This window comes from Magnolia sinica, chromosome 2 (genome assembly GCF_029962835.1).
Source record: "Magnolia sinica isolate HGM2019 chromosome 2, MsV1, whole genome shotgun sequence".
Classification (NCBI taxonomy): domain Eukaryota; kingdom Viridiplantae; phylum Streptophyta; class Magnoliopsida; order Magnoliales; family Magnoliaceae; genus Magnolia; species Magnolia sinica.
Genome location: NC_080574.1, coordinates 103,531,615 through 103,675,793, shown reverse-complemented (window position 1 = coordinate 103,675,793; position 144,179 = coordinate 103,531,615). Strand labels below are relative to the sequence as shown.

Here is a 144,179-nt window from a genome sequence, read left to right as displayed (position 1 = left end):
TTCTCCAACCTAACTAACCCGTGTACTCGTTTAGGCGACCGACGAGCCTTCCTTGGAAACATAGTCCTAGGGCCGAGTCCAAGTCGGACGTGTTTTCAAAAGGTGCGGACTATAAATGCTTAAGTTGTGATTTATCAATGCTTTCATTATAGTTAATGATTTATGCTTGCTATGATTGCTGATGTAGGATTCCTTATCATCATATGCCTACGTATTTCTCTATGTAATAAATTGATAAATGCAAGTTGTAGTTAACGTAGTCTATGTGTTTGGTGAAATGCCTAAATGAGAAATTCATCAGGATTGCTTATCGAATGTTAAATTATATATTATGAATGTTTATTATCATGATTAGGATAAGAACCGGGCTATGATCGTAGTCCATGCAACCAGTAAACTTCCATATTTAGGTGGCCAAATTGGGTTGGTTGTCATGCCCCAAATCTGGAGACGGACAGCTTCCCTGAGGCCCCGAATTCAACACTCGACTTCCATATACCAAGTCCCGAGTTTGGCGCACCACAAGGAAGATTTTTGATTAAATTTTTTTTGTTGTATATACATATAATAATACCTGAGCATGAAGATCCATGATCAGGATACCAAGCAACTCTCCATTATAAATTCTAATGGTTACAACTACAATGCATCGAGAAAGCTAAGTCTTCTAAGCTACTCCTGCCCTGAAAAAAATGAGAAATAGGAAGCTTAAGCAAAAAGCCTAGTGAGAACACATATGTGTGCAGTGTGTCCTATATGCAAGCAAGACAAATATGCCGCAAGGAAATCATGTATGGTGAAAGGCTTGTAGCATGTAAGGTATGATGTCAATGCCAATGCAATGCATATGCATTATAGTAATACTCCGAGTCAATGCTACCAGCATCACCAAGTCATATTTTCATTTCTCATATACCACAGCCATAACCGTATTACACACATCCATAATCACATCATCATCATCAAATTGCAATGCCATATCATAACTGTATATCTCGGGAAGCACCATGGTCGATACCCATGCACTAAACACTAGTAATCAACCTCGCATACCTACCTTGTGGTGGACTTCCACTAACTGTATATCATGGGAAATACCATGGTTGATACCTATGCACTAGACACCAGTAATCGACCTCACATACCCGCCCTGTGGTGGACTTCCACCTGGCATGCCAGTAGCGGACTTCATTCGCGCTTCTCCTCACTGGTGAGTCAGACCGATCCCTGTTTGTAGCTCAGCCCTTAAGAAGGTTGGACCCACCTCTTCTCAACCCGATCTCGTCAATAAGAGTCAAATTCATGACCCATGAATCCAATCGGCCTGAGGTGAGGCAACCCTAATTAGCATAGGGGTTTAGGGACTTTCAACCCAAGGGGCACATCATCCCCTACTATTTCCACACTTCCGGTGACTCGTTCATTTTCAAGGATAACCTAAGTCATCATCATAAATTTACATTTCTTCGTCAAGATCCAACTCATGTTATGCGGCACGACTGTGGGATTTTGATCATCATGTATGTCATGATTATACATGAATTCAAGCAATCATGATAAGGCATATACGTTGAAGTGCATGTGATATGCATATAATGTTATGAGTTTAGGGCTGCTTAACCTTTTAGGCAAAAATGACATATAATCATCATATGCCACTATTAACTATATCAATCCATAGTTATGTGACTAAACTAAAGAGGACATATCTTACACATGAGCAAATGTATTAAAGTACACTTTCACGTACCATCATTCCATGGTACATGAGTATGATCAATATCAACATGGTTAAATAGATGAATTTAGTATGCTAGGGAGTGGAACAACATTAATCAAGTATTAAATCACATGCTTCTATTAACCATAATTACTAACATCACTAATATCATCCATAACTATCATAATCACGTGCATTAATTGTAATAAGAGTTACACCATATCCTTCGCAAGATAGATATTCCATTAGCGGCTTTGGCCCGACATGAATTTTTTCTATTGGGACTACATAGTAATACTCTAACTGGGCTTTATGGTTAATGAGTGGTGGTGACGCAAAGTACATATACCAAGTGGTTATGAGATGAAAGGCATAAATATAACATATAGTAAATGAGCCATAGGATGAATGGTGCTGGTGAAACTCATATAATGTAGAGGGTTTCACCTTCATGTGGGTTGTTAGTAGATTGGATTTACAAATAATTATTGTAGTAGTTCTACAGTGGTTTGGAAGGCACAGGTAAACTTCATAACATATAGTGAGCCCTAAGTTGAATGACTTGGTATATAATATGTACATAAGAGTTAGTCATGGTTGGATAATGCGGGTTTGCCTTATATAACGTAGTGGATCCTACTTCCAAGTGGTACTGCAAGCAGATGGGTCAACACATAAAGTGGGTCCCAACAACTAGATAGTATAGGTACGTCACATAAATTAAGGTAGTACAAGGAAGAATAGTTCAGATGCACAAGGCACACGTCAATGGGCTCCATCATCAAACTGTTTGGTTGGCAAAACAATTGAACAATATGGATAAAATATGTACATTGAGTGGGTTCACAAGTGTTTGAAAGTTATACGTTCAATTAACACTATTTCATGTCATTTAACTTATTTAGGAATTGGATCTAGATCATTTTGGGATCATATTCTAGGATTAGCTACCCTAATAGATGAATGGTGAAATATGCAATGCTCATATCAAGGTAGGGTCCATAATCAATCTAACACATGCCCTACATTCACATACAGAAGAGGTTACACCAACGACATAGTCCATGAGTCTGAGCAATCACACAATTCTCATATGCCCATATGGTCTTATGGCCACTCCATTATCAGAAGTCCATATGGTTGAGTGGCCACAAAAATGTCACTCTAATAGTCATAATAAGGGACTTAACGTCACATGGTTACTTATTTTTTTACTACACCATAACTCATACATCTATGTGCAACTACTTTATTAAGCTTCCACATGGTTAGGTTGTTGATGCCATAATTTCACATGGTTGAGTGGACATACAATTCGTATCATAGTCTAGTGATCGCATCTCAAAGCATCCAAGGCACAATCACAAGCATACCCACCATACCTGGTTACACTATGTTGCACTAACTCTTAAACTATGATCGCCCTATGCTTCATATGGAGAATGACTCAAATTTGGTGTTACACGATCAAGAGGCCAGGAACTAGCTTCCATCACATCAGATATAGTTTAGTGATCCCCGCATCTGACTCACTTATGAGCATAATGTAAGGATTGTATTTATGTCGCATGATACCAAATTGAGGGGCACTCCATTATCAAGTTGTATAATCCAACCCATATCATAATTTTCATGACTAAGAAAATATGCACATACAACACTATTTTCAAGGTTTAGGTGACTATGGCCATGCCCATAAGCATGTGGTCATGTCATTGAGTGGTCACCAATGCCACCTGGTTTCATGTAGTTGGTTGGCCTTGTGTGGATTTCACAATTATAAGGTTAGATGACTACATATACTCTACAATTACATATGATTAGGTGGCCATACATACGTCACATGCCCACATGATTAATGGGCCAAACACGTACATCACATCCTCACACCACTAAAGTCTATATATTTGTTATAATTGAACACGTTTATGGGTTTAAACACATATCATATGATCCTACTACTTGGGGCCGCACTCTAACCAAAGTGCCAAATGGTGAAAGGCTGTGCACTCGTTATATAATTAGGTAATCTAAGGCAGCAACATAATACAACGCATATCACATACCAAGTGGTGAAGGACTATATACACAACACAATTTCACATGATTCAATATAGCATACATTTAATACATGTAGATCACAAACTCTTGCCAAAGAGGGCCAATGGTTGGCTTAAACAAGGCTACTACTGATGGGCCCACATGACATTCACTCAAAATGGGCCTTAACATTCTTGGGCCCACACATCAATGGAATTCACATGGGTTCTATGTGGTGGAGCTCATGGGGTTATGCATTTATCATACTTACATTAATTGTAAGTTGTCCATGCACTACATGGTCACATGATTGTACACCATCAATATATAGAAATTTTAACAAAGATCCGGACCATTCACATATCAATCCAATTTGCATAATTAATGGGCCACCAATCCATGGTGGGCCTGGGGCTAAAAATCAAGTCAATCTGTGGCACATGTGGGCCACACCACACACAAAAATTGAGAGGATTACCCTCCATTAAAACATTATGATTATTTATTGGGCTCACAGAGATGTGGTTCATAAATCTAGCCCATCCATTATGTGTGTGCCACTTGATTAAGGGGGTTAGTCCAAGTTCAAATGAACCTCACAAGTGCTTTTATATTGAGCTCCGAGTTGTATGAACGATTCAAGGAGATCAAAGTTACATGGGTCCCAAAGTGATATATTTATTATATATACACAGTTCATTTATTTTTTGAGATCATTTTATTGCATTATCCAAATAAAATGAATCATATCCAAAGATTATTTGGACCTCACCATAAATAACAGTGACGATAATGATTTAACAGTTAAACAATTCATAAGGCCTACCATAACATTTATTTTTAATTCAATCTGTTCATAAGGTCACAGTGACTTGAATTAAGAGGAAAAACAAATTTCATATTGGTCCAAAACTTTTGTGACCCAAAAAGGGTCTCAATGGTAGACGGTCATTCCCTTGTTGCTTTCTGTAGTGTGGACCACCTAATAGTTAGATCTGTTTTTTTTTTGTTATTTTTATTTATTTATTTATTTTTATTTTTTATTTTTTAGCCTCGAGACAAGCTAGCCAAATTGATGGACGGTTCGGATATAACACATACCTCATGATCATATCCACAGAACTTACTAATATCAATATAAACTTCTCATTTTATTTTTTTTAGATAGTGTGGGCCAACTGAGTTCTGTGTACGGCTGATTTTTGGAACGACCCATTCTTTAAAGGGGGCCCATCAAATGCATGATGTAGATGTTCAAAATACATCACGGTGGGACCTATGGTGGGGCCCACCGTCCCAGCCTGTTGAGGGCGCTGGGACGCTACTTACTGCAGTGTCCATTGAACGCTGGCAGCAACACCGTCACCTCCCTTGCTTATATGGTTTTTAAGTTTTTTTATTGATGGTTTTTCATAGGTGGGGCCCACATCCTGACAATCCACTCCATTTGTTGGATTTTATGGCCCGAGACAGATCTAACAAGCTCAATATTCAGTATTTTTTGACATACAAAAACATCATAGCGGGTCCTAATAGATTATTACTATAAAAAAATATATTTTTGATGGTGTGGCCTACTAGAGATTTGGATTGGCTTCATTTTTCGGCTCAAGGCCTAAAATGAACTAGGGAATCGGATGGATGGCGTGGATTAAATGTATACATCACGTGTGGGGCCCGTTGTGGACCCACAGCCCCCTTCCTTTTTTTTCTTTCAAGCTGCGGTAGGGACACTGCTTGTTGCAGTGTCCTCTGGACACTGGCAGCAACAACGTCTACTCCTTTTTTTCTTAATTTAAATTTTATTTATTTATTTATTAATTTTCATGGTGTGGTGTGCATGGGTGTGAGTGTGTGTTTAGCCGGCCTAATGGGCCACACTTTGGATGATTTGAATGGCATACAAAATTCTAGTGGGGCCCACAATTAATGGGTCTCACATAAAGTCTATAAAAAAAAATACTTTTATTATTATTCTTTTTATATGTATTCTCCCATGAATCCACATCATTAAACACATCATATCATCACCATTAAACACATCATGCTCTCCTATGTATCCACACCATTGATCACATTATTATCATTAAATTGTCACCACTAATAATCATACAAATAATCAAAAAGAAAACAACCAAGAGTGGAGTGGGTGTACTCACCTTGATGAATTAGATGGATGAAAGGGATGGAATTGAGGGTTGAGGTGGATGGAAGGATGGGATTGATGGAGTTGATGGCCCACCAAGATCACTCCTCTCTCTCTCTCTCTCTCTCTCTCTCTCTCTTTGTGTAGAAAAATGGTGAAATGTTAAGGAATGAAGGGATATATGTAGAGAAATTGTTAAAATGTGGTTAGATTCAATTAATGTGATATTGGTTAGCTTAGATTAGGATTATGACAATTAATTCATGATTTGTAGTTAATGGTGGGTTAAAGGAGCAAGGGATGACATGGTGTGATGATGTCTTACTTAAGGTGTGGCATGAAAAAGAGTTGACTTAAGGTATACATGAGAGAGGGAGAGGTATGGGTGTGTGACATCACACACAAGGGTAGAGATTCTCTCACCCATGTGTGGCATATACATGTGTGCATGACATGTGTTGTGCATATGTGTGGAATGGAGTACATGGCACCTTGCGCACATAATACACTAATTATTCTTCATGGCGTATCTCACTAACGGAGTATCATATAGATGCACGGGTGGTACCTAGGAGATCGTAACGATAGGGCGATCGATATGATATAGGTTTCAAGGTCTTGATGTTCCAGTCAGTTTCAGTGTGTGCTATGAATGACTAATCCAGGTCTAGTTAAGGGCGTCGATCATCATGTACATAAGCATATAAAGTCGTACAGAATAGACGGGGTCTTACATTGGCCACCTTGGGTAAATTTAAAAGATACGGGTCGGATGTTGACTATCGACAGTGGCTAGGCCATGAGGGGCACTTATGCGCTCCATGTTGGTTACGTTAGTGTGCGCCCATACCAATCGAGGTTGCCTAAAGAACCGGTTGACTTATTATGTGTTTACCTTGTATGAACATGAATGTTTGAATCTAAGCTACCCCTCACAATTGTAAAGATCCCCTTTAACCATGGTACCATATTTCTCAAGACTCGTGAGTCAGGCATGGTGGTATGGGATACCGTGTTCGTGTTGTCAGCCTACGCTGGGGTGACAAGCCTCCCCGTAGTGACCGCAAGTACTACTTCTTACAACTTGTCTATCGTATGTGTTTATCGATGAGTGACGAACCTAGATAGATTAAGAACACAAGAGTAGGACCGTTGCAGTTGTCCGATGCCTAGTGATTCGATTTGGATCAATATTAAAAAGGGAGGTATCCTAGCTTCCCCAAGTTATTGGATGAATGAGCATACTTAATCACTTGGCTGACATGATCATTCACCACATTGCATTAGTTAGAATGTGTTGAAAAGGCATTGGAGTCGCATGTTTTAGGAAGTGTTGTCATGTGCGAAACAAGTGCTCGGAGTCGCGTGTTGAGGGAGTGTTGATGAGTGAGGGCATACATTATTACATAAACTCCATTCTCACATTAAAAAAGAGTAGTTGGGAAGTGATTGCTTATTATTACCTTATCATTACTGCATTGATTGGCTTGATAACATGTGTAATGTTTACTTTATAGAACCACTGAATTGATCACTCACTCCCACTCTGGGACAGTGTTTTAAAACACTAACTAGGTGCTAGTGTAGATGCAAGTAGGGTTGACATCGATGCATTAGAGCAGGACTTCTTGGACGAGGAGGAATTCTCCTATTTCCAGCTCTCGGGTAGGCTGATGTAGGCCACGTGCCGATGGATAAGGTGCACGGGGCATCTGGGCTTAGTTAGATGTTACATTTACAGTACCACATTTTGTTTACTTTTTAAAATTTCACATGTGTATATTAAACCTAGCCGCGGACCCATACTCTAGAAGAAACTTCATGATACATGTGTGTGTGTGTGTATGTTTTGAATTTATGCATTGGTTTAATTACATTAAATCTGGAATATGATACGCTGTTTAGTATAATTCTATGCATGCTCAATTACTCAACATGAAAGGAATCAAAATATTATCTTCCACAGGACATAAGTAATGTTTGGAATCTCAGGAGTCGAGCTTTGCTCGACCCTCAAAATTCAAGGCGTGACGGTATTCTCAGTAAATTTCCAAAATTTACATTCCTACCCATCTAGCATATGACATGGAATTGTACTGGTATTTTCATCTACTTGCATCTGTCAAGTGGTCTGTTTGTGCAAAATAAGATTCATATATATCCTGTTTTTCACATTCAGATTGGATATGGAATCAGGATCTTGGTTCATATACATGAAGAATTGTTTACTTAAATGTCAACATATATGAAAAGTTTTGTCTTCTATTGTTTTAATTGTATTCTTTGGATTCAATCCAAATATATGTAGTTGGATTCCTTCTTTTAGCATGAAATGTATTTTTTCTGTTTAAGCTAAAGTCAGGTTATTTTCTGGATATCTGTTGGCTACTCGTAGCATGGTTTCATTGACTTAAAGTACTTGAGTCTCATCTCTAGGATCTGTTATACATCTCTGGTATGGTTATTCTCTTCTATTGGGCGTTACTGTTATACATCTCTGGTATGGTTATACATCTCTTCACATTGAGTTTACTATGGAAGAGGATTGCTCTTTGGTTTATATACATATAGGAAGTATTGTTTTATTTATTTGTTCAATATATATGAAAAGTGTTGAGTTTTTAGTTTGAAGATTATCCATTCGATTCAATCCAGATATGTGTAGTTGGTTTCCTACTAAATACATCATTATGACCTATTTGTTACAAACATGATTCCTTGGTTGGGAACCATTGTTCCTTTCTTTAAAAAAAGGTTCTAGGTTGGATATTCTATGATTAAATTGATATATGCTGTTGCAGATTTTATCTCCAACACCCAAATTTTTGTCCCAAAAACTGTAAATATGGTTGTTGTAAATTGATATATACTAAATGGATCTTCCAACATCCTGATTCCAAGACCTTGCAATTTCCAGAGATAATTTGTAGAGAATTGGCAAAGAAAATAGAAATAGTCGAAAAAGTTACCTGAATTTGCCAATATAGGGGCTTACTACTTTCTGCTCACCAAGCAGTTTCTACCTAATGTATCTCTGTTTTCTCTTATTTCAATCAGTTATCTTTCTAAAAAAAAAAAACAAGTAATTCAATCAGTAAGTTTCATCTATACTTCTGCTTATTTTCATCTACTTGTATAACGATGGATAGCTTGGAAATTATTATATGGTCATGATTCTACTAATTTATATGAAACTGTTGTTCATTGTTCTTCATGATTTTCTGTGGGCTGATGATCCTGTAAGGAATGGTTTTTAGCCTTGTTATCCTGGATATGTATTTGCTCTTTTCTCAGTACTCAACTATTAGGACCATTCTCTTCTACACATGTATTTGCTCTTTTCTCAGTACTCAACTGTATTTGCTCTTTATGCCATCTTTCGTAAAAGTAGATCTTTTTAATACATGTGATCATGACTGTCCAGTTGGCTATGATTCGATAAAGATCTCTTTGGTTTTAATTGGTTCGATTGGAAATTTAATACAGCCAAATCAGTAAGTTACCAAATTTGCCAATCGAGGGCCCTATCTCGTGTCTGCTCCCTTAGGCAGATTCTAGATCTCTGTTTACTTTTAATTTAATCAATTATTTTCATCTACTTGTATAACTAATAAAAACAGTTATTTTCTAGCCTTGTTATCCTGCACATGTCAATGCTTATTCTCATCTTCTTGTTCATTGCCTGAATCTACTGCTCTTTGTCTTTCATGATTTTCTGTTGGCTGAGGATTGATAATGCTTATTCTCATCTTCTTGTTCAATGTTTGAATCTGTTGTTCTTTGTCCTTCATGATTTTCTGTTGGCTGAGGATTGATAATGCTTATTCTCATCTTCTTGTTCAATGTTTGAATCTGTTGTTCTTTGTCTTTCATGATTTTCTGTTGGTTGAGGATTGATAATGCTTATTCTAATCTTCTTGTTCAATGTCTGAATCTACTGTTCTCTGTCTTTCATGATTTTCTGTTGGCTGAGGATTTCTAATTTCTAATGCCCTGCTACTTGTTATCTCCACATGTCTTTGCTTATTTTCTACTTGTTCATTTTCTGAATCTACTGTTCTTTGTCTTTCATGATTTTTTGTTGGGTGAGGATTTCTAAGTTCCAATGCCCTGTTACTTGTTATCCTGCACATGGCTTTGCTTGTTTTCATCTACTTGTTCATTTTTTGAATTTGTTGTTCTTTGTCTTTCATGATTTTTTGTTGGCTAAGGATTTCTAAGTTTCAATGCCCTGTTACTTGTTATCCTGCACATGGCTTTGCTTATTTTCATCTACTTGTTCATTTTCTGAATCTACTATTCTCTGTCTTTTATGATTTTCTGTTAACTGAGGATTTCTAAGTTCCAATGCCTTGTTAGTTGTTATCCTGCACATGTCATTGTTTATTTTCATCTACTTGTTCATTTTCTAAATCTGTTGTTCTTTGTCTTTCATGATTTTCTGTTGGCTGAGGATTTCTAAGTTCCAATTTCTAGCCTTGTTATCATGCACATGTCTTTGCTTATTTTCATCTACTTGTTCATTGTCTGAAATTGTTGATCTTTGTCTTTCATGATTTTCTGTGGGCTGAGTATTTCTAAGTTCAATGTTATCCTGCACACGTCTTTGCTTATTTCTCAGGACCCTACTGTTAGGACCATTCTAGCTAATGTATCTCTGTTTACTTTTATTTCAATCAGTTATCTATATGGAAATAGCTAAAAATAGTTATTTTCTAGCCTAGTTATCCTGCACATGATTTTGCACATTTTTAGATAACTTGTATCCCTATTCAAAACAATTATTTTCTAGCCTTGTTACCCTGCAAATGTCAATGCTTATTTTCATCTTCTTGTTCATTGTCTGAAACTGTTGTTCTTTGTCTTTCATTTTTTTTGTGGGCTGAGTATTTCTAAGTTCCAATTTCTGGCCTTGTAATCCTACACATCTTTGCTTATTTCTCAGTACTCAACTATTAGGACCATTCTAGCTAATGTATCTCTGTTTTCTTTTAATTCATTCAATTATCGTTCAAAAAAAATTTTCAAATTCAAAATAAAAACAAGTAAGTTTCATATGTACTTCTGATTGTTTTCATCAACCACTTCATTGTTTGAATTGTTGTTCTATGTCTTTCATGATTTTCTTAGGGCTGAGGATTTCTAATATACAATTTCCTACACTAGATATGGGACGATGGTATCATCCTTCACTGTCTTTCAATTTTGTGTGCTACATCTGGTGTTTTCACATGGGATATATGTTTGGTGGGAATATATGAAAGGCAGATAAGCTTCTACAGTTTGGTGTATCATGTTGGATTAAAGTTAGATATGTTGGAGTCCAGATAAAATATCACTGCACATGGCTCTGGAATCGTAGGGCTGATAAGTGCTTGCCATGCTACTTATTCTTATAAATTTATTATGAACCCGTATGGATTTCATATTTTGACAATTCTCAGTTGTCTTTGTATAGAAACTCTATTTTATAAATTGTCACTCTTTCCATTATTAATGTGCCAGGTTTGTTGTCACTTCGTCTGTTAGTTACTCTTTGGATATTACCGTGATTACAAAAGGAGATATCACCCCTGGTACATCACTTATCTTATCTTTGTCCTTGGCCGAACTAGCCTTGTATAATTTTGCTTTATACAACTTAGTGCACTATTTTTATACAGAGCATATTTAACCATCGGAAGTATTGTTTTTTGTTGTAAGGAATCTTTGCTTGAAATTAATTTAAGTCATAAGGGTGTGAATCATGTAGCATTGAGGAGACTGTTACACGACTATATATGTTAGCATTCACTTTTCAAGGTTGACGGTGTGTTGTTATATATGTATATATATATATATATGTATGTATGTATATATATATATGGGAAAAGGTACTATGCGCTCGACCTCACGATAAGCTCCCGTGAGGTTGAGCTGTGTGGGCCCCACCATGATGCGTGTCAACCATCAACACCGTGCATTTGATGGGTCCCCTCTAAATTATGGGATATCCCAAAAATCAGCCGTATACGGAACTCAGGTGGGCCATACCATCTAAAATCATGTGAAGACACCGTTAAAACATATAAAAGCACTTGGTGGGGCCCACCTGAGTTTTTAATGCTGCTAAAACTTGGTTTGAACCCTCAGCCAAGTGGGACACACATAATGGATGGGTTGGATTTGCAAACCACATCTCGGTGGCCCAAAAAATGATTATGAATGTTTTAATGGTGCACAGCCCCTCCCCACTTCTGTATGTGGTGTGGTCCACACAAGTCACGGATTGACTTGATTTTTGAGACCTAGGCCCACGATGGAATGGTGCATCTGATTGATGGGGTAGATGTTCGAAAGGTGGGGCCCACACAACTCGACCTCATGGGACGGACTCATGAGGTCGAGCGCATAGTACCTTTTCCCCACATATATATATATATATATATATATTATTTAGTCTTTATATAGAATTAGATTTACATGCTGCTATCACATTCGGGAAATATCACATGGATTAATAATGTAGTATAAACCAACACATTTACACTTTAGATTTTTTAAAAGACATCCGAACCTGATAGTGTTGGTTATCAGTTGGTGATGGGGAATGAAGAAGAAGAAGAAGAGATGGAGAGGGTTGTTGTTGTTCGGGTGGTGATGGCTTGTGTAGCGGCTATTGGGGAATACTGTAATGAATACATGTTCAAACAGCCTGCTCGTCATGGAGATGATGAACAAGCCAGGTGCATCAACTCCAGCATTAGGGCCAGTGACCGGGATTGTGTCACGCAACTTAGGATGAATCGAGAGACATTCTTCAAACTATGTACCTAGCTACGCGAGAAGGCAATGATGCGTGATACTCGTCTTGTGAGTTTTAAAGAACAATTAGTTATTTTCCTAGACACATTGGGACACAATGTTCGGAATCGTGTCATTGGTCATAGATTCATTCGATAGAGTGAAACAGTGAGTCACCACTTTCACCATGTACTAAATGTGATTATATTAATGTACCCCAATTTTGTTAAACAAGCTGAACCAGCGACTCCCTCTGAGATTCAGACAAATACAAATTGGGCAACCTACTTTCAAGTATTAATTATGGTGGGTCGAATTTCTATATATGTATTTTTCACTTCCCTGCATTCACACCCTTATCCGAAAAGATATATGATCCAATGCATTTAGGATTACATCAGTGCAATTGATGGTACACACATTCTATCTCATGTGCCCGTAGTTGACCATGCGAGCTTCTGCAATTGGAAAGGGGTCCTCTCCCAAAATGTATTAGCGGCATGTTAATTTGATATGAATTTTATATACATATTGGCCGGTTGGGAGGGTTCTGCTTCGGTTGCGAGGGTGTTACACAACACATTGAGTCGATGATCCGTTGCTTATCCCACGTGGTACTGGTTATCTGTTAAAAGATTGTCAATCTATTTCATCTACTTGAATTCTTTGATTGTTCACTTAATGGGACATTGATTCAAATGTGTAGAAAAATATTATATTGTCGACGCTAGATATGCACATTCACCTGATTTTTTGGCTTTATACCATGGCATTCGATACTACTTATAGGAATATCGAATCGGGAGAGCACCAGCCAACATGAAGGAGCTGTTTAATTACTGACATGCACAATTACGTAATGCAATCGAGCGCTGTTTTGGTGTTATAAAAGGCAGATTCCCTATCTTAAAGAGCGTCATGCAGTATAAATTCCACACACAAGTTAAAATTGTGATAGCCTGCTGCGTCTTACACAATTTCATACATACTAATCACAAGTCTCAAGAAAACTGAGAATACACTGGTATATCTATTACCGTTGGAGAGAGTAACCCAAGGCCTCATGAGGTATCAACGAACGATGAGCGACAATAGTTACTGCGAGCAACTCAGCGTGAGAAGGATGCTTGGATTTGCATGAGTGATGATAGTGCAACCAGAATGTGGGGAGATGCATAGCAGACTAGTAGGAGTAGATAGTGGATCTTTATATTTTAATTTCCATTACTTACTGATATTTACTTTCACAAAACATTACGTACCTAACAATGGAATTATGATCTTCCAAAATTTGACCAGATGGATTCATCATATGGATTAACTAAATGATGATTTTGTTAATCCTTATTTTAAAATAATTGTCATTCTCACGATTATGGTTGACATTTCCAAACCATCATATGTACTTGATATTCAGGTGATATGGCATACAGGATGTCTAATGATCCATCGACACCAACACAGTCACCCGTCAAAACACCAGTGGTAGCGACTCGATGTTCTTCACGAGTGAAGATGGTGAAATCCCTAGCTGAGCCTCCGTCCCAAGTCCCAAAAATAAAATGGAATACTGCTATAGATTGGGTTATGTTTGACATATTTCTTGAACAAGTTGCATTGGGACGTAAAGCCGATAATGGTTTCGAACGTGAGGCGTACCAAATTGTTGCCGAAGCCGTGACGAGGCATACTAATATAGTCCTCAAGTGGCAGAATGTGTTGAATCGACTGAGGTATTATAAGAGAGAGTATAATGCAGTGAAGGATATGCTGACAGCTAGCAGGTTTGGATGGGACAATGAGCGGATGGTGGTCACTGCTCCTGATGAAGTCTGAGAGGAATATCTTAAGGTATAAAGATCAAAAGTTGGAATTTTGTTCTTAACATCAGTATCTACTACTTACTGACTTTACAAATGCTATTTGTACGGCTCCAGTCTCACCTGCGTGCTGAAAGACTCCATGGGAAACGCATTAAGAGAATGGATGACCTTACAATTATCATTAGTTTAGACCAGTCAGGGGACGTTATGTGCAGGGCAATAGGAGTATGGCCACATCAGCATCATCATCTTGTCTTCAACGAGATCTCAATGATGCATGGAGAGAGCTCGATGATGATATCGACGATACGATTGACCTCTTAGATGATTTTGTAATAGACTCCACAGGGACCATCCCATTTTTGCCAGACAGTCCTTCGACGGGACAACACGCTCACATAGCACTCCCACTTGACATGCTGATTTCGATGGTAGTCGAGGTGAGAGCACAACATGGAAATGATCACGCCCTCCTCGTCCCTGTGATGTACTCGGGACCTCTCTCTAGACCGTTGCAGATGCTATGCTCAATTTTGGCCTTGGAAAAGAGGTGAATCACACTACAAAAGTACTTAATGTACTAGAAGAGGTCTAAGGCCTGACCAACTCAGAGTATATTGAGGTTGGTCAACTCTTAAGTAGGGACAAGAAGCTAGCATTGTTCTTTGTCAGTCTTCGACCTGAGCGCCGCTTTGAGTGGTTGAAGAGAACACTTCATGAACACTTTAGTGATGGAGGTGTCAGATCCATCTGAGGAAGTGTTGTCAACAATTATGTTTTCTTATTACTAAATTGGGCATGTAATAACTTTGATAGACATGTTTTCCGAAAACAGTTTTTTTTTTGGATTGATATTATGATGGTATATGCGTAGTGTATACCAATATGACTGATGTGATGGTGACATCTTTTTGTTAATTAATATCTTTCGCATATGGTTTCACCTTCTTGCATTGTGCACATTAAGACAGATAAGACTACACACTCTGCTTGTTTGGAAGGGTATGTACTTACAACCTATTATCTTTTCATTTAGTAAGTTTATTTGTACTTCTTGGTTATTTTTGGTAGGACAATAATGCATGTTATCTTCGTTCGCGATTCTATTCTAGAACACGAATCTCATGCCAATTACCTCCATGTCATTGCAGATAGGAAAGGAGAAGTACCATGTCATCTTGGTGGGACGTTGGCTAGGTATATATTTGACTTGGGACGATGCTAGGTTGGAGGTGGAGGGATTTAGCGAAGGGAGACACCAAGCCTTCAAGAATTGGAAGGAAACTGTTGCGTGCTGTGACGCTCACTTCAGTAAGGCCTGTGCATCGTCGAAACCTCACACAGAATCTCTTGCAGTTCAGGTTGCCCCATTTTTTGATGTGCTGGACATCCGCCATTCTTCGACTTCGTCTATCCGAGAGACGACATAAATGACCCAGGCCATGGTATCTAGGGCCACGTCGACTGATGATCTTGCCTCATCAGATGGAGAGAGATTCGTTGTGATTCTGGTTGCCGTCGTTGTTCTTTTTCTTGCATGGATTGTTATTTTTAAATTCTAGCCCTATCACTGGTACTGTATAACTTTCTTGTTGTCACTTGTTCCTTTTCCTCTCTTTTTCGTGTATAACTTATCTTTAACTTATGCTGACGTCGGCCATATGTGCCATGGAGATGGGTTACATTATCAACTGCCATGCTTATTATATGGCTATGTTTGTATCACACCATTGTCATATGATGTGGTCCACTGGATACGTGGACATGTCTCATGTGATAGTGACATTGATTGAATAAACCAGATCATTAAATGGTGTGATTCCAAAAATTAGGTATATCCAAAACTCATGTTGACCACATTATAGGAAACAATGTTGAATGAGGGTCGACCATTAAAACTAATTTTGGGGACCATTATCAAAAGTTGGATCAAGCTGATCTCACTATTTTCTCTTCATCTGGGCCTGTATGACCTAATCAACTGATTGGATGTCAAATAAATTGTAAATATTGGGCCCTTTGTGGATTATAATGGCGGATATCCAATCACTATTGTTATCATGTGGTGTGGTCCCCCTGAGATTTATATCCCTCTAATTTTTAGGATCACATCGTAAAATGATATGTAAAAATGGATGAATGGAACCTGATGAAACACATACATCATGGTGGGGCCCACAGAGCATTGACCACCAGCCACAGAGCTAGTGGCAGGGGGAGCAGCCAATCCGTTTCCTGCATGTAGACGATTATAACCAAATATTCCCAACACTTGGCAGCCTTGGATTCAATCCCATGGGATTACAACAATCCCATGCTCGGCCAAATAGTCCCTGTGTTGCAATCCCAACTTCAGTCTGGCCAAACATGCCACATATTGACCCATGGGATATACAAATCCCATTGGATTGCCATCAATCCACTGACGCAGCCATCATTACCTTGAAAATACTGCTATCCACCTTAATATCCCATGGAATCCGCCTGTCCAAACATGCCCTAAATGCATGGACGGTGTGGATACAACACATGTCTCATGGTGGGCCCCACAGAAATTGGTGACGTCACTTCACTAGCTAAGTCACGCTACTCAACCTATCAGTAGCTAATCTGCGTCCAGTCATTTTCGTGGAAGTGGATTGGCTGGTGTACCACACACCAATATATAGCTGACGCTCCTCGAGCTATGAGTTGTACGAACGGTTCAAAGGAGATCAAAGTTACATGGCCCCACAATGATCTATTTATTCTATCTACACCATTCATCTATTTTTAGAGATCATTTTAGAGCATTATCCAAAAAATAATCATATCCAAAGATCATCTGGACCACACCACAAATAGCAGTGAAGATAATGATTTTCACCATTAATAAATTCGCAGGGCCACCGTAACATTTATTTTCCATCCAATTTGTTAATAAGGTCATAAAGACCTGAATGAAGTGGAAAAACAAATTTCATATTGATCTAAAACTTCTGTGACCCTAAAAAGGGTTTTAATGTAGACGTTCAATCCCCCACTGCTTTTTTCAGTGTGGTCTACATGATAGTTATATCTATCATATTTTTTTTTGTATAAAGCCATAAGACGAGCTCGCCAAAATGGATGAACGCTTGATATAACACATATCTCAAAATTAGACCCACAGAACTTGCTGACGTTAATACAGCAGCTAGCTGGTGTGATGTACACCATCCAATCCACTTCCTTTTCGTGGAAACGTAGTGGGTCCTACCTGCAACTAGACGGACGTGGATTAGATACTGACAGGTTGAGTAGCGAGTCGGCTATTGAAGTGACGTCACCAAGTTATGTGGGCCCTATTATATGCATTGTATCCACACCATCCATCCATTTTGACATATCATTTTAAGGCATGAGCAAAAGAATGAGGCATATAAAGATCTATAGAAGACCCCACCACAAAAAACAGTGGGGAGAGTGATTCCCACCGTTGAAACTATCCTAAGGCCCACCATAATATTTATTTGAAATCCAACCTGTTCAAAAGTTTAAAAAGACATGAAATAAGAGAAAGCACAAATATTAGCTTCATCTAAAACTTTTGTGGCCCTTAGAAGTTTTTAATGGTGGGTGTCACTATCCCCACTGTTTTTTGTGCTGGGTCCATTGGAGCTTTGGATTTAACTCATTCTTTGGATATTGCCCTAAAATGATCTCTCCAAATGGATGGAAGGTGTAGATGCAAAACATACATTATGGTGGGGCCCATGGAACTTGGTGACGTTAGTTCAGTAGCGAGTCTCGCTACTTAACCTGTCAATAGCTAATCCGCGCCCCATCTAGATGGGATATTCCGTACAGCTAGATTTATTTGTGCCACAATTATATATGGGTTTTATCCATGCCATCCATTTATATTTTTTCAGACATTTTAGGAAATGAACCTGAAAATAGGCTGATCCAAGGCTCAAATGGACCATATAGTGGGAATTAATCTGCCAACCATTAAAAACTTTCCTTAAGTCGTAAAAGTTTTTCATCAAGCTGGTATATGTGTTTTTTCTTTATATATGTCTATACCACTTTATAAAGAGGTTGAATGGTAACTAAACATCATGGTGGGCCCTATAAATGTTTCAAAGGTAGGTGTCATTATCCCTATTATTAGAGCTAAGCAGAATCTGACCCGATCCGACGGATTCAACCCGATCTGATCCAAACTGAAGGCCAAGATCAGGTCGGATCGAGTAGGCTCATTTAGATTCGACCGTACATCGAGTCAAGTTCAGATCAATGGCCAATCTAGACCAATTTGATTAGATCTGCACAATTCAACACTGTTTCTGTAATATTGTCCACTTAAGATTGGGATATACCTCATTTTTGGCTTAATACCATAAAATAATCTAGAAAAATAGATGGACGGAATGGATTAAATAAATACATCATGGTGGGGTCCATAGAGCACCGACCACCAGCCATTGGCTAGTGGCAGGGGGAGTAGCCAATCCTCCTCTCAACTCGCCTCGAGCACCGAGTTCTGACATCTGAGTAAGTAAAAAGTATTTTGATAATCATTACTTTTCACCTGGAGTTCCGACACCAAAAAGAAACTCGTGAGTGATGGTTGACGTTGGTGAAGCAGATTGGTAGGTGAGGCTGGTGAAGTAAATTGACAGGTGTACCACATATTCAGCAAGTTCTGTGGGTCCCATTACGTGGTATGTGTTATATCCAAATTATACATCCATTTGGAAGGCTCGTCTTAAGGCTTGAGCCAAAAAATAAGATAGATCTAAAGATCAAGTGGACCACACTGCAAAAAGTAGTGGGGGGTTGAACGTCTACCATTGAAACTCTTTTAGGGGTCACGGAAGTTTCGAATCGATATGAAAATTTTTTCCTCTTCATCCATGTAGTTGTGACCATATTAATAGATTGGATGGAAAATAAATGTTATGGTGGGCCATACAAATTTTTTAACGATGAAAATCATATTTTTTTTAATTAAAACAATATTCAAACAGAACCATACCCAACCCGATCTGACTTACCTTCCCTAACCGAGTCGGACTCCGTTCAAGTCAGGCCAGCAGTGCAAATGGATCGGATCAAGTCAGAGGACTCGAACTTGGTCCCGGATCAGATCGAGTTTGGGTTAATGTATTGAAAATTTCGGACCGAGTCGAGTTGGACCCAATCCGGTCTGACTTGACTTGATGCCCACCTTTACCTACTATGTACTATGGTACGGTCCACTTGAGCCTTGGATTTGGCTCAACTTTTAATTCATATTTAAAAGGTGAACGATGTGGATAAAACCTATAAATCATTGTGCCATAAGCCCTCCCTGCTTGGACGAATTATTGTGCAAGCCAGGGGTAGGACACAGTCCTCGTGTTTTTGTGGGAATATGAATTCTCTGTTTACCACAAATATGTTTTTCTTGTTTTTCTGCATTTAGAGTTATTGTATACGACCCATCTAGCTCATTTAACTCACCCGACTCTACTAAACTTAGCTTGAAACTGGGTTGGAGTGAAGTCGAGCTATTTTTTTAGCTCAAAAGTCCGAGCTAGTCCGAACTCTACTCGATTCAACTCGGAACTTAACTCGGTCTGAATCGATTTGACTTAAATAGGGTTCACTTCGTATAAATATTATATATGTGTGTGTGTGTGTGTGTGTGTTAAAATTATAAAACCTAAACTTGAACTCAGCTCATCTAGCTCAAGATCATCTTAGAATTGGCTATTGACTATGCCGAGCCAAGCCGAGTTCAACCTGGGGTAGGCTAAACTCGACTCGATTGGACTGACTCATGGTTTGACTCATGTATAGCTCTACCTGCATTGTCAATAACATCATTGACATTGGTAACACTGTTGCATTAATTACAGTGACACATAATTTTGGAAACATATTAGCTGGTGTACTACACACTACTGACCTGACTACCCCATTGACGTCACCAAGTTCCATGGGTCATTCCATGTGATGAGCTGAGCTTGTCGTAAGTTTTGAGCTAAAATATGTTGTATTTTGTTTTAAAATAATATTAAATTTTAATTTTTTAAATTTTCGATAGTTTCCCTCTACATTTAAATTTTGGTGTTTTTGAGGTGTGGGTTTTATCCCACATCGGATTTGATAAAGAAAATTCACTTATTTATAAGATAGGCTTTTTGCCTTGGGCTTGAGCCCCATTCAGGGGGCATGTGAATTTGGTCCTGTGAGGGGGCTATGCCAATGCTCTAATCTATGCCATTCACCACACACGTGCACGCACGCTGAGCCGATCCGTGCGGTGTCGAGCCGAGCTGAGTCCGAGTCGATGTTCGTGTACGTGTGTGTGTGTGTGTGTGTGTGCGTGACGCGATGGGACGGGATGGGCTAGGCTGTGCTTGGGCATGGGTGCAGGCGCGGGTGCGGGTGTGGTGTGAGTGTACTCGCATGGGTGTGTTTGTATGGATACTCGCGGGACTTTATTTGCAAGAGTGTACTCGCACTTGCACCTTTTCATTATAAATCAGGGAGATGCATCCGTTCCAGTTGGTCGCACCTATTGGGTTTAAACCCAATGGACCTAACCCTTTGTAAAGGGTGCTTGTGCACCTCTTTGGAGTCTATATAAAGAATTCTGATTTATGTTTGAATATACAAAAATTCTTCTCTTATAAAACACTCTCTGATATTTGGTTTTAAGCATTTTTTATTGCTGAGTTCATCATTGAGTCAACTCAGTACTTTCGAGTTAAACTGTAAGTGGTTCAAGCCCGTGTACAGTGAGTGCACCACTGGGACCGAGTCATAGTCGTTGTATGAGGTCGATTGCTCTGGAAACCTGTTGCACTTGGGACGCTGTCCAAGGGGAGCAAATTCGATTTCAAGCTGAGTGACTCAATCACGCTTCGACTCAATTCATTAAGTCATCTTTCTCAAAAATTTTATTTTCTAATTTGGTTCTCGATTTTTATAGTTTATTTAATTCAACTAAATATTCCAATAATCTTGAAATCGAATTTTTGAATTACATAGACTATGGCTACAGTAACAGTAAATGCTTCTGCTGAGTTAGCCAAAATCGAACCATTCGCTGAACAATGCTTTAAACGGTGGAAATAAAAACTAATGTTCGCATTTACCACCCTGAAAGTTTCATACATTTTATCTGAATCATTTACTATAGATTCAGTAAATCAAACTGAAGTAACAGATGAAAATAATTGTAAAAACTATATTCTAAATTCTTTATCCAATGAACTATACGATGTATATGCTTCTTACACGTCTGCTAAAAATATATGGACTACTTTGAAAAACAAGTATATATTGGAAGATGAAGGTGCTAAGAAACATGCTATTGCTGTAACGCCCTGAAATTCGGGGGTCGAGCATTACTCAGCTCCCGAGTTCCAAAACATCACTTATGCAACATATTTAATGATGGATGTATGTCATCTGTATTTGTGCATAAAACATGGAATAGATTAAGCCAGATAGCAAATATAATTCAGGGATAAGTGAAGAAAGCAAGCAGAAGACTTATAGAAATATATGTGTACAAGTGCAAATCCCTGAAGTACATGCACAACCAGGTCGTAATGTAAGTGTTACTATCAAAATTACAAGTATCAAGTTACATCATTTAACTCCCAAAAATAATCCTAAAATCCCGTGCATCGGAACAAGCTCGTTAGAACCCGTCTGAAAACTGCATATAAGAGAAAGCAGCCTCATCATCATCCATCTCCTGCTCTGCCTCAGAAGTCGCATCCACATCTACAACATCAGAACCTAAGACAGAGTCTGGTGGGTGTTTAACACCGCCCCAAAACGTGGGAGTGAGTGATCAACTCAGTGGAACAATAAGGCACTGGTTAACATATTATCAGTTCAATCAAGCAGTAATGATAAAGTAGAACAATTAAACAAATCCTAAGTACTCTTGTTAATGCAAGAATGTATGCAAAATGATGCGTGCCCTCACGCGTACACCCTCAGCGTCTTCATCTTACGTTACACATGACACCACCTCAAAGTGCGCCACATCTACAAAGCACATGCAAATGCGGTGCATGGATATGATTACCAAGTTGTTATTAGTCCTTTTCATACAGCAGGATTGGGAAGCTAAAGTACCTTCCTCATATCACCATCCAAACAGTGATCCATTCTAGGGTCGTCAATCCTAGGCATCTCATACGATCATATGGTTTGAGGTCGTAGCAAAGGGCTCGTCACCAATCAGTGCACGCCTATCATACCTTCGTTACTACACCAAGGCTCGTCACCTCAATGCAGTATCCATGCATGCTCGAGGTCACTACAAAGGGCTCGTCACCAATCAATGTAGGCCGACAGCACGAATATAGTGTCCTATACCACCATAATTGGCTCACGAGTACAGTTGCTCACTGGTCACTATGGGGAGGCTCGTCACCCCAGCGTAGGCCGACAGCTCGACCACGGTGTCCCATACCACCATGTCCGGCTCATGAGTCTTTGCGGATCAAGGTACCAAGGTTAATAGGATTTCATTGGTAAGTTCGGTACCCTAGATTCAAGCAGTAGCGTCCATACATGGTGAACATACATCGGACAATCGGGTTACTTGACGAACTCGACTAGCACGAGCGCACATTGAGTTGAACGACATAGAGTGTGCAAACACTCCGCATGGCCAAACCACTGCCGACAACTCTAATACGACTCGGGTTCATCTAATACGTCCTACGTGGCGAAAGTAATCTCAGCCACAATCCTTAAGGCAGATTACTAATTTCCTAGACTATTCATAGTCCCAAACACATTACACTACGACAGATATTCGCATTAAATGTAGAACAGTAATGGAACAACAACTTTAATCATGTGGTACTCAAGCATTTGAAGAATATCAACTTAACATAAATGAAAGCCTAAGCAATGCTTGAAATTAAATAACAAGGAATGTAACTAACATGGAGGAAATCATACACATCAATAGGAGTGTTGAGAATCACTTCTCAATGCCCACAAATAGTGTAATAAGTTACACTTTAGATCATTCAGGCATTTCTACAAACACTTAGAATACATAGTTCAACATACATGACGTATGTTTAAATACATGCATTTGGACAATTCCTTTTACCAAGGAGTTGTCATACACACATCTAGCATACATACATGACAAATAATCATGGCAAACACAAGTGCATATTTTATACGTATACGGTACTTTATACATACACGTAGAATACACAAATCTCAATATAACACATGCATATTAGGAACGCAACATAAACACAACATTTGGCATGTGAAATCTCATCCATAACAAGAATAAATCATTAACTGGGATTGAAAGCCTTGAAAACCATAACTTATACACTTAAAGTCCGCACCTTAAGCCAGAAAAGAATACCGAACTGATTTCAGACGAGATGTCTTCGTCAATGGCGACAGATTACCCTAAAACAAGGATAGAAATGAGATACAACAACACCAAGACTAATCTAAGCTCTAACACAGATTAAGGTTAGGTTAACTTACCCAAAGATGAACTCAGAATCGTCAGAATAACGATTCAAAGTGAAGGTTCAAGGATGTAGAAGAACAGGAAAGAATCCAAGATGATTCACCAACTTCTCTCTCACTATCTTTCTCTTTTCCACTCTCTCTCCAAGCTAGGGTTAGAGAAATTCGTATGGAAAAGAGAGCTAGGGTTTAAGGACTATAAATAGGCCTCAAATTGATGAGAATAACCCTAGGGACAAGGTATACTTAGGTTATAACCAAAGCAAGCCTCTCTCGATCCAACGAAGCACTTCTGGTGGGCCAAATACCACGAAAGGTCGGACTTAAGCTCACTGACCATAGATCTTGGTCAGGCTGAGTTTTCGTACCGACCGGCTCTTCAGATCAGCCGTGGCGGACCACACTCAATTCAACAGTCACAGAATCTCGATCAGGTCCACAAGCACAAGGACATGCCTGGGCCACCTTCCCTGATCAGAGGGTGAAATTGGGTCAGAATCCAACGGTCAGATTGCTTAAAAACGTCGCGCAAGCGACACGACTCAGATTTCATAAAAGCTTAATAAATTTCCAACCGTTCTCACACTCTTCACTCCGAACTCAATCAAATCAACCCAGAACATCTTCTGGACTTCATTTTTGAGGTGATGGTCAAGCCCAACATAGTGACCGCAACAGCCTAAGATCATCGCAATCGGACTTTCGACGCGCGGTCCAGGTCTAATCCAGAACTTTCAAAAATTTTTCAGAACAACTGGATTTAGCGATGGATCCCAGATTTCAGTGTAACATAGCGCTAACTAATCTACACGTTTAGAGTCATGCAGATCGAATTTAAAGTGATTGATGCGAATTTCACAAGCAATCGAGTATAGCGCTAATTACTCCAAAAACAACTACTTAGGGAAAGATAAGCACAAAAATTTCCCGGGTCATTACAATCTACCCCCCTTAAAGAAAATTTCGTCCTCGAAATTCATACCTTCTCATAATCTTCAAGGATCTGAGGGTAGCTCTTCCTGACCTCAGCTTCAGATTCCCAAGTAGTCTCTTCCACACCATGATGCGTCCATAGCACCTTCACAAGAGGGATAACCTTGTTACGCAATACCTGCTCCTTCCTGTCAAGAATACGTGTCGGTCGCAGTACATAAGTGGCATCCTCACTCAACTGCACTTGCTCCCAACTGATAATATGCGAAGGATCAGGAATGTACTTCTTCAGCATAGAAACATGAAATACGTTATGCACGCCCGCAAGAGGTATAGGCAAAGCAAGGCGGTATGCTACCGCTCCCACTCGATCCGAACTTGAAATGGACCAATAAATCTCGGCGTCAGCTTCCCCTTCTTACCGAACCGCAAAACTCCCTTCATAGGAGAGACCTTCAGAAACACATGGTCCCCAACCTCAAACTCAAGCGGTCGACGCCTCGTATCGACATAACTCTTCTGCCTGCTCTGCGCTGTCAGAAGTCGACGTCGAATGATATCAACCTTCTTTAAAGTCACCTGCACCAACTCTAGGCCAAGCAAACTACGCTCACCAATTTCTGCCCAACAATGTGGTGCTCTGCATGGGCGACCATACAGCGCCTCATAGGGAGCCATGCCGATACTTGCCTGGAAACTATTATTATACGCGAACTCTGCATACTGAAGACAATCATCCCAACTGTCCTTGAAATCCGAAACACAAGCTCGCAACATATCTTTCAGGACCTGATTCACGCGCTCCGTCTGCCCATCTGTTTGCGGATGAAACGCGATGCTGAACTTCAGTTTCACACCCATCGCTTCCTGAATACGAGTCCAGAAGATAGATGTAAAACGAGTGTCTCTATCAGACACAATCTCCAGGGGAACTCCATGCAGACGTACTATCTCCTTGATATACAACCTAGCCAACTCGTCTGCAGAGTTAGTGACTCTGATCGGTAAGAAATGCGCCGACTTCGTTAATCGATCGACGATCACCCAAATAGAATCATATCCCTTTCATGTCCTCGACAACCCAGAAATAAAATCCATAGAGATGAAGTCCCACTTCCATTTAGCTATGGGCATGAGCTGCAACAATCCAGGAGGTCGGCGATGCTCTGCCTTGACGTGCTGGCACGTGAGACAACGAGAAACAAATTCAGCAATCTGGACTTTCATATTGTCCCACCAATAAGACATCTTCATATCCTGATACATCTTCGTGCTATTTGGATGCATCGCAAGTTTAGAACTATGGGCTAACTCGAGAACCTCCTGTCTCAAGTCAGGGATAACAGGAACACATAACCGGCCACGAAATTGTAGGCCCCCATTAGAACCAACACTCCAGTCGGAGTTCTCATCTGTACCAACCCGCTTCCTCATCTTCACCAAAAGCTCATCATCTGCCTGAGCTGCAACGATCCTCTCGTCGATAAGGGGCTGTACACGAATGTGTGCGATAACCTCATATGGCTCAACCACCGTAATCTTCTGCTCAAAATCGCGCACGAACTCCAACATATCCCACTCTGCTATCATCAGCGGAGCTGCAAACTCAATAGCCTTCTTGCAACTCAACGCATCTGCCACAAGGTTCGCCTTGCCCGGATGGTAAGAAACATCGAACTTAAAGTCCTTCAACGTTTCTATCCATCGGCGCTGCCTCATATTCAAATCACGCTGTGTGAAAATATACTTAAGGCTCTTGTGGTTGCAAAAGAGTTCAAACTCCTCACCATAGAGGTAATGTCTCCAAAGCTTTAATGCGAAAATGACAGCTGCTAACTTCAGTTCGTACGTAGGGTAATTCTCTTCGTGTTTCCTCAACTGACGCGAAGCATAAGCAATCACCCTGTCCTTCTGCATAAGGACACAACCCAGGCCAACGCGAGAGGCGTCCGTATATATAATATACTTAACCCCTTGCTCTGGCAATACTAGCACAGGGGCGGACGTCAACTTGTCCTTCAGCTCTTGAAAAGCTAACTCCGCCTGCTCATTCCAAGCAAACTTCAAATCCTTCCGTGTCAACTGCGACAACGGTCTGGTAATCTTCGAGAAGTCTTGAATGAAGCGTCGATAATAGCCTGCAAGACCCAGAAAACTCCTTACCTCAGTAATTGAACCAGGCTGCTTCCAGTCCTGTACTACAGCTACTTTGGAAAGATCGACAGCTATCCCTTCCTTGGACACCACATGTCCCAGGAACTTGACTTCCTCTTTTCAGAAATCACATTTCTTGAACTGCGCAAAAAGCTGATTCTTCCTTAGAGTATCCAAAATCGCTCTTAAGTGCTCCTCATGTTCTTCCTGGCTCGCCGAATATATCAAGATGTCATTGATAAAGACAATGACGAATCGGAATAGGAATGGCCAAAACACCTTGTTCATCAGATCCATGAACACGGCCGGTGCGTTCGTAAGACCGAACAACATCACAAGGAATTCATAATGAACGAAGCTAGTCCTGAAAGCGGTCTTCTGCACGTCCCCATCCTTGACGCGCAACTGATGTTACCCTGACTGCAGATCAACCTTCGAAAAGTACAGTGCCCCCTTCAATTGATCAAACAGATTATCAATCCTGGGCAAAGGGTACTTATTCTTCACAGTTACCAAATTCATCCTGCGATAATCAATACATAATCGTAAGGAACCATCCTTCTTCTTCACAAACAAAACAGGTGCTCCCCAAGGAGAGACACACTAAGCCGAATAAAATCCAAATCCAGCAAACCATCTATCTGCTTCCTCAACTCCTTCATTTCACTCGGAGGCATACGATAGGTGGGTAAAGAAATGGGCGCTGCACCAGGCATGAGGTCGATAGCAAAATCAATCTCACGCTGAGGAGGTAATCTAGGAATCGACTCAAACACAACTTCAAACTCCCAAACTACCGGCGTACTAACCAACACCGATTCAGCCATACTCTCCAACAGAGAAGAATAATAATTAATACGAAGAGGGTAACTGACCTGAACTGGAAAAGTAACAGTCTCACCCTCAGGTCCATGGATCGTCACTGATCTAGCTTCACAATCAATCTCAGCTCGCATCCTCGTGAGCCAATCCATACCCATAATAACATCGTAATGATAAAGCGGTGCGACTAAGAAATCAACACGGATCGATCCACTTCCAAGATTGACCAAATAATCCATACAACGCTTGTCCAAAGCAGAGGAAATCCCCGTAGCGGTAGTAAGTGTCACTCCTTGCATAGGAATAGATCTCAAACCCAAATGCCTAACTGCCGCATAAGATATAAGAGAAGTAGTGGACCCTATATCCACTAACATAGAAATGGGAATACCTTCAATGTGCGCTGTCACCTCGAAGGACCTCGGCACCAAGTTAGACATAGGCGCTTCAGCTGAAAGCGCATGAACTCAAGCCTGCTGCTGACGATTCAGCGGAGGAACCATGGGCCGCTGAGGTGGCCTGAAGCTAGGAACTGCAGGTCTGAAGGATGGATGAGCTGGCGCTGATCGAAGAGGTGGAGGAGAGATAACCTGAGGCATCGGACGGCTAATCCTCTGCGGTGGAGTAAAACCACTGGCTCGCATACGGGAGAAGCAAAAATGGTCCAAATGCCCTGTCTTCCCACAATAAGAACATCGAAGATCAGCTCTCATTTGCTGAGCGGGCGGCGTTGAATGCCTCGGAGGAGAATCTGCTTGCGGCCTCTTGCCGAGGAAAGGTGTACCCTGGAAATCCGGTCGCGGCTTAGGAACCATTGGTGCTCGCATGCTGGACGACCTATCCCCATCCTGCTCTGGTCGCAAGGACATGCTCACCAGCTCCGCGTAAGAAGAAATGCTAGCACAGCAAATCTTTGATCGGATCTCAGGTCTCAATCCCTCAGAGAAAAGCAGCATCCTCATCGGCTGATCGCCCAGGATCAAAGGAACATACTGCCCCAACTGAGTAAACCGGTTCTCATACTCCGTCACCGACAACCCTCCCTAGTGGAGGTGAAGGAACTCACTCTCCTTCTCATGTCGGTACGTAACCGAAAAATACTTCTCGTGGAAGCGTACCTCAAACGCCTGCCACGACCACTCAAAACCTTCCTCGACAGTGCGAAGAACACTGTCCCACCACAGACTGGCCTCCTTCTTAAACATGAAGGAGGCAAGCTCAACCTGCTCGACCTCTGAACAGTGCAGCGGTCTCAGCATCTTAGAGATGCAGTCGATCCAATACTCGGCCTCCTCGGGTCTATGAGAACCCACAAAAGTAGGAGGTCACAAGCGCTGGAATCGCTCAAAAGTGCTGCTGGCACTGGCGCTCCCAGATGGAGGCATAGGTGAAACAGGTGGAGTCACCCCCACTGACTGAGCAAAGATGCCAGCCATGGAAGAGAGGAACTCCTCCTGCTGCTGTTGCTGCTACTGATGAATCTGCTGCTGCTGCATCAACAGCATCATCTGCTCAAACCTATCAGACGGTGAAGCAAACGAAGGCGCATGGCTCGGCTCAGGAACCGAGGGTGTGACTAGAGGAGCCATAGGTGTCGGCCCAACACCGGCATGAGACGGACCCGCCTGTGGATCTGACTGGCTATTGCTCAAGGGAGAAACCCCAGCAAGCGACTCAATCAAGGAGAGACGGGTCGAAGACTTCGAACCCTTAGGAGGCATCCCTATATTCAACAGAGGATGCAACTTGTCAGATTCTACATCACATAATCTATCCACACAGCAACACAGCACAACTCCAAAGACAAACAACATGCATTCCATTAATCAAAATCGTTGTAATACAAGTAGTGCAGCAATACATGAATCACGACTAGGAAAGCATGAGAACAACAACATCTAACACTTCAAACAACCACAGCAACTACAACCAACACCAATAACTACAACAACTCCAACTACAAGCCAACAACGGCTACACACAGAAAGAAAAACAACAAACAAAGCAAAGGACGGCCATGACGATAGCTACTCATCGGAATCAGGAGATGGAGGCGGGGCACCCTTATCCTGCAAGCAACACAGGATAGACTTCAGAGTTTAAGTCACTTTCTTAAACTTATGTTTAACAAGGCCTCGAAGATCAATAATATCCTGGCGTAAAACATCCTGCCCTTCTTCAAGCCGTGCGAGATGGGCATCTCTGGTAGTCTGCTCTACTCTCTGCTCTAGCGCCACAGGAGGAGAGCTATCACTCGTATCCTGTGCCTCATCCTCTTCCTCGTCCTGCTCTGTTTCTTCATCAATCTCAGCACCACCTTCAGCATAACTCTCTTCATCATCACTCTTTGAGGCATGCCGACCAGAACCGATCTCTATCTGCTTAAGAGTCCTCAGATTAATATGACGAACAGGAACCGGCTTCTCTGCCCCAAGCCTATAGCCAAACTCATGTGCAAGCTTGCAAATGAGGTGGCTAAATGGAAGCAACTCGGTCCTCCTACTCGAACGAGCGATGAGAATAATCTGGCGCAGGACGTACGTCGACACACACAACTTCGCTTTTTGCCCCACCTGATACAGAAAATCTACCATCAGGCGCGTACACTCACTGCAGTTGCTCCACCTTGGGTATACATTGAACGTACACATGTGATGAAGTAAACGGAAGTCGTCCGTCATGTAGGTAGCCAGAAGACTCCTATTAGGCTGCCATTCGACCAGATGACCACACAAGGATCGGGTGCGATGATCCTTCTTGCGCACACTGTTCACATTCTTCTCGCTGGCATACACTTCACCAAGTGGCACATTCAGGAGTCGGGATATCAAAGCAACATTGACAATACCCACTCGACCGCTACCACAAGGAATCTTGAACTGCAGAGGCTCCAGCGAAGGATCAAGAATATTGGCATAAAAGGCTCGAACAGTGCTAGCATTCGCGCGTACTCACCTTCAAACAAGAGACACCAACCAGCCCCTTCCAGGTGCTCCAATAATAAAAACTCTCCATACAGCCGCGGATCAACATGAGCCTCAAAAAGGACTCTACGGCCTTCATAGACTCCATGCGATAGCTCCGCCAACAAAGTTCTACCAATGGGAGCTCGAGGATCGAGGTCCCGCTTGGTCTGAAATTCACGAGTGGCGGACGTGCTAGCGGCGGCACCTCTCGGCCTCCGTGCATGGGTTGGACGGCTAGGCCCGACTTCATCCACGGGCGCTCTCTTCTTCCCCATCAAAGAAAGAAGAGTAGAAACGGAAAAGATGGCCGTGAGGAACTCAAAGAGGGCCATGAGAAATGAGAGAAAGAGAGAAATAGGAAGATGGTGAAACTTCCACACTCTAGAGATCTCAAAAGAGAATGCAAGAGCTCAAATGAGAAGGAAAAGGAGGGAAATCAGCAATGGGAGTGAGGGTTTTGAGATAGGGTGATGGGGTTTGCACGAAAATGGAAGAAGAAGAAGATTTGGAAGGGATTTGGAGAAGATTGGAGAGGGTTTTCAAGAGAAAAGAGAGCTTGGGAGGGATATTTGTGAAGAAAATAGGTTATAGGAAAGGTTTAAATCGACGAACCTTGGAGGGGTGGGCCACACAAGGCCAAGAAAGCATCGGCCCGCACCAGCCCGGCCCGCCTGGCCTGCTGATCGGCGAGCCCTCGCCGAACCGGCGATGCCTCACCATTTGGGCGAGGTCCTCCTGGTCCCCCATGGTCAGAAAAGTGTGGTTCCCCGCTAGGCCCCACAGGAAATGCCCCGATCGTCCCCTTGCATGATTTAACGTCTATCGGCCATTCGGGCAGAAATCTGATTCAAATAAAGATTTCTTGAAAATTGAATACTTGGCAGGTGCATTATACAATCCGAATGGCATCCTTCGATAAGAAAAAGTGCCAATGGGACATGTGAATGTGGTCTTCTCTTGATCTTCAACAGCTATTGTCTCTGATTGTAGCCTGAATACCCGTCTAGTAAGAAGTAATAAAAATGGCCATTATCATTTCTAAAATTCGAACAATGAAAGGTAAAGGAAGGTGATCTTTTCTTGTGTAACGCCCTGAAATTCGGGGGTCGAGCATAACTCAGCTCCCGAGTTCCAAAACATCACTTATGCAACATATTTAATGATGGATGTATGTCGTCTGTATTTGTGCATAAAATATGGAATAGATTAAGCCAGATAGCAAATATAATTTAGGGATAAGTGAAGAAAGCAAGCGGAAGACTTATAGAAATATATATGTACAAGTGCAAATCCCTGAAGTACATGCACAACCAGGTCATAATGTAAGTGTTATTATCAAAATTACAAGTATCAAGTTACATCATTTAACTCCCAAAATAATTCCAAAATTTTGCGCATCAGAACAAGCTCGCTAGAACCCGTCTGAAAACTGCATATAAGAGAAAGCATCCTCATCATCATCCATCTCCCGCTTTGCCTCAGAAGTCGCATCCACATCTGCAACATCAGAACCTAAGATAGTCTGGTGGGTGTTTAATACCGCCCCAAAACGTGGGAGTGAGTGATCAACTCAGTGGAACAATAAGGCACTGGTTAACATATTATCAGTTCAATTAAGCAGTAATGATAAAGCAGAACAATTAAACAAATCCTAAGTACTCTTGTTAATGCAAGAATGTATGCAAAATGATGCGTGCCCTCACGCGTACACCGTCAGCGTCTTCATCTTATGTTACGCATGACACCACCTCAAAGTGCGCCACATCTACAAAGCACATGCAAATGCGGTGCATGGATATGATTACCAAGTTGTTATTGGTCCTTTTCATATAGCAGGATTGGGAAGCTAAAGTACCTTCCTTATATCACCATCCAATCGACTGTGTATTTATAAGGTATGCACAAAATAGTATGGCCTACAGGTTTCTAGTTTTAAAAACTAAGGATAATATTCTAGATCCTAATACAATTATAGAAGCTAGGAATGCAGAGTTCTTTGAAAACATATTCCCTGTGAAATCTAAATCTATAGGAATAGAAGAAGTCAATGAATCAGATATTGCGTTTACTAGTAAAAATGCTTACGATAAAGTAGTAGAAGAGATACAACCAAGAAAAAGTATTAGGGTTAGAAGAGAAACTAACCTAAGAGATGGTTTTTTCACCTTCTTAGTAGAAGATGATCCTACAATTTATATAGAAGCAATTAACTCTCCCGATGCAACCTTTTGGAAGGAAGTAATAAATGATGAGTTAAAATCTACTATATCTAATAACACATGGGAACTTGTAGATCTACTACCTGGAAACAAACTAATAGGCTGTAAATGGGTGTTTAGAAAGAAACTAAAACCAGATGAGACTATTGATAAGTTTAAGGCTAGGTTGGTAGAGAAAAGCTTTAAATAAAAGGAATGAATAAATTACTTTGATACATATTCTCCTGTAACTAGGATTACAACAATTAGGGTCTTAATAGCGATAGCCTCCATATATAAATTAGTGGTACACCAAATGGATGTTAAGACGACTTTCTTAAATGGAGACTTAGAAAAAGAAATATATATGAAGCAACCTAAGGGTTATAAGATATCAGGTAAAGAAAATAAAGTATGTAGACTAATTAAATTACTATATGGTTTAAAACAGGCTCCTAAACAATGGCGTGAAATTTTTTATGGTGTTTTAAAATTAAATGGTTATCATATAAATGATGTAGATAGATGTGTATATAGTAAAATTTCTGAAAATGATTATGTTATTATATGCCTTTATGTTGATAACATGCTTATTTTTGGAACTAATATTAAATTAGTTAAAACAACTAAGAAATTCTTATCATTTAAGTTTGACATGAAAGACTTAGGAGAGGCTAATATAATCTTGGGTATTGAAGTAAATAGGAAAGATGATGTTATTATATTATAACAATCTCATTATATTGAGAAAATATTGAGAAAGTTTAACCATTTTTAATGTTTACCTATCAGTACTCCTTATAATTATAGTGTGACTCTTATGAAGAACACAGAAAATAGTGTCTCAATTGGAGTATTCCAGAATAATTAGTAGCCTCATGTATCTAACAAACTGTACTAGACCAAATATAGCTTTTGTAGTAGGAAGGCTAAATAAATATACACATAACCCTGGAAAAGAGCATTGAAATACTTTGTCTAGGATTTTGAGAAACTTAAACGGCAGTATGACCTATGGCTTACATTATAATGGTTATCCTGTTGTATTAGAAGGATATAGTGATGCTAACTGGATCAATGATTCAATTGAGACAAAATCCACTAGTGGATATGTCTTCACTTTGGGTGGAAGAACAGTCTCTTGGAAGTCTACTAAACAGACCTGTATCGCTCGGTCGACTATGGAATCCGAGTTTATTGCCTTAGAAAAGGCTGGATCAGAAGCTGAGTGGCTTAGAAATTTCTTAGCTGATAAACCATTGTAGTCAAAGCCTGTACCGGCCGTGTCTATTCATTGTGACTGTCAAGCAGCTATAACGAAAGTAAAGAGTAAAATATATAATGGAAAGAGCAGGCATATTAGACTCAGACACAACATAGTGAAACACATGTTACGTGATAGAGTCATATCTATTGACTTTGTGATGTCAGAAAAGAATCAGCAGATCCTTTGACCAAAGGACTATCTAAAAGGTTAGTCAATGTTACATTGAAGGGAATGGGGCTGAGCCTAATATATGAGCTGCTAGTGTCAGCAACCCAACCTATACAAGTGGAGATCCCATGAGATAGGTTTAATGGGTAAACAACAAAACATGAGGTAGACGATTGCACTGAGTTTTATGAGCCCCTTTTATGGTGTACAGTGAGAGCAACAATGCAGAAGGATGAGTTTTTAGAATTCTTAATGGATCCATAACCATATATTTGGTGGTGTATACAGTTACTGCATACACTTGATGGAATTCACCTATATGGGTGTGGAGGTGGAGGCCGCTTCTTTTGAGAATCTAGGTGAATTCTCTAGAGCACTCATGAAATCTAGGTAATGGTGTATGACCAAAACGCACTGAACTGCAGAATCACTTGCAGAGGAAAAGTTGTGTGAGTGACATGTACTTGCGATCTACATTAAAAGGATTCAGGTTCAAGACTATGGTGTCAACTGATTCGTGTAGACCTATCTTACTTACTCTAATGTCGGTTCAAGTCTATGGTGACACCGACACCATTGTACAACTATTACGCATTAATCCGAAAGAGTTTTATTTTAAAACATGTGGGGGATTGTTGTATTTTATTTTAAAATAATATTAAAATTTAATTTTTCAAATTTTCGGTGGTTTCCCTCCACATTTAAATTTTGGTATTTTTGATGTGTGAGTTTTGTCCCACATCGAATTTGATAAAGAAAATTCTCTTGTTTATAAGATAGGCTTTTTGCCTTGGGCTTGAGCCCCATTCAGGGGGCATGTGAATTTGGTCCTGTGGGGGGACTATGTCAATAGCTCTAATCTATGTCATTGAGCACACATGCGCGCGCGCCGAGTCGAGTCTGAGTTCGTGTCCATATCCGTGTGCGCGACATGACGGGACGGGATGGGCTAGGCATGGGCGTAGGCGCGGGTGCAGGTGCGGTGTGAGTGTACTCGTGTGGGTGTGTGTGTATGGATACTCGTAGGACTTTATTTGCGAGAGTGTACTCGCACTTGCGCCTTTTCGTTATAAATCAGAGAGGTGTATCTGTTCCAGTTGGTCGCACCTGTTGGGTTTAAACCCAATGGACCTAACCCTTTGTAAAGGGTGTTTGTGCACCTCTTCGAAGTCTATATAAAAATTTTCAATTTATGTTTGAATATAAGAAAATTCTTCTCTTATAAAACGCTCTCTGATATTTGGTTTTAAGCATTTTTTATTGTTGAGTTCATCGCTGAGTCAACTCAACACTTTCGAGTTAGACTGTAAGTGGTTCGAGCCCGTGTATAGTGAGTGCATTGCTGGGACCGGGTCATAGTCATTGTATCCTGGAGGTCGATTGCTCTAGAAACCTATTGCACTTGGGACGCTGTCGAAGGGGAGTAAATTTGATTTCAAGCCGAGTGACTCAGTCACGCTTCGACTCAATTCAATAAGTCATCTTTCTCAAAAAAATTATTTTCTAATTTGGTTCTCAATTTTTATAATCTATTTAATTCAACCAAATATTCTAACAAAATATAAGACAGATCCAAGATCAGGCAGATCGTACACTGCAAAAAGTAGTGGGGGATTGAATGTCTATCATTGGAACCCTTTTCGAGTCACAGAAGTTTTAGATCAATATGATATTTATTTTTCTTCTTCGATCATGTTTGTATGACCTCATGAACATATTGAATGGAAATAAATGTTATGGTGGCTGTGTGTGGTGTGGTCCATTTAAGCTTTGGACATGAATCATTTTTGGTATTATACTCTAAAATATTCTCACAAAATTAATGAGCTGTGTGGATATAATAAATACATTATTTTGGAGGCCATGTAATTTTGATCTCTTTTGAACTAATAAATACATCATTTTGGAGTCAGGTAACTTTGATCTCCTTTGAACCGTTTCTACAATAACTCTTGAGCTCGAGGAGCAGTTGTCTTGGCAGATCAGTGGTGTGTGGTACACCATCCAATCCACTTCCTAGGTTTTACTATTTGCGGCAGGCAGAGATCCTGATTCTTTCCGTGGATGCTAACATATGGGCGCAGATTTCATATGAAAGCCTTTCACATGGAGTTCCTGCGCTGGAAAGTTGGCGGGCACTGTGATATTTGTGAAAAATCTACCTCATCCATCCGTTTTTTGAGATGTACTTGAGACAAAATATGAGCCGGATCCAATATCTGAATTGGGCCAAAAACGTGAGGATTGAACGTCCACGGTTGAAATATTTGTGAGGCCACAGAAATTTTGAATCAGTCTAATATTTGTTTTTGCAGTTCATCTCCATAGTAATGATGTTAGGAACGGTATGGATGGCATGTAAACATCACTGTCCACCCAAGAAGGTTTCAACCGTAGGAATTTCCCTAACTACCTTTTCATCTAGTGCGGCCCATTTCAGTCTTGGATCCGGCTTATTTTTTTAGCCACGTCCTGAAATGATCTAAAAAAACGGATGGACGGGGTTAATTTCTAACAAACATCAGAGTGGCGCACCCACGTTTCCAGTACAGGAACTTCCTGCGAAAGGCTCTCGGGAAATCCGCGTCCCGAAAGTACGGGGTCAAACCACATGCGAGACTAAAGGTGCAGAAGGCAGGTGTCTCAAAGAAATTTTTTTGAAAGAAGGTTGTTTTCAGTCCATAGGCTGCTGACACAACTTCTCCTACGACTCTCTTTCTTATTTCCAACTCTCTTATATTTCATCCCTCTCCTTCTTTTCTCTAACGATGGCTGAGTCGCAACACCACCGCCACCACCTATTTCATCACCAAAAGGAAGAAGTAAAGCCCTGTGAAGCGGTTTATTCCGAGACCAACACCTACTACACTGATGGCTACGGCGGACTCGTTGAAACAACGGAAGTTGTCGCTGCCACCGGAGACACCGTTGATTATGAGAAACAAGAGAAGCACTACAAGCACATGGAGCACCTCGGGGAGCTCGGCACAGCTGCTGCCGGCACTTATGCTCTGGTAAATCTCTACCTATCTTACGCAGTGTGTGTTGGTGGTGCTGTTGTGTTGCAACCTTTCAACTGTTTGGCTGTTGTGCTTTTGCTTTGTTTGTTTGGCTGATCTTTTGATTGACCGACTTTAACCATCATTTGGACTTTTCTTAACAGTCAGTTTATGTTCTTTATAATAGTCCACCATCCAGTGGCAAGGATCATTCCAAGTTAATAATTCGGATCTTGCAAATATGGACTACTTGCCATCATAGACATAAATGATGGGACGAGGTCCTTTCTACGTATTTATGTTTAAGTGGGGCGGGGCGCGGATTCGCTGCTGACAGTAGCCAGACTCGTTACTGAAGTGACGTCACCAAGTTCTGTGGGTCCCACCATGATGTATGTTTTGTATCCACACCATCCATCCATTTTGAGAGACCATTTTAGGGCATGATCCAAAGAATGATTCAGATCCAAAGCTAGAGTGGACCCCACCATAGAAAAAACAGAGAGAGTGACGTCCACCATTAAAAAATTCTACAGGTCACAAAAGTTTTCGATGAAGCTAATATTTGTGTTTTACCTTCTTTAATGTCTGTGTTAACTTATGAAAAGATTGGATCTCAAATAAAAATCACGGTGGACCTTAGGAAGGTTTCAACGGCGGGTGTCACCGTCTCCACTGTTTTCTGTGGTCACTACAACAAAAATGGGTAAAATCGGCACTTTGGGTGCACCATGCAGCGGCGCTATTTAAAAACGGGCCACGGATATTTCTATATAAAAATGCAAACAACAAGCGATTTCCATTTCACTCCCGACTCTCTCTCTCTCTCTCTCTCTCTCTCCCGACGACTCTCTCTCTCCCTCTCCCTCTCCCGACTCTCTCTCTCTCTCTACCTCTCCCGACGACTCTCTCTCTCTCTCTCTCTCTCTCTCTCTCTCTCTCTCTCCCGACTCTCAGCTTCTTCCTACCCCCGACTCTCTCTCTCTCTCGCGCGACTCTCAGCTTCTGCCTACCCCCGACTCTCTCTCTCTCTCTCTCTCTCTCTCTCTCTCTCTCTCGCGCGCGCGCGAGCTGCCATTAATTTCAGGGCTTAGATGAAGATCTGAAACAGGTAAGAGTCTAGATTTCATCAATTTCAACCTTAGTGATTTCCTAATTAGGGATTTACAATGTTGAAACCCTAATTAGGGATTTACTATGTTGAAATCCTAATTAGGGATTTTCTATGTGGAAACCCTAATTCAATGTTGAAACCCTAAGTAGGGATTTTTCTATGTTGTTTGATGCGAATACATAGAAACGATTTGTTGTGTGATACAGTTCTGATTTGTTCAATACTTCAATTTGCAGTTTGTCGATCTGAATTCTATTGGATTTCGTGACGGGTGGAGTGTTTTCTGCACTCGATTATGTAGTCAGAATTTTTAGGTGTTTATTTATTTATTTTATTTTGATAAATACTCGGTTTAGATTTCCGTTATTTCTGCTGTGTTTGATTCCGATCCGATTAGGTTCTTATCTGATGCTTCGTGGATTTCAAGGAAGAGTTATCGTTTGAATTCTACTAGTTTTTTCATTTGGGACTTTATGCTTTGGATTTTGCCATGGAAGGTGGCAGTGATCCGGAAGGGAGTCAGTTTCTGAGGTTTCTCTTTTCTCCATTTTCATTTTTTTTTTCATTTGAGAATGTTGAATTGTGTCAATCTCTATGGAAAGAACCGCAGTTTTAGATTTTGAAGTTGTCAGTTATTGGAAATATCCTTAACCACTTAACAGGGCTGTGTCTGTGAAGAATTATGTATATATCGGTCTGGTGTTTCAGCTGAACATCTATTGTCCCATTGATGTGAGTGGCTCTAGTCTGCCATTTGTTTCTTGGGTCGATTGACATATTGGTTGAAAAGAGGTTCCTTTCATCTTTGGTGGTTAGAGCTGATTGGCTTGTGTTAAACAGGATACTCACTGTATTTTTGGATTCCTGTTTTTTGTTTACTATTTTGAGTTTCTGTTATATTCTCTTAGCTTTCGGGCATAATATTCTCCTGTTTCGATTTCTTTCTCATGAAATCTAGGCGAATTCTTCCTTCAAATTATCTCTGCAGATGACTTCTTGCTTCATTGCATCTCTGCATAAAATTCATTATATGTAAAAACAAAAAGTAAAGAAGAAGAAGATATTTTGTTGTTCTAACATGTATTACATCCTGATTCATCCAATCTGTCTATGGGACCCATGGTTCAGTGATCCAGACCGTTGATCTAATGTGCCCCACCCTTCAAGAGTATTCCTGATCGGGGCAAACCCCTACCCTTCAATCATTGGCCTTTTTTCTAGACTATTGCTGCATTTTTTCCTAAATCATCTATTTGTGGGCTGCTGATTGGAAGAGTATAGTCTTCCAGTTGGATACTTTTGGAGCATCCCCTTCATTGGTGGACCCATCAGATGGATGCTCCAAATCAGTGAAGCAGGGCCTGCTTGCATATATTGGGTTATATATTGCATAGTAGGTGCCTTGGATTATATGAATTGTTCGCCTCATTTTATGCCCTTATGGTTAACATTCGTTATTATTAGTCGTAACAACTGTCTCTGCAAGCCCAAAAGATCCTATTACTTATGATTGCTAAATGAGCAACAATTGCTGTCTCTGCAAACCCAAAAGATCCTATTCTTTGTGTTTGATCTGATTAAAATATTCAACAGCTTTGAATTTGACTTTTACCAGTTTAAAATTTTAGGAATGGTTTAAACTGTTGAATATTTTAATCAGATTCTGTTAAATTTGCATCTACTTTGAGTTTTTATTTTTATTTTTTTGATATGCAGAATGGGCTTCTTGTTTTGGTTTTTCTCTTTTCTTATCAAAGGGAAGGTTTAGCTGTAGAAGAGGACAGTGGAAATTGTTGATTTTTTTTTATTTTTTTATTTTTTTAAATCTGATTTTGTTATGCGTTAGGCTTGTGACTGTTCCTGAGAAATGGGGTTCTTTGTTTGTTTAGATCTTTTTGTCGATTAGGTTTATGAGTACAGCAGAGTTTCTATATATATGAGTTCGAAAAGCCTCTAATCAGTTGAATTTCAGTGAGTTATTCCTAATGTAAGTGTGAAATTTGAATAATTTCCTTTAATTCATGAATCGGGATTGGATTGGAATTGTATGGCAGTGATGTATGTCTCTGGTTTCTTTTTATTTAAGTTTAGGTCGTGGTGATTATTAATTTCCATTTTGGCATGAGAAGGGTGACTGAGCTAAATTTATACAAGTTTATGTGAGAGAACAGTGATATCAAAAGCTGAGTATTCTTATATGGATGTGATTTGCTAAAGACTATCTATCAACAAATAAATATCAATTTTCTGTATTATGAACGGTTTTGTACAAATAATGTTATGGTTTCAGTTCAATAGGCTTGCTATTGTTTTTACTGCAACTACATCATTTGGTTGGTAAGAAAATTATAGTCCAGTAATTGTGATTAGTGCATCATAGAGGACTCAAATCTGCTTTTTTATTTTATTTTTCCTTAGGTGCTTGACAAACAGGATTGTGAAACTATGCATATCCTAGCCAAGTGGCACAAGGCTTAGCAACTGCAACAGTTCTTGCCACTGCAGCAGTGAATGGATTGGCATTAATCATGTATTTTATTTTATGTGAGAGCAAAGATTTTCTTAGGTTCTTGCACCGGATAGGTGCAGCTGCAGGAAGGAGTTGGAATGTTATAACATGGCATTGGCCATTGTTTGTCTGGGTTGTGTGAAACTGAGATTGTGAATTAGTCAGCATGGCTGCTGGGACTGGGAGTAGCATTTGCAAGGAAGTCCTTGAATCTCAAGCTGCAGATCATGAGTTATCCATTGCAAGTGATGAATTGGAAAAATTCCAGCTAACTAAGCCTACTATTGCTCCTAGCATTAAAGGAGGTGTATCTTCCACTAATGGTGTGAATGAGCTTCTTAAGTGCTTCACTCGTATAATCGCCTTTTAGAACATTACTGTTAATACATTTGTGAGTATTTTCTCTACTAGCACAAATTCAGTTTAGTTATCATCTAGTGAATGCACAGATTTTTTTTATAATCATTTTAGTGTATACAACCTGGCTTCTTGTATACAAAACAGATTTTTTTTAAAATAATCAATAGTTTACTGCGCCAGTTGCATTGTTCAGTTTGCTGATTCAGTTTTTAACAATTTACTGCGCCATTTGCACACGAGCCATGTCCACTAGTGCAGGGTGACAGTTGCATTGCCTTAGCATGTAAGCATTGGCTTTCTTTTATGCTGCTTATTGTTTTTGTAACTTAATATCCAATTATAATTTTGGAATGATAACAATCTATAATTTGTAGTTGAATTGGGCTTTCTTTGGAATTTTGATTTCATTTGGAATTTTAATTTCATTGTTGTATTTTTCATTCAGATGAGTTTGTAGGTCCCACATGTAGAGTATTATACATGTCCATGGATGTGCTATATTTTTCATTATTGAATAATTCAGATGGGGATCTGCCAAGCTTCAGCATGGATCTGCCATATATTTTTCAGTATAAATTTGTATAGCTTTTGTAAATGTTGTACTCTTGTCATTATTCAATAATTCAGATGGGGATCTCCCTTCCAGTACAACTTAAGTTGTTTTTCTCCCTTGCAGGTCTTTGCATCCGTTCAGGCAGAACAAACCAGTTAATCTCCTCATATTGCAGATTGCAGATGATGATCCATGGAAACAACAATAAGTCAGGCCTCCATGAACTGAATACTTATTCTCCCATTTTCCAAGTTACTTCAAATTAAAAGAAAAAGGAAAAGAAGATGCTTTTCCATTGCATGAATGCTTAAATTATCATCCAATCACTGTCTTACTTGGCTTCCTCTTCAATGAAGGTTCTAACATGAGTCTTGGACTTTTGTTTATCTGAATGCAGTAAACAGAAAATACTATTGCATCTGAATATATTATTCTTCAGTCGGATGTAATAGTAACTAAATCCAAAGCAAAAGCTAAAGCTGATGAAGAAGATGAAGATGATAAGGAAGAATCTGCCAAGTCGAAGTCTGAAGTAAATGATGAAGATGATGAGGATGTTTCTAGTAGATCATGACTGTATCCTGGCCATTCGTTGATCCTGTACTTAACCTTTCGCTTCATCCTTCAACAACTCAGGTGTAGTTTTCTGTTTTTGGCCCTATCTCTACAACATCTCTGCTATTGGTTCTCAAACATAATTAGTTTGGTTTGGTTTTCTATAATTGGCATTGTTTGGAATTCTGCATTGTGGGGAGTTACCTCTTATGTCCCACCACTTGGTGACATGTTTGAGATCTCTGCCGTTCATGTACTTTGTACAGATGGAGTGGATCTCTAATTCTCCTTGGCAATATGCAAGTAACTAATTCCTCAACCATCTCATGGCCAACATCAATTTTGAGTCAGCATAAACCTTTGGATCCTCTTTTTGAAAGGTATATTGGCTCTAATCCAACTCCAAAGCCCGCAAATAAATTCAGCCCACAAATGTATTTCTTGCAATATTTCAAAATGTGAATGATATTTGTCACATTGTTGACAGTAACAGAAAATTCAGAATGCATTCTAACACAATCTTATGTCACTTTTAGGTTCCTATCGGAGGATGCTATCAGCTTATCGATGTTCCTAGGAGCAATTGCATCAATAGTGGCATAAACAAGATATTCATCCTCACCCAGTTCAACTCTGCTTCGCTCAATCGCCACCTCACTCATACTTATAACTTTGGAAATGGTGTCAACTTTGGGGATGGATTTGTAGAGGTATGATCACAAGGGTTAAAACATTAAGATGGCTTCTCTGATAGCCTTAAGCTCACCTCAGAATAAATTTTCTGTTAGCACATCTAACTTTATTCCTTTTCATTCTGGTGGGTGAGTGGTTCTTATTTAAACATATACACATGCACATGTGCAAGCTAACTATCTTATCTTCACCTGCCCTATTGCTAGGTGTTCCCATCTTCACACACCCCTATGTCTGCCCATTCATAGTTTTAAAACTCGGTGACTCGACTAAAGACACGGCTGAGTCGACTCGGTGAAATTTCGAGCAAGGCTTGAGCGTCAAGGTGAGTTGTATCATTTTCTTCCATATTTCTTTAATGCAGCAATACTATGTTGAAATTTTCAGCATTTTTACAGGTTGAGAAGTGGGTTGATCTAAAATTCTGTTGACAGTGTAATCTCTAATTGCTTTATGTTGAAATTTTCAGCATTTTCATATGTATGTTACCCATGTTAAAATTTGAAACTTTCAGATCATATGACTGAATTGTTGAAATTTTATGTTTCAGGGACGATCCTTCACAGAATTTGATAAGATATGTAAGTGCAAGTTTTCCTTCTTGATCCATGTATATATCATCACTAACATTGCATCCAGCTGAGCCATATTTTTTCTGTAATAACAGCCTGCCCTTTTTGTGAACAAAGAGAGATAATTCAGAATTAGCAGAGACAGATGGGCTGACAAGTTGTTCAATAGAAAATTTGAAAGGTTTGATATTCAAACAAGAAGTGTTGTAGTCCTAGCATATTGCTGTGTAGATTTTCTTTTGTACATTGTTCAAAAAACTTGTGGCCTGAGCTTGGCTGAGTTGACCTATTTAAAAAGCTGGCAAAACATTCCAAGTTGATGATTTACTTGGAGTATTAGTAGTTTCAACCCAATAACTTTCTGGATTGTTGAAATTGAATTGAAACTTTAAGTTTCTTCTGAGAATTGCTGGCATTTTGTTTAGTATCATCTTTTTGTTGATTCGCTTAACTCCTTTACTGCTTCTAACACAAGCAAAACCCAATTGAAATCATGTGCTGCTCTCCATAAGTAACCAATTTGCCATGCTGGCAGATGTCTAGCATGTACATGAGTTGCCTTGTACATGCATGTGTTGGTAAAAACCTATAGTACCAAAAGGCAAGAAAGAAACAAGATAAAGATCTTTTGCTTTTTCTACTTTTACCTTTTTTCAAATTGTTGTATTGAAACATTTCTATTACTCATGAAGCGATTTGAATATTAAGGTTTCCTTGTATGTAGCTTTTAGTAGATAAATTTTAACCAGTTGATATTTCAATGGTCTTTTCTTGTCTGTATCCTTTTAAATCATTCACTCTCTTACTCAATTTGTACCACATTCTGATTTTGCAGAGAGGAAATGATGTTCTGCATTCACCAGTGACTATGCATATTTAGTTGTGGAGATTGAAGGTGCTAAATTGTTTATCAATTATTATATTAATTGACAGGTAGAGATTTCTGAACTAAACGTGGAACTAATGGTGGGTGATCCACTTTTCTCATTGCATACAAGTGGGGCAATCCAGAGTTCAAATCACTTCAACCTTTTGACGCCACTCGTGCTAGGAGTAGACCATATAGAGGATTTGTTTTTATTTATTTATTTACATTCAAGACCATTTATTGTAATATATATTTTTTTATTGTGTGGTAATATAAATTTTGTTTAATATTCAGTTTTATTTGTATTGCATCATTTTTATGTTTCAAATATTTAAAAAATGCAGGTTTTGATTGAATTATATATAATATAAAAAAAAATTACTGGCATGCTAGGGCCTCTCAAATCCATACAAAGGCTTCTCCCGGCGCTTGTGTAGAAATCTTACGGCGCTTTTTCGTAAGAAAAAGTGTCCACAAACTATTTTTACCGGCGCTCTAAGTGATTTTTACTGGCTCTTTTTCGCGTCGGAAAAACATACAATTATTGGCGCTCAGAAAGGCGCCGATAGAAGTTACCTAGCGCCGTCAATACTTTTAGCGACATACCCATTTATCGGCGCTTGACTAGCGCCAATAATAAAATAGCCGGCGCTTTTAGGGACTTATAGCGGCACTTGTGAGCGCCGCTAAAAGTCGCATTTGTTGTAGTGGGTGGGGTCCATTATAGCTTTGGATATTCTTTGGATCATACTTTAAAATTATCTCTTAAAATTTATGGACGATGTGGATACAACACATACATCATGACAAGACCCACATAACTTGATGATGCCACTTCAGTAGCCTGGCTACTCAACTTGTAAGTAGCTAATCCGCATCTGTTTAAGTGCGGATCGTCTGTGTTGAAAGTCGGGGAAAATTCAGTGCCAGGGCTTCTCATTGGTCCACGTCATTAATGATGACATTAGGTCACGAAGCTTCTCGATTTTCTCTCTCCAAAATGGATTGCCTACCAAGCAATCTAACTTTTAACATGTGAAGCTTTTTTCGGGCTCACTATGATTTATCAATATGTTTGGTAACTTCAATTTGGTGGTAATTGGCTGTATTTCAAATAAATATGTGTTTTGCAACCTTTCATTTAGAGGTAAATAGAATTAAGTTGCCAATATGTGTTTTGCATCCTTTCATTTAGAGGTAAATAGTATTAAGGTATTTCAAATCTAATTTTTTAAGTATATTTTAAAATCCCAACAAAATATTGAGATTCAGGTGTAATACAAAGATAATGCCTATTTTGCCTCCTTTTTAAGGGCAGGAGAGTCGCACATACAATAAAAGTGTCTCTAGGTTACTTCATTAGAGACATGGCGTGCTAACTGTATCTCAAAACATTTCAATTATTGACCATTATATTAACATCAATAGAATAATCCAAACTATCACAAGCGTCAGACATCAAAATGGATGGTTAGAAAAAATCATTGAGTTGCTTGTTTGTGATTCATTGCATTTTTTACCCACCCAAAGCTCAAAATTATCTTCTTCTTTAAAATAAAATTAAAAAAAACAAAAAAAAAAACAAAAAAAACCCAAAGTATATATTTTAACGAGTTTATTACAATCATTTTGTCAAATATCACATGCATATAGTAATTTGGGATATGAAACCTGATTTAGTTAATCAAATCTAAGACGTGTGAATATATACAAAAATTCTTATGCCCTCCAAATACAAGCTTCCAAACAAAAGATTTAGAGACCACTTGCATTTCAACCAAATACAAATGAGGATTTAAAATCACCTTCATTCCAATGTAACTGCGGTTTGGATTCTAATACATTCCAAATCCAAGCTCCCAAATGGGCCTTATGTGTTAAATCTACACCATCCATTAATTTTTATTGTTCATTCTAGATCATAAGTCCAAAAATGAGACACATCCAAAGCTCAAGTAGGTCACACCACAAAAACAGTGGGGATTGAACAACTACCGTTGAAACCTTCTTAGGGTTCACTATGAGGTTGATCTGCGATCTAACTTCTTCATAAGATCACACGGACCTAGATGAAAGGAAAATTCCTTTCATCCAGGTCCGTGTGACCTTATGAAGAGGTTAGATGGCAAATCAACCTCACAATCAACCCTAAGAAGGTTTCAACGGTAGTTGTTCAATCCCCACTGTTTTTGTGGTATGGTCTACTTGAGCTTTAGATCTGCCTCATTTTTTATTTATTTATTATTATTATTGTCTTAGGCCTTAAAATAATATGAAAAATGGATGGAAAATGTGCATCTGATAAAGATATTATGATAGGCCCATGAAAGTTTCAAACGTCAACCATTGCAGTTTTCTTCTCCTTTTAATGTGTCGCATCACATAGCAGCAATATAATTTTTTGATGTGTGAAATTTGCATACGCCCCATGATGATTTATTTCTTAGATTCACACTGTCTATCCATTTTTTCAAATCATTCTAGGATATGAGCCTAAAAACAAAGCATATCTAAATCTACAATGGACCACACCACAGGAAACAGTGGGATTGACGCTACCAATGAAATCTTCATGGGCCACAAAAGGCTAGCTGATATTTTTGTTCATCCTCATTCAGGTATGTGTAACCTTATGAATAGGTTATATGAAGAACAAGCCTCATTGTTGGCCCTAAGAAGGTTTCAGCAGTGGTTTGTTCAATTCCCGCTACTTTTTGTGGTGTGGTCAGCTTGAGCTTTGGATGTACCCCATTTTTAGGCTCATGCTCTAGAATTATATCTAAAAACATTGATGGATGGTGTGGATCTAACTCAAAAGTTTCTCTCCCTCTTAACTTTTTCCACCTTCCCCATTTTTAGGCTTATGCTCTAGAATTATCTAAAAACATTGATGGATGGTGTGGATCTAACTAAAAAGTTTCACTCCCTCTCAACCTTGAAGTTTTCTACATAAAAATTATGTTTAAGGAATAGGGGTGCACATGGAACAGGTAAAACCAGTAAACTGGACCGAAACCGACCAAATTGTACAGTTTGGTTTGGTCCTAAAGTGCACCGATTCCAAAAATCAAAGAACCAATTAGTTCGGCTCGATTCAGTTCTCAGTTTGGGGGTATATAGAACTAAACCGAACCATGAATTGAACCATAGCTCCGAACCATAGAACTATTACCTGAAATCGAACTAGGATTAGACCATATATTTCAAAATTTTTTTTTAAAAAATCTAAACTATTCATTCTCCCTTCAGTATGCGCCACCCCTCTACTGTAGTGTTATGGCTGCCCCCATCCATCCCTCCCTGTCTCTCTCTCTCTCTCTCTCTCTCTCTCTCTCTCTCTCTCTCTTTCTCTCTCTCTCTCTCTCCCCCACTGTTTTAATGGTCCGATTCTGATTCGGTTCTAGGGTGCTAACGGTCTGGTTTCAGTTTCGATTTTCCTAAAACCGTCGGAACAGTTCGGTTCTGGTTTCACCCTAGAATTGGATCGAACCAACCCGTGCACACCCTTATTAAGGAATACTTCCCATAAGTTTGAGATTTTTAATGGTTCAAATGTGCCTTAAATTGTTAGAAAAATAATCAAGAGATAACACAAAAAATGTGATGAACACTTTATTAACTATTTGAAATGGAGAGAACACATAAGTTGTAATACAATCAAATCACAATAAAAAATATAATTAAGAATTGCAGGAGAGCTGAGGCATGTTACTAACATTATCTTGGAGATAGATTTTCTCCCACAAATATACATTAGATCTAATCTTGTCTATGCTTAGGATACAACAACTTTCTTTAATGGTGAACAACTTAGATCAAGTGCACACTTGATCGAACCCATTTGGACAGTCTTGAGGCTGTTGATTTTCCCAATAATAATTAGAAAAAAAAACTCTGGAAATGAAAAACTAGAGTTGTACATTGAGCCGAGTCGAGTTGGGTCAAGCTTTGCTCACTAGTCCTGTTCTCCTCGAGCTCGAGCTTACCATTGGAGCTTAGCTTGTTTGCCTCGAGTTGAGTCGAGCTTACTCCCACCTTAATTTATTATATTTAGGGTTTTCAGTTACATGAATAAAAGAAATAAAAGATTAGATTTAGATAAAGGTACCTTACTATTAAGAGAGAAAGAGAGAGCTTGAGTGAGTGGTTAAGTTTAGGCCATATGACTGAGATGAGTCGGCAGACGCCGAGTCTAACTCGAGCAAGTGGCCCGATGAGAAGAGGAGAGGAGGGAGGGAGGGAGAGGGAGAGAGAGAGAGAGAGAGAGAGAGAGAGAGAGGAGCTCAGGTCCAGGGGAGGGGGGTGTTAATGAAAGGAAAGAAATGAACGAATGGGTTAGGTAATGTAGGGTAGGGTTTTAAGTTTTACTATATATATATATATCTATATATATATATATATATATATAAAATAGGGAAATGGTACTATAAGGTCAACCTCATAGGAACTTCCCATGAGATTAGGATGTGTGGTCCCCACTGTGATGTGTGTTAAAGATCTATCCCATTTAGGGTTGAAAGTTGGGCGGGTTCAGCCCGACCGACCCAATAATGGGTTGGGCTTGGGCAGGATGTATAGGGTTTGGTCCCGGGCTTGGGCCATACAAACACCAACCCGATAAAACTTAGGTTGGGCTGGATTTGAGGTCTCGAGTTGCTCGACCCAACCCGAACTCGATCAATATATAAGTTCCTTATAAACTATTAAGTGTGGATCATCTATGTTGAAGGCACAGGAAATTCCAATGCCGTCAGGTTTCATTGGTCCACGTCATTTCTAATGACTCAAGCTAAGAAGATACACTGGATTTCTCTCTCCTAAGTAGATTGCTTGATACACAATATGACTTTTAAAGGAGTAGTCGTCCTATATTTTAGCTTATTTGTTTAGAAAAAATGTTCTTTATGATAAATAACTACATATATAATTAATACAATTATAGGTATAAAAAATAAAACTTTTATTGAAAATATAATAGACTAATGTAATAATCAAAATATTAGCATATATCTACCCAACCAAACTCGGCCAACCCGACCCAACCCGCTTGGGAGCTTGGGTTGAGAATTCCCAACCCGAGCTTGGGTTGGGGTGGGTTAGGTTTGAAGTATAAGAACCTTGGGTTGGGCTAGGGTTGAGCACCGACCCGACCCAACCCACCCGACTTTCAGCCCTAATCCCATTAGTCAGATGCACCACTCCATGTTAGGCCACGGGCTTAAAAATCAGGTCAAATCCATGAGTTAGGTGACCACACCACATACAACAGATGAGAGGGGTTACCCACCCATTACAACCTTCATAGTCATTTACTAGGCCCACCAAGATGTGGTTAACAAATCTAGACTATCCATTGTGTGTTTCCCACTTGGATGAGGGGCCAGATCAAGTTTCAGCCACATCCAAAACTCAAGTGGGCCCCAACAAGTGCTTTTATATGTTTTAGGCATGCTTCACATGGTTTTAAATGGTATGGCCACACTGTGCTAGCAAAAACCTTTCAATGCCATCAAAAAGTATCCATTAGGTCAGTGAGGTATGGTGAATTTTTTATGTCATCGCGGTACTTTTGATGCCATCGAGTACCATTCGATGCTATCGAATAACTTTTCGATGCCATCAAAACAGCCTTTTCAAATAAGATTTACTAGTTCAGTATGCATTGACCTATTTTCTGGGATGTACATATACTTTTATCAACAAATTATCATTTAAGCATCCAATCAAGATTTATATAAACAATTTATTTTTAACACATACACATGTTCAAAAAGATGAGGCCATATATCCTCAGATATTACAGTTTGTGCAAATGGACCACAAACCAGATTAGATTCCATATTTTCCATTAGATGATCGAAGGTCTCTAGATCTATATGCATCAAGTGCTGGTTATTTCATGAAGATCAAAAGTTCTGATCTAAGCAGTATCAAATTATCTAGTAATGATTACATGTGTTGATTAAAAAAAATGATACCAAACACATGTGACTCAAATGGAGTAATGGAATGGTTATCAAGTTTTCCTATAATGTGTGATTCTCATTAATCTCCATATTAGTGGAAGGACCATTAGTCATGTGGTTGGTCATCAGCAACCATATTGACAATCACTTGTGCAAATATCATAAATTCATTTACTTATGTAATTCAAAATTTTGCACAATCCCTTTAGTAAGATGATAGATTGTGTTTTAGTCCCTCAACCAACATCTTTAGTTAATCCAGACTCAAGAGTTGTTCCTTTCTCACTTATTCTTAATGGTGCTCCCTTTTAATGTGACTGACCCATTATCAAATTTGAGAGTTATCATAAAAATAGGTCATGATCACCGTTGTTTCAGTTGGAGCAATCACTACAAGTGCTCGAGTTAGGTTTAGCATGACTCATAGAGCAATTATTTTTATTTGATATCACCCACTTGGTAACTACTTTCTTTAAGCATGATGTTTCGATTTCCTTTTTAGAGTGGTTATCCATGGGTGCTTTGGATTCTCCAGGTAATCAATTCAGATATTCTTATTTTGGAGAATTCCTTGATTTCTGCATCATTTCTCCGGTTGAATTGGATTTACATATGTGGCTCAAACCGAAGGTGGAGTGGGGTTGTCTAAGTGTAAGACATTCAAATTTGCAGTGCCCATCTCTCCGCATGTATGGCAAAATGAACTTGCATGTTTACTACTTGAAGTAGTTATTTTAATCATCACAGGTAATATAGGGAAGGGGCTAGATTTATCTGATTCATACCCTAGACCTCTCATATTTTTAGAGTTCCTACCCAAACCTAGAAGTCTTTCTAACTTTTCATTGCTTTGAGTAAATTTATGATTAAGTTCTACTGTGAGATCGAATTTTTCTACTTCTAGTCTCACTTTTTTATTTTCCCTTTATAGTTTCTCAATTTCTAATTCTAGATGAATTTTCTTGATTAGTTTTTCAATTATAAAATCATTATCAGTAGCTTCTCTTTTAATCTTAGCATTCTCAACATTATACTCTACTATCTCATCATCGTTCTTTAGATTGGAGATGACTATAGTGGTGGAGGCCATGAGTATTTTTAGTGACTTTTGATCTCCATCACTTTCAGACTCACTAGTTTTTTAGTTTGAGTCATCAATGTCATCCCATGTGGCTGTCATAGCCTTTCCCTTTGATTTTTTTGTGGGACATTCCGTGGAATGTGACCATACTTCTTGTAGTTGTAACATTGGAGTTCTTTGGACTTGTTGAAAGGTTTGCCTATTTGGCGCTTGTAGTTTGATGGTTTCCCTTTGTTATTGTATGTTCTTACACAGTTCTTGTTGAAGAATCTTTTGAACCATTTGGCCAAAAGAGCCATCTCCTCATCACCATTTTTATTCTCACTTTCTTCTTCCTCTATGGGTGTTATGGTTTTAAAGGCTTTGAGAACATTGTTTTTGGATTTTGTGGGTGTTTTGAAGAGTAGCTCAAAGGTTTGTAGAGGCCCCACCGGTTCCTCTACTTTCATTTCATCAATATTTTTACATTCTTCAATGGTGGTGACTTTGGAGTTGAATCATTTCGGTAAGGATCTCAAGATTTTCCTACAAACTTTAAGTACCGGTATTTTCTCTCCAAGTCCTAACATGAAGTTGCATATGTAATTTAACTTTATAACGAACTCCATAAATGTTTCATATTCTTTCATTTTTATATGTTCAAATTAAATTATCAATAGCTGCAGCTTTGACCTATTTACTGTGCTTGTTCCTTCATGGGTAGTTTCCAATAAATCTCATACTTCTTTTGAAGTTCCACACATGCATATTTGATTAAACTATTCTTGTGAAACTGTATAGTAAATAACATTCATTGCTTTGGCTTTACATGTCTTCATTTGTTTTTTATAGTCAGTACACATGGATTTTGGTTTGAGTTTAGAGATGGCAGTGCCATTATCAAGTACCACTTGTTCACTTGGTGGCACATATCCATTTTTAACAATTTCTCAAACATCATGGTCTAAGGACTGTGAAAAGACATTCATCCTAGATTTCCAATATGCACAGTTTGAACCATCAAAGATAGGTGGTCGAAAGACGAATGGTCCCTCTTCCTTGGCCATAATTCCAACTTCAATTAAGATCTCCCTTTAGGTTGTTAAACCCTTCAAGAGGAACCTGCTCTGATACCAATTGAAATTGCAGTATGACCGCTACTATTGAAGTATGGAAATATATCTAATTGTCCTAAAGGGGGGTGAATAGGACTTTTAAAAAATATTTACTTGTTAAAACATACAATACCTTAAATTAGTTTATCAATCAAGCTAAGGCAAAGTAACTCTAAGGCTTCCAAGCCAATAGAGCGTCCATTCACATAAGCTACACATGATTTGCATGTCAAACAACTAGCCTATAGAAATAATGTATGAGATTGTGTGGGATGTGATTCCTATCAATGCTTAGACATTCATTTAATCATGCATCATAAATAATCATTTAAGAAATATAAGCATAACTATATCAATGCACAAATAGCAATCTCAAACACAATCATATATAGTAGTTTGACTACTTGCCTACTCCACTCCTAGTAGACGCATTCTCTCCTAGAGTGTACTGGATTTCACTATCCAATGATTTTAAATCAGGTTAACCATGAACCTTCACAACCTTCACAAAGTTAACTAAGGAGCCTACACAAAGCAACCTTAGATGCCTACATAAGGCAACAAGTCCTACACAAGGACACTACTAGGAGCCTACACAAGGCAACTTATGCTTACACAAGGACACTACTAGGAGCCTACACAAGGCAACCTATGCCTACACAAGGTAATGAGTCCTATATAAGGATTCACAAGGTAATGAGTCCTACACAAGAACAACAAGTCCGACATAAGGACACACAACATTTTCTCCCGTCGGAGGCCTAGGAAAGGTCTTAGCGATTTTGTCAACTCAAACTCTGAATCACAATCCTACACAAGGAAAGGGCTTTAGACTCAACAGACTATATATACTTATAAATAAGTGAGTGAGCCCCATTTTAGCACACATTCTGAAGATGGTCTTCTTTGTTAGTAAAGAGTCTTTAGTTCCCTTAAACCACAACCACTTGTAGATGTTTCAATCGATGATGCGAGGTTATGAGGTTTAGGGTCTGGTCCGATCTTCTCTGCTGAATGATATGAAATAAATACCCATAGAAGATTCCCATGAGTTATGTAGTCAATGATCCTAGCATAATAATTTGATGATAAAGAGTGATGTTGGAAAATCAATGAATGTTAGAGTTCATAGTTCAATCTAAGCTATTGAATAGATCAACGAATGCTTGATCAATTGATTGAATGATAAACTCCTATGGGAAAGAGAGCTTGAGGATGAGGGCATTGACTATGGTATTTACTCTCTCAAAACTCTGTTAATTTTCAGCTCATTCGTCCAAGAAGCAACACAAGCTGTATATAAAGACAAATCCAAACAATTAAAAAAAAGGGCAAAAATCTGATATTGTCAATGTCATCGAAGGGTCTTTTAAATTTTGATGTTATTGAACCTTCTCCAATTGCATCAACTTCCTGCACCAAGATATTCAGTTGGGTGTAGGACAGATTTTGTCTGATATCATCGAGCACCCTTCGATGTCATCGACATGCACTTCGATGTCATCAAGGGATGTTTCGATGCCATCGGGATTCCTTTGAAAAAATACACTTTGGTTGCTGGACAGTTTTGTCCCTTTTTTGATGTAATCGATCAGACCTTCGATTCCATTAAAATTTGAATTTCGATGTCATCAAACTATCTTCGATGCAATTAAAAATATCAGATTTTCCTAGAAAATCGTGCTGGACAAATTGGTTTTTATATCGATGCAATTAAACACGCTTCGATGTCATCGATAACTTACTCTCGATGCTATTGAAGGAGGTTCGATTACATCGAGAAATACTTAGAACATTTTTAGAAATTAAAGGAATAAGCCCAAGGTCGATTCAATCGAAGTGGGTTTGATGCCATCGAAACATAAGTTTTGAGGTCATCGAACTTCATTCGATGTAATCAACAATACCCAGCATTTGTTTAATTTGTTGCTGGAATATATGGACTTGTTTTTTATGCAATCGAACCATGTTCGATGCCATTGAGATTCTCCTCGATTGCATATCGATGCAATCATCAGGACATTGATTTTTCCTAAACAGTTCATATTTCCTCCAATACTCAAAGTGTTTTAAAGTAAGCTTACCAAGGAATTTTCGAAAATAGTTGTGGGTAAGTTTAATCTCTTATGGATGGGGACATATACCTCAAGGGTTTGGTTGAGAAATTGAGGCTTTGTTTACCTATATGGAGTGCTCGAACTTTCTTCGGTCTTGGTTAAGTTTTTAGTCTTGTAATCTTCAGCTTGGGTTTCACTTGACAGACTGACTCAACACTCAAACCAGGGCACTTTCAATCCCATAAACTTAAGGGGACTCATCAAATGCACAGTGTTGATGTCTGGCACACATCACGGTGAGGCCCACTCAACTAAAACGAATTGGGTCATATGAAGCTTAACTCACCTCAAATCATTATTCAAGCAGAGCGAGCTTTTCGAGCTATCTTGGCTCATGTACAAGCCTATGAAAAACATAAATTGAACTATAATTTTAAATATTTACTAATTGCTCCCTCTCTCAAGGTTGTTTTAAAAGTGGAAAATTATAGATTTCAAATTCCAATTTGAAATTCAAGTTCAACTACCTTGTTGAAGGCAGCGGAGTAGTTATTACCTGGGTAACAACTTAGTAGATGTAGGATGAGGATCAAGCATATTCCTAACGCACATAGATCGGAAGAAGTCCAAAGAGAAATTAATAAAAATTTAGCATAGTTCAACCGATCGACCTTTGTGGTCTACAGGTCGAAATTCCAGATCACTTGCTGGATGATTTCTGTCGTAGTTTAGATAGGTCAAAATACTGATCGATAGGTTGAAATCTAGTTCGACAGATCGAGTGGACAGGTCTAAAATCATAGAATTTATGGTTTAAATCTCTGGACACTTTTTGGTTATTTCGACCTGTCGACATGACGGTTGACAGATGACGGAAATTTACTTGTTTTTTAAAATTTGTTTCTTATTTGATTAGAACTCTTTAATTATGTTTTTAGAGGTTGTTCAGGGTTATTTAAAGGGTGTTAAACTCATTTTTATTGTTCATTCAATAAATTAATTACTTAGAAATTTTCCTCTTTCTTCTCGTGGATTTGAGAATGCACTTGTGGATTCAAGAGAGCCTTCTAGATTCAAGATGGTTATCGATTGAGGAAGACGGTGATCGACCACATCACGTCCTCTCCTATGTTGGTGGTATTAGAGCAACGCTTTTCCTCGAATAGGTGGCTTCTAACGACGAGTTGGGCATAATCTCATGGACAGTACTCCAAGGAATTTTTCTTTAACAGTAGCAACTTTCGAAGTGGCGCATCGAGAGAATCAGCAATTCACGTAGGTTAAAATCGATTGCATGACAGAGGCCCTAGGATAGTTCCATGTTCGTGGTAGTGATCTAGCCCTGGTTAGCACTAAAATTAGTAATCGCACTAATCATAGGGCGATGCCGGTGGTGAATCGCAAATCATAGCCGAGAAGGTGGGATTCAACGATATGATTCTCCAACATCCCGGATGAGGCATTGATCAGATAGATAAGATGGATCAAGAATTATCACACCCCAAATTTTGGGTCTAAGTAAATACTCGATTCCCGATATCCCGAGTAGCACTTATGCTTTGTGAAAGCGGGATTCTATAGTTCATTTCACCTAGCATTTGAACAATTCATAGAATTAAAATAGACTATGCAATGTACCCTGTAATAAATGTAAATTTTAACGCAAGTAAATCAGTTTACAAGTAAAATATGTCTATCTAGAGTACGGGACTACAACTGAAAAAAAATTTACAGTTACAAAAATACAAAATGGGTCAACTCTAAAATCCCATCGACGTCCCGCAAGTGTCCGACATTGGCCTACTTAGCAACTGGAAGTACGAGGACTCCTCCTCCGAGTATGTGTGCTCCTCCAATGCATCGAACTCCATAGTACCTACATATATAACAATGTCTGGTTGGTGTTTTAAAACACCGTCCACAGTGAGAGTGAGTGATCAACTCAGTGGTTCCATTAACTCTAAGTTATGCATGTTATAGATTCCACTAGCACAAGTAATGATAAAGCAACTTAAACACTCAATTCCTAAATACTCTTATTAATGTGCATGTATGTTGTATGAGATGATGCATGCCCTCATAATCCAAAACTCCCTCATAAGCGAATCTGACACCACATTCGCAAATGCCAACACTCCCTCAACACACGACCATAACTCCCAAGTCGTCACAACTTAAACTAATGTGATGCGATGAATGTTCATGTTAACCAAGTGAATTAATTACGTCTGTTTATCCAACAAAATTGGGGAAGCTGGAACACCTCCATATAATCAATGACCATATCTAGATTGGTAGGCCCAGGGCAGTCGTAACGGCTCTATGCCTGCGATCCTTAATTCATATTAGGGTTTATCACCCAAACGACAACTCCCCAATTAATGTGAGGCTAACACTAGCTTGACCAACTGGCCTGACAGATCACACAGGACCCGAATGACACAACCTAGACGCACATAGTTAGGCCACCCATCGACGGGTGGAGGGCACCCACAAATGATGTAAGGGTCGTCACATAAACGCAATTGTAGAGTTGTTGCGGCATCATTACAGTTTGATGTACTAAGCTTATAGCCTTATTGGTTGTTCATTGGTCACTACGGGAGGCTCGTCACCCTAGCATAGGCCAACATCATGGACATAATGTCACATACCACCATGTCCGACTCCCGAGACTCGAGAGCGTATCACTAACGGTTGTTAGTAGACCTCTCAAGGGTATGGGGTGCTTCAGATTTGGGTGGATATGATCATACATGATGGACACACAAGGTTGGTTGGCTATTAGGCTAATTCGGTTTACTCGGGTGAACCTCAATGTAACTGGCATTGGGTACAAGCATCCCATGTAGTTCGACTACTGTTGGTTGTCTATGTTCAGCCTTGGCCATCGGACTTGTTTGGGACAACCAACCCAAATAGGGTTACCCTCGTAAATTTATGGTTTGCCGGCCAATCCGATTAACAAAATAGATACAATTAATCAATATACTTAATAAATTAATTATCGCCACTACAGGAAAGAGTATAAAACAACAAATTAGGAAAATTCTACTTGATTTGGGCATTTTATTGAACATGCAAGTGTATTACAAAAATCATCGCAAATTGCAAGCATTAAAACATGCTAAGTGCATATGTCAGAGGATCATGTAGGGCATGGGCAGAAATTTTAGTAAATTCAACTTATTCTAGCATTAAATCAGATGTTCAAGCTACACTACGCATAATTTACAATTCATGGAGGACAATTAATTAAAAGGGTAGACACTGGTTACCATGCGATCACATTTTCACTATACAGATCATTAATTACGATATGGGTTTGATAATTGGCAGGCTAAGGGTAGTGGTCCACACCTTGAAGCGGTTCATCAATTTTCAGGCCCACTCATAGGGTTAGAGTCCCGTAGATCGGCGTGCCGGTGTCCTACACTAGCAAAGTTAGCTTGTAAGGGCGCATGCAATTAGCCCCTAAGGCCCAACTTATAAGAAAGGTTCAATAGTTACCTCTTCTTGTCATCGGGCTATTTTTCTATGGCATGGCCCAGTCATGAGCTAGGTTGCGCCTAGTGGTGGTGGGGAATTCTCCTAAATCAACTCCCCTAATGCTCCTTTTCTTTTCTGCTCCTCACTCCCTCTCCCTATTGTAATTTAATTTTTATATGGGAGTGAGGGAGTGAAATGCTAGGCTTCTTATAGCCCTAGATTTGTGCATGAGTGGCCCTGTAGTCCCCCTTTTCATTGAACTTGTCCCTCAAGGGGTTGTTTTCGGCCTACAAGTTCGAGGGCCCATTAGCCCATCTGTACCAAGGGGAAGGTGTCCCACCATAGGATGTACGATTAGTCATAATTGGGCGGAGATCGGATGCTTCGATCAATCGTGGGGACCTTATTTACAATGGACGATCGTCAGTGATCATTTGGGGACGCGGCTATACAGATGCAAGTGAAAAAATATCCTTAACTCATATCTTGAGTTTGGTCGTAATCTAACTGTTGGAAAGACATAACTTCGCGAAGGAGCGGGTGACATATTTCACTTAAGTTTCAGATTTTTACCTAGGAGATTCGCACATTTTAAGCGCTTGGCACCTGGCCTAAGTTGACCAGTTCTGGGCACACTTTCTTGGATCGTCACCCGTGATGGACATCAAGCCCACTATGACGAACATCTTTCTATAGCCTCGGGTTTAGTGGCCCATTAATGAATGGTCTAGAGCTTGTTCGGATAATCGGGCCATTTCTAGAATGAATTAAGTAGGAAGATTTCTTGTGTAATGATTAGGGTCTGGATTAACTATGTTCATAATGTGCCTTATTTGAATTTAGTGAAAATGGCAATTCGATCAGTGATAAGTTGGCTACATTTAGGACATAGATGAACAAATCACGAGGCTAGACTTGAGGTTTAAATGATTGGACAGATTCATTGGCTTCCTATGGTTGATTAATCGAATTTATGTAGTTCTTTATTGGTATCACCTACATATAGGCTCACCTTGAGTGTCAATAGTTAGTAAGTGACAACGTAGGCTAGTTATATCAAAAAAATTCAAGGATTTTTGAAAATCCAAAATAGTGAAAATCTAGGGCATTACAAGAATTCAAGATGAAAGTAAACCTTTATAGTTTCAACGGCCAACTCCACATCGAGAACTTCCTTAATTGGCTGCCTGAAGTTGAACGCTTCTTCGACTATATGGATGTTGCTGAAGTGAAGAGGTTTAAACTTGTGCCTTAAAAGTTTAAAGGCAAAGCTTTAGTTTAGTGGGAACAACTCTACTCAGGTGGACGAGACAAATGAAAGCATTAATTGGCATGTGGCCATGGATGGGGCAATTGTTGCGCGCGTGATTCCTTCCTCGAGATTGCAATCAGGTATTTTTCCACCAATGCCAAAATTTTCGATAGGATAGCCGATCAGTGAAGGGTTTTAAAGAGAAATCTCGTTGTTTATTAGTGAGAGTTGACCCTATTGAGGAGTCATGATAGGCTGCTAGATTCATCAATGGCATATGTTTGACCCCCTGTGGAAGTGGAGAACCAATCCAATACTTCTGAAGTGGATGAGTAGCATCTCGTAAATGAATGAGATTTTATCACTCACTCTGAAAAGACATAAGCGATGTCTGTGACCATTCCAGAAACAAAATTAACCATTTGCTCTAAAAGCTTAAATTGATAGAGCATGGTCAACTAATCACTTTATTTCACCCCACATTAATCACCCCAGTGAGGAGTCTCGAACATGAGACCTCTTGCTTTGATACCAATTTGTTGTTGACAATTAACCACTTGCTCTAAAAGCTCGAACTAATCGATCATGGTGAATTAATCCCTTTATCTCATAACCTAGGCCCCAAATCAATGGGTTAGGTCATCGGTTGAACCCTACTTGCAGGCTCCCAGTCCATGGTTTCACCCCCTCGTGGGACCCAAATCCATGGGTTCTGCCTCACACGAGCCACCTACCTTACACGTGCCCCAAATCCATGAGTTCTACGGGTTGCCCATCCCGAGTATGCCCCTTCATTCCACAGGCCACCCCACTCAAGTCAGTTGTGAAAATGCCCTCGCATTAATATTTAATGCAAGACAATTAACCACTTACTTTAAAAACTTGAACTGATAGAGCATGTCGAGCCCCAAATCCATGAGTTAGGTCCTTGGCTGAACTCTCCTCGTGAGCCTCAAGTCCATGGGTTTTGCCTCACATGGCCCCCAAATCCATGGGTTCCGCGGGCCACCCACCCAAGTATGCCCATTCATCCCAAAAGCCACCCCACTCGAGCCCGGTGTGAAAATGAAATCGCATTAATATTTGATGAAGGACAATTAACCACTTATTCTAAAAGTTTGAATTGATAGAGCATGGATCATTAATCCCTTTATCTCATAGTCCACGCCCCGAATTCATGGGTTAGGTCATCGCCCAAACCCTCTTCATGGCCCTAAATCCATGGGGTTCCACCTCACACGAGCCACCTGCCTCGATGGGGCCCACCTTGATGAATGTGTTTCATATCCACACCACCCTACTATTTTTTTAGCTCATCTAAGGTCGTTGTCCCAGAACTTACACCGATATAAATCTCAGGTGGACCATAACACTGGAACAAGTGGTGAAAGACCATTAAAAGATTTTTTAGGCCATACTAGAACAAAGAATCAAGCTAATCCTTGTATTGTCCCTTCATGCAGTTCTGATTGACATCATCTTATGATGATCTTGGGATGTTTTTAATGGTGAGTGTTCAATATCACTGTTTCTTATGGTGTGGTCCACTTGAGATCTGGATGTTCTTGATGTTTGGGACCGCGTCCTAAAATGAAGTGAAAAAATGAATGGAGTGGATGTACAACTTAACGTCAAGGTGAGCCCTACGGTAAGGCTAGCGCCCACTAAGCTGTTACCCGGGTATCACCTAATCAGCACCCCCCATTGAAGCGGTTAGACTGGGAGCAGATTAGGTGAGACCCCGGATCCACCAAGGTGGGTGGGACCCTGCCCCTGTTGAAGCAGTTAAACTGGGAGTGGAGTAGGTGAGACCGAGGATCCACCTATATGGGTGGGACCAGATTATGGGGCTAACAATGATGTATGTGCCTTAAATCCACACCGTCTAACCATTTTTAAATCTCATTTCAGGATATGATCCAAAAAATGGAGCATGCCTAAATCTTTGGTGGAACACATCATAGGAAACAATCTTGATTGAATCTCCACCATTAAAAACTTCATAGAGTCCACGGGAATGTCTATTTACCATCCAACCTAGGTCTGTGTGATAAAGTCACACAAACCTATATGAAGAGATCAAACAAATATCATCTTAATCGAAAGCTTTTGTGGCCCACGAGAAGTTTTTAATAGTAAATTACTTCTGTTTGTTTCCTGTACTCTAGCCCATTTAATGTTTAGATCTACTTCATTTTTTTGGATCATCCTCTAAAATGAGTTTTCAATACTGATGGACGGCATGGATGTAGTCACATACATGAAGGTAGCCCCATAGTCAGGTTCCCACGGAAATTGGATTGCCTACTGAGTTACTCCGATTTATCGTACTGAGTAAACTTTGTTGGGCCCACTGTGAATGTATATGTTTCATCCATGCTGTCCATCCATTTTTTCAGATTATTTTAGAAGTTGATACCAAAATTTAAGTATATTTAAATCTCAGGTTGAACACACTCCAGAAAATAGTGAGAATTATGATTTCCACCGTTGAAACCTTCTTAAGGCCCCACAATGATGTTTACTTATCATCCAACCTATTCATAAGATCACACAGACATAGATGGAAGGAGGAGATAAAATATCATATTGATCCAAAACTTCTATTGCCCTCATGAATTATTTAATGGTAGAAGTACAATTTACATTGTTTATAGTGGTGTGGTCCATTTTAGATTTGGATATTCTTTATATTTGGGATCAAGCACTAAAATTATCTAGTGAAATGGATGGACAAGTGGGTAAAATAAATAAATTATGTTGGGATCCAAAGAGTTTACTTAGTACGCAATCCGCTTCTACCTCGGTGGATCTGGGGATATACCGAAGCCCCGTCCATTTAAACATAGACACGTGGCACGACGACGATTATGTGTATATTAGACACGGATTGGGTACTACCCCACCAGGACCTATCTACGGTCCTGTAGGGCCCACTGTGATATATATGTTTTATCTAATCCATTCATTTATTTTGCCAGATAGTTTCAAAGCAAAGCCTAGAAAAGAGGCAGATCGAAGGCTCAAATGGACCACACTATAGGAAGTAGTGGTGACAATAACGGCCACCATTGAAACCATCCTAAACCCACCCTGATGTTTATTTACCATCCAACTTGTCCATGAGGTCACATTCACATGGATGAAGGGAAAACCAAGATATCAGCTTGATCCAAAACTTTTGTGGCCCCAAGAAGTTTTCAGCCTCATGCAATTAATTCTTACTGTTTTTGTGGTGTATCATCAAGCATTCAATCTATATCCTTTTTGCTCAATCGGTATCCTTTTTGCTTGTACTCTGGAATGATCTGCCAAAATGGTTATACTACTTTCATAAAATACATATATCACAGTCGGCCTTATAAAGTTCTTGACAAGACCGTCAGCCTCTAGCTAGGTCCTGGTGAAGGTAGTACCCAATCCGCTCCCGTCTCTATTATATTATATGGAAACTTTGATCAACCATCATGTACGCCACCATTTGAATTTAGGGATTTTTGTGTGTCTGTATATTATATTCTATGATGTGGGTGAACTGATGGCTGGATGGGAATGCTTTTTGAGGCCTCAATTTTTCACGGTGGTACAACCCTGCTGGAAGGATTAAATGCTACACACACCCCTTTTCTTTTACCAGAATGTTTGAGAAACATTGATAAAATTTCTATTCTCGTGTGTTTCATGGTACCTAAGCAATTTTGGTTAGGTTTGGCATTGGGTGAGGTCAACCCACAACCAATCAACGAGTGAGTGATGGCTCTCACTGGCTCAACCTGAACAAACCGGAATCCCCTACAACACCTGTTCTGCTTTTCCCTCCCTAATGTTGTACATGTGAAATCAACTCCGTCTTTCAAGCCTTCTCCTTCTTACTAGGCCTAAAACTAGAGGTGGGCATCGAGTCGAGCCAGACCGAATTGGGTCCAACTCTACTCGATCTGATTTTTCCAAGAACCTGACTGGAACTCGATCCGATCCAGGATCGAGTCCAGCAGGGCTGACTCGATCTGATCCAAATCCTTGTTGGCCTGACCTGAACTAAGTCTGACTCGGTCAAGGAAACCGAACCAAGTCAGATTGAGTTGAGTCTGTCCAGTCGATTTAGACTGGGTTGAATCAAGATTGGGAGAGAGAGGGAGAGAAAGAAGGAGAGGTGAAAATTAAGAGAGAAAGAAGGAGAGAAAGGAGCAGAGAGAAGGAGAGGAGGGAAATTGGGAGAGAAAGAGGGAGAGAAAGGATGAGAGATGGGTGGGTGCGTCGCTCGGGTAGAGAAAGAAAATGGAGGGATTGGGACTTCGTTCAGGTGAGGCGGGTAGTAAAAAAGTGAAAATAAAAAAGTAAATATTACTTATATAGTACTCGACCGAATTAGATCAAATCGGATTGGCTACTGATTCGAACTCGACTCGATATACGTTCAGATCTGAGTGGGCCTACTCGAACCAACCCGATCCTAGCCTTCAATTCGGATTAAATCAGGTCGAATTCTGCCCAACTCTACCTAGGACCTAAAAAAAACTAGTTCCATTACTCAGATGGACCACACCATAGGGAAAAATGGGGATTGGCCAACAAGCCAACCATACACTATGCTAAAATCGCTGATTTGCGACGGACCAAATCCGTCGTAAAACCAAATAAACGACGGACTTCATCCGTCGCTTGGTCTGTCGCTGTTTACTGGGTCATTTTTTTTTTCGACGGATAAAATCCATCGTTTAATTTGCGACGGATAAGGTCTGTCACCTAATAGTGATGGATAAAATCCTTTGTAAAAAATAGGAAATTCGTCAGTAATATTCAAAAAATTTACATTCACTAAAAACATTAGCGACGGATAAGGTCCGTCACTAATATGAGTAAGCAATGGACCTCATATCCGTTGTTGATTTCCAATGGTCAGAAATTAGCGACGAATAAGGTCCGTCGCTAATATGAGTAAGCGACGGACCTCAAATCCGTCATTGATTTTCATTGTTCAGAAATTAGCGACGGATTTGGTCCGTCGCTAAAATATCTGTAAATAAAAAAAGATATCGATAAATTATTATTATTATTATTTTAATCTTACACTTAATAGTCATTCAAAAAATATTTCACACTATTGTTTGATAAGAATCCTATTCATAAATTTGGTAACAACTCAATTCAATAAAAAAGGAAATGACCCAAGTGGCCCACTCCGAAAATTGACTTTAACCCTCCTAACTAAACACTTCCCCCCCAAACTAGGACTCATACAAAAGAAATTACCTGGAACTTCAACTGTTGGCTATGCCTTGCCTTGAATTGGCTACTTGCTATCTTCTCTTGTTCAACCTTCTTTTGAGCCCTTCCTGCATATATTACATACAACTAGATTCAATCCAAGAAAAGCCTAGTTTAGTCAACCCTTCATATATTACAAATAACCAGCTTAAATCCATGAAAAGTGAATAGTTTAATCAACTGAAACCAATTAACAAAATAAAATATTAGAATTTGGGTCCTTGGGTATTACCCTTTCTTGTCCTAAGCACGGCATAGGCCAGAGCTCTGAAGGGACCATCACCATGTATAGGCTTATCCACACCGTCCATCCATTTTTCCATATCATGTTAAGATATAAGCCCAAAAGGGGCAAGTTCAAGGCCCAAGTAGGTACATTGTTGAAATTTTCCTAAGGCCCATCGATGTTTATTTGCCATCCAACCTCTTTATAAGGTTTATGTAAATGAAAGAAAAACAAAAATATCACCATTGAAACTTTTGTAAGGCCCATCGTAATGTTTATTTGCCATCCAACTTATTCATAAGGTCATGTGGACCTAGATGAAATAAAAATATATATATATATCAATTTATTTCTAAACCTCTTTAACATCATGTTCTTACTCATGCCTTAGTGGTTGACTCACCAGAGTTTCAACACGAGTACCTATTATGGTGAAATCTCACACTCATGTGAGTGCAAGGTACACACTACTGTGGTTTGAGTGTATGGGTACATGTGAGGTATGTGCAAGGAAAAGAAAAGAAGAAAAAAAAAACCTATTTGACATCCAAGAGACAATGGAATATGTAGACATGACATAGGTTTTGAATCCTTGGTTGATTTGCTTTATAAATCTTAGTACTGCCCCAAAAAAGAAAAAGGAAATAACAAACTACAATGCTATTGAACCTTGAAACCTCTAATTTAATGGACACAGGCAAATGTTCATCATTCATTTAGAGGTCTGAATTAATTCGAGTGGAAATCAGTTTGAAATCTAATGAACCTCTAATTTGTGTTGGAATGCATTTGAATATCTGATTTTTTTATATAAAAAAATTAGAATGGCAAATTTTGTTAATAACATATTTGAATGAATTTGAAATAAGGTACTTAAGAGCTGTTTATTTTTTTCAATTACACTGCAAATACTTATAAATGGACCATCTTTGTTTCTTACCATTATTTGCTTGATGTAAGAATTTTTGCCTCCAAAACTATGTGACTCCTTCCCTCTAAAATAGAGAATTCATGGATTTCTATACTGATAAAAATTGTAGAGCCCACAGTGATGAATATGTCATATCCATGCCATCCATTTTGTACCGCCAACTCATTTCAGTGCATAAGAAAGAGAGAGAGAGAGAGAGAGAGAGAGAGAGAGAGAGAGAGAGAGAGAGATTAAAGCTCAAGTGGATCACACCAAATGAAATAATGGTTTTAACAGACTTCAATAGCTGAAAGCCAAAACCTAAAGCCCACATGATGTTTATTTGTCATATAATCTGTTCATAAGGTCATACTAACATGGATATAAAGAGAAAATAGGACCCAACCAAACAACTTTCATAACTCTCTTTCTAAGAGGTACTTTTTAGAGAGATTTTCTTAATCTATATAAAGAGAATGATTATAGTCCTTACAACTATATACAATATCGTTTGCCATTTTAAAATTTGGATTACAATTATGCTAGATTACGTGAGATGGAGAGATTATCAGTTGAAGAATCTTGGCCATCTTACCATGTGAAGAGTCCTTATATATTGAAGACTCTTTACCACCAATTTCAATACATGAAGTGCTCTTATATTTGGAGGTTGTTATGGAAGAGTCCTCGTGTGTTGGTATTCTTTACTTAGTTGAAGAGTCTCAGCATATGCGATCCTATCTCTATAGGATAAAGGTCAAACACAAATATTTGCTTGATTCAAAAGTTTTGTGGCCTCCAAAAGTCTATTTACTGTGGTGTAGATTACTGAAGTTTTAAGTTTACCTCAGTTTTAGAGCTAATGTCCTAAGATGAGCTTGCAAGCGGATGTAAGGTTAGAATATGACATATACATCATGGTGGGCCCATAGCGCCTTTGTTTTGTTCACAAACATAGGAGTTGTCAATGTTAGCTTTGGGATTTGTGCTGTATCATTAGGTATGAGAATTAATTACTAGAAAACTAATATCATAGCTGATGACTTTTCTAAAAATGGTGGCGACTTATCTTTTTTCACGTGGCACATATCACACCTTAGATTAAGCTCTAAGTTTATAAAAGCTTTGTAATGAATCCATCTTAGGCCCTTAATTAGGTGTGGATTGTAAACTTCATTCAATTTTTTTTGCCAGAAATGTCCTACTTCATGAGGAATGTTTATGTTTAAAAGCCTTGTAAGGAACTAGAAACAATGACAATTTTAAACAATATAGAAATGCCAAAAAGATTACTAAGAAAGTAGCAAGTGAAGCTAAACTTAAGGCTTATGACGATCTTTACAATAGATTGAGTAAAAGAGAAGGTGAGAAAGATATCTTCAAACTTGCAAAAAATTGTGAGAGAGGAAGGTTAGGGACCTAAACCATACTTGATGCATTTAGAGTGATAACCAAAGGATACTAGTAAAGGACAATGAGATCAATGAACAATGGAGAAGCTATTTTAAGAACATTGTTAAATGGCAACCACTCTAATAGCATAAGTATCGATCCCTAGTGGGGGTGGCTAACAGTGAAGTGTGAACTGACAGTGGGGTGTACTAATAAGCTAACAAAAAAAAGTACAGAAGGAACATTATACTCAAAGACATTGGAGACCAATGATACTTCTATAAGATAAGGACATCTAAAGTGAAAGAAGCTTTGTAAAAAAAATGAAAACAAGAAAGGCCCTCGGACCAAATGGTATGCCAATTAGAGGTTTCAAAGTATTGGTAGATGCTAGGTTATGTTGATTGACAAAGTTGCTCAACAATATTTTTAGATTGAAGAAAATGCTAGAGAAACTAAGGAAAATTAGCATGGTACCTATTTCTAAGAATAAAAGAGAGATACAGAGTTGCACTAACTATTATGTGATTAGACTTATGAGCCATGCTATGAAACTTTGGGAGAGAGTGATTAAGGACTAAGGCATGCAATGGATGTCTTAGAAAATTAGTTAGGTTCTATGCATGGGTACCACTGAAGCTATTTTCGTACTCGAATAAATGATGAAGAAATATGGAAGAGATAGGATCTCCACATGGTCTTTGTTGGCTTAGAGAAAGCATGTGATAGGATACCTAGAGAGCAAGGTATTCCGTAATGGTAATGGTGGCCGACCACCTCTATTATTATTACAATGTGAGTTGTACCGGCTATTACAACTTTTAAAAAAGCAAAAAACTATTTTGGCCCCATAACGGGATGTTAGGGGGGCCATTATGGGTCAATTTTTCCATAACGACCATTAAAATTATCATTATGTAATGATTGTTAGGGAACCATTTTTGGATACCTTACTAGAGAGTTAATTTCGTAGATGTTGGAAAGAAAGAATTAGCAAAACGAGGGAGCGGTAACAAATATGAGGACCACTAATGCAGAGAAAAGTGAGTTCCCGATTATTGTAAGCTTGCACCAAGGATCGTTATTGAGCCCATACCTTTTTGCATTGGTAATGAATAAGTTAATGAGGCATTTGTAGGAAGAAATCTAATGTTGTATATTATTTATAAATGACATAGCTTTGATGGACAAGACTAAGGCAGCGTAAACACAGAGCTAGATTTATGAAGCGGTTCTGAAAATCCAAAGGATTTAAAATTGGTCAAACCAGAACAAAGTATATGGATTGCAATTTTAGTAACAATAGGATTGAAAATAAGAATTAGTTAAGATTGTTAACCTCAAAGACTCCCAAGATGACCACTTTCAAAACCTAGGTCAATAATTCATGAGTGGAGAGATTGAAAAGGATGTTGCCCATAGGATGTGCCTTGAGAGTTTTAAATGATCGCCGAGTACCATTCAAATTAAAAGGAAAGTTTTATAGAATAGCTGCATGTAAGACCAACCATGCTTTAGGGAACAAATTGTTGGGCAAGGGGAAGGCCCAAAAAGACATGGATGGAGATAGTAAGAAAAGACCTGATGACCTATGGTCTAACTGAAGGTATGGCCCTTGATAGAGTGGAGCAGTGGAATAGGATTCATGTAGGCGACCCTAATTAATTAGGATATGGCTTACATGATGATGATGATGACGACGATTATTTCATATATAAATTACAATATGATATATATATATATATATATATATATATATATATATATATATATATATATATATATATATATATATATTACATACACTTAGTATATGTATTGGAATTTGGAGCAACCGACATTATCCCACCCTCATTGTACCATGTATTGGAGGAACTAGTGGTGAATGGATGTTTAGTTTATCCAAAAGGTATCCAGTTTGAAGCTGAAAGGCATAAAAAGTGCCTATTCCAAGTTCTTTTACTAAGTCTTCCACTCAAAACAAAATGTTTACTATTGATCCTAGTATTATCTGCTACATACTAGTAACATACAACCAATATTGGGGCACCATACCATAAGCTACAAAATTTCATATCCCCCTAAACAAGGCATCCTCCATTGATTATATATATATATATATATGTCATAAGTTTTTTTATTTTCATTTACATTCACAAATACATTCAACATCCATCCAACTATTAACAACATTTACAAAAAATAAATTATATCCAACCAACTCTTAATAATAATTTGCAACTTAACCTGCTAGGAACTGTCATGCACCATAATGTCTTATGGCAGAGCGGGTTCTGAGGAGTTACAAGTTGACCCTGACGATAGTATATAAATGAAGCGATAAAGATATAAATGATTCAAGATTAATTAAAGGTTTCAAGAACTTACATCCACCTCACTCTTATTGCCAAGTAGTCCTGACGAAAATGCATCCACACTACGAGAAGGGGAAAAAAAATAAATTTTGTGGCTGCACCAATATGGTCTAGTATGAACGGCTGCCTACATACCCAATGTTGGAAGATTGGGATCAAGCCACTACGTAGTTCTTAATATTTAAATTAGAACATTTTACGCATAAGCAAAGAAAAAAATCAAAACAAATCATAATAGAAATATGTGTATCTTCTGTCACGCATAAGAAGATGAAAAGCTTAAACAAATCACTAGATTAGTCAAGGAAAACTACTAAATAATTCAAGATAAAGATTTAGTCAAATAATATCCAAAATAACCTCAAACACAATTCATATGTCCTGACCAAATTACAAAAATATGTTCTTAACTTTGGAAAAGTTTTAAGTAAACTTCTTTAATATCTATGTTTTCGTTAGTACTCTAGGCCAAACGAGAACATCACCCACGTTGCAATTGGCTAATGCCTTCTCAATGTCACCAAACACATTCACACTGGGAACTTCAACAACATCCAATATAACTTTGATGCAATCTAGAGGGATGCCTGCATTATCTCTTCTCATACGCCCACGTGCAACAACTCAACTACAAATATCTCTAGTATCATCATTTGACATATTTCTTTTGATATCGTTGTGAGATTTTCAAAATCTCAACAATATCTCTCCTTGACTAAAAGTAACCAATTATAGCTTTAAACTAAAATTCAACCCTTAAAATAATTGAATTTTGAGATTGTTTGATTTTTCATTTCTTTTGTAAATACTATATAAAAGCTCATTATTGATTTTTAACCTTGTTTGAAATTTGATGAATGTTTCTGCCTTGAAAAGTGGCATGAAAGGGATGACTTAAATTTGTAGGCCCCACTATGATATTTGTGACAAATCCATGTCGTCCATCTGTTTTACCGAAGCCTTTTAGGGCATGATCCCAAAATTGAGGCAAATCCAAAGCTCAAGTGGCCCATACCATAGGAAATAGTAGCCTAAAATGTCTATAGTGGAAAGTTATTTCTTTTACCAGGCTCATATTAACGTTTGTTTGTCATTCAACTTATTCATAAGCTCATACATACATAGATAAAGGGAAAACACAAATATCAGCTTGATCCAAAACTTTTGAAGGCCTAAGAAGGTATTAAAGACAAGCATTGGATTTCAACTATTTCTAACTGTGTAATCGACTTAGGCTTTGGATCTATCTCATGTTGGACTCATGCCATAGAATCATATGGCATAATGGATGGATACCGTTTGTACATTCCGGTGGGCTCTATATTTATTTTGTACCCCTCCATAGTCTTAACTTTCAAAAAGCTAGTTGTCAAAGGTATGCATAGGAATTGCCATGGTAATTACATAGGTAAATAATTATTACCTATTTTAAAAGTATTTACAAAGGAAATAAAATCAAACATTTATTTGTAAAATCTTTCAAAATCAATGAAACATGGTTAACTACATAGATATAATAGAGCTTTTCGATAGTTTTCCAACAATATCTTACATACATGGTTTAATAAATAGCTGTAAGGTCATCATCATTGAAGCGACTTAATGCAGGCATTAGGCAGTTTTTATCCCTAAGCCCATAATTATTTCTTTCGATCTGGGCCTTCCATAAGGTTGTCATTGCCCTATCCTACACTATCTTTGCTATAATAGCCGCTAGTGTTATGACTAGACCATGCCCAATTCTATTATAGTAATTCTTTTTCTATTAAGTACATCAATGGTAGAAGGATAAATTTTTTTATTTTTTTCCTAAAAATCCTTTCACCTGTATGGACTATTTGTTAGGTCCACTATTTCTAGGATCCCTGAAAATATCACACTTGCCAGGTGATCCAAACCTTCCAGTCAGTTGCATACAAAATGGATAGTCAGATCACACATACAAGATAGGTTCGCTCACAGATGTTTAAGGCCATTCTTTTGCTGCAATGTTTCAACTGTTGTGAAAGAACAGTGAACTGACTTAATGGAAGGTACATATACATACAGGTGATGTACTGTTGAGGGTCAAATATTGCATATCAGACCCAGTTATTGCATGGATTTACAATCATTGATACCGTTTAATAGCCTGATTTAATCGTGTTTGTGATGCAGAGTGTATTTACAAGCATGAACTGAAAAAGGGTGCTTAAACCATGGATTTGACGCTCTGATGACACCCAAGGCAAGGGACGGACTCCAGGGGACCAAGATCGATGGAATTACACACCAGGGATCCGAGAAAATCAAGCCATTCATGTTAAAGAGGCCCAAAAATGGTGAAAAATGCAAGATCACATAGTTCTCGCCATCTGATTGGCTCAAAACTTCATACATGGCCTGAGGCCCATAAATTAACCGTACATATCAAATTTCAGCCCTCGGATCACTATGGAAGTACCCCAACTGACAGATCAGCCCATAAACCGTTGATTCTGGGCCCACCTGATATCTGGAACTGTCTCAACTTTAGTCTCGACAGTTTAAATAAGATGAGAAAGTAAATGGCTGGATCAGATTTTCAAATCACATCACAGTGGGGCTTGTATGTGAGGCGTGTACACTGCACGTGTACACGTGCCGAGTCGCACCGAACCACGTAACGCGGGTCAGCGCTGCTGACCCACATCGTCTTCCTAAAACGGCAATTGCTGTATTGACGCAGGTAACGGATGTAACTGTCCATTTTTACGGACGCTAGTGGGCCTCATATATTGTCCCAGTGGACAATCCAAACCGTCCATCATGTAGAGGGCCTCGACTACTACAAAACCTTACTGAAGTTTTGGACCCATGCAAGCACACGTGCGCGATACAAAGGCCACAAACAGGTGGTTCTGCGACGTTCAAAATAATTTTTGAGGTGATTTCTTCTCTGGGCCGAGTCAATGGACGTTCAAAACCACCCATTCTTGACTGAAATTTCGTCCTGAATCTAATGGACGGGGTGGATTTCTCCGAAAATACCTCTGTGGGGCCCACCGATCACGTCAGCGCCGGACGTGCGAAAGGCTACGCACGTCCGCAAAATCAGATTTTCCAGGCAGTTGTGGCCCACCATCTTTAATCATATGGCAGATCTGAACCGTCCATCGTGTAGGCCAGCTAAAGTACTTTCAAGAGACGCTGATTTTACAGAAATAATGCAAGGAATGAGAGAGTTATGAAGCCCCGAACTTGGCCACGAAAAGGCTTTCGCTGCACGTGTGATAGCTTCCCAAATCCGATTTCCACCACTCCAAAAGCTATAAAAAGAGTTCCAAACATGGAGAAGAGGGTGTGCTTGAATAGGGGACGTCAGATGGAGAGAAAGAGGCGGAGAGAGAAGTGTTTGGAATTTTTATGTATTTTTTCTTTATTTTTCTTCTTTTTCCTATGATTATGTTAGGCTAAATCCCTTAGCTAGGGCTAAGAGGTGAAGCTTGTGGCATGATGGGAGCTTCTACAGGTTTGATTGAACTGAACTGATTGACTTTGTTTTAATTTAAGAAATTCTTTTAGTCATTAATGGTTTGTTGTGATTTAAATTACAGTAGATCTGTGATGGCTTGAATAATTCCTTTCCTTTTATTTTGATGTTCGGAAACCCTGTTGTTAGCCATCGTCTTATAGACATGGTTAGATGATGGGATCCTTCCTAACACTCATACATCTTTTGGTTGGTTATGGATTGGTCTAAGTTCTGTTGTTTACCTTGTCTCTTAGGCATGGATTTGTGATGGAATCATACCTAATTCTTATACCTTTCATCTCTTGAAAATTATATCAAGTAAGTTCAGTATAATATCCATGAAGCAGGTATAAGATCTCCCTGATCTCTACAAGTGGATCCTCTGAATCCCTAGTTCACTTTCTCTGAATTCTTTAAGTTTAGATTAATATTTCACCATTATTCCTCAAATCACAGTTGGTTTAGATTTCATCTTAGCCTAGTTTTAGATCTGGTTATTTTTAGATAACGTACAGGTTTCAGTCCCCGTGGATTCGACCTCGGCCTTACCGAGTTTATTACTACATCACAACCCTGCACTTGGGGTGTGAACAAGTTTTTGGCGCCGTTGCCGGGGATTGACGGCTACGTTTCCTGAAGTTAACTGGTTTTAGGATTAGTTTAAGATTAAGACTTTTCTGATTTTTAGGATTTATTTTAGAATTTTCTAATTCTAGGTTTTCCTTTAATTTTTAGAAATCTTCTATTTAAATAACTTTCTATTTTTAGATAGTTTTCCTTTTTTTAGAAACTAACCCAACTTTCTTATTTTGTAGGATTCTGAGATAGGTTTCTAAATTAGTAATTTCTCTCTTCCTTACTATTTCTAGATTAGGATTCCTTTTTAGTAAATTTCTAATTCTAACTCTTTTAGAATCTAATTTTGTTTTCTATTTTATTTTTAGAAATCTTCTATTTTAAGACTTTCTGTTTAGAAACTAACTTTTCTGTTTTGTAGGCTTATTAGAAATTTCTAAATTCGGTACGCTCTTTCTAAATTTCTACTTTCTAATTTAGGAATTCTTCCTTGTTTCTTTTTATTTCTATATTTCTCTTCTTAGGAATTTTATAGGCTTGCTATTCTTAGGAACTAACTTGTTTTGTTCTATTTTGTAGGTTTCAATTTAGGGACTCCAATTTGGTAACTTCCTTCCAACCCTCTTTCTCTGTTTAGATTTTTATTTCCCTTCTTAGGATTAGGTTTAGAATTTGATTGAGGGCTGCGAGTGTTTCATGCCCAAGTGGGCTCATGACAACACTCGACGTCTCTTGACTGAAGGAGGATTAGTTGAGGGGTTAACTGTCCATCGTAGGACTAGACACCGCTCGAAATCCCCTGAGTTAATTGAGGATATGGCTGAAAATCAAGCTCTTCTACCCTAACCTAGGGTAGAAGATCTTCAGGATGAGAATGAGGTGCATCAAGCACCCCCGCCTCGTACCTTACGAGATTACTTACAACCGGCAGGGGTGAGTACGCCCTCATGCATGGTTTTTCCTGAGAATGAAGGACACATGGATATCAAGCCAGGGGTGATCCAACTCCTCCCTAAATTTCATGGGCTTGAGTAAGAGAATCCTTACTTACATTTAAAAGAATTTGACAAGATCATAGCTACCTTATACTTTCTTAATGTGTCTGATGACACGATCAGGTTGAAACTCTTTCCCTTTTCTTTAAAAGAGAAAGCCAAGACGTGGTTACATTCACTACGTCCTTGATCAATTGGCAGATGGAATGACATGACAAGGGAGTTCATTAAGAAGTTTTTCCCATACCATAAGATGAACACCCTAAGAAAGTCGATCATGAACTTCGCCCAAAGGGAAGATGAAACATTCTTCCAATGTTGCGAGCGGTTCAAGGATCTTGTCAGTTCATGCCCACAACATGGTTTTGAAACGTGGCGCATCACGAACTTTTTCTATGATGGACTGACATCTCCCATGCGCCAATTAGTCGAGACGATGTGTAATGGGGAGTTTATGAATAAAGGAGTCGATGAAGTGTGGGATTACTTTGATAAACTTGCTGAGAACACACAAACATGGGATATCTCCCCTAGACCTAGTACTACGTCTAGGCCGACTCACTCCAAGGAAAGGGGTGGAATGTATCTCCTGAGAGAAGATGATGATATTAATGCTAAGGTAGCTAATCTCACTAGGAAACTCGAGGCCATGGAATTTAAGAAGGATTAGGCTAAGGAAATTGTTTGTAGCATCTGTGGTTGCAACATTCATACTACTAAAAACTGTCTAACTATCTCTTCCTTTCAAGAGGTATTAAATGAGCAATCTAATGTTGTAAGCAATTACCAAAGACCTTTCAGTGGGCCCACCTCTAACACATACAATCCTGGCTGGAGAAATCATCCCAACTTCAGTTGGAGGAATGGACAAACCGCTACACCTCAAGGTTACCTAAATCAAAATCCAACTCAAGAGAAACCTCAAGAGGATTCGGTTCTGAAACATTTTCAAAAGCAAGAGCTTTTCAATCAGGGTATGCTACAGGCCTTTCAAGACCTAACAAAAGCAATACAAGGACTTAAGGATGAACATACGATTGGGAACAAGGGGAGCTTCCCAGCTCAACCTCTTCCCAATCCTAAACCGCAATATGAAGTTAGCGACCCAAGCTCTTCAAATCAGATGGAGCAAGCTAAATCCATCACCACTCTTAGGAATGGAAAGATCATTGACAAAACCATTCCAGTTAGGGCTGAAAAGCCTAAGGACCCGGAAGTGGATAAAGAAGATGGATCTAGCCATGCCCCACCAGAGTTAGAACCGGAACCTCAAGGAAAGTCGGTTGCTCCATTTCCCCAACGGTTGGTTGCACCAAAATCGATCCTAACTCTCAGGATATTCTAGAGGTGTTGAAACAAGTGAAGGTCAACATTCCACTACTTGATGCCGTGAAACAAATACCTTCATATGCCAAATTCCTGAAAGACTTATGTACGACCAAAAGACGGTAAAATATTCAAAAGAAAATCTTCCTGACTGAGAAAGTGAGTGCCATCCTAAAGCAAGATGTGCCGCAAAAATTCAAAGACCCCAGTAGCCCAACCATATCATGTGTAATTGGGGACCATCGAATTGATCATGCACTTCTTGACTTAGGAGCGAGCGTTAATCTTATCCCCTACTCGGTATATAAACAGCTGGGCTTAGGTGAATTAAAACCCACCTTAACCACACTACAACTTGCTGATCACTCTGTTCGTATACCAAGAGGGATAATTGAGGATGTGTTGGTCCAGGTTGATTGATTTTACTACCCAGTTGATTTCATCATCCTGGATATCGAACCCATCGGTAACACAGGCACTCAGATTCCCGTCATTCTTGGTCGCCCATTCCTTGCCACTTCAAACGCAATTATCAATTGTAGGAATGGTGTCATGAGTATGTCTTTCGGGAATATGACATTAGAAATGAATATCTTTTTCAACATGGCCAGACAGATAGAGGAAGATGACGATATCTACGATATTAACATGATCGATACTTTCGTGGATGACAGGACACCCCTTACCTTATCCTCTGATCCTCTAGAGACGTGTCTGGCCCACTCCCATGAGTTTGATGATGACATAATTAGGGAGACGTGTGCCATGCTTGATGCGGTACCGGTACTTGAAGTTAACCGGTGGAGGCCACAATTTGAAGAGTTACCCCAAACTGATGAAGTGCCTCTACCGTCTAACCTCAAACCACCGAAGCTTGACCTAAAATCTTTACCCTCTAATTTAAAATATGCATACTTAAGTCAAGATGAGACATAGCCGGTGGTGATTTCTGCCCACCTTGAGAAAGAACAAGAGAGTATGCTCATATCTACTCTCCTGGAGCATAAGGGAGCCCTTGGATGGACAATCGCGGACCTCAAGAGAATCGACCCCTCGATTTGTACTCACCACATATATCTTGAGGATAATGCGAAGACCGCTCGGCAACCACAACGTAGACTAAATCCAAACATGAAGGAAGTGGTTAAGGCCGAGGTTCTTAAACTATTGGATGTGGGTATCATATACCCTATATCTGATAGTCAATGGGTGAGTCCAACTCAGGTGGTTCCTAAGAAGTCCGGGATCACCATCGTAGCCAATGTCAATAATGAACTCGTGCCGACTAGAGTCACTACTGGTTGGAGGATGTGCATTGACTATAGAAAATTAAATACCGTCACGAGGAAAGACCACTTTCCTTTACCCTTCATTGATCAGATCTTGGAAAGGTTAGCTGGTCATTCCTATTACAGTTTCCTTGACGGGTATTCGGGCTACAACCAGATAGAGATCGCCCCTGAAGATCAAGAAAAGACTACATTTACATGTCCCTATGGCACCTTTGCTTCCGAAGGATGCTTCGGACTATGTAATGCCCCGCCACTTTCGATGTATGATGAGCATATTTTCGACATGGTGGGGCAATATTTAGAGGTCTTCATGGACGATTTCTCTGTTTTCGGTCCATCTTTCGAGTGCTTGGAAAGTCTTAAATGTGTGCTGTTGAAGAGATGTGAAGAAAAGAACTTGGTACTTAATTGGGAGAAGTGCCATTTCATGGTTCAGAAGGGAATTGTCCTTGGACACATTATTTCATCCAAAGGAATCGAGGTGGATAAGGCAAAGATCGATCTTATCTCTAACCTACCTCCACCCAAGAACATAAGGGACGTGCGATCCTTCCTTGGACACGTCGGGTTTACAGAAGATTTATAAAGGACTTTAGTCTCATCTCTCGTCCTCTATGTAATCTACTTCAAAAGGATGCACCATATGAGTGGAGTGAACAATGTCAGAAGCTTTCACTAAGCTTAAGGGCATATTGACTAGTGCACCCACCATACACCACCCGACTAGAGCATTCCTTTTGAACTTATGTGACGTGTTCGATTATGCTCTTGGGGCGGTCTTAGCAGGGAAAAGATAAGAAACCCTACGTTATTCATTACGCAAGACTCTAAATCCTGCCCAAGTGAACTACTCGACTACGGAAAAGGAACTCTTAGCCGTAGTGTTCTCCTTGGACAAATTTAGGTCCTACTTGATTGGATCCAAGATCATTATTTACACTGATCACGCAGCGCTTAAGTATCTTCTTCTAAGAATGATCTAAGCCCCGTTTGATACGATGGATCCTCCTACTCCGGGATATGATTTGAGATAAAAGATAAAAGGGAGTAGAGAACGTAGTGGTGACCATCTTTCTCACCTTAATCCCTCTGATTCCCTTGAAACAACACATATCAATGACATGTTCCCCGATGAACAATTGTTCAGAGTCTCCCATTGACCCTGGTTCGCTGATATTACTAATTATCTTGCCACAGGTTCCATACCGACACATTGGACTGCGCAAGATAAGAAGAAATTTTTCACCAAGGTACGTAACTTTTTCTGGGATGATTCGTATTTGTTTAAATATTGCCCAGACCAAATCCTGAGGAGATGTGTGCCAGACGATGAGCATCAAAGTATCATCTCCTTTTGTCACTCACAGGCTTGTGGTGGTCACTTTTCTGCTAAAAAGACCACGGCCAAGATTTTGCATTGTGGCTTTTACTGGCCCACTATGTTCAGGGACACTCACGAGTTTTGCAAAGCTTGTGAGCATTGTCAAAAATTGGGAGCATTGTCCCATCGAAATATGATGCCTTTGAACCCCATTCTTATCATCGAGGCATTTAATTGCTAGGGCATCGATTTCATGAGGCCATTCCCCCAATCTTTTGGGAATTTATATATTTTGCTTGCCGTAAACTATGTCACTAAATGGGTCGAAGCGATTCCATGTCGAACTAATGACCATCGCACGGTCATTAAATTTCTGAAAGAAAACATCTTTTCCCGATTTGGAACGCCTCGAGCTATCATTAGTGATGGGGGCTCACACTTTTGTAATAGACCATTTGAGAGTTTAATGAAGAAATACGATATCTCTCATAAGGTGAGCACCCCATACCACCCACAGACAAGCGGGCAAGTTGAGATTTCCAATAGGGAGATCAAACACATTTTGAAAAAAACGGTTAACCCTGACCGTAAGGATTGGTCAATTCGATTGACCGATGCCTTATGGGCGTACCGTACTGCTTTTAAAACCCCTATTGGAATGTCTCCCTTTAGACTTGTCTATGGGAAAGCTTGCCACTTGCCTGTGGAGTTGGAAGATAGAGCCTACTGGGCGATCAAAAATTTGAATTTCAATTTGGACAATGCTGGCTCGCTACGCAAACTTTAGTTAAATGAACTCGAAGAAATTCGGAACGACGCTTATGAGAACTCGAGAATTTACAAGGACAAGATGAAGGCATTTCATGACCAACATATTTTACGAAAATCATTCATGCCAGGCCAGAAAGTCCTCTTATATAACTCTCGATTACATCTCTTTTCGGGTAAGCTTCAATCTCGTTGGACCGGCCCTTTTACTGTTATCACCGCTTACTCTCATGGGGCCGTCGAGATAAGAGACCTAGACAATGGCAAAGAGTTTAAAGTAAATGGACATCGCTTAAAGCCATTTGTCGAGAAATTTGATTCAGAGGAGATGTCCATACCTCTGACTGATCCTGTTTACCAGGATTGATCTCCTAGTCTGATGGAGGTATAGGTAGGTTTCCTGTTTTCATAGGAATAGGATAGACGGTGAACTTCGCGCTCCTGGGAGCTAACCCAGCTTTTGTTTCTGTTTCATTTTCCTAGTTAGTTAGTTCAATGTTTGTGGGTAACATTGCTGCAAACCCTCACGAGACTACAACTCGTCCACTAGGGGCAACCTAGGGGTTTAAAGGCTTGTTGCATATGCTAAATGTAATCGAGAGTACCTGTGAAAGTGGTGTAGGTAGGATTTCATTTTTGTTATTTTTATTTTACTTCTGTTGGTTTCTCTCTTGTGCCGACCCGATCGTACGTAGATATCTTTGGAAAGCCTTTTGATTCTTTCATCCAGGTATTATCTTTCCATCACTCCTCTTATATTTTTATTGTCCCATGTGCATTGCATGCTTATTTCTTTTACATTGAGGACAACGTAGATTTTAGGTTGGGGGTGGGAGATTAGGGTTCCTAATCAGTGTTTTCTTGGTCTTGAAAAAAAAATTGTGAAATTTTTCAAAAATTTTTCTGACATTTTTGAGAATCCGAAGTGATTTTGACAACCATCTTGGATTTAGAATTACAAGATGAGTGATGTTGGTAATTTATGACTCTTAGATTCAGTTATTTATTATATTAGATTTCACAGTTAAGTTTGAAGTGTTAATCTCTGATTAGAAGTTGTAAACATTGATTGAGTTACACATTAAGGTTTTAGTTTGATATTGAAGGATTTACTTGGTACTCACTAAGCTTGAAGGGAACCAACCTGAGAAATTGAAAGGATTGGGCGAATGGTCTACACCAAAAGTTTGCTCCCTATAGGTGTAGATTTAATTCCCTATGAATGATATGTGAAAAATTTAGGTGTACAGTCTTCATCATAGGTTTGCTCCCTGTAGGTGAGGATTTGATTCCCCTTCTTGGTGTTACTTTTAATGAAAAAATCAAAAGCTGAAGGAATGAAAAGATGATCTATGAGGCAAGTTTTGGTTATCATGAATCTTCTTATTGGTTACCAGTGATATCCTGAAATAGAGAAGTGAATTTTAATGATGATAAGCTGAGATTACACTGTACGCTCATAGATCTCAATGATTAGAATTTTTCTAATTAATGGAATAATACTTTGAACTTGACTATGAAGTTTACCGTGCGCTTGAGTCTAGGAGGAAGTAATATCCAACATTCATGAATCTGGAAATTCTCATATGGATTATTCTACAAAAATCACGCGAGTTTATAGAAATTGTTCTGTAATTCTCAACTTACTTTTCGCATATTTTGCTCGGGACTAGCAAAATGCTGGTTGGGGGGTGTGTTGAGGGTCAAATATTGCATATCAGACCCAATTATTGCATGGATTTATAATCATTGATACCGTTTAATAGCCTGATTTAATCATGTTTGTGATGCAGAGTGTATTTACAAGCATGAACTGAAAAAGGGTGCTTAAACCATGAATTTGACGCTCTGATGACACCCAAGGCAAGGGACGGACTCCAGGGGACCAAGATCAATGGAATTACACACCAGGGATCCGAGAAAATTAAGCCATTCACGTTAAAGAGGCCCGAAAATGGTGAAAAATGTAAGATCACATAGTTCTCGCCATCTGATTGGCTCATAACTTCATACATGGCCTGAGGCCCATAAATTAACCGTACATATCAAATTTCAGCCCTCGGATCACTATGGAAGTACCCCAACTGACAGATCAGCCCATAAACCGTTGATTCTGGGCCCACCTGATATCTGGAACTGTCTCAACTTTGGTCACTACTTTTTAAATAAGATGAGAAAGTAAATGGCTGGATCAGATTTTCAAATCACATCACAGTGGAGCTTGTATGTGAGGCGTGTACACTGCACGTGTACACGTGCCGAGCCGCACCAAACCACGTAACGCTGGTCAGCAGCATCGTCTTCCTAAAACGGCAATTGCCGTATTGACGCATGTAACGGACGGAACTGTCCATTTTTACGGACGCTAGTGGGCCTCATACATTGTCCCAGTGGACAATCCAAACCGTCCATCGTGTAGAGGGCCTCGACTACTACAAAACCTTGCTGAAGTTTTGGACCCATGCAAGCACACGTGCGTGATACAGAGGCCACAAACAGGCAGTCCTGCGACGTTCAAAATGATTTTTGAGGTGATTTCTTCTCTGGGCTGCGTCAATGAACGTTCAAAACCACCCATTCTTAACTGAAATTTCGTCCTGAATCTAATGGACGGGGTGAATTTCTCTGAAAATACCTCTGTGGGGCCCACCGATCACGTCAGCGCCGGACGTGCGAAAGGCTATGCACGTCCGCGAAATCAGACTTTCTAGGCAGTTGTGGCCCACCATCTTTGATCATATGGAAGATCTGAACCATCCATCGTGTAGACCAGCCAAAATGCTTCCAAGAGACGTTGATTTTATAGGAATAACGCAAGGAACGCGAGAGTTATGAAGCCCCGAACTTGGCTGCGAAAAGGCTTTCGCTGCGCGTGCGATAGCTTCCCAAATCCGATTTCCACCACTCCAAAAGCTATAAAAAGAGTTCCAAACGTGGAGAAGAGGGTGTGCTTGAATAGGGGACGTCAGATAGAGAGAGAGAGGCGGGGAGAGAAGTGTTTGGAATTTTTATGTATTTTTTCTTTATTTTTCTTCTTTTTCCTATGATTATGTTAGGCTAAATCCCTTAGCTAGGGCTAAGAGGTGAAGCTTGTGACATGATGGGAGCTTCTACATGTTTGATTGAACTGAACTGATTGACTTTGTTTTGATTTAAGAAATTCTTTTAGTCATTAATGGTTTGTTGTGATTTAAATTACAGTAGATCTGTGATGGCTTGAATAATTCCTTTCCTTTTATTTTGATGTTTGGAAACCCTGTTGTTAGCCATCGTCTCATAGACATGGTTAGATGATGGGATCCTTCCTAACACTCATACATCTTTTGGTTGGTTATGGATTGGTCTAAGTTCTGTTGTTTACCTTGTCTCTTAGGCATGGATTTGTGATGGAATCATACCTAATTCTTATACCTTTCATCTCTTGAAAACTATATCAAGTAAGTTCAGTATAATATCCATGAAGCAGGCATAAGATCTCCCTGATCTCTACAAGTGGATCCTCTGAATCCCTAGTTCACTTTCTCTGAATTTTTTAAGTTTAGATTAATATTTCACCATTATTCCTCAAATCACAGTTGGTTTAGATTTCATCTTAGCCTAGTTCTAGATCTGGTTATTTTTAGATAACGTACAGGTTTCAGTCCCTGTGGATTCGACCTCGGTCCTACCGAGTTTATTACTACATCACAACCCTGCACTTGGGGTGTGAACATGTACATGGCAACAAAACTCAAGCTCAAAATTCCACAAATACTAAGATCTCTGACAAAACCAACAAAACCCATCACCCAAACACATGATCCAGAGGTACCCAAACATGAGTTTTTTTATTTGCACCCACTATTTTGATATACACATACACAAAGTGCATGCCTACATTGCAATGCCAATGAGTCCCCAAAGGGGGTGTATCTTCAAACCAAAGGGTGTGAATATCAATTCCCAAACAAAGAACAGAAAACCCACATCTGACAAAAAGTGAATGACAACATTGCAATGACAAAGAGTCCACACAGAGGGTGTATCTATCAAAACCAAGGGGCTGAAAATATCAATTTTCATAATAATTACACATAAACCCAACACCCAAAAAAAACAAGGGGTTTCCAATCATGGCGCTGGGAGAGAGAGATTGAGAGATGAATGGAAAGGAAAAAAAAAAGAAAAAGAAGATGAATGAACATTCTAGCATTTTGATGGAAATGCATGTAAGAGATTTGGTAAGGATAGTAAGGAGAAGGAAAGGAAGAGATGGATTAGAGAAATCTGTTGTAATACAATTCGAGGGAGGGATGAAATAGGAAAGTAGAATATACCTTAGTGGAGGTGAAACGGAACATAGGGCCTTCCGTTTAAAGGTGATGGCCGAAGGACGATGACGCTCTAATGGCGCAGGGAGGATTTCTCGATGGAAGATGAGGGAAAAGTGGAAGACGGGGAAAAGAGGAGCGGGCGTGGAATGGTTTTTCTGTTGTAAATAAGATAAAATTTTCAAATCCACATGTTGTGAGTTTATCATAATTTATAATACAAGCTCTATTAATGGTCGTACATGCATGGGACCATTTTCTGCATGGTTAAGATTTTTTTACATAATAAAATTATAAATATTTACTATTTGCAACTAGACTAATTATTTGGATGGTCTGGATAACTCTGTATCTCAGCCACACTACGCTAAAACTGCGAAAAAAGGATGGTCTAAAACCGTCTCAAATTACCAAAAAGGATGGTCATGGACCGTCGCATGGGCCATCAAATTTTGACGTGTCGTATTACTTAAAGGACGGTAAAAAACTGTCGTTCTTATTGGCGAAAAAAGGACTGTCATGGACCGTCCTTAAAAAGGACGGTCATGTACCGTCTCTTATGAGCCTTCAAAGGACGGCAATCGACCGTCCTATAAAAGGATAAAAAGGACTGTCATGGACTCTCTTATGAGCCTTCAAAGGACGGACATGGACCGTCCTTAAAAAGACTATCATAGACCGTCTCTGATGAGCCTTCAAAGGACGGCCATGGACCGTCTTTTAAAAGGACGGTCATTGACCATCCTTAAAAAGGACTGTCATGGACCGTCTCTTATGGCCCGTGAAAGGATGGCTATAGACCATCCTTTAAAAGGACGGTCATGGACCATCCTTAAAAAGGACTGTCATGGACCATCTCTTATGAGCCTTCAGAGGACGGCCACAGACCATCCTCAAAAAGGACTGTCATGGACCGTCCCTTATGAGCCTTCAAAGTACATTTTCAAATTTGAGAAGATCAATATACACATGTTACAATATATTTCATCGTATTCTTTTTGATATATACCTGTTATATAATATATTTCATCATATTCACATTCATATCCATCTAAACCCAAACTACGTAAATTCAACCTAAACTACATTCATCCAAACATAAACTACATCCATCCAAACACAAACAATCATATCCACATTACATTCATCCACGCATAAATACATATAAGTTTAACATCATAAATAAAAAAAGGAAAAAATCAGCAACAATTTTCTTTTTGTGTCTTTCATCTGAAAAAAAATATTAAACAAACAAAACATTATAATTCAGAATCATGAAGAATTGCATAAACTTCTTCCAAAAAAGTGGGCACTTTTTAAAAATAAAACTGATCATTAAAATAAAACTAAGAATAGGTTTAGGTTATAGGTTATTGGTTTAGGTTTAGGTTTAGGTTTAGGTTTAGGTTTAGGTTATAAGCTATAGGTTTAGGGAATTGAGAATAGGTTAAGGTTTAGGTTTAGGAAATCGGGTTCGGGTTTGGGATCGGGTTTAGGTTTGGGTTTTCAAGTTTAGGTTTAGGTTTAGGTTAGGGAGTTGAGATTAGGTTTAGGTGTAGGTTTGGGTTTAGGGATTTGAGAATACATTAAGGTTTAGGTTTAGGAAATCGAGTTCAGGTTCGAGATTGGGTTTAGGTTTGAGTTTTCAAGTTTAAGTTTAGGCTAGGGTTAGGGAGTTGAGATTAGGATTAGGTGTAGGTTTAGGTTTAGGGATTTGAGAATACATTAAGGTTTTAAGTTTACGTTTAGGTTATAGGTTATAGGTTTAGGTTTAGGTTTAGGTTAAGGTATAAGTTTAGGTTTCGGTTAAGGGAATTGAGAATAAGTTAAGGTTTAAGTTTAGGAAATCGGGTTCAAGTTCGGGATCGGGTTTAGGTTTTGGTTTTCAAGTTTAGGTTTAGGTTTAGGTTAGGGAGTTGAGATTAGGATTAAGTGTAGGTATATGTTTAGGGATTTGAGAATACATTTAGGTTTTAGGATTAGGTATAGGTTATAGGTTACAGGTTTAGGTTTAGGTTTAGGTTTAGGTTAAGGTTTAGGTTTAGGCTTAGGTTTAGGTTATAAGCTATAGGTTTAGGGAATTCAGAATAGGTTAAGGTTTAGGTTTAGGAAATCGAGTTCAGGTTCGGGATCAGGTTTAGGTTTTGGTTTTCAAGTTTAGGTTTAAGTTTAGGTAAGGGAGTTGAGATTAGGATTAGGTGTAGGTTTAGGTTTAGGGATTTGAGAATACATTGGGTTTTAGGTATAGGTTTAGGTTATATGTTATAGGTTTAGGTTTAGGTTTAGGTTTAGGTTTAGGTTATAAAATATAGGTTTAGGGAATTGAGAATAGGTTAAGGTTTAGGTTTAGGAATTCGAGTTCGGGTTCGAGATCGGGTTTAGGTTTTGGTTTTCAAGTTTAGGTTTAGGTTTAGGTTAGGGAGTTGAGAATAGGATTAGGTGTAGGTTTAGGTTTAGGGATTTGAGAATACATTTAGGTTTTAGGTATAGGTTTAGGTTATAGGTTACAGGTTTAGGTTTAGGTTTAGGTTAAGGTTTAGGTTTAGGCTTAGGTTTAGGTTATAAGATATAGGTTTAGGGAATTGAGAATAGGTTAAGGTTTAGGTTTAGGAAATTGGGTTCGGTTCGGGATCGGGTTTAGGTTTGGGTTTTCAACTTTAAGTTTAGGTTTAGGTTAGGGAGTTGAGATTAGGATTAGATGTAGGTTTAGGTTTAAGGATTTGAGAATACATTTAGGATTTAGGTTTAAGTTTAGGTTATAGGTTACAGGTTTAGGTTTAGGTTAAGGTTATAGGTTATAGGTTTAGGTTAAGGTTTAGGTTTAGGTTTAGGTTATAGGTTATAGGTTATAGGTTATTGGTTTAGGTTTTGGTTTAGGTTTAGGTTTAGGTTATAAGATATAGGTTTAGGGAATTGAGAATTGGTACAGGTTTAGGTTTAGGAAATCGGGTTCAGGTTCGGGTTTAGGTTTGGGTTTTCAAGTTTAGGTTCAGGTTTAGGTTAGGGAGTTTAGATTAGGATTAAGTGTAGGTTTAAGTTTAGGGATTTGAGAATACATTAAGGTTTAGGTTTAGGTTTAGGGTATATGTTATATAGGTTTAGGTTTAGGTTTAGGTTTAGGTTATAAGCTATAGGTTTAGGGAATTGAGAATAGGTTAAGGTTTAGGTTTAAGAAATCGGGTTCGGGTTTGAGATCGAGTTTAGGTTTGGATTTTCAAGTTTAGGTTTAAGCTTAGGTTAGGGAGTTGAGATTAGGATTAGGTGTAGGTTTAGGTTTAGGGATTTGAGAATACATTTAGGTTTTAGGTTTAGGTTTAGGTTATAGGTTATTGGTTTAGGTTTAGGTTTAGGTTAAGGTTTAGGTTTATGTTTAGGTTTAGGATATAAGCTATAGGTAGAGGGAATTGAGAATAGGTTAAGGTTTAGGTTTAGGAAATCGGGTTCGGGTTCAGGATTGGGTTTAGGTTTAGATTTTCAAGTTTAGGTTTAGGTTTAGGTTAGGGAGTTGAGATTAGGATCAGGTGTAGGTTTAGGTTTAGGGATTTGAGAATACATTAAGGTTTAGGTTTAAGAAATCGGGTTCAGGTTCGGGATCGGGTTTTGGTTTGAGTTTTCAAGTTTAGGTTTAGGTTTAGGTTAGGGAGTTGAGATTAGGATTAGTTGTAGGTTTAGGTTTAGGGATTTGAGAATACATTTAGGTTTGAGGTTTATGTTTAGGTTTTAGGTTTAAGTTTAGGTTTAGGTTAAGGTATAGGTTTAGATTTCGATATAGGTTATAAGCAATAAGTTTAGGGAATTAAGAATAGGTTAAGGTTTAGGTTTAGGAAATCGGGTTCAGGTTCGGGATCGGGTTTAGGTTTTAGTTTTCAAGTTTAGGTTTGGGTTTAGGTTAGGGAGTTGAGATTATGATTAAGTGTAGGTATAGGTTTAGGGATTTGAGAATACATTTAGGTTTTAGGTTTAGGTTTAGGTTATAGGTTTCAGGTTTAGGTTTAGGTTTAGGTTTAGGTTAAGGTTTAGGTTTAGGCTTAGGTTTAGGTTATAAACAATAGGTTTAGGGAATTGAGAATAGGTTAAGGTTTAGGTTTAAGAAATCGGGTTCAGGTTCGGGATCGGGTTTAGGTTTTGGTTTTCAAGTTTAGGTTTAGGTTTAGGTTAGGGCGTTGAGATTAGGATCAGGTGTAGGTTTAGGTTTAGGGATTTGAGAATACATTAGGTTTTATATTTAGGTTTAGGTTATATGTTTTAGGTTTATGTTTAGGTTTAGGTTATAACCTTTAGGTTTAGGGAATTGAGAATAGGTTAAGGTTTAGGTTTAGGAAATCGGGTTCGGGTTCGAATCGGGTTTAGGTTTAGGTTAAGGAGTTGAGATTAGGATTAGGTGTTGGTTTAGGTTTAGGGATTTGAGAATACATTAAGGTTTAGGTTTAGGTTTAGGGTATATTTTATATAGGTTTAGGTTTAGGTTTAGGTTATAAGCTATAGGTTTAGAGAATTGAGAATAGGTTAAGGTTTAGGTTTAGGAAATCGGGTTCGGGTTTGAGATCGAGTTTAGGTTTGGATTTTCGAGTTTAGGTTTAAGCTTAGGTTAGGGAGTTAAGATTAAGATTAGGTGTAGGTTTAGGTTTAGGGATTTGAGAATACATTTAGGTTTTAGGTTTAGGTTTAAGTTATAGGTTATTGGTTTAGGTTTAGGTTTAGGTTAAGGTTTAGGTTTATGTTTAGGTTTAGGATATAAGCTATAGGTAGAGGGAATTGAGAATAGGTTAAGGTTTAGGTTTAGGAAATTGGGTTCGGGTTTGGGATTGGGTTTAGGTTTAGATTTTCAAGTTTAGGTTTAGGTTTAGGTTAGGGAGTTGAGATTAGGATCAGGTGTAGGTTTAGGTTTAGGGATTTGAGAATACATTAAGGTTTAGGTTTAAGAAATCAGGTTCAGGTTCGGGATTGGGTTTTGGTTTGAGTTTTCAATTTTAGGTTTAGGTTTAGGTTAGGGAGTTGAGATTAGGATTAGTTGTAGGTTTAGGTTTAGAGATTTGAGAATACATTTAGGTTTGAGGTTTATGTTTAGGTTTTAGGTTTAGGTTTAGGTTTAGGTTAAGGTATAGGTTTAGATTTCGATATAGGTTATAAGCAATAGGTTTAGGGAATTGAGAATATGTTAAGGTTTAGGTTTAGGAAATCGGGTTCAGGTTCGAGATCGGGTTTAGGTTTTGGTTTTCAAGTTTAGGTTTGGGTTTAGGTTAGGGAGTTAAGATTATGATTAAGTGTAGGTATAGGTTTAGGGATTTGAGAATACATTTAGGTTTTAGGTTTAGGTTTAGGTTATAGGTTTCAGGTTTAGGTTTAGGTTTAGGTTTAGGTTTAGGTTAAGGTTTAGGTTTAGGCTTAGGTTTAGGTTATAAACAATAGGTTTAGGGAATTGAGAATAGGTTAAGGTTTAGGTTTAGGAAATCGGGTTCAGGTTCGGGATCGGGTTTAGGTTTTGGTTTTCAAGTTTAGGTTTAGGTTTAGGTTAGAGAGTTGAGATTAGGATCAGGTGTAGGTTTAGGTTTAGGGATTTGAGAATACATTAGGCTTTATATTTATGTTTAGGTTATATGTTTTAGGTTTAGGTTTAGGTTTAGGTTATAACCTTTAGGTTTAGGGAATTGAGAATAGGTTAAGGTTTTCGTTTAGGAAATCGGGTTTGGGTTCAGATCGGGTTTAGGTTTAGGTTAAGGAGTTGAGATTAGGATTAGGTGTTGGTTTAGGTTTAGGGATTTGAGAATACATTTAGGCTTTAGGTTTAGGTTTTGGTTATTGGTTACAGGTTTAAGTTTAGGCTTAGGTTAAGGTTTAGGTTTAGGCATAGGTTTAGGTTATAAGATATAGGTTTAGGGAATTGAGAATAGGTTAAGGTTTAGGTTTAGGAAATCGGGTTTGGTTCGGGATCGGGTTTAGGTTTGGGTTTTCAAGTTTAAGTTTAGGTTTAGGTTAGGGAGTTGAGATTAGGATTCGGTGTAGGTTTAGGTTTACGTATTTGAGAATACATTTAGGTTTTAGGTTTAGGTTTAGGTTTAGGTTATCAGTTACAGGTTTAGTTTTAGGTTTAGGTTTAGGTTAAGGTTTAGGTTTAGGCTTAGGTTTAGGTTATAAGCTATAGGTTTAGGGAATTCAGAATAGGTTAAGGTTTTGGTTTAGGAAATCGGGTTCGGGTTCGGGATCAGGTTTAGGCTTTGGTTTTCAAGTTTAGGTTTAAAATTAGGTTAGGGAGTTGAGATTAGAATTAGGTGTAGATATACGTTTAGGGATTTGAGAATACATTAGGTTTTAGGTTTAGGTTTAGGTTATAGGTTACAGGTTTAGGTTTAGGTTTAGGTTTAGGTTATAAGCTATAGGTTTAGGGAATTGAGAATAGGTTAAGGTTTAGGTTTAGGAAATTTAGTTTAAGTTTTTGGGTTTAGGGTTTTGGGGTTTTAAGGTTTAGGTTTAGGAATCGGTTTTGGGATGGTTAAGGTTTGGGTTTTAAGTTTAAGTTTAGGTTTAGGTTAGGAGTTGAGAATAAGTTTTGGTTAGGTTTAGGTTTAAGGATTTGAGAATACATTTAGGTTTTAGGTTTAGGTTTAGGTTATAGTTTAGGTTTAGGGTTTAGGTTAAGGTTTTTAGGTTTAGGTTTAGGTTTAGGTTATAAGATTATAGGTTTAGGGAATTGAGAATAGTTAGGTTTAGGTTTAGGTAAATACAGTTTAGGTTACTTAGGTTCGGGTTCGGGATCGGAGTTTAGGTTTAGGTTTAGGTTATAGGTTATTGGTTTAGGTTTAGGTTTAGGTTATAAGATATAGGTTTAGGGAATTGAGAATAGCTATAGGTTTAGGTTTAGGAAATCGGATCCGAGTTCGGGATCAGGTTTAGGTTTGGGTTTTCAAGTTTAGGTTTAGGTTTAGGTTTAGGGATTTGAGAATAGGTTTAGGTTTAGGGATTTGAGAATGCATTATGGTTTAGGTTTAGGTTTAGGGATTTGAGAATAGGTTTAGGTTATAGGTTTAGGTTTAGGTTTAGGTTATAGGTTTAGGGATTTGAGAATAGGTTTAGGTTTAGGTTTACATTTAGGTTAAGGTTATATGTTAAGGTTAAGGTTATAGGTTTAGGTTTGAGAATTTAGGTTTAGGTTAGAGTATAGGTTATTTAGAATAGGTTTAGGTTTAAGTTAGGTTATAGGTTATAGGTTAAGGTTTAGGGAATTGAGTTTAGGTTATAGGTTCAGGTTATAGGTTATAGGTATAGGTTTTGGGATTTGAGAATAGGTTTAGGTTATAAGTATAGGTTTAAGTTAGGTTATAGGTTATGGTTTACGGAATTGAGTTTAGGTTATAGGTTCAGGTTATAGGTTATAGGTTATAGGTTTAGGGTATGGTTTAGGTTATAGGTTTTGGGATTTGAGAATAGGTTTTGGGAATAAGTATAGGTTTAGGTTAGGTTATAGGTTAAAGTTTAGGGTATTGAGTTTAGGTTATAGGTTTAGGTTATAGTTTATAGGTTTAGGTTATAGGTTTACGTTGTAGTTATAGATTTTGGAATTTGAGAATAGGTTTAGGTTATAGGTTAAGGTGTGGTCCCTACAAATACAAATATAAACACGGCCTGCTCCAATTGGCCAGGCCCTTCCAATGCTGTTCATAGGAAATGGACAGCTTCATCATAGTCATAATAACGGTTCCCATCTTTCAGGGACCCCCACTCAACATCCGGATAGTTCCGACGCACATCCGGGTCAGCTCTATCAATTTCGAGTAAATACATAAACATGGCCTTTCCAAATGGTCAGGCCACTCCAATGCTGTCCATAGGAAATGAACAACTTCATCATGGTCATAACAGCGGTTCCCACCTTCCAGGGACTCCCGCTCAATATTCGGATAGCTCCGACACACATCCGGGTCTGCTCCATCAATTTCGAGCTAATACATTTAAAAACAACATAAATATATCTAAAAGTATCTAGATACCTGGGGAAGGCCTCCCATATTTGTATTGTTGGTTACTCATCCCTTTGTCTACAAGCCACAATCGACCAACAATTTCTATTCGCTACCTGTACTCTGAAACCAACACAAATATAACTGGGAAGCAATATAAGGAATAAGATTATATATGTAATAGGTATAGCCTTCAAACCCTATTTTAGAAAAATGGCTGGGGTAGGGTCTGGAAAAAGAACTGACCTGCACTCTCATCCTGAACTGAACATAGACCATCTTTCAATAACCCCGCTTGTATAAAAGTCTGAGAAGCAGAAGAAATAAAATAAAATAAAATGTTGAACTCATTAGCAAACTTGATAAAACAATTGAAGCAAAAAACGGTCAATAACAATGACGAAGACTTATGATCAGCTGTTTGAAGAATGTTGCATTTCATTTTTAAGAAAAGCTATTAGCTTAACATTAGGAATTGCGAACTCAAATTTCCTTCACTAAGAAAGCCACAATTCCTTTTCTGATAAACACTAAGTAAAGAATAACTGACTCAAACAACAATAGAAACATTGATGGCAAGGGGCCAATGGTTTTTGGACATGTATCAAAGTGCAAACAGCCCTATGATCTGAGTAAGCTGAAATTGTACCACACTACCCCTAGACCCATGCATTAACCATGTACTTGGTATTCTTTGTGATGAAGATCAATTTAGTTTGAATTGAATAACCATCCAGACCCTTAAACGGACAAAATATTAAGTCCTATGAAAAGGAAATAGGTAATAGCAATACCCTTTTTGTTGTGTTATAGATTTTAACACACACCTGCATGCCGGTTTGATGCGGACAAAATCATCCATATGCAAGGATGGTTCATGAGGAACCTAAAGTTCAAGAAAAGCATTATTAATGATAAAACAAGGTAGAAATATCAAGCACAATAAAACATTATTGGGGCGAGGAAACATGCTCTTTCTTATTCATTTAGAAAAAGAAAAAGTGCATCCACACCGGTTGTAAACTTGATTAAAACTTGGGAATTAGATTGGCATCCGAAATCCGTCATGTATCAAATCCAGGCGCTGATTAAGTTGGCAAGGTGTCATTTGATAATGTCACTTTCAAGCAGTGTGTGAGGTGTATGTCCTATATTCTCGGCACATCTGTCGCATGTGGGCTAGAGTTTGACCACCAAATTATTGCAAGTTTTGCCCACTGAACATGTACGTACAGTTGCTCTTTTTGGGTTAATTGTCCACTTCAGACCACTGAGCAGATGCTTGGCTAGAACAGTTAGATACCATTGCTTTTCAGGTCCACAAAATCGATGAGCTAATCACCATGCACAGGCACCACATGTAAATTGGACATATTCCGATGTACACTTCACAGAACTCAATGAAGCATGCTACCATGGTAGAATTCCTCAATAATAAATATTAGTAAATGAAAATGTGAAAACCCTTCTTCCTGAAGTAAAATTTCTAGAAAAAAAAAATAATAATAAGGGAAGGTGCAATGACAAACATACCACTGGATAAGTGAGTTGGGTAGTGGAAGTGAGTTTTTTCCCTGAATCAATATATACGAAAGGGCTAAGGCATTCAAATGAACCTGGTTTCTAGTGACCCCTTAATTTGAGAGTAGTGAATGTTACAGAAAATGACAAACCATCAGTAAAAGTAGCTTCCACAGAATTCCGTTCACCATGTTACCTGCACCAGGCCTAAGTGCAACCTTTGCAAGCCTTACGTTCTGGAGTTGAAGAGAAGATACCATCAATTACATGGCCATCATCTTCTTTGGACTGAAAATATATTAATTGTGACCATGAAGGGGCGCATCAAGAAACCACTTTTGGGTCCACATAAACCAAACACAAAAAACATGACATGAAAAACAATTCATAAGTCTAACCCACATGAGTAATGCCAGGCACTGAATAAGCTTCAAGTTGTGAGGAGCACTTGTTGGGCTACTGATACGGACACTTACATTGTAACTTGCAAGCCATATCATATGCACTAGATAAGTATTTGTTCTAGGTACACTAAAAAATGTGGTGCCAGAAGTATTCATCAAAGAGAATGTTCAAAGGATGCTAATACTGTTACTTTCAAGTACCTACTTTTTTCTCATGTGCAAGGGACACAGTTTCATGGCTGTATTTCCAACCAGCACAAGCTGAAGCCTTTCAATAGAGGTGGAGATGCACATGCTAGTATATAGAGAGCTGATGGAGCATATGCATACAATTGGGATCAAGGTATTCAAAAACTGTACTGGAATGGTCATAAAGGCCATTACATAACGGTAACAGTGGGAAGAGTTATGCGTTACAAGGCTGTAATGCCCGTTCTAGGGGGAAAAAATAGCCTGCAACAGCGCGTCCAATGGGAAGGATATTAACAGAGAGGAGAAGACGCACAATTAATATTGCTTCAAGGGAACAAGTCCAATGGGAATTTACATATCCACAATGACCAGATAATGAAGCATTTTATCAAATACAAAATGGACTATGCCACCCCATGTAGCATATAACATGGAAGTTAACCTAAGTTTTAAGGCACCCACCATTAAGTAATAAAAACCATCCATCAGATGGACCCACATCATATATCCATATTTCCTCCACATTGGGACCCAATAGATTAAAAAGAAGAGACATCAAAATCCTTAAGATCCATAAAATTCTAAAATACCCAAATCCCTAATTTTTAATATCAGAAAATCCCCGAATCGGGGTCCACATTCAAATCTGTAAGCCCAAAAATCCCCAAATCTCTAAATGGGGGTCCACATCGAATCGGGAATCCACAAATTACTAAATCCCCTAAATTCATAAATCAACATGGAGATTGAGAGAGATTGAGAGAGATAGATACCTCTTTGGATCTTGAGGAGGGCGTGCGTAGGTAGGGAGGCATCGTCTCGGCTCCCTCCATTCTTTGGATCAAACACCCGGAGAGAGATGGAAACGGAGATGCACAACTCATCGGCATGCTCGCAAGGTGGGTGACGGCCGCGAGGATGGCGCTGCCAGTGCTGCTGCTCCTCAATCACCTCCTGAAGCCGGTCCTCTGCCTCTCGAATCTGGTGCTCCACTACGCCGTCGGTGCTATCTTGCACATGGGGTGGTGAGGGGGGGTCGGAAGTGGAGGGGATGTGGCCCCGGTGGAAAAAGGGAAGGAGGGTTTGGAAAGATTGGGCATATCGGACAGAGAGAGCAGACAATGCTTTTCGCATCTGCAGATGGAGGAAAAAATGGGGCCAGAAAAATGGGAGAAATGAAGGAAAAAGGGCAGAGGGCATGGGTGAGAGAGAGAGAGAGGGGGGGCAGAGGGATTGGGCGCCCAATTTTGGGCGAGACCATGCCCAATTTTGGGCGAGACCATGGACAGTGCTGTGGGCACTACAATGATGTATGTGTTTCATCCATTCCGTTCATCCATTTTTAAAGATCATTTCAGAGCTTTATGGCAAAAATTAGAGGGATATAAATCTCAGGTGGTCCACACCAGATGAGAACAATAGTGATTGGATATCCACCATTAAAATCCTCCTAAGGCCCACTGTACTGTTTATTTGACATCCAATCTGTTGATTTGGTCATACAGGACCAGATGAAGGGAAAAAACAAAAATCAGCTTGATCCAAAACTTTTATGGCTACCAAAATGTTTTTAATGGTCGACGCTCATTCAACACAGTTTCGTGTAATGTGGTCCACTTGAGATTTGGATATATCTCATTTTTGGTATCATATTGTAAAATTATCTGTAAAAATATATGGATGACATGGATGAAACACATACATCATGGTGGGGGCCACAGAGCATCGACCACCAGCCATTGGCTAGTGTCAGGGGGAGTAGCCAACCCATTCCCAAGCTTACCGAATCAATCCTGTGGGGCCCACCATGATTTATTCATTTTATCCACTCCATCCATCCATTTTAACATATAATTTTATTACATGAGCTCAAAAATGAAGCCTATAAAAATCTGAAGTGGGCCCACCATAATTTTCTTTTTCAAAATATCAATTTTTTAATCTCACTTTTGTTATATAACTTTTCAATTTTTCTTGTCAACATGCAAAAACTAGTTTTCGTTTTAAAAAAAATATATTTTTTTACAATTTGTCAATTTTTTCACAATTTTGATCAATTTTTTCACAATTTGTAAAGGTAACAAGTAACTCACTTAAATGTAGTGGAGAAAGGTTTCCTTAAAACATTTATAATCATATATTAGGCCTGCCTAACTTTGATTCACATATCTAACCCACTCATTATGTGTGTCCCACTTGGATGAGGGGTCAGATCAAGTTTCAACCGCTTTCAAAACTCATGTGGGCCCCACCAAGTGCTTTTATATTTTTTAGGATGTCTTCACATAGTTTTAAATGGTATGGCCCACTTGAGTTTCATTTACCGATGATTTTTGAGATATCTCATAACCTAAAGGGGACACATCAAATCGACGGTGCTGATGTTTGACACACATCATGATGGGGCCCACAAAACTTACTAACATCAATTCTTAGGTTCTCACGAGGTCAGTAAGTTGGGTCACAATTTTAACCAGAATATTTGGCCCATTTTACATGTCTGGTCCATTCACTCTATTTTACTAATCAATACTCTCAATTTGACTAGTTACTCACCTCAATCAGGCTACATATGAGAAAGATATTGGGCATACAAGATTGATCAACAATTGTAGTGAAATTTGATTTAAACATCTGAAGTTATTTACTCTTCAATTTGAACTGATTATATTGTTTAAAAACAATTAAAGGTTCAATTAGTGGATGTGCCTGATAATTTAGTAATTTTATTTTTCACAAATAAATTTAATATTTTTTTTTTCAAAATGTATATTTTTTTCTCTTTTAACTAAATATCATTTTTATTATAAAATATTTCAAAAATATTTAAAATACAAATTTTGAATTTTTATTTTCAAAATCTCAAAAAATTTCTCATATTTTTAATTCTTTCTCAAAAATTTCAAAATGCCATTTTTTTTCTTCAAAAGCATTATTTTGTTCTCAAAATTTTTCTTAAACATAGTTAAAATTTCTAAACTTTTCAAAATTCTTTTTCATGTGATATTACAAATCATTTAAATATTACCTTTTAATTTATATATATATCTATATATATATATATATATATATATATATATATATATATATATATATATACACACATTTAAGTCATAATAAGCATAACTACAAGATTACCCAATTCATTACCCGGTCCAAAAATGGGTTGGAGAAACATAGGGGCAGCAAGGATATACAACACATCATCCTAAATGTGGGTCACACCACATAATATAATGGAGGGGTTTCCTTAGAACATTCATAATCATATATTGGGTCTGCCTAAATGTGATTCACATATCCAACCCAATCATTACGTGTGTCCCACTTGGATGAGGGGTCAGACCAATTTTCAACTGCATCCATGTCTGTATTAACTTATAAACAAGTTGGATCTCAAATAAACATCACGGCGGGCCCTAAGAAGGCTTCAATAGTGGGTGTCACTATCCCACTCTTTTTTATGGTGGGTCCACTTGAACTTTGGATCTGCCCCATCAATCAGATGCACCATTTCATGGTGGGCCACGACCTTAAAAATAATCATTTATTGGGCCCACCTAGATGTGGTTCATAGATCCAGCCCATTCATTATGTGTGTCCCACTTGGATGAAACACATACAACATGGTGGGACCCGTAGAGCACCGACCAACATCCACCAAGTTTTGTGGGCCTCACTATGATGTATTTGTTATATCCACACCACCCATCCATTTTGAGATATCATTTTATGTCATGAGCCAAAGAATGAGGCAGATAAAAATCTGTAGTGGACCCCACCACAGAAATCTTAGGTGTACCACACCACATGAAATCATTAGTAATTGGATATCCATCATTAAAATCTTCCTAAGGCTTACTGTACTGTTTATTTGACATCCAATATGTTGATTAGGTCATACAGGGCCAGATAAAGGGAAAAAATAAAAATCAGCTTAATCTAAAACTTTTAAGGCCCGAAAATGGTATGACATCCAATATTGTACTGTTTATATTTTTTTAGATGTCTTCACATAGTTTTAGATGGTAATCAACACCTGAGTTTCGTATACGGATGATTTTTGAGATATCTCATAAGCTAAAGGGGAGACATCAAATGCTCGGAGTTGATGTTCGACACACATAATGATGGGCCCATTTTACATGTCTGGTCCATTCACTCTATTTTACTGATCATTACCCTCAATTTGACTAGTTACTCGCCTTTTTCATACTACATATGAGAAATATATTGGGCAAACAAGATTGATCAACAATTTGAGTGAATTTTGATTTTAACATCTGAAGTTATTTACTCTTCATGTCCGGACTGATCAGATTGTCCAAAAATAGTTAAAGGTTGTTCATAATATCAAAAATATATAAATGAATAGAAAACACAAACATCAGCTTGATCCAAACTTCTATGGCCTCCAAGAAATTTTAAATGGTAGAGGTTCAATCACACAATTTCTTGTGGTAGTGGTCCACTTGAGCTTTGGATATGCTTTCTTTTTGTTCTTTAGACCTCAAATTATTTGTTAACATGGATGAATGGAGTGGATAAAATAAATAAATAACGGTGAACTCCATAGAGTTTAATCTGATAAAGGTGATGAGTAACTCACTTAAATGTAGTGGAGAAAGGTTTCCTTAAAACATTCATAATCATATATTGGGCCTGCCTAAATGTGATTCACATATCCAACCCACTCATTATGTGTGTCCCACTTGGATGAGGGGTTAGACCAAGTTTCAACCGCATCCAAAACTCTTTTAACTAAATAAATTTAACATTTTTTTACAAAATTTAGTTTTCTTTTTAAAAAATATTTTTTTTTTACAATTTATCAATTTTTTCACAATTTTGTTTAATTTTTAAAATTTTCTTTTTCAAAATATCATTTTTTAATCTCACTTTTGTTATATAACTTTTTAATTTTTCTTGTCAAAATACAAAATCTAATTTTCTTTTTTAAAATATATATTTTTTTACAATTTGTCAATTTTTCACAATTTTGTTTAATTTCTTAAATTTTCTTTTTCAAAATATCATTTTTTTAATCTCACTTTTGTTATATAACTTTTCAATTTTTGTTGTCAAAATACAAAATCTAGTTTTCTTTTTTAAAAAATATATATTTTTACATTTTATCAAATTTTTCACAATTTTGTTTAATTTTTAAAATTTTTGTTTTCAAAATATCATATTTTTATCGATTTTTTTTAAATTATCAACATTATTCAAAGTTCTTATTTTTTTTTTTTTTCAAAATATAGATTTTTATATAATTAATTTTTCTATTTTAAATTTAAAATTTTCTTAAACATTGTTAATTAATTTTCTAATTATTATTTTTCAAAATTCATAATTTTGAACTTTTTCATTTTTGACCTGAGCATTAGGGACGGTCTTTGACAGGGTTATAAGACGGTTTAGGACCGTCTGTAATAGAGATGGTCTTTAGCGGTCTCTAATAGAGACGGTCCTTGACGGTCTCTAATAGAGACGGTCCTTGACGGTCTTAGATTGGAAGTAAAAGATGGCCAATGACCGTCTCTAATGCAAACGGCCAATGACTGTCTCAGATGAGTGGATATAAGACGGTCAAGGACCGTCTCTAATGCGGACGACCAATGACCGTCTCAGATGACCCATATAAGATGGTCAATGACTGTCGTAAATGATTTGTGGACGTTCAAATTTTTAAGACAATATTAAGGACGGTCAGGGGCCGTCTAAAATTTTAGAGACGGTTTACGGCCGTCTCTAAAGCGTCTTTAAACCAAGAAATTTTAGAGACGGTCCAGAACCGTCTCTAAATCCATTCTTTTTTTCCATTTTTCACATAGTGCCACTATTGTTATGGATAAGTCACCACTATTTCATATAAAATACAAGACTCACTATGCAAAACTTGGATTCAAAACGGTAAGTTGACGTTTGGACTTGGCATCGCTCTATGGGCCCCACCATGATAGATTTGTTTCATCCACGCCGTCCATCCATTTCACAACATCATTTTGTATAAGATCCCCAAAAACTAGATTGAAATAAATCTTGGGTGGACCACACAATTAAAAAATATTATTGGTTGGACGTACGTGGGTCCACTAGAGCTTTGGATTTAAATCTTGGGTGGACCACACAATCTTTGGATTTAACTTGTTCTTTGGATATTGCCTTAAAATGATCTCTCCAAATGGATGGAAGGTGTGGATACAAAACGTACATCATGGTGGGGCCTACGGAGTTTGCTGACGTCACTTCAGTAGCTAGTCTCCGGACGCGGATTTCCTGCGAAAGCCTTTCGCAGGAACTTCCTGCGGAAGAATGCTGGGTGGGGCCCACCGAGATATTTTGGAGAAATACACTCCGTTTATCCATTTTAGGAGATCATTTTAGGACACGTGACCAAAAATTAGGTGGATCCAAAACTCAAGTGAGCCACAAGAGAGGAAACAATGTGGATTCGGTGAGCATCGTTGAAACATTCTTATGGACATGAAAGTTTTGTATCGGGATATTTTTTTCGGTTCTTTCACTTTATCCTATTGAGAGTGACCTTATAAACGGTTTGGATGGCACATAGACATCAGAATGGAGCCCAGGAAGGTTTTAACGGTACAAATTTCTTTCCCCAATTTTCCCTCTTATGTGACTCAATTGAGTTGTGGATCCAATCATTTTTTATCAGACGTCCTACAGTGAGCTATAAAAATGTATGGACGAGGTGGTTTGATCAAAAACATTGCAGTGGGCCCCACCCAGCATCCTTGAGCAAGAACTTGCTGCGAAAGGCTTTCGCAAGAAATCCAAGTCCCTAGTCTCCTTAGCACCAGCCCCTTGGCTGGTGGTCGGTGCACTGTGGGTCCCACCATAATGTATGTATTTCATCCATTACGTTCATCCATTTTAAAATATCATTTTAGGAATTTATTCCAAAAATGAGAGGTATATAAATCTCAGGTGGACCACACCACATGAAAACAATAGTGATTGGATATCCATCATTAAAATCCTCCTAAGGCCCACTGTACTGTTTATTTGACATCCAATCTATTTATTAGGTCATATAGGCCTAGATGAAGGGGAAAAACAAAAATCATCTGGATCCAAAACTTTTATGGCCCCCGAAACGTTTTTAATGGTTGACGCTCATTAAACACTGTTTCCTGTAATATGGTCCATTTCAGATTGGGATATACCTCATTTTTGGTCTCATGCCCTAAGATGATCTTTAAAAATAGATGGACGGCATGGATGAAACACATACATCATGATGGGGCCCACAGAGCACCGACCACCAGCCATTGGCGGGTGCCAAGGGGAGTAGCCAATCTGTTCCCCTTATTTGTAGCGTGGTCCATTTAATCTTTGGATATGATTCATTTTTTTGGATAATTCTCTAAAATGATCTTGAAAAATGGATGAACGATGTGGATGGATTCCAAATTTTCAGTAAATCCAAAACTCAAGTGGACCGTGCCACATAGAACAGTGTGGAATAATGATTTCCACGTTGATACCTTCCTTGGGCCCACAGTAATGTTTATTTGCCATCCAACCTGTTCATAATATCAAAAATATATGAATGAAGATAAAACACAAACATCAGCTTGATCCAAAACTTCTATGGCCTCCAAGAATTTTTCAATGGTAGAGGTTCAATCACATTATTTCCTGTGGCTTGGTCCACTTGAGCTTTGGATATGCTTCCTTTTTGTTCTTTAAACCACAAATTATCTGTTAACATGGATGAACGGAGTGGATAAAATAAATAAATAATGGTGGACCCCACAGAGTTTACTCTGGTAAGAGTAATGAGTAACCTAAATATAGTAGAGAGGGGTTTCCTTGAAACATTCATAATCATATATTGGGCCTGCCTAAATGTGACATATCCAACCCACTCATTATGTGTGTCCCACTTGGATGAGGGGTCAGACCAAGTTTCAGCCACATCTAAAACTCATGTGGGCCCCACCAAGTGCTTTTATATTTTTTAGGATGTCTTCACATGGTTTTAGATGGTATGGCCCACCTGAGTTTTGTATACGGATGATTTTTGAGATATCTCATAACCTAAAGGGGACACATCAAATGCATGGTGTTGATGTTCGACACACATCATGATGGGGCCCACAAAACTTACTAACATCAATTTTTAGGTTCTCACAATGTTACTAAGTTGGGTCATAATTTTGACCAGAATATTTGGCCCATTTTACATGTCTGGTCCATTCACTCTACTTTACTGATCAATACCCACAATTTGACTAGTTACTCGCCTCGATCAAGCTACATATGAAGAAGATATTGGGCATACAAGATTGATCAACAATTTGAGTGAAATTTGATTTTAACGTTTAAAGGTTCAATTAGTGGATGTACCTAATAATTTATTAACAAATATTTTTTATTTCACAAATAAATTTCAATTTCTATTTAAAAATAACATTTTTTTTTCAAAATGTATATTTTTTTACTCTTAATTTTTCTTTGAAAACTTTTAACAAAATATCATTTTTATTAAAAAATATTTCAAAAAATTTAAAATATAAATTCTGAATTTTTATTTTCAAAATCTCAAAAAATTTCCCAAATTTTAATTTTTTTTCCCAAAAATTCCAAAATGCCGATTTTTTCTTTAAAAGCATCATTAAGTTTTATATATATATATATATATATATATATATATAATATATATATATATATATATATATATATATATATATATATATATATATATATATATATATATATATATTTAAATCTCATTGTTTTTATAAAATATTATGGTGGGGCCCACATTGTGAAAATTTTCACATTTTAAAATTTTTTTATTTTCTTTTTGAGGATATTATTTTTTTCTCAAATTCAAATGCTTTTTTTTTTTCAAATTTACCAACTTTATTCAAAACTTTTTTCCCACAAAATAGATTTTTATTAAATCACTATTTTTATTTTTTCAAAATCTAATTTTTTCTCAAACATTGGTAAATTTTTTAAACTTCTCAATATTCTTTTTCATGTGATATTACAAATCATTTAAATATTAATTTTAAATTAAAAAATAAAAAAGAAAATTTCACTCATTTGATATAAAAACAAAATAAATTTTCTTTTTACATTCAATCAATTGCTAAAAAATAATCTTAGATACAAATATGTTCAATTAAACCACTAAAATTCTATTTAAAAACAATTATTAGACTACAAAAAAACTTGATTTTCCACCATATTCCTATAAAAATGAAAAAAAATTAATGTTAAGGTAATAGTCCTTTTACGACGGACATGATCCGTCGCAAAAGTCATTTTACGACGGACCATGATCCGTCGCAAAAGCAACTGAAAGCGCACCATTTGGTGTTTTGGGCGGGAATTTACTAGTGATACAAAATCAAATTTTGCGACAGATTTTGTCCGTCGCCTACTAACGACGAACCAAAATCCGTCGTAAATACGTCGTAAATCAGATTTGAGCGACGAATTTTGGTCCGTCGCTGAATTTAGCGGTTCAGATGATTTTCAACAAACACGGGCTTAGCGATGAACTTTTTCCATTAGCGACAGATTAAATCCGTTGTTAAACCAAGAGATTTTGCCCGTCGCAAAAATACGTCGCAAATTGCCGATTTTGGTGTAGTGATAGGTTTGTATGTCAAGCCAGCGTGGTATGTATATATGTGTCTTTCATTAAATCCCTTCATCAGAAAGATACAAAAATCTGCCTCGTCCAAACCTCATGTAAGCCACACGGATGTAAGAAAGAAAAATCTGCATCATCAAATCTCATATGGGCCACAAAAAGTGAATTTAAAAGTTTTAATTGTAATTTTTTATTGTTCCCATTGGTGAGACCCATATGAGTATATATATTTTTTAATTGGCTAATCTTATGCACGTATGTTGAACATAGGTTTATGATTTGATTATTAGAGTGGATTTCACGTATCCAACATGGTTGGATCCCTATCAGCTTCTTCTTTGATGGTGGTTACAGCGACTTTTTACGTGAATAATTTTATACCATTTTAATAACCTATTCCAACTTCAAAAGTCTTTATAAAAATTATAGGGCACACGACAGATAGACAATTAGGGCTCGTTTGTATACCACCAAATAAGTTACTTTTTCTACTTAATAGCAGGAGATAAGTGACTTATTTCAGATAAGTACGTTTGGTTTATGATTAGTTATAAGTAATTTTTTACTTAAAAGTACATAATCACTTTGGTTAATTTTATTTCTTAGCTTTTTTTACTTTTCATAGGCTGCTAAAGAGAGGCATCAAGAGAGATGGAGAGGAGAAGATAATAAGTATATGTTGTTTGCCAAACAAACTTATCTACTTAATAAGTAGAAATTAAGATAAATACTACCTATGGAAAAAGTAGCTTATCTTAAGCAGCCTAAAATCCAAACACCCCCTTAATGATAGTTCATCACCATATTTGAAGTGGTGGTATCTTGTCCATGGTAGATGTCTTAATCATCTAAAAAATTACCCCAAACAGTCCAATTTTCATATAGCCCTAACTAATAGCATAGTGTTTCTTATATGGGAAAAGATATAATCCAAACTAAATAATAAAAGATAATCTAAAATATTGGGTCCACTCTTAAGTAGGGGTACAACTTGGGCAGGTTGGGTCGGATCGACAGTCAATTCAAGCCAAACTCAACCTCAATAGTACTGTCACGCCCCAGACTCGGTAATCGGACTCTCAAGGAACCCGATGGCTGGTTCTGGCCGCAACAGCCTCCATAGTACCCCATTCTCGGCTCCTGAGACAGGTTCCGATCCTGGGATCCTACAAGGAGGATTTTCATAACAGCATAATCATTTTCAATACGAGCATAACCAAGATCACAACAAGTGCATCTGAGAATAACAAAGGCACACACCGCAAAATCCACTAAGAATTTGAACTTTTACAAGTTTACATCGGGTTCAAAAGAACATACATAAGGTAATAAGGAAAGAGAGAGAAATCAGCAACACTGGAGTCCTCAAATGCTCAGATCTACTCCACGATCTGCTGCTACAACATCTGCCTAGAGTCTCCTGCACGCATCAATCGTGCATAAGCTTATAGAAGCTTAGAGGGTGGTGTAATTGTGTGACAATGGTGCACAGAAGAATAGTATGTGATGCAAGAAGGGAAACATACTCAATGAGAATATCACTAGCATTACCAAGGCTTATCATGAATATGATACGATGAGTACTGGACGCCATACAAAGGCAATGCATGAAGGGACTTACACAGCCAATGCTAATGCGATGCAAGTAATGCCAGTGCCCATATCCAAACCATATGTCGAGTACATTTCCAATCCTAAGGAAATCACCAGGGTCCATTACACTACTGAATGACTGCCGCTCTATAGACCCCGCACAGTCAAATGAGCGTAAGAGACCTCACTACCCGCCTATGGACAACCAATCACCAACAAGGCCTGAAGGTAGCGGACCCATTTACGAGCTGGTCAAACTCAGCCTAATAATGCCTCCTCACACCAGGCAGGTAAGGCCACACCCCTATCCAACCAACAACACGACAGTGAGAGTTGCAGCCTAACGGTATAAGGCCCTCGTGAGCTCATGTATTCCACCTGGTCACGGCGTTGGAGCAGATCTTTGGTACCATAGAAGTTTTTGAAAATTTCACCAATGGGCATCCTATGCACCCGGTATGCTCAACTAATATTTCTGGTGTCCACACATACGGCCATCCACGAATACCCATGTGGAGGCAAGGCCCTGATGAAGTAAGGGCGGATATCCACAAGCTATGCAATGCCAGATGCATGAATCACACAATCACCCATGCATCATTCCCAAGCATCCATCTCTCGGGAGGATACCAACATGTCCTACACGATGGCACAACCATGGCTAATCATACCTCAACCAAGCATGCATATGATGCGTATGGGAGTGGGCCATGAAGATAAATAAGGGTGCCAATGAGGTGAAGATGAACTCTCTAACTAACCATGAAGGGTCTAGGTACTTAACCAATTCCTCATAAGGAATACAACCTCTAGTGGGGGCTCATATACCCGGGGTAGCCCACGAGACTAAGGAAAATAATGGTATGGGCCTAAATAGATGAAACGGGCCTAGCAAGGGTCTATGGTGGGCCTTTAACCACCCATAGAAGCCCATGGGCCTACCTTAGGGCCACCAATGTGGACATCCAACACAATTGGTCCCCAAGAAGTAACCCATCTCTAATTGATCATGGATCAAGGCCCAAGGCTCACGCAACATCAGAAATAAGAAACGATCAGCCATAATCATACCACAAACACTCATGTTGGGCTTCAGAAAGGCGACCCAAGGCCTATCCAAAACATGGGTCCAAGGGAAACACACATAACCCAACTCATATATACCACTATGGGCCCATAGGGGAAAGGTTTGGGCCCAACATAAAGTCCACTAATCCCATATATTGTGGTGGCCTAGTAGGCAGCCCATTGCTCAAACCACATGGGCAAATGTCATGCTCTTGTCAAGTAAGTTGGACCTACAACCCAGCCCAAGTATTAAAGTTGATTTTGTGGGCAACAAAGGTCCCATCTACCTATGTAATCCAGCCCACTAACCCAACACAATAGTATGGTAAAAATGGCCCAAGAGTTCAATGGGCCTATCTGGAAAGTTCCAGCCTAATTAGGCCTAAGGAGTTCAACAACTAGCTACATTCATGGACCCAATTAAATTCAACTGTGGTGGGCCTCAAAAGTTCATTTATTAAGCCCAATATTTAAGGGACCAAAGGCATAGATTATTTCCTCTAGGATCTTCACAATGTGGTGGGCCCCACTCCTCAAAATTTCAGCCCAAATGCCAAGCATAATTATAACAAGTTGCTGGATTTTTAACCCAACAGGTTTATGGGTGTATTGGAGTCCAGTAATTGTTTCATTTGATTAGGACATCAGCCCAAGTGGTCCAACTATCAAGTCAGAGGGCCCCACCACATAGGGTTACATCATATGACACAAGGGAGTAAGTGGGCCACTCTGCTAAACCAAAGTCCATCAGGTAGCCCACATGGGGCATCCCATATGGGCCTGGGCGGTCCAAGGCCTGGACGGCCTAGCTATACATACATCAAGGTGACTCTACGAACACTAAAGTGGGTCCCACAGGGGACTTACATGTAAGGTAGACCCTCCCGACATAGGCCACCCATGGATGGGACGGCTGGGATATACAACACATCAAGGTGGGCCCACGAAGCAAGCTGGACGCCCCTGCCTGGGCATCCCTTCCTAGTAGACCACTTCTAGCCGTACCACGGGCAACTCAAATAGCTTTTAGGTCTGAAATTTTACAAAGCGATACTTGCATAAGTGACCCACACTCCCAAAAAATTTTAAGATTTTTAGACACTTAGAAATATTTTAATTTATTTAAATGAAACAGACTGTCCAGAAAATCGGACTGACCTGGACGTCCCAACGTGGTGGGCCAGTCCGGCCCTCGCCACGGTGTGCACAGGGGTCCATTGGCCCTGAAATTTGGTAAGTGGATCCTAAAATGGGTGGACCATAGCTTCACAAAATTTTATAATTTTTAGACATATATAATTATTTTAAGTTATTTAAAGAAATCAATCTGTCCTAAAAATTGGACTGATCTCGACACCATATTGTAATGGGCCGGTCCAGCCACCGCCATGGTGTGTACAGGTGTCCATTGGCCCCAAAATTTTTTAGGTGGCTCCTACCATGATTGGGATACCTCTTGTAAATTTTCATAATTTTTAGACACCTAAAAGTATTTTAATACATTTCGGAATTCCAACCTGTCTAGGGTAAATTGTTGCTGGAATTGTATGTCCCTATGTTTGGGACCACATGGGGTGTGCCTGGACCCACCCAAACCCTTGGAAAATTGGGGGAAAAGGTGGCCCTACATATGGAAAGTAAGTGGGGTCCACTGGAGTGGCCCACTTCTTCCAAAAAGTCAGGTGAATATAGTGTTTTCCTCCACAATGTATTGCTGAACTGTCCAGAAATTTCTGGGCAGTTAGCCATCTTTGGCCCAACCCATGGGCCTCAATCATGGGAGGTAGAGTGTGGGCCCCATACTACATCAAAGTAGGGTCCACACACTACAAAACCCCTAAAGAAATTTGGGATTAAAAGGCCTACAAATAGGTCTAAACAGTAACTCAAAATACATGCTCCAACTGGGCCTGAAATCTGGACAGCAACATAGGCTGTCCATATTTCAGCCCATGCAAATAAATCAAGGGGATCTATAGCCCTATTTCCTCATGTAGGGTCCACCTTGATAGGTTCATAAATTTTTAGACCCATCAGAGCTCTTAAGCCTCTATAAAAATCCATTTTAGAGGCCATCCAGACCATGCATACATGATTGGGCCTGGACGTCCAATCAAGGTGGGCTTGGACGTCCCATCTTGCTGGGGGCTTGGACGTCCCATCTTGCTGGGGGCTTGGAATGTTGCTGACCTACTTTGGTGGGCCACATATCATCAGAAAATATACAGAAGTAAACAAAGGAAAGGAGGGAGAGAAGGAGCAAGATCGGCCATAGGTGGGAGGTCCCGCCACTAATGGGCCACCCACACAAATCTACACCATCACTATATCATGCACTTACATGCAAGTCAAGATACATCAAAATAAGTTACTGGATACTAGGGATCCCTTCCCTACATGTATGCAAAGGCCTAAGTGGCCCATGTGATGCAAAGATTAAGAGGAAATCATCATAGTGGGTCCATGGAAAATGGCCCACCATGGAATGGATTGTGAAGGATCTAGGCCCTTGGCCTTCATCCTAGGAACCATATAGGGTCTCCACCATGGATTGGTGGGCCCTACATGCTCCCATGCATGTAGAAAAAGGAAGGGAAGAAAGGAAAGAAGAACAAAGAGAGATGAAGCCATGAAGAGCACCCACTTTAATGGATCTCACTCCAAAGTTACATCAATCTAATCTTCATGCTCCAAGGGACATGTTTCAATGGGTGAGATGAATTGTTGAAGGTTAGATGAGAGGGGATTTGAGGGAGAAGGGGCTGGAGAAGAGAGGAAGATGGAAGGGAAGTTGCTAGGGAAGAAGAGAAGAGAGGGAGAGAAATGAGAGGGAAAGAGAGAGAGAGGGACTTTTAAGACTTGTAATGATGAGCTCTCTCTCTCTCTCCTAGGCAATGATGGTGGCTTATGGTGATATTAACAAGGCTCAGGGTAATAGCCTTTCTAGAAATCTCAACCTAGAGTAAAATGATGGCATGGGAAAATGTGCAACCCATGGTGGGGTCCACTAATCATGCAATCAATGGTCCATATAGATCAATGATCATAACTTGAGATGTACATATCGGATTAATGCACGGGATATGGCATCGGAATCACGGCGATGAGGCGGACGCAATGGCATAGGTCTTGGGTCAACCCGAGTCAGGTTTACATGACCGAACTCGAAAGTAACGGCAAACACTATCCAAAGGCCGCCGGTCGTCGAAATTCAATTGGTAGGACCACGAGACCATGATGAACAAGATGCATACTCACACACACACATGCACACATGAGAACTAGGGTCAGGTCTCACAATCCTCCCCACCAACAAAGAAATTTTGTCCCTAAAATTGACAAAACAAGGACAACAAAATGCATAAACATCGTCGTACATATATACCTCAATCATCAAACACAAGAGATGGCAATGCAAGAATTACAAGCAATCAATCATCAAACAGATGGGGATAACGCTCTCTAATCTCGGCCTCGCATTCCCAAGACACCTCGGCCTCTGAATGATAACCCCATTGTACTTTTACCAAGGGAATGACCTTGGTCCTGAGGACCTGCTCCATCTGATCAAGAATACGAATCGGTTGCTCAATGTAGGAAGCATCCTCACAGACCTCAAACAGCTGCCAATCAATCACGCTCGGTAATCTCAAAAGGTCCAATAAATCTTGGGGCAAGCTTGCCCTTCACATCAAAGCGAACCACGCCCTTCATAGGTGAGACCTTGAGATATTCCAATGAATCTCGGGGCGAGCTTGCCCTTCACACCAAAGCGAACCATGCCTTTCATAGGCGAGACCTTGATATACACCGTGTCCCTGACTACAAACTCAAGGGGTCGACGCCGACGATCAGCAGAACTCTTCTAACGGCTCTGAGCTGTGCGCATCCTCTACCTGATAACATTAATAACCTCTAACGTCTGCTACACAAGCTCGGGACCTAAGAGACGACGCTCTCCAACCTCGGTCCAACAACTAGGAGATCTACACAGTCTGCCATAAAGTACCTCAAAAGGAGTCATGACAATAGTCACCTGATAGTTGTTGTTGTACGCGAACTCAACGAGGCGCATATGCTCATCCCAACTCCCCGTAAAGTTGATCACACAAGCCCTGAGCATATCCTCAAGGATCTGGTTAACCCTTTCGGTCTGCCCATCCATCTGCGGATGATAAGCAGTACTGAGACACAAAGTGACCCCCATCACATGCTGGAAACTCCTCTAAAACTGAGAGTAAATATGGAATCTCAGTATGAAACGATCGAAACTAGGACGCCGTGCAGTCTTACTATCTCCCCAATGAATATCCTCGCCAACCGGTCCATAGACCAGGAAGCACGCACTCGAATGAAATGAGCCGACTTCGTTAGATGATCAACAATAACCAAGATGGTATCATGATCGCGCTGAGTCCTCGGCAAACCTGCGATGAAGTCCATCGATACATGCTCCCACTTCCACTCTGGAAAGCTCAATGGCTGCAAGGGACCAAGGGGTCTCTGATGATCAGCCTTAACATGCTGGCATGTGTCACACTCGGCCACAAAATTTGCAATCTAGTGCTTCATCCCCTGCTAGAAGTACCTCCTCATATAACGATACATCTTCGTGGAGCCTGGGTGGATAGTAAGTCTCGATCGGTATGCCTCGGTCATCAGATCCCGACGCAACTCTGGAACGTCCGGGACACACAATCGGCCTCTGAAGCGTAATCCACCATTGGAACCAATCTGCCAGTCTGACTGTTCCATGGATGTGGCCTCTACTCTGTACTCCTGAAGTGACTCATCCGTCTGCTGAGCCTCGATCACCCTGGCCACTAAGGAGGGTTGAATCGACAAGCTCGAAAGCTAAACAATGGAAGACTGCAGACCGAACTCAAAGTCAAACTCTGATACATCCTCGAGCATCTGCCACTCACGCACCATCATCTGTGCCACCAGGCCTTGTGGCTGGCGGCTGAGCGCGTTTGCCACCAAGTTTGCCTTGCCCGGGTGGTACTGAAGGTCGAAATCATAATCTTTCAGCAACTCCATCCATCGCCTCTGTCGCAGGTTCAACTCGGACTACGAAAATAGATACTTCAAGCTCTTATGATCCGAGAAGAGCTCGAATCTAACCCCATATAGATAATGCCTCCACACCTTCAGTGCGAAGACGACTGCTGCAAGCTCCAAATCATGAGTGAGGTAGTTCAGCTTATGGACCTTGAGTTGGTGCAAAGCATATGCCACTGGCTTCCCATGCTACATCAGTACAACACCCAAGCCAACTCTGGAGGCATCAGTAAAAACAACAAAACCCTCACTCCCATAAGGAAGTGTGAGAACAGGAGTGGACGTGAGGCGGTCCTTCAACTCCGTAAATGCCTTCTCACAAGCGTCACTCCAGACGAACTCGACGCCCTTCCGTGTCAACCGGATCAACAGTGCTGCAATACAGGAGAAACCCTCGATAAACCATCGGTAATATCCTTCTAGACCAAGGACGCTGCGAATCTCGGACGCATTCGCGGGCTGGCCCCACTAACTCACTGCATCAACCTTCGAGGGTTCCACAGTGACACCCTCCCTCGTCACCATGTGACCGAGGAACTTCATCTCCTCTTGTCAAAACTCACACTTCTCCAGCTTCGCATACAGCTGATGGGCACGGAGGGTCTCAAGCACAATCCGCAAGTGCTCAGCATGGTCCTCTCGGGTCCTCGAATATACAAGAATATCATCAATGAATACCACTACGAACTGATCGAGGAATGGCCAAAAAACCTCGTTCATCAGCTACATGAATATAGCGGGCTCGTTGGTCAATCCAAACGATATGACCAGGAACTCAAAGTGACCATAGCGTGTCCGGAAAGCCGTCTTTGGAATGTCCTCCTCTCGGACCCGAATCTGATGGTAACCAGAATGCAAGTCTATCTTGGAAAAATACTATGCACCCTACAACTGATCGAACAAGTCATCAATACGGGGAAGTGGGTATCAGTTCTTGATGGTGACTCTATTGAGCTCACGATAATCTACACGGTCGCAACGAACCATCCTTCTTCTTCACAAACAATACCGGGGCTCCCCAAGGTGAACTACTGGAACGAATGAAACCTAACTCCCGAAGCTCATCCAACTGCTCCTGCAATTCCCTCAACTCCAACGGTGCCATCCGATAGGGGGCCTTCAAGATGGGCGCAGTACCAGGCACCAAATCAATCTGAAACTCCACCGGCCGACGTGGAGGCAAACTCGGGATCTCCTGAAACACATCCAGGTATTCACAAACAACTGGGAGCTGCTCAATACTCTCTGTCACAGAATCCTTAATGACAGAAGCCAATAAACTAGATAACGGCTCTCCTTTGGGCTCGGCGATAAACTGGAATACTGGCAAGCCTGGAATATGAAATGTGACTGTCCTCGCGGCACAGTCCAAGACGGCACCATACTTGCAAGCCAGTCCATACTCAGAATAACATCAAATCCTACCATCGGCATCACGAACAAATCAGTGGGAAGAAACATCTCACCCACTAACACCGGACAAGAAGGACAGTGATGGGTCAACATAATAGACTTTCCCATGGGAGTTGAAATGGCCAAGGCCTCAGACACGGGCTCCAAAGGAATACCGGTTGATTGATAAAACTGCTTGGTCACAAAAGAATGGAAAGCGTCAGAATCAAACAAAACATGAGCAACGCAAGCAAAAACAAGAAAAATACCCTCAACGACTCCACTGGTCAATGACTGCGGGTCCTATCCTGGCGCCTGCTGCGTAGAATAAAAATGGCCCTGAGCTGGTAGGGGAAGCAAACCAGAAGACCAAGGGTCCTAAGTCTAAGCCTGCTGGGCTGCTATACACACTAAACCCAGGGACCGGACAACATATAGATATCCCCTTTACTTGTACTGTGGCTGCTGCTATCTTTGCTGCTACCGAGGAGGTCTACTTGGCTGCCTATGCTGCTAAGGAGGAGCCCTAGGAGCGGCAGGTGAAAGCTGTGCTATCTACTACTGTTACTGAGGAGGACAAGGAGGGGACAACTGTAGTGGCTGATGCTGCTGAATGGGGAGACGACACTCACGCCTTTGATGCCCGGCCTGTCCACAACCTAAGCATACACCGAAAAAGGGGCCGGAAGATGAAGCGGATGACGGTGCTGAAGATGATGATGAAGCTACTTTCTGAATCCTGATCTGCCCCTCCATCTCTATTAACGGAGTTGCTTGGAGCTGCCGGCTGGCGCTCTCCTCTTCTGGTCTCCACCGGAACTCTGCTCTCTCAATCTCTATGTCAAAGCCCAGTCCTCCTCATAAACCAGTGCCCGATGAACGACCTGATCAAATGTCTCCAAACAATGCCCTACCACATAGCTACGAAGGGCAGGACGCAACCTAGTCACAAAACGACGGGCCCTCATCTTCTCATCTCAAGTGAGATGAGGAGCAAATCTAGACAGAGCCAAGAAACGGGCCTCATACTGAGATATAGTCATATCACCCTGCACTAGGGTCTCAAACTCGATCGCCCGCTGGATCTGAACGTGCTCAGGGAAGAACTTCTGGTCAAAACGGATAACGAACTCCTCCCATGTCCAAATAAATTGAGGTCCGACCATCCTAGATACAGATGACCACTAATGGCGGGTCTCACCCTGAAGAAGATAGGTCGCAAGGGATACTCTCTGATCCACAGGACACTGTATAGTGTCAAAAATCCTCACAACCTCAGTGCGCCAAGCCTCAACGGCAGAAAGGTCATGGTCACCACTAAACCTCGGGGGATCATGCTGCCGGAACTCTTGAGCTATCGCACTAGCACGTGGTAAATCAGACTACCCAGAAACCTCAGCAGTAGCAGGCTGATGAGTCTGTAATGTTATGGCAACAAGCTGCATCAATTGCTGAAAATGCTCAGCTCCTATAGGTCCGGTCGGAAAGGCAGGGCCGGCACTCGCCTCAGGCAGAGGCATAGGTGCAGCCGGCGGAGCAGGAGCCTCCGAAACCGGAACAGTAGGCTGAGTAGGGGGGATAGGTGGGGGAACTGGAGCAATTGAAGGTATGGGTGCTACCGGCTCAACTGGGGGAGCAGGCTGGATCGGGACCTCAGGAATCGGATCCTAAACAACGGGAGCAGGATGTGCTCGAGTAGGAGGGGTAACTCGGGCGCCTTGTCCATGGGCACCACGACCATGGGCGCCACGACCACGGGTGTCACGATCACGGGCGCCATGTCCACGCGGCATTGTCTACAAAATAATGACGACGTAAGGAATCAGGACAATTATAGGCTCAATACGGAGCGAAAGGAAGAATCTCGAGAGACAACTAGTCCTATGTTCTTGGCAGACATGCGATGTTATCCTGAGTCATTCCAGAATTACTTGCTATGCTCAGATACCAACTCCTGTCATGCCCCAGACTCGGTAATCGGACTCTCAAGGAACCCGATGGCCGGTTCTGGCTGTAACAGCCTCCATAATACCCCATTCTCGGCTCCTAAGACAGGTTCCGATCCTGGGATCCTACAAGGAGGATTTCCATAATAGAATAATCATTTCAACACGAGCATACCGAAGATTATAGTAAGTACATCTGAGAATAACAAGGGGCACGCATCATAAAATCCACTAAGAATTTAAACTTTTACAAGTTTACATCGAGTTCAAAAGAACATACATAAGGTAATAAGGAAACACCGGAGTCCTCAAATGCTTAGCTCTACTCCACGATCTCCTGCTACAACGTCTGCCTAGAGTCTCTTGCACGCATCAATCGTGCATAAGCTTATAGAAGCTTAGAGGGTGGTGTAACTGTGTGACAATGGTGCACAGAAGAATAGTAGGTGATGCAAGAAGGGAAACATGCTCAATGAGAATATCACTAGCCTTACCAAGGCTTATCATGAATACGATGCGATGAGTACTGGACGCCATACCAAGGCAATGCATGAAGGGGCTTACACAGCCAATGCTAATGCGATGCAAGTAATGCCAGTGCCCATATCCAAACCATATGTCGAGTACATTTTCAATCCTAAGGAAATCACCGGGGTCCATTACACTACTGAATGACTGCCGCTCTACAGACCCCACACAGTCAAACGAGGGTAAGAGACCTTACTACCCGCCTATCGATAACCAATCACCAACAAGGCCTGAAGTTGGTCAGACTCAGTGTAGTAATGCCTCCTCACACCATGAAGGTAAGGCCACACCCTTATCCAACCGACTACACGACAGTGGGAGTCACGGCCTAACGGTATAAGGCCCTCGTGAGCTCATGTATTCCAGCCGGTCACGACGTTGAAGCAGATCCTTGGTACCATAGAAGTTTTTGAGAATTTCACCCAAAGGCATCCTATGCACCCGGTATGCTCAACTAATATTTTCGGTGTCCACACATATGATCATCCACGAATACCCCTGTGGAGGTAAGGCCCTAATGAAGTAAGGGCAGATATCCACAAGCTATTCAATGCCAGATGCATGAATCACACAATCACTCATGCATCAATCCCAAACATCTATCTCTCGGGGAGATACCAACTTGTCCTACATGATGGCACAACCATGGCCATTCATACCTCAACCAAGCATGCATATGAAGCATATGGGAGTGGGCCATGAAGATGAATAGGGGTGTCAATGAGGTGAAGATGAACTCTTTACCTAACCATGAAGGGTCTAGGTACTTAACCAATTCCTCATAAGGAATACAACCTCTAGTGGGGGCCCATATACCTGGGGTAGCCCACGAGACTAAGGAAAACAATGGTATGGGCCTAAATAGATGAAACGGGCCTACCAAGGGTCTATGGTGGGCCTTTAACCACCCATAGAAACCCATGGGCCTACCTTAAGGCCACCAATGTAGACATCCAACCACAATTGGTCCCCAAGAGGTATCCCATCTCTAATTGAACATGGATCAAGGCCCAAGGCCCATGCAACATCAGAAATAAGAAACGGTCAACCATAATCATACCACAAACACTCATGTTGGGCTTCAGAAAGGCGGCCCAAGGCCTATCCAAAACATGGGTCCAAGGGAAACACATATAACCCAACCCATATATACCACTATGGGCTCATAGGGGAAAGGCCAGGGCCCAACATAAATGTCACTAATCCCATATATTGTGGTGGCCTAGTAGGCAGCCCATTGCTTAAACCACATGGGCAAATGTCATGCTCTTAGTCAAGTAAGTTGGGCCTACAACCCAGCCCAAGTATTAAAGTTGATTTTGTGGGCAACCAAGGGCCCATCTACCTATGTAATCCGGCCCACTAACCTAACATAATAGTATGGTAAAAATGGCCCAAGAGTTCAATGGGCCTATCTAGAAAGTTCCAGCCCAATTAGGCCTAAAGAGTTCAACAACTAGATACATTCATGGACCCAATTAAATTCAATTATGGTGGGCCTCAAAAGTTCATTTATTAAGCCCAATATTTAAGAGACCAAAGGTATAAATTATTCCCTCTAGGATCTTCACAATGTGGTGGGCCCCACTCCTCAAAATTTCATCCCAAAGGCCAAGCATAATTATAACAAGTTGCTAGATTTTTAACCCAACAGGTTTATGTGCCTATTGGAGTCCAGTAATTGTTTCATTTGATTAGGACATCAGCCCAAGTGGTCCAGCTATCAAGTCAGAGGGCCCCACCACATAGGGTTACATCATATGACACAAGGGAGTAAGTGGGCCACACTGCTAGACCAAAGTCCAGCAGGTAGCCCACATGGGGCGTCCCATATGGGCCTGGGCGGTCCAAGGCTTGGACAGCCTGGCTATACATACATCAAGAGGCGCTCTACGAACACTAAAGTGGGTCCCACAGGGGATGTACATGTAAGGTAGACCCTCCCTACGTGGGCCACCCATGGATGGGACGGCTGGGATATACAACACATCAAGGTGGGCCCACGAAGCAAGCTAGACGCCCCAGCCTGGGCGTCCCTGCCTAGCAGACCACTTCCAGACGTACCACGGGCAACTCAAATGGCTTTTGGGTCTGAAATTATACAGAGTGATACTTCCATAGGTGACCCACACTCTCACAAAATTTCAATATTTTTGGACACTTAGAAATATTTTAATTTATTTAAATGAAACAGACTGTCCAGAAAATCGGACTGACCAGGACGTCCCAACATGGTGGGCCAGTCCGGCCCTCGCCACGGTGTACAAAGGGGTCCATTGGCCCTGAAATTTGGTAAGTGAGTCATAGAATGGGTGGACCACAGTTCCAAAAAATTTCAAAATTTTTAGACATATATAAATATTTTAATTTATTTAAAGAAATCAATCGGTCCTAAAAATCGGACTGATCTAGACACTATATTGTAATGGGCTGGTCCAGCCACCACCATGGTGTGTACAAGTGTCCATTGGCTCAAAATTTTGTAGGTGGGTCCTACCATGAGTGGGATACCTACTTGCAAATTTTCATAATTTTTAGACACCTAAAAGCATTTTAATACATTTCAGAATTCCAACCTGTCCAAGGTGGATTGTTGCTAGAATTGTATCTGTCCCTATGTTTGGGACCACATGGGGTGTGCCTGGACCCACCCAAACCCTTGGAAAATTGGGGGAAAAGGTAGACCTACATATGGAAAATAAGTGAGGTCCACTGGAGTGGCCCACTTCTTCCAAAAAGTAAGGTGAATATAGTGTTTTCCTCCACAATGTATTGCTGAACTGTCTAGAAATTTCTGGGCAGTTAGTCTTCATTGGCCCAACCCATGGGCCTCAATCATGGGAGGTAGAGTATGGGCCCCATGCCACATTAAAGTAGGGTCCATACACTACAAAAATCCTAAAGAAATTTGGGATTAAAAGGCCTACAAATATGTCTAAACAGTAACTCAAAATACATGCTCCAACTGGGCCTGAAATCTGGACAGCAACATAGGCTATCCATATTTCAGCCCATGCAAATAAATCAAGGGGGTCCATAGCCCTATTTCCTCATGTGGGGTCCACCTTGATAGGTTCACAAAATTCCAGACCCATCAGAGCTCTTAAGCCTCTATAAAAATCCATTTTAGAGGTCATCCAGACCATGCATGCATGATTGGGCCTGGACGTCCAATCAAGGTAGGCTTGGACGTCACATCTTGCTGGGGGCCTGGGATGTTGCTGACCTACTTTGGTGGGCTACATATCATCACAAAATATACAGAAGTAGACAAGGGAGAGGAGGGTGAGAAGGAGTAAGATCGGCCATAGGTGGGAGGTCCCGCTACTAATGGGCTACCCACACACAAATCCACACCATCACTATATCATGCACTTACATGCAAGCCAAGATACATCAAAATAAGTTGCTAGTTAGTAAGGATCCCTTCCTGACATACATGCAAAGGCCTAAGTAGCCCATGTGATGCAAGGATTAAGAGGAAATCATCATAGTGGGTCCATGAAAAATGGCCCACCATGGAATGGATTTTGAAGGATTTAGGCCATTGGCCTTCATCCTAGGAACCATATAGGGTCTCCACCATGGATTGGAGGCCCCTACATGCTCTCATGCATGTAGAAAAAGGAAGGGAAGAAAGGAAAGAAGAAGAAAGAGAGATGAAGCCAAGAAAAGGACCCACCTTAATGGATCCCACTCCAAAGTTACATCAATCTAATCTTCATGCTCCAATGGACATGTTTCAATGGGTGAGATGGATTGTTGAAGGTTAAATGGGAGGGGATTTGAGGGAGAAGGGGCTGGAGAAGAGAGGAAGATGGAAGGGAAGTTGCTAGGGAAGAAGAGAAGAGAGAGAGAGAAATGAGAGGGAAAGAGAGAGAGGGGGACTTTTAAGACTTGTAATGATGAGCTCTCTCTCTCCTAGGCAATGATGGTGGCCTATGATGATATTAACAAGGCTTAGGGTAATAGCCTTTCTAGAAATCTCAGCCTAGGGTGAAATGATGGCATGGGAAAATGTGCAACCCATGGTGGGGTGCACCAATCATGCAATCAATGGCCCGTATCGATCAATGATCATAACTTGAGATGTACATATCGGATTAACGCACGGGACGTGGCGTCAGAATCGCGGCGATGAGGCGAACACAATGGCATAGGTCTCAGGTCAACCCGAGTCGGGTTTACATGACCAAACTCGAAGGTAACCGCAAACACTATCCGAAGGCTGCGGGTCGCCGAAATTCAACCGGTAGGACCGCGAGACCATGATGAACAAGATGCATACTCACACATACATGCACACATGAGAACTAGGGTCGGGTCTCACAAGTATCCAATCCACAACCTGACCCAAACTTTGACTTCCAACCCAAGGTGCGCAACCAGAACCCAACCCAAACTCATCTATATTTGACCCAACCCAATTCAAATACATGTGATTATTTCCAACCCAAGCTAACTCAACCTGAATTTGCTTAAACGGAACACAATCCGGGGACCTTGACAACTGCCAGCCTTATGAGGATATGCTATATTACTGACCATGTACTAGATAATTAAAAATTTAACGGCTATAATTCTTAACTAATGCATGAAATCAAATGATTTAAGATCATAGTATGCGAATTGTTCTTCAGAAAGTGAAGGTGAGTCATCCAATAGTCTAGTCCAAAAATTAGAACAAGTTTTTCATTTTTAGACAATAACTTAATGTCAGCTTACATGTTGTGATCGGTTTTATTTGTTTGATTTATTAGCATGAGAAGTACAAAATGGAGAAGGATCCAGAACACGCACACAAGCATGAGATGGAAGAAGAGATCGCTGAGGCTGTTGCTGTAGGCGGTGGAATATTTGCTTTACACGAGCATCATGATAAGAAAGAAGCTGCACAAGAGGATCATGGAAAGAAGCATCACCATCTCTTTTAAGATTCTCCTGTCTTTCGCAGCCCATATACATGCGTGATAAGTTTTAGACTTTGTCTGTCTCTCTGTTGCTCACACATGTTTCAAGTCCATAAGCTTTATTTAAAAAAAAGAAGTCATGTGCTTCTTCGGGTATGAAATAGTTTCTACGATTATGTGTCTGTATATTTTCATTCATATTTTGGGAGATGAGAATGCTTTTAGTTTAGTTGGTTTCTTAAAATAAAAGTTAGTTGTGAGGTTGGTTCTCTAAATAAAAGAACCTTCTTTTATGAATCCATCTCATCATTTCTTCTTCTACACTATTTTGTTCCTCCCTGACTCGACTGAACATCAAATCCAATATCGCGGCCCAACACAAATTCATACCCTGAACTGATCTGAACCGACTCAACCCCACCAAAATAAAGGTAATTATTCTCAACCTAAACCCAAGAAAATTTCAAATCCTAACCCTACCCTAGGACCCTGTCAACCTAGCCCAGCCTAAATAGTTTTTTAAAGCCTCCATCTCCCTTGCATTGATACATCTATAGATTGGGAACACAAGTTGCAGTCCTAGATCCAATGATCCTTCATTGGTATGTGTAAACATTAGGCTCAATATATCAATCTGATAGGAATGCTACCACGGCCATGGTGATGGTCTTTTTAAGGGTTTATTAGATTTTAGTATAGTATCTACAATTTCTGCGCTTTAATGGCCAAAATTTCTATTACCACTTAAATATCTAGACAAAGGTGTTGTTCCAAACCACATGGATCAGTTGAGAGAGGTCAAAATTAATTTGCATCATTAGTGTGAAGCAGACATTAGATATTCTGCAATATTCCACCGGGCATGGTTGTTTGGATGCCAATAAATGCGTAAGTTGTAAACAAATAATTGGATCACAGGTGTAAAATATTTATAGTTTATCTTATTTGACTTTAAGTTGTAATATGTTTATAGGTAAACAATTATCTATGTTTGGATAGCTTTGTAAACTGTGTAAAGCATATAATTGAATATCACACATGACAGAGCTTTGAGGAGGCAAATCCTTTAAAAATTATCAAATGACATAAAAATTCATCATTTGAGATCATTAGGCCCCACTCAATAAAGCCTATAGTTGATTCTTATGCTAAACTAATTATTTGATGGGCCACAGAAGTGGTCTTATTAATTCTAATTCCCTTTTGAAATGAGAAACTTTGAATATTAACAATAACTTTTAATTCATGTGTATATATATATTGTATTGGTGACGTGTATAGTGTGTTCCACATGTATAGTGGCCCCCACATATGCTAATCACATGTGCATGGTCATACATATACAGTTAGACATATATGCACAGTCAACCTATGTGTACAAGAGGCCATACAAGAAATAAAGAGAGATGCATGATACAGAGAGTGGTACAAAGATAGATTACAAAGTGGGCCATACATATATATGATTACATGTACAATGGGACCATAGATAGATGATCCCACATTTACATTGGACTAGATCACGACTAGAGAGGGACACAGGACAAGTTGACTCGGCAGACTCAACTCATCCAACTCGTTCAGACCCAACTTGACCCGAACCGAGTGGATGAGTTAATCCAAATTGAGTAGACCTCACCCAATCCGAACTGAAACCAGGTTGAGTCTGGGTCACCTAATAACTTGACTTAACCCAAATTTCGACTCGGTATTGATTCGACTTGATACGAAACACGACTCAACTCAGGTTTGGGTTGTGTGTGTGTGTGTGTGTGTGTGTGTGTGTGTGTGTGTGTGTAAATAATCTAACTTACACCTACCACCAGTAGGTAACCCTCCTCCTCCTCTCTCTCCTCCACTCCCTCCATCATCTCCCACACCTGATGGTCCCAACCCGATAACCACCTGCTCGGTAACTCAACCGCTCAACCACTTGTCTCGAATGAGTAGCTCGCTGCACCCACCCGAGCCACTTGCTCATCGCCGACTCTTAACAGCCATCCAACTATCCAAATCAATTAATGAAGGTAATTTTGTGTTTGGGAAGACTTCTATTTTATGATTTTTCATCTATTCTTATAAAATACATCATGCTAGGGTATTCTAATTTGAGAATTTTGTGAAATTGGGGTCGGTGGGGTTGAATGGACAAATTGGAATGGGTCGAGTGCTTGTATTTAGTCTAGGTCGGCTGTGGTGATTCTAGGTCAAATTAGAATGGGTCGGGACCATGTGAATGAGTTAATGGCCAAATTGATTACTGCAATTGAAAAATGATTTTAGATGATCGAGAGTTCGTATTTTGTCAAATTATCCAAATGCCTTAACCCCATCTATGAGGTCTCTCATACAACAATAAAGAGAGTGTGCATGAAAATGTATGCAAAAGAGAAGGTCAAGTTAAAGGGAAAGTTGCCATCGATTTTCCAAATCATCCTAACATTAGATATATGGACGACATCCAATCAATGAAGGAGGTATATGTCACTGACAACCCACTAAGTTGATGCCGAATGAAGGATCTGCAAAAGATTTATAAACTTTCGCTATATAACGCCTTCTCATACTCATTTGATGATTTTGGACTGCATCTACAAATGCCTTGTGGAGTTGGGCATTGAGAAGAAAATCTTATCGATAACTTTAGACAATGCCTCTACAAATGATAATGTGATAATAATTTTATGGAACTAGTTTAGGACCACCAGTGATTTGTATTTTGGTGGAAAAATATTTCTTATTAGGTATTTTACCCACATCCTAATCTTGATTATACAATATAGGCTTAAAATAATTGAGCCAACGATCGAGAACATAAGGGAGAGTGTGAAGTACATACAAGTGTCACATTCACAATTAAATACATGTAATAAAATCACGAAATGGTTGAATTTGTCATCTTAGAGAATAAGAATTTAGATGTCATGACATATTAGAATTCAAGTTATGAAATGTTGGATTCAACGATAACTTTCAAAGATGCATTCTTTCATTATGTAAAGCATGATAGTTCGTATCAGTAGTTGCCTTCTGATGATGATTGAACAAGACTGAAGCAATTCACAAGTTCTTTTCAGTTTTTTATGACACAACGAAGATCTTTTTAAGAAGCAAGTATCCAACAACAAATATATTTATAATAGAATTTTAGAGAATAAAAGATGTTTTGCACAAAAGTTATAGTGGATCAGACTTTCTACAAATAATGTTTACGAATATAAAGTTAAAGTTTGATAAGTATTGGTCTGAGCGCAGTTTGGTAATGATTGTTGCAATCATTATTGATCCTCGATACAAGATTTTATGGAGCCATATTCATTTTTTAAAAGTTGTATGGCAAGAGGAGTGAACTGAAGTCGATAAGATTCATGATGCAGTCAGAGATCTGTATAATTTCTATCAAGAAACTTTGGGGGGCGTAAAAGATAATACCGTAGGTCAAACTCCTCAAGTAGGTTCTAATTCTAGTTTTATTGCACAATGAAACATGATCAATGATTCCATGTCGTTTATGGCACAAGTTGAGACCCAAACATAGACAACGCAAATAGAACTTGACCACAATCTCAAAGAGCCACTTGTAAAGTACAAAGGCAAAGAATTGAATGTTTTAGACTAGTGGAAGTCAAAAGCTTATGAATCACAATACCCTATGCTATCATTGATGGCATGAGACATTTTTAATTCTAATTTCAACCATGGTATCAGAATCTCTGAAATTCGGGGGTCGAGCATAACTCGGCTCCCGAGTTCCAAAACATCACTTATGCAACATAATTAATGAATGATGTATGTTGACGGTATTAGCACATAAACATGGGATAGATTAAGCCAAAACACAGATATGATTCAGGGATAAGTGAATAAAGCAAGCGGAAGACTTATAGTAAAATACGTGTACAAGTGTAAGTCCCCTGAATTACATATACAACCAGATCATGTAAAAGTGTTATTTATCAAAATTATAAGTACAAGTTACATCATTTCGTTCCCAAAATAATCATCCCATAGATCCCGCGCAATAGGATCGAGGCTCGCTAGAACCCGTCAAAAAACTTATAGGAGAAGGCGGCCTCGTCGTCATCCAGCTCGCTCTGCCTCGGACGTCGCATCCACATCTTGCAACATCGGGGCCTAAGACAGAGTCTGGTGGGTGTTTAACACCGCCCCAGAAACGTGGGAGTGAGTGATCAACTCAGTGGAACAATAAGGCACTGGTTAACATGTTATCAGTTCAATCAAATAGTAATGATAAAGCAAGACAATTAAATAAATCCTAAGTACTCTTGTTAATGCAAGGATGAATACAATATGATGCGTGCCCTCACGCGTACAGCCTCAGCGTCTTCATCTTACATTACGCATGACATCGCCTCAAAGTGCGCCACATCTACAAAGCACATGCAAATGCGGTGCATGGATATGATTACCAAGTTGTTATTAGTCCATTTCACACAGCAGGATTGGGAAGCTAAGATACCTTCCTCAGATCACCATCCAACAGAGATCCATACTAGGGTCGTCAATCCTAGACATCACATACGATCATATAGAAGAGGTCGTAGCAAACGACTCGTCACCAAAAAATGCACACCTTTCATGCCCTTACTACCACAGATCGGCTCGTCACCTCCTTGCGGTATCCATGTATGCTCGAGGTCACTACAAAGGGCTCGTCACCAATCAATGTAGGCCGACAACACGAATATAGTGTCCCATATCACCATAATCGGCTCACGAGTTTGGTTGCTCACTTTGGTCACTACGGGGAGGCTCGTCACCCCAGCGTAGGCCGACGGCTCGACCACGGTGTCCCATACCACCATGTCGGCTCATGAGTCTTAGCGGATCGGTACCATGGTTATTATGATTTGACTGGTTAGTTCGGTACCCTAGTTTCAAGCAGTATGGTCCATACATGGTTAAGATTCACTGGTCAATCGGGTTTGTTGACGAACTCGACTAGCACGAGCGCACGTTGAATTGAGCGACATAGAGTGCGCAAACACTCCGCGTGGCCAAACCACGCCGCCAACTCTAATACGACTCGGGTTCGTCTAATGCGTCTCACGTGGCGAAAGCAATCTCAACCACGACCATAGGGTCAATTACCGATTTCTTGGACTAAGGCATAGTCCCAAACATCCTACACTACGACAGATATTCATATGGAATGTAAAACAATAATGGAACAACCACTCAAATCATGGTACATACACATCTGAAGAATATCAACTTAACATAAATGTAAGAATAGGAATGATTGAATTTAAATAAATTGTAATGTAAATGCATAAGGAAATCATGCGCATCCATAGAAGTATTGAGAATCACTTCTCAACGCCCGCATTTAGTGTAATCAATTACACGTAGATCATTCATGCATTTCTACAAACACTTAGCATTCATGGAACAACATACATGACGTATGTTGAAACACATGCACTTAGACATTTCCTTTTCCCAAGGAGTTGTCATACATGCATCTAGCATACATACATGACCAATAATCATGGCAAGCACAAGTGCGTATTTTATACGTATACGGTACTTTATAAATACACTTAGAATACACAAATCTCAATATAGCACATGCATATCGGAAAGCAATGCAAACATAACATTTGACATGTGAAATCTCATCCATAACAAGAATAAATCACTAACCGGGATTGAAAGCCTTGAAAACCATAACCTATACACTTAAAGTCCGCACCTTAAGCGAAGAAAGAACCGCCAAACCTGATTTAGACGAGTTGTCTTCGTCAACGGCGCAAGAATACCCTAAAATAAGGATAGAAATGAGATACAACAACACCAAGTCTAATCTAAGCTCTAACACAGTTAGGGTTAGGTTAACTTACCCCAAAAAGAACTCAGAATTGTCAGAGGAACGATTCAAAGTGAAGGTTCAAAGGTGAAGAAGAACAAGGAAGAATCAAGATGATTCACCAATCAATCTCTCTCACTAACTCTCTCTTTTCCACTCTCTTTCCAAGCTAGGGTTAGAGAAAATTCGTATGGAAATGAGAGCTAGGGTTTAAGGACTATATATAGGCCTTAAAATGATGAAAATAACCCGGGTCAAGGTATACTTAGGTTATAACCAAAGTACGCCTTTCTCGATCCAACGAAGCACTTCGGTGGGCCTATAACCACGAAAGGTCGGACTTAAGCTCACTTGACCATGGATCTAGGTCGAGCTGAGTTTTCGTACCGGCCGGCTCTTGATCAGCCGTGGCGGACCACACTCAATTCAACGGTCACGGAAACTCGATCGAGTCCACAAGCACTAGGATATGCCAGGGCCAACCATCCTGATTCGAGGGTGAAATTGGGTCGAGAATCCAACGGTCGAATGCTTAAAATCGTCGCCAAGCGACACGACTCAATTTCATAAAAAGCTTATTAAATTCCAACCGTTCTCACACTCTTCACTCCGAACTCAACCAAATCGACCCGGAAATCCGATCGACTTGATTTTCGAGGTGAAGACCAAGCCCAACTCGGTGACCGCAATACTTAAGATCATCGCCATCGGACTTTCGACGCGCCGTCAGGTCCGATCCGGATCTTCCAAAAATTCCCCAAACAGCTGGATTTAGCGATGGATCCCGGATCTGAGTAACGTAGCGCTCACTAATCTCACGTTTAGAGCCATGCAGATACAATTTAAAGTGATTGATGCGAATTTCACAAGCAATCTAGTAAGCGCTAATTACCCCAAAAACAACTACTTAAGGAAAGATTAGCACAAAAATTCCAAGGTCGTTACAATCTACCCCCTTAAAGAAAATTTCGTCCTCGAAATTCATACCTTCATATAATCCTCGAGGATCGGAGGGTAGGTCTTCCTGACCTCAGCTTCAGATTCCCAAGTAGCCTCTTCTACGCCATGATGCGACCATAACACCTTCACGAGAGGGATAACCTTGCTACGCAGCACCTGCTCCTTTCTATCCAGAATACGCGTCGGTTGCAATACATAAGTGGCATCCTCACTTAACTGCACTTGCTCCCAACTGATAATATGCGAAGGATCAAGAACGTACTTCTTCAGCATAGAAACGTGAAATACGTTATGCACGCCCGCAAGAGGTGTGGGCAACGCAAGGCGGTAAGCTACCGCTCCCACTCGATCCAGAACTTGAAATGGACCAATAAATCTCGGCGTCAGCTTCCCTTCTTACCGAACCGCAAAACTCCCTTCATAGGAGAGACCTTCAGAAAAACATGATCTCCCACTACGAACTCAAGCGGTCGACGCCTCGTATCCGCATAACTCTTATGCCTGCTGTGCTGCTAGAAGTCGACGTCGAATGATGTCAACCTTCTCTCAAGTCACCTGCACCAACTCGGGCCAAGCAAACTACGCTCACCAATTTACGCCCAACAATGTGGTGCTCGCACGGCGACCATACAACGCCTCGTAGGGAGCCATGCCGATACTCGACTGAAACTATTATTATACGCGAACTCGGCCCGAAGACAATCATCCCAACTGTCTTTGAAATCCAAAACACAAGCTCGCAACATATCCTCCAGGACTTGATTCACGCGCTCCGTCTCGCCCATCTGTTTGCGGATGAAACGCGATGTCTGAACTTCGATTTCACACCCATTGCTTCCTGGATACGAGTCCAGGAAGATAGATGTAAAACGCGTGTCTCTATCGGACACAATCTCGGGGAACTCCATGCAGACGCACTATCTCCTTGATATACAACCTAGCCAACTCGTCTGCAGAGTAAGTGACTCTGATCGGTAAGAAATGCGCCGACTTCGTTAATCGATCGACGATCACCCAAATAGAGTCAAATCCCTTTCTCGTCCTCGGCAACCCAGAAATAAAATCCATAGAGATGAAATCCCACTTCCATTCAGCTATGGGCATGGGCTGCAACAACCCAGGAGGTCGGCGATGCTCTGCCTTGACCTGCTGGCACGTGAGACAACGAGAAACAAATTCAGCAATCTGGACCTTCATATTGTCCCACCAATAAGACCTCTTCATATCCTGATACATCTTCGTGCTACCTGGATGCATCGCAAGCTTAGAACTATGGGCTAACTCGAGAACCTCACGTCTCAAGTCAGGGATGTCAGGAACACATAACCGGCCACGAAAACGTAGGCCCCCATCAGAACTAACACTCCAGTCGGAGTTCCCATCTGTACCAACCCGCTGCCTCATCTTCACTAAGAGCTCATCATCTGCCTGAGCTGCAACGATCCTCTCGTCGATAACGGGCTGTACACGAATGTGTGCGATAACCTCATACGGCTCAACCACCGTAAGCTTCTGCTCAAAATCGCGCACGAACTCCAACATCTCCCACTCTGCTATCATCAGCGGAGCCGCAAACTCCAAAGCCTTCTTGCGACTCAACGCATCCGCCACAAGGTTCGCCTTACCAGGATGGTAAGAAACATCGAACTTGAAGTCCTTCAATGTTTCCATCCATCTGCTCTGCCTCATATTCAAATCACGCTGCGTGAAAATATACTTAAGGCTCTTGTGGTCGCAAAAGAGCTCGAACTCCTCACCATAGAGTTAATGTCTCAAAATCTTTAATGCGAAGATGACATGTGTTTTCAAGTCGTGCGTAGGGTAATTCTCTTCGTGTTTCCTTAATCGACGCGAAGCATAAGCAATCACCCTGTCCTTCAGCATAAGGACACAACCCAGACCACGAGAGGCGTCGGTATATATAATATACTTAACCCCTTGCTCGGCAATACTACAGAGGCGGACGTCAACTTGTCCTTGAATCTGAAAAGCTAACTCCGCTGCTCACTCCAAGCAAACTTCAAATCCTTCCGTGTCACCGCGACAACAGTCAGGCAATCTTCGAGAAGTCCTGAATAAAGCGTCGATAATATCCTGCAAGGCCAAGAAAACTCCTCACCTCAGAAACTGAACCAGGCTGCTTCCAGTCCTGCACTGCAGCTACCTTGGCAAGGTCGACGGCTATACCTTCCCACCACATGTCCCAGGAACTTGACTTCCTCTTTCCAGAAATCACACTTCTTGAATTGTGCGAAAAGCTGATGCTCCCTAAGAGTACCCAAAACCGCTCTTAAGTGCTCCTCGTGCTCTGCCGGCTCGCCGAATAAATCAAGATGTCATCAATAAATACAATGACGAATCGAAACAGAAACGGCCGAAATACCCTGTTCATCGGATCCATGAACACGGCCGGTGCGTTTGCGTAAGACAACGACATCACAAGGAACTCATAATGACCGGAGCTAGTCTTACACGTCCCCATCCTTGACGCGCAAGCGATGATACCCGATGCAGATCAACCTTGAAAAGTACCGTGCCCCCTTCAACCGATCAAACAGATCATCAATCTTGGGCAAGGGTACTTATTCTTCACGATTACCAAGTTCAACTGCGATAATCAATACACAATCGCAAGGAACCATCCTTCTTCTTCACAAACAAAACAGTTGCTCCCCAAGGAGACACACTTGGCCGAATAAAACCCAATTCCAGCAAACCATCTATCTGCTTCCTCAACTCCTCCATTTCACTCGGAGGCATCCGATAGGTGGGTAAAGAAATGGGCGCCGCACTGCATAAGATCGATAGCAAAATCAATCTCACGGTCTGAGGAGGTAATCCAGAATCGACTCAAACACATCTTCAAACTCTGATGTAACGGCGTACTAACCAACGCCGCTCGGCCGAACTCTCCAACAGAGAAGAATAAAAATCAATACGAATAGGGTAACGAACCGGGAAAGTAACAATCTCGCCCTCGGGTCCATGCGCTTTCAGATCTCGCTTCACAATCAATCTCCCGCATCCTCGTGAGCCAATCCATACCCATAATAACATCGTAGTGATAAAGCGGTGCGACTAGCAAATCAACACGGATCGATCCACTTCAGATCGACCAAACAATCCATACAACGCTTGCCCAAGGCAGAGGACATCCCCGTAGCGGTAGTAAGCGTCACTCCTTGCATAGGAACAGGATCTCAAACCCAAACGCCTAACTGCGCATAAGAAATAAGAGAAGTAGTGGACCCTGTATCCACTAACAAAGAGGGAATACCTTCAATATGCCCTGTCACCTCAAAGGACCTCGGCACAAAGTCAGACATTCAGTTGAAAGCGCATGAACACGAGCTGCTGCCGCGATTCGGTGGAGGAACCATGGGCCGATGAGGTGGCCTGAAACCAGGACCTGCAGGGATGGATGAGCTGGCGCCGATCGAAGAGGAGGAGGAGAAATAACCGAGGCATCGGACGGCTAACCCTCTGCGGTGGAGTAAAACCACCGCTCGCATACGGGAAAAGCGAAACGGTCCAAGTGCCCAACCTTCCCACAATAAGAACATCTCAGATCAGCTCTCATCTGATGAGCGGGCGGCGCTGAACGCCTAGGAGGAGAATCAACACGCGGCCTCTTGCCAAGGAAAGGTGCACCATGAAAATCCGGTCGCGGCGTAGGAACCATCGGTGCTCGCATGCGGGATGCTCTATCTCCGTCCTGTTCTGCTCGCAAGGACATGCTCACTAGCTCCGCATATGAAGAAATGCTGCCACAGCAAATCTTCGATCGGATCTCGGGTCTCACCCTCAGAAAAACGCCGCATCCTCATCGGTTGACGCCCAGATCAAAGGAACATACCGCCCCAACTCAACCGGTTCTCATACTCCGTAACCGACAACCCTCCCTCGGAGGCGAAGGAACTCACTCTCCTTCTCATGTCTGTATAACCGGAAATACTTCTCGTGGAAGCGCGCCTCAAACGCCCGCCACGACCACACGAAGTCCTCCTTGACAGTGCGAAGCGTCTCACCACAAAAAGGCCTCCTTCTCAAACATGAAGGTGGCAAGCTCAACTGCTCGACCTCAGAGAAGCGGCCTCGGCATCTTAGAGATGCGGTCAATCCAATACTCGGCCTCCTCGGGTCTATGAGAACCCGCAAAGTAGGAGGTCGCAAGCGCTGGACCCAATCAATGTGGCACTAACACTGGCACTGGCGCTCCCGGATGGAGGCATAGGTGAAACAGTTGGAGTCCCCTATCGACTGAGCAAAGATGCCACCATGGAGGAGAGGAACTCCTCCTGCTGCTGCTGCTGCTGGTGGTGCTACCGCATCAACAACATCATCTGCTCAAACCTATCAACAGTGGAGTGAGAAGAAGGTGCATGGCTCGGCTCAGAAACCGAGGGTGTGAATGGAGGAGCCATAGGTGTCGACCCAACACCGACGCAAGATACCCGCCTGCGGATCTGAATGGCTATCGCTCAAGGGAAGAACCCCAGCAAGCGACTCAATCAGAGATAGACGGGCCGAAGTCTTGAACCCTTAGGAGGCATCCCTACATTAAATCAAAGGATGCAACCTGCCGATTCTAAGTCACATAATCCATCCACACAACAACAACAACAACACCAAAACAAACCACATGCATTCCATTAACCAAAATCGTCGCAATACAAGTAGTGCAGGCAATACATGAATCACGACTAGGAAAGCATGAAAACAACAACATCTAACACCTCAAACAACCACAACTACTACAACCACTAACACTACAACACTACAACAACACCAACTACAAGCCAACAACGGCCACACACATAAAGAAACACCAAACAAAGCAAAGACGGCCACGACGATGCTACTCGTCGAAATCAAGGAGACGGAGGCGGGGCACCCTTATCCTGCAAGCAACACAGAATAGACTTAAAGTCCGGGACATCTTCTTGAACTTGTGCTTAACCAAGCCTCGAAGATCCACCATCTCTTGGTGTAAAGCAGCTTGCCCTTCTTCAAGCCGTGAAAGACGGGCCTCACAGGCAATCAGCTCTTCGCCCTGCTCATGCACCACAGGAGGAGAGCGATCACTCGAATCCTGTGCCTCACTCTCTTCCTCGTCTTGCTCTGCTTCTTCCTCAGACTCCGCACCGCCTTCAGCATAACTCTCGTCATCGCCACTCTCAGACCCGGGCTCACCCTCGGAGGCCAGCCGACCAGAACCAACCTCCATCAGCTTAAGGGTCCTCAAGTTGATATAGCGAACAGGGACCGGCTTCTCGGCTCCAAGCCTATAGCCAAACTCATGTGCGATCTTGCAAATGAGGCGGCCAAAGGGAAGAGACTCGGTCCGTCTACTCGAACGAGCGATGAGAATAATCGGGCGCAAGACGTACGTCGGCACACACAACTTCGCATCTTCTGCCCCACCCGATATAGAAAATCTACCATCGGGCGTGCACTGCGATTGCTCCACCTCGGATACACATTGAACGTAAAGATGTGGTGAAGCAACGGAAGTCGTCCGTCATGTGAGAAGCCAAAAGACTCTTATTCGGCGGCCACTCAACCATACGACCACACAAGAATTGGGTGCGACGATCCTTCTTGCGCACACTGTCCACATTCTTCTCGCTGGCATGCACTTCCCCAAGTGGCACCTTCAAGAGTCGGGATATCAAAGCAACATTGACAATTCCAACTCGACCGCTACCACAGGGAATCTTGAACTGCAGAGGATCCAGCGAAGGCTCCAGAATGTTGGTATAAAAGGCCCGAACAGTGCTAGCATTCGCGCGATACTCGCCTTCGAACAAGGGACCCCAACTAGCCCCTTCTAGGCTCTCCAACAAGAAGAACTCACCAAAGAGCCGCGGATCCGCATGAGCCTCAAAAAGGACTCTACGCCCTTCATAGACTCCATGCGACAATTCCGCCAACAAGGTCCTACTGACAGGAGCTCGAGGATCGAGGTCCCGCTTCTTCTGGAACTCGCGCGTGGCGGATGTGCTAGCGGCGGCACCTCTCGGCCTCCGTGCACGGGTTGGGCGGCTCGGCCCGGCTTCATCCACGGGCGCTCTCTTCTTCCCCATCAAGGAAAGAAGGGAAGAAATGGAAAAGATGGCCGTCACAATCTCAAAGAGGGCCATGAGAAATGAGAGAAAGAGAGAAATAGGAAGATGGTGAAGCTTCCACACAACTATGAGCCAAAAAGGGAATGAAAGGGCTCAAATGAGAGGGAAAGATGGAGAAATCAGCAATGGAATAGAAGATTTGAGAATGGGGTGATGGGTTTGCACGAAAATGGGAGGAAGATGAAGATTTGGGAGAGATTTGAGAGAGTTTGGAGAGGTTTTGGGAGGAAAGGAAAGCTTGGAGGTGGGTGTTGTGAAGGAAATAGATGAAAGGAAGGGTTTTAAAATGAAAACCGTGGAGGGGTGGGCCACACAAGCCTCATGGACGATCGGCCCACGTCGGCCCGGCCCGCCTGGCCCGGCGACCGGCGATCCCTCGCCGAACCGGCGATGGCATCGCCGGTCTCTGGACATATCGGCGATGCCTCGCCGATTTGGCGAGGTCCTCCTGGTCCTCCTTGGTCCAAATGATGTGGTCCCCCCCTGGGTCCCACAGAAAATGCCCCGATTGGCCCCTTGTGTAATTTGAAGCCTATCGGGTCATTCTGACAGAAATCTGATGCAAACAGCGATTTCTGGAAGGTTTAAGATGAATAATGGGAAGATAGACCATCTACACTCATTAATAGAGGGTCTAGGAAAGGTTTCGGGTCGCTGTGTGTGATCAGGTAAGGGTACAGACTCGATCTCGGCAAAGGTTTTCAGGAAACTTTCGCCGATAGAAACTACGGAGCACAAACACAAAGCGATGATAGACCCGCACCCAATTACACTATAGTGGCGACAACGTGCGGTGTGTGACCATAACCCAGGTCCGGTTTAATCCAGATCATGCTCTGATACCAACTTGTAATGCCCTGAAATTCGGGGGTCGAGCATAACTCAGCTCCCGAGTTCCAAAACATCACTTATGCAACATATTTAATGAATGATGTATGTTGACTGTATTAGCACATAAACATGGGATAGATTAAGCCAAAACGCAGATATGATTCAGGGATAAGTGAATAAAGCAAGCGGAAGACTTATAGTAAAATAGGTGTACAAGTGTAAGTCCCTGAATTACATATACAACCAGATCGTGTAAAAGTGTTATTTATCAAAATTATAAGTACAAGTTACATCATTTCAGTTCCCAAAATAGTAATCCCATAGATCCCGCGCAACAGACCGAGGCTCGCTAGAACCCGTCTGAAAACTGCATATAGGAGAAGGCAGCCTCGTCCTCATCCACGCCTCAGACGTCGCATCCACATCCGCAACATCAGGCCTAAGACAGAGTCTGGTGGTTGTTTAACTCCGCCATAGAAACGTGGGAGTGAGTGATCAACTCGGTGGAACAATAAGGCACTGGTTAACATGTTATCAGGTTCAATCAAACAGGAATGATAAAGCAGGACAATTAAATAAATCCTAAGTACTCTTATTAATGCAGGTATGAATGCAATATGATGCATGCCCTCACGCGTACACCCTCACCGTCTTCATCTTACGTTACGCATGACATCGCCTCAAAGTGCGCCACATCTACAAAGCACATGCAAATGCGGTGCATGGATATGATTACCAAGTTGTTATTAGTCCATTTCACACCAGATTGGGAAGCTAAGAGACCTTCCTCATAGCACCATCCAACAGTGATCCATACTAGGGTCGTCAATCCTAGACATCTCATACGATCATATAGTTGAGGTCGTAGCAAAGGGCTCGTCACCAATCAATGCACGCCTTTCATGCCCTTACTACCACGGATCGGCTCGTCACCTCCTTGCGGTATCCGGGTATGCTCGAGGTCACTACAAAGGGCTCGTCACCAATCAATGTAGGCCGACCACGAATATAGTGTCCCATACCACCATAATCGGCTCACGAGTTTAGTTGCTCACTGGTCACTACGGGGAGGCTCGTCACCCCAGCGTAGGCCGACGGCTCGACCACGGTGTCCCATACCACCATGTCCGGCTCATGAGTCTTAGCGGATCGGTACCATGGTTATTAGGATTTCACTGGTAAGTTCGGTACCCTAGATTCAAGCAGTAGCGTCCATACATGGTTAACATACATCGGACAATCGGGTTAGTTGACGAACTCGACTGCACGAGCGCACGTTGAATTGAGCGACATAGAGTGCGCAAACACTCCGCGTGGCCAAACCACGGCCCCACCTCTAATACGACTCGGGTTCGTCTAATCGTCTCACGTGGCGAAAGCAATCTCAACCACGACCATAGGGTCAATTACCGATTTCCTGGACTAAGGCATAGTCCCAAACATCCTACACTACAACAGATATTCATATGGAATGTAAAACAGTAATGGAACAACCACTCAAATCATGGTGCATACACATCTGAAGAATATCAACTTAACATAAATGTAAGCATAGGAATGCTTGAATTTAAATAACTTGGAATGTAAATGCATAAGGGAAATCATGCGCATCCATAGAAGTATTGAGAATCACTTCTCAACGCCCACAGTGTAATCAATTACACGTAGATCATTCATGCATTTCTACAAACACTTAGCATTCATGGAACAACATACATGACGTATGTTGAAACACATGCACTTAGACATTTCCTTTTCCCAAGGAGTTGTCATACATGCATCTAGCATACATACATGACCAATAATCATGGCAAACACAAGTGCGTATTTTATACGTATACGGTACTTTATAAATACACTTAGAATACCCAAATCTCAATATAGCACATGCATATCAGGAAAGCAATGCAAACATAACATTTGACATGTGAAATCTCATCCATAACAAGAATAAATCACTAACTGGGATTGAAAGCCTTGAAAACCATAACCTATACACTTAAAGTCCGCACCTTAAGCGAAGAAAGAACCGCCGAACTGATTTAGACGAGTTGTCTTCGTCAACGGCGCAAGAATACCCTAAAATAAGGATAGAAATGAGATACAACAACACCAAGTCTAATCTAAGCTCTAACACAGGTTAGGGTTAGGTTAACTTACCCCAAAAGAACTCAGAATTGTCAGAGGAACGATTCAAAGTGAAGGTTCAAAGGTGAAGAAGAACAAGGAAGAATCAAGATGATTCACCAATCAATCTCTCTCACTAACTCTCTCTTTTCCACTCTCTTTCCAAGCTAGGGTTAGAGAAAATTCGTATGGAAATGAGAGCTAGGGTTTAAGGACTATATATAGGCCTTAAAATGATGGAAATAACCCCAGGGTCAAGGTATACTTAGGTTATAACCAAAGCACGCCTTTCTCGATCCAACGAAGCACTTCTGGTGGGCCTATAACCACGAAAGGTCGGACTTAAGCTCATTGACCATGGATCTAGGTCAGGCTGAGTTTTCGTACCGACTGGCTCTTCAGATCAGCCGTGGCGGACCACACTCAATTCAACGGTCACGGAAACTCGATCAGGTCCACAAGCACTAGGATATGCCTGGGCCAACCATCCTGATCAGAGGGTGAAATTGGGTCAGAATCCAGCGGTCAGAATGCTTAAAATCGTCGCACAAGCGACACGACTCAGATTTCATAAAAAGCTTATTAAATTCCAACCGTTCTCACACTCTTCACTCCGAACTCAACCAAATCGACCCAGAACATCAGATCGACTTGATTTTTGAGGTGAAGACCAAGCCCAACTCGGTGACAGCGGCTAAGATCATCGCCATCGGACTTTCGGCGCCGCGGTCAGGTCCGATCCAGATCTTCCAAAAATTTCCCGGAACAGCTGGATTTAGCGATGGATCCCGGATTTCGAGTAACGTGGCGCTCACTAATCTGCACGTTTAGGCCATGGAGATACAATTTAAAGTGATTGATGCGAATTTCACAAGCAATCTAGTAGAGCGCTAATTACCCCAAAAACAACTACTTAAGGAAAGATTAGCACCAAAATTCCAAGGTCGTTACATAAACCTATAACCTGTTTTTAGCACGGGGAGTAGGGTCATGAATAAGTATTGAAGCTCACTTACACCAGAATCAATTAAAGTGCTCATTTGTACACAGTATTGGTTGTGTTCGATCTGGGGAAAAGGAAACTCTATTGATGAGGAGTTCGAGGAAGAGGTGAATAAGAAGCAAGATGAGACAGTACCTGGAACAATTGCATGAAGTAGGATGAGACAAGACATTTTATTTCCATTACATTTGCTTATGACAGTTTGATAGTTATTTTTTTCAACTTGAATTGTAACATTTGATGGGTGGATGTATATTTTTTTATACTTATCAGCGTATGTATTTTAATTTTTTTTTTTTGTTCTTTTTTGTTTATACTTTTAAATGAATTAATGTTGCTTAAATCTTATATCGTTGACTAGTTGCATATGTTTATCTTCATTCCTTAATTATTTGTGTTACCTTAACCTAACCAAATATTCTTTCTTTCAAAATTCACACTTATAGACATGTCATCGGAAGATAATCCATCAACAAATATTTGAAATTATGGAGTACAAATCTAGTCCTAGGATGAAAAGATAAAGTAATAATGCAAGTTATGTTGCATATAACTTGTACACAAAATAAATTAGTTAAAATTATATTTGGCTTGTCGGGGAGGAGACACTATCCCATGTAACAAAGCTCCTCCAGAAGTTCAGGATTTATTTCAAGTCATTCTTGACCCAAATACAAAGACTCTCACCTCTTCCCCTATAACTAATATAACCATACACAGAAGATATAAAAGTAGGCATATTATAAATGAAGAAAGGTCAAGTAGATGAAGAGCCCCCACACTTAGTAGAGAAGAAAAAGACATACTATTAAGGGAATAAGAAGCACACGATTATAAAGAAGTTGTAAAACGAAGCTTGAAATTGGCATCCAGGACCAGACAACATCAACCCTCTCCAAGATAATATGATGTCAAAGCAAGACGAGTACAGGACATGAGCCAGGTGATAAATCATCGAAATTTCTTAAAAGTCTTGCTGCATTTTATAGGTAGTTAGGAATCCTATACAAATTAGATCATAAAAAGAGGTTAAAAAACTCGTTAAATATATGAATGATGACGATAGAAAGACATCTCCACCATTCAATTTAGAAGAGGTAAACAAACATCTTTTAGACACCTCCAGCTTGGACTTAGCCTAGAGTTCTCCCGCAGTCCAAGCCATAAAAAGAGAACCAAAGGATGATTCTGACAACAAAAGTGGAGGAGGGGGTTACTATTATGGACAATGCTACTCGAGTTACATGACACAAAGGCATTCATGTAACGCCCTGAAAATCAGGGGTCGAGTAAGAGCCCAACTCTCGAGTCCCAAAACATCACTTATGCAACATATATGATGATGATTAAATGTTGTCTGTATTAGTGCATTAAACATGAGTGGGATTATACCAAATCAGTATATCATACTCCAGAGGCAGTTAAATAACGCAAGCGGAAGACTGAGAGATGTATATAAGCGTATATGGAACGTATAGACCATTGCCGGTCTCCAGAGTATGAATACATTGCCAGGTCAAATAATTACATGTATTAGTTCAAAATACAAAATATCAAAGATAGTCCAACTACAAATGATAAGCCCTGTAGCCCCTGTCGATCAGGACGGTCTAAGTAAACCCTCCTGATAACTGCATATAAGAGAACTCCTCCTCGTCATCGAAGAAGTTAGGCTCTGCCTCATACGTCGCATCACCATCTGCAACTAAGAGTTTGGTTGGTGTTTAAAACACCATCCCAAAACGTGGGAGTGAGTGATCAACTCAGTGGAGCTATAAGGCAAAGGTTAACATGTTATCAATTCAATCAAGCAGAAATGATAAAGCAGTACAATAATCAAGCCCTAAATACTCTTGTTAATGCAAAGATGGTATGATATGATGCATGCCCTCGCCTGCACTCCCTCTGCGAACTTCATCTCATTGTCGCGGCATGCACCACTCCAGACACATGCTACTTCCTCACCAAAGCACCATACAATGCAATGTTATGATCATGTTAACCAAGTTCTTACTTAGGTTTATTCATACAGCAGGGTTGGGAAGCTAAGGTGCCTCTCTTATATCAATTCCCAAACAATGATCCATTATAGGATCGTCAATCCTAATAAATCTTATACGATGTTGTGGTTCTAGGTCACTACAAAGGGCTCATCACCTGATCAGTGTAGGCCTAATTTATACTCTAATTGCTACAGAAAGGCTCGTCGCCTCAACGTAATCTCAGAGTATGCTCGAGGTCACTACAAAGGGATCATCACCTGATTAGTGTAGGCCGACAGCTTGAAGACAGTGTCCCATACTATCGTATTTGGCTCACGAGTTTGGGTTGCTTACTGGTCACTACGGAGAGGCTCAACACCGAGTGTAGGCCGACAACACGACCACGGTGTCCCATACCATAATGTCCGGCTTATGAGTCTTAGTGGATCGTGGTACCATGGTTAAACGGGCTTTCCACTGGTGAGTTTGGTACCTTAGGTTCAAGCAGTAGCGTCCATACATGGTGAACATACATCGGGTCAATCGGGTTACTTGACGAGCTCGACTAGTATGAGCGTACATCGAGATGATCGACATGAAGTGCGTAAGCACTCCGTGTGGCCTAACCACTGTCGACAACCGAGGTACGACTCGGATTCATCGAACACGTCCTGAGTGGCGAAACGACCTCGGCCACCAAACCAGGACCTGTTACCGATTGCCTGGACTATACCATAGTCCCAAACATACTTCAAATACAATAGGAATACGTATGTGCTAGTCCAAAACAGCATGTAGCAACCAACTTAAACATAAGTCTCATTTGAGCATTTCAACGAACACAGTGTACATAATAGCGTACATAGGCATTTCAACCATAAAGCACGTAGTAGTGTATAGGATACATAAAGGAAAACTATAACCATGGTTAAGGGAATTGAGAATCCTATCTCAACACCCTCATTACATGCATTCCAACAAGTATTTCCTCGTTGAGGCATTTTATCAAACACTTAGACTACACACATTACATACATGTAATGACTTAGTTAAAACACATGTTATAGAAAATCCTTTCATAAGGAGATGTCACGCATACAATGATCATGCATTTACAATCAATAATCATGGAAAGCACGAATCATAAATCCAACATAGTTCATATATGTGTGTAAATTGTCGGAAACATCGCATCTAAGCATGTGGTATCATTCAAGTCAGTCATAAATCATTAACTGACATTGAAAGCCTTGAAAACCATAACCTAAATATTTATAGTCCGCACCTTTCGCCAGTAAACTCGAAACGAACTCAGTTTAAAAGCTAAGTCTTTATCTATGGCACCACAACAACCTATAACAAGGAATAGGTTAGTTATTCCACCATTTACACTATTCGAAATCCTAAAACAGATTAGGGTTAGGTTTTTTTACCTAAGAACGGAATCAAAAACGCCGCAATAGCGACACAGGAAGAGTGGTTAAGCGCATGGAGTAAGGGGATTGAATCCCAGGAAAAACCTCCAACTTTCTCTCTCACTTTCTCTCTCTTTCCTTCTCTTTTTCTCTTCTCTCCCCTAGGGTTTAGAAATTTGTATAGAGAAAGAGGAGGTTTTAAGCCTTTATATAGGTCCAGGACTGATGGAAATGGCCCCAGGGCCAAGGTATACTTAGGTTATATTCAAAGGGCGTCTGTTTCAGTCCAACGGAGCACTTCTGGTGACCGCCCTTCAGCATGCGGTCGGACTTAAGCTCCCTGACATTAGATCTAGGTCAAGCTGAGTTTTTGGTCCGATCGGATTTACATATCAACCGTGGCAGACCAGTTTCAGTTCGACGATCATCGGTACTCGATCAGGGCCACAGGTGCACCAACATGAGTTGGAAATTTTCCCTGATCTGAGGGTGTACTTAGGTCAGATTCCAACGGTCTGAATCCTTAGATTTGGCCCGCAAGTGAACGACTCAATTTACTTAAGTTTCAGTTCGCTTTCTAAAGATATTTGCGTTTCTCACACACTTCGCTCCGGGCTCAAGTTGTGCGTTCTTGGGCACTATTAGGACTTGATTTCTGAGGTGGTTGTCAAGTCCAATACTGCGGTCATAATTGTATAGTTTTGTAGTAATTGGACTTTCAACATGGGGTCTAGGTCCGATACGGAGTTTCAAGGTGCTCCCGAGAGCAACTGGATTTAGGGATTGATCCTAGATTTCAGGGTAATACAGCGTTAACGATTCTACATATTTTGAGTCTTACAGTTCGTGTTTATAGTGATCAGTGCTAATATCACAGGTAATCTAGTTCAGCACTAGATAATTCTCGTCTAATTTCTAAAGGATTTGGTCCTTAGTGATTTCTGCCTGAGGTGGTACTCGAGTCTTTGTACGGATTTTTTCGAGACGTTACAATTTATCATATAAAGTATATTGAATGAATGAATGGTTTATATGTGCAAATCCATCTGAGATTCTAAACATACATTTGAGTTTTGACAATGTTTATTTACTTTGTTTGTTTATTCCATGTTATAAATTACTTTTGAAAATTTTTATTTTGAACAACTCAACTCAAGTACACTATTAAATCGAGATACAAACAGAGAAAAAAAGGTCAATAGGAAACAAAAATGGTCAACTCACCTGACTCAACCTGACTCAGTCCCTATGACCAGGTTGGACTCGATCTAGGTTAGTCCGGCCAAACTCAAACTCAAATTGGGTCAGGAATCCTAGACTCGATACTGAGTTAGGTCGAGTTCTGGTTAGGTCTATTTCAAAACTGGGTCAGTTTGATTAGCCCTAACTTGGTCTGACTCGACTTGATGCCTAACTTTACTCTCCTAGGTGCATCTCTACTCAATGTTCTATGTTTGGTAGGAGATATTCTTATATTTTCTACCCTTGTGATTATTGTCTTGATTAAGGATTTTCCTAGTAGGTTCAGTTAATGGGGAAACTTGTTTCATCAACTCCTCATTTGGTTGTGCATTGTTTAAAGGGATGTGAACTTCTCATTTTCTCAAGATCATCTAAGAGGACTCTTATTAGAGCATATCATTTTCTCAACCCGGATGAATTTAACCTATATGGTTGGGATTGAGGTGGATTGACGGTTTTTATAAATTCAAAATTCAAATCTCAAGTGGCCTGTCTCCACAAGAATGACACACGGAAGAGGATTTAGATTTGCTCGTTGAAGTTGTAGAGTCATTTAGATCACCACCGGGACAGAGGTTGTAACATAAATAATTCTATTATTTCTAAGACCTCTATTGTCCCCACAAGGTTTACCTACATCAAAATATTTACCTACATGCTCGTTTCGGGCAACCTTGGTATTAGCAAGATAAGATTCAAGTTGGCTAACTTAAAGTTTTAGGTCTTGATTTTTAGATTTAATTGTATCAAGTTCTAATTCAAGACCCGAACACCCTCTTAAAGTCTCATCAAGGTTAGACTTGATATTTTCCTTTTCTTGTGTGATGGAGGAATTTTTGTATTCAACTTCTTCTAATCGATTAGTCAATTGAATCTTCTTGGCCTTTACCAATCCCAACATTTTTATCATTTTCGTACTTTTGTTGAAAACTTGGTCATGTGCTTCTTGAAACTTGACATCTCCATCCTCATCATCTTCTTCACTTTTGGAGGAGAATGTCTCTCTTCATTCGAGGTGTTATTGTCGGATGCTTCTCCCATGTCTTTAGTTGTAGGGTGAGTAGAGGTGTTAAAGACTATTAAGGTGCTCATTGATCTAAGGTCTCCACCACTATGAGATTTTCTAGAATTTGATTTAAAATCCTAGGACTCATCCTGTTTCGTTGCTATATCATTTTCTTGGATTTTTGATATGTTTGCACATGAGGAGGTAACACGACCATAACCCTAACAAGTATGACAATGGATTTCTTTCGACTATTTTGAAAGATCTACCTATATGCATCGAGTTAAAAAGATTATTGTCCATGTCATAACTCCCTCTATTGTTAGACATCATTCCAAAGTTCCTTTGGATATTACTCCAAGTGGTTAACCCTTTTAGGAGGAACCTGCTTTGATACCAATTGAAATTGCATGGAATATCCTACCACGGCATGCGGAAGCTTGGCGAGGCTGTAAAATGAATAAGTGTGTCCTAGGGGGTGAATATGACCAATTAAAAATTATGCTGATTAAAACAGAATTGCCTAACTTATCTAATTTACCAATCAAATGTAAAGAAATTTAACACTAAGGCTTCCAAGCCAATAGTGGGTCCAATCACATCAACTATAAATGATGTATCAATCAAGCAACTAGTTTATAAAGAGCTTGTGTGTGCTTTACAAATTAAGTCCATAACATACAATTCAATTCAAGCATTCAAATAATTTACATAATCAAACATATAAGTATGAATTAAACATGTACGCAATTCTCAATCCCAAACACCAAAATTTATAGTGGTTCGGTTTCCCTACTCCACTCCCGACAAATGCACTCTTTTTTAGTGTACTGATATTCATTATCGGAGGTTTTAAATTAGATTCACCTCTAACCTATACAACCTTATAGAAGGACCTATCAAGCGTACACTCTCATCGGAGTCTCTCACAAGAGATATTAGTTGGTTTTTTATCGGCTAACCAATAACCTCGCTCCTAAACCCATGACCTATGTTTACTCCCGTCGGACGCTTCCATGGAGACTAACACGTATGCACTCGTGTTTAATGAATTTGGCTATACACAAGAGCCTAGGTCCTACACAAGAACCTATCGAGTTTAGGTTATAAACTCTTACCCTTAATCTTATACAAGGAAAGAGAGTATGAACTCACTAATTGACAACTCACTTATAGGATTGAGCCTTGTTGATGCACCGCACTTGGGTTGCTTGATTTGTCACACCCTAAACTTGAAAATTGAGCTCAAAAAATTTCTTATCGCCGAATCCGGCGCCGACAGCCTCCATAGTACCCCATTCTTGGCTCCTAGCACCCATTCGCTAGGTTCCGATCCTGGGATGCTACGAGGAGGATTTTCAACATCAATTTGATTCATGTAAGTCTAACCAAAGGCATAACCCACAAACAACAACCAAAAACTCCATTACATTTCTACTATGATAAAAAAAACTTTATAAGTACAATGAGCATAATGGAAAATACAATGATAATGGACAAAAATCTCCAAGATGATCTGCTATGC

At 40.1% G+C, this 144,179-nt stretch overlaps 1 protein-coding gene and 1 long non-coding RNA gene across 2 annotated transcripts; one reads left to right on the top strand and one right to left on the bottom strand.

The window, feature by feature from the left end:
* The first annotated feature begins 37,277 nt into the window (after nucleotides 1-37,277).
* Nucleotides 37,278-120,154, top strand: LOC131237330 (abscisic stress-ripening protein 1-like). The gene is made up of 2 exons (XM_058235039.1): nucleotides 37,278-37,523; nucleotides 119,981-120,154. The coding sequence occupies exons 1-2, from the start codon at nucleotides 37,278-37,280 to the stop codon at nucleotides 120,152-120,154; spliced, it is 420 nt and encodes a 139-aa protein (XP_058091022.1).
* LOC131237331 (uncharacterized) lies at nucleotides 64,853-83,996 on the bottom strand. The gene is made up of 3 exons (XR_009167179.1): nucleotides 83,930-83,996; nucleotides 69,856-70,120; nucleotides 64,853-65,007 (listed from the first exon to the last, which is right to left on the bottom strand). It is a non-coding gene; the product is annotated as an uncharacterized LOC131237331 (long non-coding RNA).
* Nucleotides 120,155-144,179: the final 24,025 nt, after the last annotated feature.

What these genes read in the sequence shown, in the direction of transcription:
- LOC131237330 (XM_058235039.1), top strand. Translation starts at nt 37,278, where the DNA reads ATGGCTGAGTCGCAACACCACCGCCACCACCTATTTCATCACCAAAAG. An exon ending in CTGCCGGCACTTATGCTCTG is followed by an intron (nt 37,524 to 119,980) that starts GTAAATCTCTAC and finishes TTGATTTATTAG; the next exon opens with CATGAGAAGTACAAAATGGA.